The sequence below is a fragment of the Xiphias gladius genome, chromosome 1 (assembly GCF_016859285.1).
Source record: "Xiphias gladius isolate SHS-SW01 ecotype Sanya breed wild chromosome 1, ASM1685928v1, whole genome shotgun sequence".
NCBI classification, from domain to species: domain Eukaryota; kingdom Metazoa; phylum Chordata; class Actinopteri; order Istiophoriformes; family Xiphiidae; genus Xiphias; species Xiphias gladius.
Window position 1 is genome coordinate 26,646,877 of NC_053400.1, and position 140,300 is coordinate 26,787,176.

General features: G+C 40.4%; 12 protein-coding genes and 1 long non-coding RNA gene across 21 annotated transcripts in view; 6 read left to right on the forward strand and 7 right to left on the reverse strand.

The window, feature by feature from the left end:
• The window catches only part of secisbp2l (SECIS binding protein 2-like), a 17,799-nt gene extending 446 nt beyond the window's left edge, over positions 1-17,353 (reverse strand). Inside the window, exons 1-18 of one of the 2 annotated variants that reach the window (XM_040159718.1) lie at positions 17,038-17,353; positions 12,736-12,944; positions 11,554-11,881; positions 11,280-11,418; positions 10,346-10,569; positions 8,717-8,741; positions 8,401-8,516; positions 7,541-7,651; positions 7,301-7,411; positions 6,148-6,315; positions 5,789-5,930; positions 5,487-5,662; positions 5,153-5,285; positions 4,882-5,044; positions 3,442-3,662; positions 2,544-2,698; positions 2,056-2,275; positions 1-1,184 (exon numbers count right to left, since the gene is read on the reverse strand). The exon at positions 1-1,184 is cut by the window's left edge and continues 446 nt beyond it. In XM_040159718.1, coding sequence (XP_040015652.1) covers positions 568-1,184; positions 2,056-2,275; positions 2,544-2,698; positions 3,442-3,662; positions 4,882-5,044; positions 5,153-5,285; positions 5,487-5,662; positions 5,789-5,930; positions 6,148-6,315; positions 7,301-7,411; positions 7,541-7,651; positions 8,401-8,516; positions 8,717-8,741; positions 10,346-10,569; positions 11,280-11,418; positions 11,554-11,881; positions 12,736-12,944; positions 17,038-17,058 — 3,279 coding nt within the window. In that variant the 5' untranslated portion in view covers positions 17,059-17,353 and the 3' untranslated portion in view covers positions 1-567. Of the gene's footprint in view, positions 1,185-2,055; positions 2,276-2,543; positions 2,699-3,441; positions 3,663-4,881; positions 5,045-5,152; positions 5,286-5,486; positions 5,663-5,788; positions 5,931-6,147; positions 6,316-7,300; positions 7,412-7,540; positions 7,652-8,400; positions 8,517-8,716; positions 8,742-10,345; positions 10,570-11,279; positions 11,419-11,553; positions 11,882-12,735; positions 12,969-17,037 lie in introns of those variants that run through there. The other variant, XM_040159635.1, reaches the window with a different exon arrangement.
• A 170-nt stretch (positions 17,354-17,523) lies between these two features.
• cops2 (COP9 signalosome subunit 2) lies at positions 17,524-24,038 on the reverse strand. The gene is made up of 13 exons (XM_040115445.1): positions 23,857-24,038; positions 23,253-23,366; positions 23,081-23,158; positions 22,856-22,981; positions 22,652-22,741; positions 22,475-22,552; positions 22,166-22,340; positions 21,862-22,040; positions 21,534-21,586; positions 20,185-20,282; positions 19,997-20,079; positions 18,520-18,578; positions 17,524-18,106 (listed from the first exon to the last, which is right to left on the reverse strand). The coding sequence occupies exons 1-13, from the start codon at positions 23,908-23,910 to the stop codon at positions 17,962-17,964; spliced, it is 1,332 nt and encodes a 443-aa protein (XP_039971379.1). The 5' UTR covers positions 23,911-24,038; the 3' UTR covers positions 17,524-17,961.
• Positions 24,039-40,242: 16,204 nt separating this feature from the next.
• LOC120790733 lies at positions 40,243-67,625 on the reverse strand. The gene is made up of 4 exons (XR_005707575.1): positions 67,553-67,625; positions 65,819-65,913; positions 64,420-64,514; positions 40,243-41,016 (listed from the first exon to the last, which is right to left on the reverse strand). It is a non-coding gene; the product is annotated as an uncharacterized LOC120790733 (long non-coding RNA).
• fgf7 (fibroblast growth factor 7) lies at positions 52,075-58,759 on the forward strand. The gene is made up of 4 exons (XM_040128546.1): positions 52,075-52,358; positions 52,842-53,494; positions 57,480-57,586; positions 57,733-58,759. The coding sequence occupies exons 2-4, from the start codon at positions 53,209-53,211 to the stop codon at positions 57,946-57,948; spliced, it is 609 nt and encodes a 202-aa protein (XP_039984480.1). The 5' UTR covers positions 52,075-52,358; positions 52,842-53,208; the 3' UTR covers positions 57,949-58,759.
• A 717-nt stretch (positions 67,626-68,342) lies between the features above and the next one.
• Positions 68,343-72,100, forward strand: dtwd1 (DTW domain containing 1). 2 transcript variants are annotated; one of them, XM_040128527.1, is made up of 5 exons: positions 68,343-68,613; positions 69,941-70,256; positions 70,362-70,499; positions 71,252-71,537; positions 71,689-72,100. In XM_040128527.1, exons 2-5 carry the CDS (start codon positions 69,999-70,001, stop codon positions 71,916-71,918), a joined length of 912 nt encoding a protein of 303 aa, XP_039984461.1. In that variant the 5' UTR covers positions 68,343-68,613; positions 69,941-69,998; the 3' UTR covers positions 71,919-72,100. The 2 variants fall into 2 exon arrangements, with proteins under 2 accessions (XP_039984461.1, XP_039984469.1); XM_040128535.1 differs by having other exon boundaries at positions 68,343-68,478.
• A 270-nt stretch (positions 72,101-72,370) lies between these two features.
• Positions 72,371-87,300, reverse strand: LOC120790072 (NAD(P) transhydrogenase, mitochondrial-like). Its single transcript, XM_040127350.1, has 20 exons — positions 87,136-87,300; positions 86,262-86,427; positions 85,182-85,411; positions 84,863-85,062; positions 84,677-84,764; positions 84,413-84,501; positions 84,122-84,309; positions 83,446-83,579; positions 83,155-83,346; positions 81,436-81,611; positions 80,139-80,154; positions 79,818-80,013; positions 78,784-79,017; positions 78,042-78,202; positions 77,406-77,585; positions 77,148-77,307; positions 74,241-74,322; positions 73,359-73,477; positions 72,867-72,982; positions 72,371-72,747 (listed from the first exon to the last, which is right to left on the reverse strand). Exons 2-20 carry the CDS (start codon positions 86,389-86,391, stop codon positions 72,601-72,603), a joined length of 2,838 nt encoding a protein of 945 aa, XP_039983284.1. The 5' UTR covers positions 86,392-86,427; positions 87,136-87,300; the 3' UTR covers positions 72,371-72,600.
• A 2,462-nt stretch (positions 87,301-89,762) lies between these two features.
• On the forward strand, positions 89,763-95,492 carry spata5l1 (spermatogenesis associated 5-like 1). Of its 3 annotated transcripts, none has more exons than XM_040128509.1 (11): positions 89,763-89,991; positions 90,773-91,391; positions 91,500-91,685; positions 92,400-92,684; positions 92,759-92,944; positions 93,694-93,852; positions 94,034-94,243; positions 94,350-94,577; positions 94,691-94,825; positions 95,019-95,144; positions 95,270-95,492. In XM_040128509.1, exons 2-11 carry the CDS (start codon positions 90,798-90,800, stop codon positions 95,405-95,407), a joined length of 2,247 nt encoding a protein of 748 aa, XP_039984443.1. In that variant the 5' UTR covers positions 89,763-89,991; positions 90,773-90,797; the 3' UTR covers positions 95,408-95,492. The 3 variants fall into 3 exon arrangements, with proteins under 3 accessions (XP_039984443.1, XP_039984435.1, XP_039984450.1); XM_040128501.1 differs by having other exon boundaries at positions 89,764-89,991; positions 90,754-91,391; XM_040128516.1 differs by having other exon boundaries at positions 89,764-89,991; positions 90,823-91,391.
• Positions 95,493-95,784: 292 nt separating this feature from the next.
• Positions 95,785-98,477, forward strand: c1h15orf48 (chromosome 1 C15orf48 homolog). The gene is made up of 4 exons (XM_040148158.1): positions 95,785-95,983; positions 96,120-96,208; positions 96,392-96,452; positions 96,717-98,477. Exons 1-4 carry the CDS (start codon positions 95,945-95,947, stop codon positions 96,783-96,785), a joined length of 258 nt encoding a protein of 85 aa, XP_040004092.1. The 5' UTR covers positions 95,785-95,944; the 3' UTR covers positions 96,786-98,477.
• A 2,883-nt stretch (positions 98,478-101,360) lies between these two features.
• On the reverse strand, positions 101,361-111,979 carry slc30a4 (solute carrier family 30 member 4). 2 transcript variants are annotated; one of them, XM_040126614.1, is made up of 8 exons: positions 111,710-111,979; positions 110,852-111,367; positions 108,108-108,254; positions 106,489-106,642; positions 105,526-105,760; positions 104,273-104,378; positions 104,042-104,176; positions 101,361-102,667 (listed from the first exon to the last, which is right to left on the reverse strand). In XM_040126614.1, the coding sequence occupies exons 2-8, from the start codon at positions 111,258-111,260 to the stop codon at positions 102,513-102,515; spliced, it is 1,341 nt and encodes a 446-aa protein (XP_039982548.1). In that variant the 5' UTR covers positions 111,261-111,367; positions 111,710-111,979; the 3' UTR covers positions 101,361-102,512. The 2 variants fall into 2 exon arrangements, with proteins under 2 accessions (XP_039982548.1, XP_039982542.1); XM_040126608.1 differs by having other exon boundaries at positions 110,852-111,402.
• bloc1s6 (biogenesis of lysosomal organelles complex-1, subunit 6, pallidin) lies at positions 111,177-115,473 on the forward strand. Of its 3 annotated transcripts, none has more exons than XM_040126636.1 (7): positions 111,177-111,289; positions 111,865-112,011; positions 112,217-112,317; positions 114,018-114,177; positions 114,885-114,972; positions 115,077-115,163; positions 115,307-115,473. In XM_040126636.1, exons 3-7 carry the CDS (start codon positions 112,254-112,256, stop codon positions 115,424-115,426), a joined length of 519 nt encoding a protein of 172 aa, XP_039982570.1. In that variant the 5' UTR covers positions 111,177-111,289; positions 111,865-112,011; positions 112,217-112,253; the 3' UTR covers positions 115,427-115,473. The 3 variants fall into 3 exon arrangements, with proteins under 3 accessions (XP_039982570.1, XP_039982581.1, XP_039982561.1); XM_040126647.1 differs by lacking the exon at positions 111,177-111,289 and adding an exon at positions 111,311-111,463; XM_040126627.1 differs by lacking the exon at positions 111,177-111,289 and having other exon boundaries at positions 111,832-112,011.
• Positions 115,474-125,166: 9,693 nt separating this feature from the next.
• Positions 125,167-127,885, reverse strand: mibp2 (muscle-specific beta 1 integrin binding protein 2). 2 transcript variants are annotated; one of them, XM_040129838.1, is made up of 8 exons: positions 127,611-127,885; positions 126,803-126,893; positions 126,545-126,593; positions 126,113-126,302; positions 125,949-126,020; positions 125,744-125,850; positions 125,524-125,618; positions 125,167-125,436 (listed from the first exon to the last, which is right to left on the reverse strand). In XM_040129838.1, exons 1-7 carry the CDS (start codon positions 127,634-127,636, stop codon positions 125,533-125,535), a joined length of 621 nt encoding a protein of 206 aa, XP_039985772.1. In that variant the 5' UTR covers positions 127,637-127,885; the 3' UTR covers positions 125,167-125,436; positions 125,524-125,532. The 2 variants fall into 2 exon arrangements, with proteins under 2 accessions (XP_039985772.1, XP_039985828.1); XM_040129894.1 differs by lacking the exons at positions 126,545-126,593; positions 127,611-127,885 and having other exon boundaries at positions 126,803-126,897.
• A 4,368-nt stretch (positions 127,886-132,253) lies between these two features.
• On the forward strand, positions 132,254-136,406 carry LOC120795103. The gene is made up of 5 exons (XM_040136650.1): positions 132,254-132,272; positions 133,171-133,271; positions 133,836-134,013; positions 134,104-134,342; positions 135,031-136,406. The coding sequence occupies exons 2-5, from the start codon at positions 133,248-133,250 to the stop codon at positions 135,352-135,354; spliced, it is 765 nt and encodes a 254-aa protein (XP_039992584.1). The 5' UTR covers positions 132,254-132,272; positions 133,171-133,247; the 3' UTR covers positions 135,355-136,406.
• Positions 136,407-136,427: 21 nt separating this feature from the next.
• LOC120795099 (hyaluronan and proteoglycan link protein 3-like) overlaps positions 136,428-140,300 on the reverse strand; it is a 4,141-nt gene continuing 268 nt past the window's right edge. Inside the window, exons 1-6 of the mRNA XM_040136638.1 lie at positions 140,258-140,300; positions 139,585-139,781; positions 139,233-139,455; positions 138,976-139,121; positions 138,202-138,504; positions 136,428-137,635 (exon numbers count right to left, since the gene is read on the reverse strand). The exon at positions 140,258-140,300 is cut by the window's right edge and continues 268 nt beyond it. Coding sequence (XP_039992572.1) covers positions 137,346-137,635; positions 138,202-138,504; positions 138,976-139,121; positions 139,233-139,455; positions 139,585-139,717 — 1,095 coding nt within the window. The 5' untranslated portion in view covers positions 139,718-139,781; positions 140,258-140,300 and the 3' untranslated portion in view covers positions 136,428-137,345. The remainder of the gene's footprint in view (positions 137,636-138,201; positions 138,505-138,975; positions 139,122-139,232; positions 139,456-139,584; positions 139,782-140,257) is intronic.

The following is a 140,300-nucleotide window of genomic DNA, read 5'->3' on the forward strand; positions in this document are numbered from 1 at the left end:
AAATAAATGCAAACTAAAGTATGTGCCTGTAAACGAAGAGACACACACACAAATACTTGCGGAGCTGTAAACCTTGCAGGGCTCTGAATAAAGTAAGATGGGAGCTGAAAGGTTCCAACCTTCTCTGTGAGCTACAGACAGCAGTTCAACATTATTTAGCACTCATCACTTGCTCCTAGAAAAGTCCATGACTCAAAGAGTTCAGATTCGGAGAAGGAAAATTAAAAACTTCCCTCTGAATTCAAGTGTAGCAGGTTATGGGCTGAACAAGTGAGGGCTGATGAGTATTTTTAAGAAGTATCAATTGCTATCCCTCAAAATGTGTTAGTAGTTGTTTGGTCTGCAACCCTTTGTGTTTGTAAGTTGGTCAGTTTCTCTGTGATGATTAATGGGCCGTGTGTGAGTGTTGGTCAGTTGGTTGGATACCTGAGATTATGTCTAGTGTCAGGGGTTAGAGACAAAGGAGAAAAGCTGCTGGTTGCTGTGAAGAGGGATGTGTGAGAGCAACAGAGGGCAGAGCGAATGGAAGATGTAAGAATAGAGGGAGGAGGAGGAGGACAAGTGATTTCAGCCGGTGACCTTCTTGGCCTCCACTTGCTCTTTGCCCTCCATCCTCGTCTCTGTGATGTCCGCTGAATCGAGGTCCTCCTCGTCCTCACTCTGCCCTCTTTCCTCTTCATCGTCTTCCTCTTCCTCCTCCTCTTCTGTACTTTCCTGGCTCTTTCCCAGCTGCAGGTTTTCCAGGGTCTTTGAGACCCAGGATTCGATGCGGCTAGTGAGGGTGGGCACTTCGACAGATATAGGTTCAGGAGTGTAGTCCTCCTCTTCCTCGTCCTCCTCCTCTGCCTCTTCCAACATCCCGGGGACTAGGGTGGAAGTGGTGGAGGTGATGGAGGAGTTCAGCGGGCCCCTGCAGCTCCCATCCAATGAGCCCGTCTCTGTGCTCTGCTGTGAGGCCAGCTCCAGCCGGTCGTCGACCCGGACCTCGTCCCTCTCACTGGTACCCTGTGTCAGAGGCCCTGACCTGGGCTGGTGAGCAGTGGAGCCAGGCTGGGCGGCGTTGGCGGTGGCTGCCAGTGCCTCACTGTCTCTCTGCGTGGCCGTCGAAGGTGCAGGGCGACTCTGCTCCGCCTCTACAGGCTCGGGGGCATCTGAAGTCTCCACCATACTCCTCCAGTTGGTCTCTGCAGGAATTAATAGATTTGCTATGCTCCATTTTCTTATCTCAGCAAAATTACAGTCAGTGGTGGTTTCATTCCATCACATGGTTTTGTTCACGACATTGTTTGAACCGCAAAGAATCCTTTTTTTTTTATAGCCAAGTATTAGAGAGAAAAAGAAGACATTCCTAGGGGCAGAACATTTCTTTTTTTCTACTCTTCCTTCTTACCCCATCAAGTAAGTACATTTATTCAAGTTCTGTACTTCAATGCAATTTTGAGGAAATTACACTTTACTTGAGTTTTTCCATTTTATGCTACTTTATACTTCTACTCTACTCTTATCTGAAAGCTGTGGTTGCTAATTACTTTTCATAATAAGATTTTATATTAAAAAAAAAAAAACATAACATCGTCTCAATTTGTCTTGTAACCTCTTACAAAGTGTCTAGTTGGGGCCCCTTGTTGGTTGGTTTGGATTTCTGGAAGTTGGTAGCAGTTCCACCAAAAGAGATATTCCCAGTCAGATGGTCTCATTTAAATTATTGTTTGAAGCACAAACAAGTCAAATCAGCTAATATTTTTTTTAAATCAACTAACAGAGTAAAATGAAAACATTCTCAGCAGCAGAACCTTTCCATTATTCTTCTTTTCTACCACATCAATCATCTCACAACCCCCAGATTTATCCTGTGACCTTTTGGAGTAAGCCCAACCACCAGGTTGGGAACCACTGAATTGAAATACTTATAGTAGTTAAAAATCAGTATCAAAAATAAGGGGTACTTTTACTTGAGTAAATAATCTGAATACTTCTTCCCCCACTGAATACAGATAACCCTTGAAAAACTATGACAAAGACAAAAAGCAGAGAGACAGAGAGGAGGGAGCTTACCGTACTCCTTTTCATTGACCTCTGAGATAGGCTCAGAGAAGATGGAGCAAAAGGAGATAGCAGAAGCAGCAGAGTGGTTACGTGAATGCCCCATGTGGTGTGGGACTTTCTTGTCATTTTTCAGAGCCTCCTCGGCCTGCTCCTGCTCCAGAGCTGACACCATGTCCTTGTAGGCCTTCCTAGCCTCTTCTGTCAGAGACACTAAACGGTTGAAGAGGCCCTGAAGGAGGAAGAGGGATTTAACCAAGTTAGTGAGAGGCAAAAAATAAAAATCAAAAAAATTAATAAAATCTATAAAAAAAAACAACAACAACATGACAACAACATGAGCTGCTTAGATATGATCCGGTGTTTCCGAGGCCACAGTATGTCTCTACTGATCTATACTGACATTCACTTGTTGTTAAGATAGATTGGATGAATATATAATCAAGTATTAAAAGCAATTTATAACAATGAAAGAATTTTTGTAGATGGGAATGTCTTACCTCAGCTCCAGAATAGTTGAAAATGCCAACCACACTGACGGGCACTAGTTTGTTGACGCAACGTCCGAGAGCTTTTCTGCCCAAGGCAAACACAAACGGGATCTCCTGCTCCCTAGCCATGGCAATTACATTGTATAAAGCTTCATCCAAACCACCTGCAACACAGTAAACAATTAATGACTCAATTGAATCAACTTTGAGTAACCCAATTTACAAAAAGAACACAAAATGTCAAGCAATGACTTGAACACAAGACGGCAAAAACCTGCTGTTCTGGTAATACCTAAGCTGGGCTTGGGAGCAACACAAATTGGCATCTATTAATGCAGTATGTGACTGCTGGGTTTGTGCTTGCTTATTTGCACATCTGGCAGATACGGGGAAACATTATCATTCATTTGGAAGTGTGTTTCTGGCCATCTGATGAATGTAAGTCAGAGTAAGATTCAACCCTGTTTCTGGTCTCTGCCAGCTCCTGAGAGAAGTTTCACTAGGTTCATCAACTAGTCGTTAACTGCGTCTGTCTGCAGTTTGTTGCTGATCAGGTGGCGTACGGTGGGTTTATATAGCTTTTGTCTGAAAATGACGCTATGAGAGCAGTGAAACTGAACCAAAACAGTAAAGTCGCAGAAAGACAGCTAAACAATCAGCTGAAACTTGCTCAAAAGCTCAGAAAAAAAGAACTGAAGATTTGGATGAACTTTTCTGTGGCCTCCTCACTCAGCAAGCCCTTTCACTTTACCGCATTGTTTTCCCTTTTTCATTTGGCTCATTGTATTATAAAAATATAAATTCTAGCCACATTAAACATGTTTACTGCTCAGTAGGTCAGAGCTCAGACAATCTGATCAAATACAGTAAGTACAGATGCTGGAGATGATACTGCAACATTCTTTACCTTTGGCCTGGATCTTCTCACAGTTGGGGGAGATGATGACACACTTAATCTTATGCAACTTCATGTGCTTGGTGACCTCTCTGAGACCCATGACCAGGCGGCGTTTGGATTTGGCCTTGGTAGGATCCTTCTGGTAGACCCGCTCCTGGAAGCGAACCAATTCCTGTAATAGCAGAGTCACACTCTCGTCGATCTCCTTACTCAGCACTTGGTTACAGTACCTTCAGAAGAAAAAAAAAAAACATGAGAGGGAACAGAAGAAAAAAAAAAAAAAAAATCAAGGGGGTTACAGATATTCAAAATGTGTTTTGGGTGTTTACCAAGCTAACAATGAAGATCGGCATTAGTGTTAACTGGCACAAATAATGGTGTGAAATGGTAATCACAGCCTTTGGAACTTAATTAGTTAATTGATTTAAAAAAAAAAAAAAAAAGAATCTATACAATTTTGATAAGCCATTCATTCTGAAAATTATTTTTTCAAGCAAAAATACTACATATTTTCTGGTTGCAGTCCGTAACTGATGCTTTGCTGCTTTTCTTTGTCCTACACAATAGTCAGCGGATAAGTTTTAGATTTTGGAGTGCTCCTCCAACAAAACAAACAATCTGATTATGTCAATTTGGGATTTAGAAAATTTGCCGTGCCTCTTTATTTATTCATTTATTTATTTCATAGACCAAACAAGTAATTGTAAAAATAACCATCAGAGCAGTATATGATGAAAATAGTTGCCCTAAAAAAGGCTTCAGTCTTTGTCATCATCCTTAAAATGACTCTCACTCTAAGTTTATACAGCTGTTCATGAAAACTTAATTTAATTGCTTGTTGGTTATGCTTATGCTATTACACTTTGTTGCTATCAGAGCCCTTTTCTGATCAAGATAAGCACTGCAGCTTCTCTAGGAAAACCAGAGCCATCATACAACATGCATACTCCCAGTAACTTTGTGGTTCGATGAAATATCTATCAGAAGGTCAACGTATTGTGGTCTGAGGAACAAGTGTCCTGCTGGTCAGAGCTGAGAGGAGGAGCTTGGCCACAGAGGCTTTTTGGAGGCTTTAAATGCAAAATCTGTTAGAGAAGGGTGGGCTGGGACAATAGGCCTACACCAGAGGACATAGAGGGACAATGCTGTGTTTGTGACCACTGGCATACATTTTTGCTGAGAAGGGACAATGTGCTAGGCATCCTTGCCGTACTCTACAATTCTTCATTGTACAGTTCCGTCCTTAAAAAACACCCGTTCAATTTCATAGTATGCTTCTCACAGCCAAGGCTCTGTGAGTTTGAGTGGGACAAATATTTGCCTCGCTAACCATTTTTGTTAACACTTCATGCATTTTTGTGACATTCCAATTCCAGGGATTCCTACAAAGAGTCTTTCCTTTTCCACGCTCTGTTTCTCCCTCCATGTGGGATAGGAGTGTGTACTTACTCTCTGAAACGTCGGCTGTGGATCTTGGTGATGGCGTTTGAAGCCATGGGACTCCCGATGCCGGAGCTGGCGGGAGAACCTTGGGACACTGGAGTGATGCTATATGGAGAGTTCTGACTGGCCGGGGAAAGAGATGCATCACTGGGAACACTCAGACCATTCTCTGTGATACAAACAGCAAACCAGAGATAACAATTAGAAACTGTTTTGTGGATAAGAAAATATGGGTACAAATGAAATGTTTTCACTTCTTAATATGAATTGCCCTCACCCTCTTGGGAGGCAGGCTCTCGTGTAAGATCATCAGTAAAATGTAGACACTCATCTCCATGCTCCTCCTGGCCTGATGACTCTTGTTCCACACTTGCCTTCCCTTTCTTACCTTCACGTTCCTTCAAGATAATCTATAGGAAAAAAAGAAAACAAAAACAGAATATCAAAAACAAGGGCACTTAAAAAGAACTGGAGTGTACTTCCATGGTTCAATGATCCCCATTCCCTTTAGCAACTCTTATGCAGGCTAAATAACATCATCATCCCACCTCTCCTTAATCATTAACCTCATAAATCTAAAATCATCAAATCAAACTTCTAAAATCATCAACCTTCTTAAGAGCTGTTGGCCGTTTGACTTTTGGGATCTCTCTCTCCTTCCCTCTCTTGACACGGGGTGCAGTGGAATCCAGGGCATTATGTGGGGCTGAGTACGGCTGCTGATGACCCTTCAGCATGGACGGCACATTGGTTGAGCCTGAGCTGTGGAATGGAGTAGTTGTTCCAACTTGGAGAGGAGGACAACAAAATTAGAAGAATGTGAGGATGTGCACATGGATGTGCACAGGGCTTCATAATAAAAGTGGATGAAAGAAAAAGCCACTTGTTAACGTCTGATAGAGTTTATGAATACCTGTAAAAGACAGTGGCTTGGTATTGGTGAGTTGCCTCGCCTTCATAGCCTGCTGATGTTTCTCCAAAGCTGCAAGCATGTCTCCCAGGTCCAGCTCGACAGAGGTTTTACTCTTCTTCCCTGCTGCTTTGGTGAATGCCTCCTGTCGGGCGAGGAAAGAAAAGGCAGAACAAAGTCACGCCCATGAAAGAGTCAAATACAACTGAAGATCAGAATGATGCTCATAGGCCAGGAGGCCCAGTGGTAAGGACCAGAACTGATGAAACAAGGCAAAGAAATGCATTGACAAGTCATTTCAATTAAAACCGTTCAGTGTGATCCCAACCTACATAGCCAGCAGACATACTACAGGTTTATACCTGTAATTTCTTCTGTTCCATGCTGATTTCAGAGTACTCCTGTGCAGTGGCCAAGGCAGCAGCCAGAGCTTTCTTCCTCTGGCTCTTGGCCCTCTTGGGAACAGAGGTGGTAATGGGGATGGGTGTCTGCACAATGTTGATAGGGGAGTTTTCTGGTAGGTTATCCAGCTGTGAAGCGTATAGAGACACAAATGAGTATTTAGTAGGGGTGTAAAAAACACAATATGGCTGTCTAAAACCGAACTTTCCAAAGTGCTCCCTCTCTCTCTGCATTTGTGTGCCTCTAGGCTGCCTGTGTGTGAGCTGGTGCATCCAGCCCGTGCCTCTCCTGCTGGCTCGTAACGTTTCCTAACCACATAAGGCTCCAAGCGTCCACAACATTCACACGCTGAAGGAAATGTTGGTACCACTGTGCACAATGTGTACAATGCTGCCTGATGTTTACATTGCATTCACAGTGTTCAAAATATGCCAGGGGGAACCATACACCTTGCTACTAATTTCAGAAGGTGACATATGCACTAATAGGTAACAGTAACTGGGAGGACCAGTCAACACAGTAGAAGATATGCTAGTGCTAGCAGCTAATGCTACTTCCAAGCTTCTTGTGGTTTAAGGCAAAACTGTTACTGAAGCAATATTCTGTTTTATTTAAAATGGGACACGCCCCAACACAGCGTTATGAAATATACGAAAATTCAGAGGGATCCCACTTACCCAGGAACTGAGATAAATAATACTCAGTGAGCACACTTTTAGTTAAAAATTCAGCCTCCTTAACGATTGGCCGAAAAGTTATCCAGTGGATCACTGCCTGTGTTAACTGATGTTGTGGCACAATATATAATTTCCTGATTTAGTATTTAAATAAAAGTTGAGAAAACAATAAATTATTTTAGTCACACTTACTATAAAAGAGTAAAAATATCAAATCCTAAGCGCATCTGAATTCAATCGTACTGAATCGGCTTTGAATCGCAGTGTATTATATTGTTACGTATTTACATCGTTTTTGATTAAAACAGTGGACCATGTATCTAAATACACATCAAACTGTCTCAGACAGAGAGAGAGGTGCACACCCTGCAAACAGTCAGCGAATGAAACAGAGAGCCTTCAAATACAGACGTCTTCAGAAAGCACTTTCCCTTACCAGGTTTTTGGGCAGTTTAGGTTGCGTGTGTGTCTGGGCTGAAGCGGATTCTGGTTTGTTGCTGCGTTGGACAGCCCCTCCAGTAGCAAGATCTGGGAACTCATCTTCATCCTGAAAAAACATGTAGAAAACATTTTAGCACAGCAAACTCTACCTAACATAATTCTATAATGAGAGTGATGGGAACAGCGAGGCACTGAGAATTCATTGCACTGAAATTCACAGGAAACCTTCTCTCACCTCAAAGTAGAGGGGCTCTGGGGTGAGCTCAGTACCAGTGACCACTGCTGGCTGTAGTCTTCTTTCTGATTGGTTGGGCGGCAAACGCCCTGGATAGCCACTGTTAAAATCCTGTAAGGCAGAGAACAGAGGAGTCAGACAGGGTACCACTGCTATTTAATAAGCTTATTACCCTCTATGTATTTGTGCACATTCTGTCTGGCGAGGGGAAAATGGGGGGAAAGGAGGCAAGAGCGAAAATGCCAAAGCTTGCAAACTAATTCACACAGGCTACGGAAGCGGCTGCTCATGAAAGTTTTCCACTAGGCTAATTCATGTATACACCCATGGCAATGGCTGAATGGCTTGACAGTCCTCTGCTCAAATTAAGGAGAATTTTGACTGGATATCCACTCCACACAAAAGGTATACATAACACATATTCTGAGAAACTATGTCCAAATGCAACCAAAAATCAACTACGGTATGGAAATGATTAATGTAATTGTTATACTGAATACATGTTAAGTATTTCTCAAAAACTCTCAGGGTCAGATAATTACATGAATTATATTAGCATCCCTAATTTTAGCTAATTGGGGATGCTAATATTGCACCTCACTTTTTTTGGTCATTCTGTTGACACCACTTTCTTCAGTTGTTACTAAACTACTGCTTGTTTGTTGTCTAAGTACATGTTTTGTTCCCTCCCGAACACAAGTATCCACATATGGGCTCTGTTCCCTACAGCTGAATGGAGATTTGCTGTACATTGATCCCTCCTCATCAGTTGCTCAGTAAGCGTTAGTGTGACTTACAGGCTAGAGCCTTTACACCAAAATTAATTTCATTTTACCTTACTCCAGTGGGATCGACTGTACCTGTGAGAAGTTTCTCTGTTCAGGATTTTTCCTCTGATCTGCTCTGTGAAACTGGCCGTTCCTGTCCCCCCAGGACTTCGGGGTAGCCTGAGAGGCGACATTTACCCAGGTACTTGCTAATGAAGAAAAAAACCAAAACAAAACAAAAAAACAAACAAACAAAAAAACAAAAAACCAAAGTATTTCTTAGGTAAAAGGGAAAATCCTGATTCATTTGTAATAATATCAGATATAGGATGCGTAAGAAATATGCCTATGAAAGCACGGTGGGAAGATGTGAGGTCAGGAAGGATTCCTATGTTTGCATCAAACTTACCTGTCATTACACCAGCCTCTACTCCCTACACGACACAGGAAATATGGAAGAGGTAGAGAAAAAAGGAAAGTTAAGACATCTACTGTATGTTGAATATGCTACTAATACTGTTTGGGCAAAGGTAATTTAAGGATTAAATTAAATTGGTAGTTCCTCTGTGCAGAGCCAGGCACTACTGTTATAGTGGAGTGGAGTCTTGTGTGTTGCGGTATGTCCTAGCTGTTCTTCCTGGCATATCTCACGTCACCCATAGTAACATCCAAAAACTGCCAATACTGGGATTCAATGTGTACTCCACTTGTGAAATTAACAAATGCTTTTGTGTAATATCGACTTTCAGCCAGAAAATTTAATTTAGGTAGTCTGCAATCACTCACACACACACACACACGCACATGCACACACTCACAGTTATGCATTACAGTACAACATTTCTTGGGATTCTTTCTGTAGATCTTACATGCAGCTGTTGCAGGAAAAAAATTATATTTGCTATTTTCGGAAAATTAAATAGGAGAATATATTAATTTTTCTGGTATGTTTCACAAATTCATCTGCTTAAGCAGCTTTTACTTCCAGGCTGTGTACTGGCCAAAACCAGCTCTACTAAATCAAATCTCAAAACTAAACAATTCCTGACCTTCTATCTTACCTTAAACATCAATAACATTATAGCCAACTTTATCCATTAAAAGACTGTTTTTTGAGCTATGACTGGACCTTGGACCAAAGCACTACATGACAGGCTTAATTTAGGGAAAAAATATATTACTTTAAGACACAGTGAAATTAAAAATATATCCTCCAAGTCCTGATCTTGTTTCCTCATGTTATTTGTTCATCACTCTCTTGTTACATGATAAATGCCTTGATAACATACAAAAAAATTCCTCTCCTTTCTCTTCCTGTAAAACATAAAAATATTTTTGATGACTCATCTTTTGCTCAGGAGCAGTTACATAAATGTATCCAATCTAATCAGATTTGGGGCAACTAGCTAACCCTGCCCATCATGTAAAATTGCTTTTGAGTGTCAGCTTGTGTGTGTAGCAGAGAAATATCATAGTAAGGTGTGTGTTTGGATTTCAGTTTATAAAAACTTTGTTTACATTTAAAAATACTGTGGTTGAGGTCTAAATGATTCATTTAAACTTTATCCTCCTCATGATCTAAATTGCGCAGGTTAGGGAGGTGTGGGTTGAGGTGAACAGTCCTACAGCTCGCTTTAGTCGCTAAGCCGTACACACGTTTCACAATCCAATCAAACATCAAGGATTTGATTTAAACCTCTCTTGTAACTAAACCCTGTCCACATATTCTGTTTCAGTCCGAAATACGTCACATTACTGAAGCTACAGATGCTCCACCTGCCATTTCGCTGTAAATTTAATAATATTCAACTTCTTACTTCCTGACTTCCTGTCTGCATAGCTATTCTTATTTTTGCTTCAGTTTTATTGTGAATTTCAAATCTCTTCCTCCACAGCACTGGGGGGCTGTCTATCGCAATATTATAAAGGAAGAACTGTTCTGAGGCATGATCAATTTACCAATTATGGTAGGTAATAGGTATAGGGAGGTAAAACAAATTCTGCTGGATCTGGAGCTGATGATAAGTAGCTAACATACCGTGGGTGCTGCTGTATTCTCTGCTGTTCGTTGTGTAACCCCAGCTGCCTGGTTGTGTTTGGGGCTACAGTAGCCACTGTCACTGTCTATATCTGCCTCACTGGCGCCCTGCTCGTTGTAGCTTTCAGCTGGATGGGACGCCCGTCTTCTCTTTGTTCGGTTCTTCCACAGCAGAGGACTGGCCCGCTCAGCAGCACACCGCCCTGACACCTCACCTGGGAAATCTGAGGACAAGGAGGGAGAAAATAGACCTGAAATAAACTTGTTACACAGTATTATAAAGTGGAATAAAATAGCTACCATCATTAACATTCTAGTGTTAGGGCTATAAATACTGTAGATAAATCAATAGTGAGTCACTGAACAGAAAGTTGGATCGGGAGTTAACCGTATGATGTTTTTTCATGTGACATAAAACCACAACTCAATAACAAAACTATTTATACAGGCTCTGACTTTCTCAGGAACAGAGACATTATTGCTGACATCATGAGCTGCACACATGTTAACCTTACCAACTGGAAACTCTGCATTCCAGTTCTTTCAGAGGTTAAGCACAAGCATCATCAACATCAACCTGTAAGACCAGACACTGTTTTTAATAGGCATTGTGTCCCATTTCCTCACTGACAGGAAAGATTCTTGTTCACAGGCAAAGCAGCTAACTTTAACAAAGTCTGGAATGTTTGGAGCCTCAGCTTCCTTTTAGCCAAAGGATTAAAGAACAACACTGACATTGGCCATACACTTCGAACTCAGAATTTTTTGGTTCTGCAACAAACAGGCTTCTCATCTTTAGTTGGCAGAGTTTTTGGTCGATTTTTTTTTTTTAATTTTTTTAAATAAATTGTTAAATAACATAAAAAAACACTCTGTATACATCGTGCATGGTAGGACTTCAATGTATCTTTAATTATTGCTGCAGTATTCTTACCGGTCTGTTGTGCTGCATCCACCAGCATGACTGTCTTGGTCCTACCATCAGGCCCCAAGGTGCACACCTCCTTCTGCACAGCTACATTCCTTGTTGGAGGTCGGCGACCCCTCGGAGGCTGGCAAACACCCATCTGTTGCTGCAAGGGAAAAAGAAAAAAGGCAGGGCATGCTCACTAGATAGACTGAGGATGAGGAGGGACACTTCTTGGTTATATAGATAATGTATGACATGAATGTGACAGTATCACAGTACGTCTGTTGACCTTCTGTACCTTTGGGAGAACATTGGGCCGGACTATGCCTCTCCCCCTCTGATTGGCCATCCCATACGCTGGCCCCAGAGGCAGTGGTCTTTCTCCAATATCTGCTGAGACAGGGTTGACCACTCCAGCTTGCACAGGACCCGCATAGGTGCCAGGGAAGGGCTGGTAGAAGCCCATCACAGGTGGGCATGGAGCAGGCATAATCTGGTAGTAGGCATAGTCATTGGAGACAGGAGGCTGGGGGGAAGACAAGATGGGGTAGGCCAGGTATGGACCACCAGGGGTAGGGTTGGGCTGCTGCCAGCGCAGCTCCCCTCCATTATACATAGGATGTTGCCTGTGAAGCAGTAGAGAGGTAACGTGTTAAATTATTGCTAACATTCTACTCTTTTAACTTTGAAGAATGACCAAATTCAAATAACTCCTCTCTGAGAGGCTGTCCAAATCCAAACCAAACCGTCCTGAACACAACATTAACAGAAAGATAGTCTTCTCCCAGTAGATATTGTACAAAATAATACACAACACTCTACAAAATGTTACATGAAACCATAAGGGGAAGGTCGTGATAGCATCTGTGATGCAGCAGTGAGGTGTACTGTATGCTGATTGGTTTGTTAGGGGGTGTCACATGGCATGCAGAACTGTTGATAAGGATCCAGATGACATTTTCACAGCCAGCTTACTATAGCGGGTATTTCCTTGCATTCAAATAGTGGGGAAGGAAACAAAGGAACGGATGTGTGCAGGATACAGCAGATTGCTCTGGACAAAGAAGGAGCCACTGGAAACATAGATTGTGGTTCCATGTAAACTCTGTAACTCCGGGGAGGTTTCCATTCATAATTAAGCACTCTCAAAAAAACTCAATACACTGTTTATAAGATTGATCGTGATCTCTTTTGTGAAGCACAACATCAGGAACACGGTGTTCTCTTCTTCTTATTATAGTAAACAGAGTTATTCTTATAAAAGAAAGGTCCAGAAGACAGGATATAGTTCTTGGGCAGTTCAAAATGGGGACACCACCACAATGCAACAGGGAACGACAATATTTCTGCCAAAGTTGACAGCACTGACAAATCAATAATTATCATGAACCAGAACCACTGTTAAATGGTAGTTGAAGCGACTGCCTTTAGAGTGTCACCCATTCCCAAATCTCCCCCTGGAGTGACAGAGTAATAGTACCTGTTGGGTTGGTTCTCCTGGACAAAAGGGTAGCAGGTAATGAGGTAGCTGGGTATGGGAGTGGTTTCCACCCCTCCACCACCTCCTGCTATACCTCCGCTCCCTCCTCCACCACCCGCCTCTCCAGAAAGACTCATGCTGACCAGTGATCCTTCAAGACCTTTCTTCTGTGGGATGAATGGTTCCACCTCGGCTGAGAGCTTCACATCCTGCAGAGACAAATGAACATCCATTACTGTCACACTATGAGCAATGGCAGCCAACTAATGACCACATGGTGTATTTGAGAAAGAAATAGCAACAAGCGGTCTCAACATAGCCATTAAAACCCACCGACGATCTACCATAATTTGACTTTATTCTTTGCACAGGATGGGTAGGTAGGCCTTAAAATAAAAATAAAAAATAATAAAATCTGATGACTTTCCAACATCAACTCTCAAAACACTGTAAAAACTAAAACTATTTATGAAGATCTATGTCCAGGAATTTTTAAGATTAACTGGAGTACTGCATGTCTGAGCTGAACATACTCTACCAACAGACTGAGCAACCTCTCATTTGTTTAGTGGTAATCACAGCTGAGCACTGCATTTCCTCATACTGTTCCAGTTGGTTTACAGCCTTACGCGTTTACGGCTGTAAACAGTAAAAAGGTATCAGGCCTTAACACAAAGACAAAAAACCTTTCTGAGTTTCATAGATGACATAACACACAGCTGCCAGAGGATCTAAGCAAAGTACACAACATGTCAAAGAAGGGCTCCATCCATCCAGCTTCTGGGTAATATGGTGAGGTGAGTCACTGTGACTGAAAGCCGAAAAGAGTTCATAGCTTGTTTTGGGAGATTTTTAATTTTATATATGCTATCCTCTGCTAAGATGTAGCTAGAACACTTAAAATTGATTATATAAGGTAATAGTAGATGTAAATTTAAAGCTTTTGTTTGAGGCCTTATGTGCTACTTGGTTCACTTCCCTCAAAGCCTTTGACACACATTGGGAAACAACAAGGAAACTGGACTAAGATGGAAGACCATCAACATGTGCCATATGATCTTCAAACTGCTCCACACAATGATCTGAGTTTTTGCCAAATGAGGATATTAAGAAAATAATTTCACTATTAAAGTAAATTGAAAAAAAATCAGCACTGGCAACTCACTACAGCAGGAAGTATATCTCTTTCTGAAATCCTTATAAAGCAGCACAGATGTAGCCCTACATTGACCCTAACATTTATATACACTGTGTGTTCTAATGGTTATGTAATTAAGTATCAGGGTAAAATGATTTTATGGTTGCAAAATATTTCTTGAAAGGATTGATAAGTAACCAGAAGAAAATGACCTCCAAGTGCCAATTTCGTATGAAATTGCAGGCAACATAGAGCTTTGGACCACTCAAAAAAAAGTGCATTTCCTGAGTACAAAATATGACAAGATATACATACCATCAAAAATCTATATAAAATCAATCAATAAAGCAATTCAGTCAAAAAGCTGTGACACATTTACAACAGGCAAAGGCACGATAACAGCCTCTCCAAATCACTGTGCACTAACTAAAGGTCTTCCTCTACTCAGTATGGTTTTATGGGTCTCCAGATTCATGGTCCAAACACACCAAGCCAACATTCAGGCTGTTGTGGTGTAGGAAATGATAAAGTAGTCCACAGAAAGGCCAAAGGTTAGAGATCTGGGGCACTGGAAGACAGGCATTGGATTGAAACACAGAAATACTCCCAAACTCAATCATTGACTTCAGACTAGTGTTCTGTAGAAAACTAGAGACATAACCTCAAATGGGTAGGTTATGCTTAATGATGACACCAACTAACAGGCAGGCCTGTGTATTTCCTTAATAAATTAAAAGCAAAAAATAAAATCAGAAAACATATGATTGTTTTATGTACAGTGCTGTATACTGTGTAAAAACTACCAGAGCAATAATTTCCATATTGTACAACTACATGTATTAACATGGTAACCCTTATCTTAAATTTATAATATCAAGATAGTATCATGTTTGCTGGTGTCAGAATAAATGCTCCAACTTTCATCTGAGACTTACATGCTTGTCAGATGAAGTAAACTATGAGCCATGTACAAAGGCTGGGCAATACTACATTTTCTCAGTTTACTGTGATTTTGCTCAAAATGTAAGAGTTGTCGATATGTCATAAAACTTAAAATAGCAAACTAAATTAAATGATCAATTTGTAGGGAAACCCACAATTTTTGCCCTTTCTGACAAAAATAACAACTGCCCCTTGTCTCCCACACTTTGCTGTCTGTCTGCCTCTCTTTTTTCATTGCTGTCTCTGCCTAGGAGCATCTTTCACACCTCTGAGTGCTCCTTATTTGACATCATGTTGGCACTGGTCTAACCCAAGGTGGCAGCTCTGCCCAAGAGGTCCCAAAAAAATAATCTGCTATTCTGCGAAGAATGAGAAGAGGTGACAGGGTTCAGAGTACAAAGACACCCCCTCACTTGTCTGAAACAGTGGTCGGGATGCATGAATAGAGTATCAGTGCAGCCGGTGGATGTCACACAGACAGCTATTGTCTCCCACTGCTACTGTCTGTGGGTGCTTCCCTCTTTTTTCCTTAGGTAATCTATAGAACCCATCCTATCTAAAAAGAGTCATGCTGAATGGAGCCTATTCTGCCAGTTCAGTAAAGAGGAGCCAACTACAGATCTAAAGTAACATTTTCAAAAACTCCCAGAGAGTAATAGTGGCCTCCATGCCCAGATTGATGTGGTTGCGAGGTTTTAAGACTACAGTACTTGGTTGGAACCTGTACGCTGGCACAGTATAGCTGATAAGGTGTTGTTATAGGATTAAGTTTGAGAGGATAAAGTAGGGACAGTACTAAAGGATAAGCTAATTAGACTCCAGGCCACAGCATGGAGGCCTCATGTGCGCTAATGGTGAATCATGAATTCTGAGCATGAGTGGAGAAGGGAGAAAAAAAGAAAAGAAAAAGAAATTTGTGACAGAGATGGTCAGAGGATCAATCTCTTGATTCAACCACGAGTCTTTGTGTATCTCTGTGTTAGCGAGAATAGCTGTGATTGTGAAAAAGGCAATGAGGTCAGACCCAGATGTGCATCCGTTGGGGATGACAGAACTCGGAGTGATTTGACTGGGGGCTACTGATCTCACAAGCCTCTGTTTGTGTAAGCATTTGTTCTCACACCAGTTGCTTTTCAACACTACCAGTTATCTGTTTCTGTACTGAAAGCAGGGTGAGTGGTGTAGATAGTAGAGCATATGTATTACAGCTTTTAAGAGGTTTCATGTTAATGATGATAGAACTGATGAATATCACAAATGACCTTATTAGGTACAGCTAGCTAAAACTAATGCAGTCTAGATTACAAAATTTTAGATGCAGTCTGTCAGGATATCAGACACATTTGACCTGAAGAGCCCCATATTGTCAGCGAGAGAACACCATCGTCCAGTGTACAAGCTAACAGGTCAACATGAGGCATTGGCAATAAACGCTGGACACAAAACCCAAGCAAAACTAAACTAAACTTTCTGCATGCCAAAAGCGTCAGAGGAATGCCACACATGCAGAAGAACCAGACCTTCCTACTGTTACGGTCCCCAAAACCTTTCCGCCTCTACTGACATCAACACTACTGTCATGCACACATTCCTACCTGACACTGGAACGTTTTTGTTAAGTCTGCCTCTCCAAACTGTTACCAAACATTACGATTAAAAAAAAAAAAATACTACCAGCCTGTATATGTGGCTCTGATTAAAATGACCAGCGCCGTCAAATGACAGTTGAGATGTTTAGCTTTCGCTAGCTAGCTAGCCAAACTAACATTTGGACACAGGGTGTCTTTCTGGGCATAAGGTATAGGAATAATGTCATGAAGTACATCTACATAAGTTTGTAAAATGATCACAATCACATGCATCGCAACTTAGGAAAAGAAGTGCATTATCCGCTCTCTTTTCTTATGAGCTGCGGTTACCGTTAGCTCTTTTAAGGTTAGCTTACTAGCAAAGTGGGATGTTTGTCTTACTGTTGCCTGTGACTTAACACCAAACCCCGTCGTGCTGTTAGTATGGATAACGAGCCAAATAGCTAATTTAAGTTAAATTTCAGCAACGCTATTTGTAACTACAATACCGGAATAGCGGCTTTTTGAATAACGTTAACGAGAATCCAAAATTGGGCCTCGGCAGCTTAAACTAACGTTAGGTTCCCTTTTTCCACCCGCTAAAGCTTTAGCAATGCCCCAACAAAAATGAGATAATTTAAAAATAAACTATACCTTATTGTCACTAGCGTCCATGTCAGTCACCCTCGCCGCGACAGATCTTCATTGACCACAATGTGGACGTCACAAGGTTGGCCTTTTTCATTTCTTCATTGTAAATAGGACTAATAATAATAATGATGATGATGATGATGATAACGATAGTGACTCACACCCAGTTCCTTCTAACTGGACCCCGCTAACTGTTGCTAGATGCTGCTGCGTCAGCTGGCGGGGATCTGCACAGGCCGGCCTGTGGCTGAGGCTCTACACTGTGGAGAGGGAGCAAACTGCTCAGTGTGGAAATGGGAGTCACCTGGAACGGAAGCCGCTGAGGCCCAGAATGCGCTTACTGGCTGGAAAATGCAGCACGTCATGACCGCATAGCCATATCTTCGAAGAGTCATTCAACTCAAGCACAAAAAAAAAAAAAAAAAAAAAAAAAATTCGTTATGGCTCATTTATGACAGATAAAAACATTTTATTCGACTCCAACTCCACGTTTAGCCTGTCGCACAGTTCAAACTTTGTATCTAGTCAAAGGCAGCTGAATCCTTTTAGTGCTGAGAGAAATCTGTTTATTACCAACAGGCAACAGTATACATTAAAATACTGTGTACACGTTTTCATACACATTCATACATTTTTTTTTTTTTTTTTTTTTACACAACTGAAGCATTTGTGTGTTGCACATGGAAGGATCTGCCAATCAGGAACATGAAAAACGAAAATAAGTGTCAGTGATTTCCTCTCGTCAGGACAAAACAACACACTTTGAACATGTTCTTGTGGTTCTCTGAGTCTCCTTCAAATTGGTGGCATTCTCAAAACCTGTGCTGTGTATCTTGTCTCAGAGGATATACTTGAAGAAGCACAGTAGCATACTTTATGGATGTATTCAAACATGCCATTTTCCTTGTCTCCTGATTTTACATGCCATCATGTGAGCTTGCTAACAATGGCTTGGTTCAGAGAGTTCAGCTGATTTGTCCATTTGTCTAAAGCTGTGTAGCGAGCCCCTCCCCTCTTCTGGTAGTCCAGTTCTAGTAGCTGGTTAACTTGGTCAATTCGGCCGTGGATTGTGCTGGGTAAAAAGAATACAGAGTGAGCAGAGAAGCCAAACACGTTGCATCAGAAAAATTAAAGACAATCCCATTCCTCCACCCAATTTAGTCATGCTCGTATAGTTAGTTCAGTGGACTCTGATCAGAGTGCAGAGACATCTCAAAGATCATCAGGAGAAATGGGAGGCACCTGAGCTAAATTTCAAGTGTCATAGCAATAGATCTGAATACTTAAGTCAATGTGATCTTTCAGTTTTCCCTTTAACTGAAACTGTCGATTCATACCACCTGACTCCCCTTAAGGGCAAAATGATGCAAACTATGAGGAACTACATCTATTTACAGGAAGGGAGTTATGTCTTGTCTTAGACTTCAAAAGCTACCACATTTGGGGGAGGGGGAAGGAAAAAAAAAAAAAAAAAAAAAAACTTACTTATCCAAGATGCACTGCACCAGCAAACTCTCCACATCACACACATCAATGTTCAGCTCCTGAAACACAAGGGAATCAAACAAGACTCATCCTCCGATCTGTAAAGAAGTAGGTCAACTGGTCTGATTTAACATTAAATGATGGATAGACTTCAACACTCTGAAGATCCTATTGTAAGCATTGTGTTAGATGAGTTGCAAAAGACCTGAGGAGAAAATCATCCATCTAGGTATGTAAAAAGTAATAAATAAATACACAGAATAGGTTGAAAAAGCATTAATGGATCCCATGTACAAGCATTATTTAAGAATGTTGCATGTACTGAGAGATGAACCCAAGTCATGAGAAAATAACATTACTTCATCAAATTATACATAGTCTTTTTTATATCCCATTCTGTTGTTAATATAATTTTAAGTAAGATACAATTAGTGATAAAGAAAAATACATAATTAACATTGAAAAAAGTCTGAAGAAAACCGCTATACAAAATAATTTACAAGAAAAAATGATCTGAATGAAAAGGAGACATAATTCCCATCTCAAATGCCCTCTATTCTAATGAACATACTGAAAACATGTTGATCTTTATTTCTTACAGTTCTTATGACACAGGAATTTTAACAATTGTGAAGATACTGAGGTAAAAAAAATGCATCCTGAAATAGATCTTTTACTGCCATAGGTGAAATATCTCTCAAATCTGTCTCCTTTTTTATGACGGAAAAACAGAAGGACACTGGCACTTTGTAGCCTTAATTACCATACATATATCAGGAATATGAAGATGACCAAACCTGCTACCATGAGGTTTTTTAAAATCATAATATCTACTTGTCCATTGGTGGTAGAGACCCCAAATATTGGCACAGAATTAATAAGTGATTGTATTTGCAGAATAAAAAAAAAGAAAAAAGATTGATATCATACTGGTGCAAAACTGTGGGTTTGTAGTATCAGTATCACTCTCGTTTAGGAATTTTGCACTTTTCCCAAATCTAAGACCCTATAAAAATAAAATGGCATTCAGTACGGGCTTTCAATGGTTTTGGCGTACAAGACACATTTGTCTTCCATCCTTCAAAGTTTGGTGAGGCTAGGAACAATAATTGTCAAGATATTAATGCCCAAACATGGCTTCCCAGATACGGCATTTTTGACAATATTAAAATGAAATAATATCAAGTGCTGAAAAAATATGAAAACGTGGGACTTTAACAGAAATATTTTACAGGTATTGGTCTGGGGACCCATTCATGATGTAGACAAGGTCTGAGTAACATTTGAGACGGTGCTGCAACAACCTTATCTCATTTGACACGGAATGACCCATAATCTATTTAAAACGCTCCACACAAAGTCACATGGCCTTCAGTGCAAATGCTTGTCTAATACTATTCCAACAGGGCGTGCTCAAAGAGGAAAGAAAACAGATAAAACCACTGTACGGGACATTTTTTTGATTGTGTGCACTTACCTTAGAAATAAAAGGGATGTGTATTCTCGTGTATGGTTTGATGAGTTTGATTAGTACTTGAGTTCTAATGTTCCGCAGGAGCTCTGCAACACAACAGCACATGATCAGCTACACTTTATAAAGTGTGGAAAAAAATGTTTTACTAACATTTTTCTTGCATGTGGACTGAAGTCATGTTCACCACTCACCCTCTATGTGCTCTCTAATGAAAGGGTCATCCATTATATTACTGTGATTTGTTTTCAAGATTTTCTCAAATTCAGTGATGTCATTGTTCTGGTAGGCGCTGAAAGGAAAAACATACAGTGTTGTCATACTATATACATTGTGTTTCCGTGACCCACAGAAAAACTGTCATCCTGATAGCTGTCAAACACATTCCAAAATATTAAACTTTTATGTAAACACTATTCTTATTACAGTTTTACAGTGTCTGTAACTTATGTAAACATGAGGACAAAAGAGAGCAAACAGGGAAGCAGAACACAACTAAAGACTTGGAAAGACAATAGTCGTGTTCCATAATTTATACAAATACTGTGAAATGTACACTAATGTTGACAGAACACTGTTTTGGAAACTTGAATAAATTATGACAAGTCCATTAATGTTGTAAATGTATCATTTTGAACTTAGAGGAAATGATACAAGGCATGCATTCAAAGATGTGAACATCTGCACATACCAAGCTGTTAGAACTAGTATGGAATGGGGATGGAATAAGAGCACAGCTGAAATACTGACCAAAGGCCATACAGTGAAACCATTCAAAACATTATGGGAAGAGTTTTTATTATTAGCCCTTTGGGTCCATTTGAGTAATTTTCGCCATAAACGATAACATATTCCTCAAAAACTTGGTTGTGATATGTAGATGCAGGGCACAAAGCACAGTTGAGTGCAACATGCCCAGTGTGCTGAGGGCACACTGGCACACACCTAGGGTATACTTGAATAAAATGTGGATTCTGAATAATTCATTACTGTATATAAGAGCTGATGTGCTAGGGAATGGTGACAATCATAGCCAATGAGCCTCTCCTTTCTTCTCTTTTATAAGTTGTTCTGTCCTTACAATGACACAATGATGTTTAGTGATTGAGCCCGCAGTGACTCTGCCAGACACAACCTTACGGAGTGCATGGGACAGCATACAATGATCAGACAGATAAAAAGTCCAAAATTCAACGATATTATCTAAGCCTATTATTTGGAAAAAAAAAGGGAACTATAAACTTCTTACCCAAAGGAACTGTTCTCAACATTTTAGCTGTGTTTTACTTTTGGTCTCACTTCCAAATATGTAAAACCTTTATGTTTAACAACTGTCAGTGACAAGGCTGTCTCATTATTCTTGTTGCTTGTCCATTTTTGCTCCTTAAGAAAGCTGTGGCTAATGAGATGGTATGGATCTCAGAGTAAAATTTGTGACTTAAATGTTATAACAGATAGAAATTTAAAAAAAGAGCAACACTAGAAGAGCAAAAATTGTGACGTAAACACACATTATTCCATTAATAGATGTATGCATGCTTACCTTACTAAGTTTGTCATTGCTAGGATCTCTGGGTCGTTTTTGTATGGTTTGGCCTTTGGGGGGAAAAAAAAAAAAAAAAAGAAAAGTTACACCTCGCACTAAAACTGAAGTAAATGTTCAATAATTAAACAAAAAAACGCAATAATACTTTCAGCAAATACTTTTGATTAAACACATTTGAGCTATGCTTTAGCATAAATTCAACTGCAAACTGCACATACATACGTGGCAACTAGCTGTCTTGTTCTCTCCCGTTTCATACTTACATACAGTACATGCACAGTTATCAAAAGCAAACATTTAAAAACAGTCACAATTATTTTCATACCTCTTGAGAGTCAAAAGGGTTTATTCCTGACTTCATCAGCATGTTGGCTAGGACCAGGTACTTCAGGCATGTTGTCCTTCGTGGGCTTCCAGACTCATCATAGTTTTTAAAGGCCTCAAAGAAGTCTGTGTGAGCTTTCTCAAACTCACCCTCTCTCAGATGCATCTTCCCGCCACACTCTGGTCAGGAGCAAACAAGCACAGGTCATTCAGCAAACAGCTACAACTGCACATACTGGTAGAGTCACGCAACTCAAAGCCAAGCAAATGTTCTGTGAAGGAAGGTGATTTGTACACTATCATACCTCTGATAACTCCCATTATGAGCGGGTGAGGAATGGCAGATTTTATATGAAGTGACTGTTCATATAGGGCTTTCAATTTCTTGTTGTTTTTTTGTGCTGTGTACATCTGGATCTCCAGAGCATAGATTTCCAACAGCTGTGTGCCTTTCTTCAGGTCATCCTCTCCATCGTCTGTCTTTGGTTGATATAAAAAAGAACAACAACTTATAAGATCATTATTGTTTACGAAAACCTCCTTTTTTGTATCAAACAAAGGAAATGTATTATTGCATTTTCAAACAAAAAAAGTTTAAAAATTGACCTGATTACCTGACATGACTGGTGAAGTTGTCTAAGTATCTTTTGCAGTTTCCCATACTCTTCTCTCTCCAAATACAGCTTCCCCAACTGCAGGGAAGGAAGAACAAAAGACAATTTTTCAGCACCCATTTTACTAGGAAATGATTATTTAAGACTACTTTGAATCAGTGAAGAACTTTTGTGTACCTTTGTGTTAGTTTTAAACCACAGTCTGTCATTTTTTGCGTCTTTCAAAGCCTCCAATGTGGTTTCGTAGAACTCCTGTAGCAAGTCCATCTAGTAAAAGAAGAAGCACATTTCAACAAGACACATTCTTCAAACATTTGGTACTCAAGAGTTCCACATGTAACTGCCAGCTGGATTTTCCCGTCTCATAATGTCTGTCCATACCTGTTTGGAGGTAGAGATATAGTCCAGAATGGAGTTGATGGACTTCTCTGAGTAGTTCCTGGTGACAGCACTTCTGATGTATGTAAGGAGCTGCTTGTACCTGTTCATCATCTCTGGAAAGTTGGTCTACAGGGTAGAGACACATAGAAAAATCACTCCTCACACAAGAATTCAGGTCTGGTGGGACCACTTCAAATAAATTATTACATGTGTTGCATAGCATACCAGCTTGAAATTTATTTTGATCATCTGTTTCAATGCTTTGAATCCCCATTCTCCTTTCTCTCCTTCTAGTTCCAATACCTGAACACACAACAAAATCAAGAGATGTCAATAAGTATCATGCTTAAACGCCTATACACAGGAAACAGGTTATTTTTAAGGACCACCACTCCACCTTCTGGAAACTGCTGAGTGCTGCTTTGGGATCATCCTCCTTCAAGGCTTTCGAGTTGTAGTACTGGTTCTCCAGGTCCACATTTGGTTCTGAATTACTGTCCTCTGAGTATTCCTAAGCATATACATTTAAGGATATGCATGTCAAAGTCCAAGCAAAGAAGTTACACGTTTGCAAACAAAACATATCATAAACTCTTCGCTGGCTAACCCAAGGGTGAGCATAGCAAATCGAGTCTTAATATTATTCTGCAAATATGAGCCTTATGCTAACGTTAAGTTAGCTTACGTCGTGGTTTGGTAACTAGCCGGTTGGCTTGCTTTTCATGCCTGCAATTTAAATCCACTGACAGCTGAACTAATGTACCCTAATTTAGCTATCTGGCATGGTTAACGTTAATTAATATTAGCCAGCTGCCTGATAGCTAAAGCCAACTATCGTTAGCCAGCTAGGAAGCTAACGATAGTCACCCGTTCACAGCTTGATATTAGCCAACAAGCTAACTAGCTAAACAGCTAATATTAGCCAGCCCGTACTGTCGGCACGGCACTGACAAAAACTGCTGAAATTTAAAAGCAAACTTAGTCGCTTCAGTTGTAAATACCAGGTCGTAATCTTCTTCATCATCGCACATGAAATCGTCTTCCATGTCAGACATTTTGACGTTGTTCCTTGTCCTTATGCAGAGACAGACGGTAGCCCGGCCTGTGCTGTGTTTTGCAGCGGCGGTGAGGTGGTGTCGGGGTGGTAAGGAGCAGGAACCTATTTCCGTCCATAGATGGCGCTATTGGATCGTCTCAGATACGCGAATTACAATACACGGTTAAAACAGTTTCACATGCAGCGGTCTCCTAGACGTTTAAGCGCGATATGGCTGTAAGATGCATTTTTGAACAAAGAATATTATAATATATAACTAAGTGGTGGAAAGTAACTAAGTAGATATACTCAAGTACTGTACTTAAGTAAAATTTTAAGGTGCTTGCACTTTACTATTTCTATTTAGATGTCACACATATGTAGTGTAGTAAAAGGTACAAAACTTACCTCTGAAATGTACTTAAGTGCAGTACTTCAGCAAATGTACTTAGTTACTTTCCACCACTGCATTGTGCTATGGCTTCTTACTTACTTAAGTAAGGGATCTGAATATTTCTTCCACCACTACTGACAGAACAGTTCTGCTACAAAAACCTAATTCTATGTTACTGTGTTTTTCTTAAGTAGCATCATGGGTAACTTTTGATTGAAACCATAGATAGCTTAGATGTAATATATAAAGCTCCGTTAGTTGGAAAAATAAGGATTAAAATATCAATATAAAGCTATATTCATAATGAGAAATGTTACAGTTCTTTTTGTCTACATTACTATGTGTCTAGACTACCAGTGTATCCACCACTGCCTTTAGGGTCTTTAGCTTATCAGTATCAACCATCACAAAAACTGTGGGAAGAACACGAGTGTGTTGACCAAGCAGAAGTAAGCACAGACAATACACAAACGCACACAACAACCACCACCGCAACACACAGGTGCAATGTACCCCGAGTGCTCAAGGTTCTGAATCCGAACTGCTGGTGGTGTGAAAGGTTTTAGAAAAACTAAGTCGACGACAAACACACAAGTCTACATGACCTAAAAAAGAAAAAAAAAAAAAAAAGAACATATATTTGTAAGGTGCAAGTATCATGTTGCAGCTGACTTAGTTAGAGCATTTCAATCTATAACTAAGTATATTTATAAGATGATTATGCGTTTTGCATGTGAAATATTAATCTGCAAAGTGACTACTAAGGGTCAGTCAAATAAATAAAGAGAAGTACAGTATTTCCCTCTGAAATGTAGAGTATAAGTATAAAGTTGCATAAAATGTAAAGGCACAAGTACCTTATATACAGTAATTGAGTAAATGTGTTATTTTCCACCACTGCAAAGATTCCATGAACTCCAGTTGTGTGTGTCAGATTTCAGTCAGCCCTGTGAATTGGGTTCATGTTAAATGGATTTCGTGACTGTTCTCTCAACAGTCTTGGCTACCACACAGAGAGACCATTGGCAGCATCACATCCTTCTCTAGACTCTCTGCCTCACTCATGTGGGGGGGGGTTTATTCCACATTGAACCGTATGAAAGAATTTATTACTGAAGACATTACTTTCCTGTTCCGAAAATGTACGCAATCAACTTGTGTGTCATCAAGTTATGTGTCATAAGTTTATTTCCCAAAACGGATGAGTGCGGGTGAAAAACTCAAGTCCATCATCCTACCCAGTCAGTTTGGCCATAATATTTACAATATCCAGACATGAATCACCAACACCAATACTAAAGGAAAGAATGTTTTCACAGACTGACTTATAACTTTAAAAGCATGAAGAAGGCCCAGAATATTATTACTTTTGCGAGTGTGTGTGTACAAATGTGTCATTGCGCCCTTTCCTCAGTCATATTATCTTTTACGTGCGCACTGATCGAGTTATTGCATCTCTCACATAAAGCCATGCTGCGATTGTCTATTGGTTTCACATAGAAACCAGAATATTCGAATTGCTCTGCATCAGCACTGGGCTGGTGATCTGTGTGCGTGTGCGTGTGCACGCGCGCACACGCGCACACCGTAGTTACATGATACATGATGCGCACATCCCTTTGTTACATGCGTGAGATGCATCAATCTAGCAGCAGTGGTGTTGGAGTGGTGTGTACTGTCTCTCAGCGTTTCGTTAATTGCACTGCATCAACACACAACACAAGACTTGACAAACGAGCAGTGCTTCTCTGCTGGTATCAACACCAGAAAAGCTGTGGGTGTGAGACAAAAGACACATGGGTGATAATACACCCGGATTTGTCATCACAACACCCACACAGCCTCCTGAAATTATACGGCGTTAGGTTTTTCAAATACCTGAAACACATCATCATCGCCACAGACTGATTGACTGATCTGTCAACACATTCACAATCTCTTAAGAGTCCATTTCCCAGCTGTGGTGGCGAGATGCTGCAGTACGTGAGGGGCAAAGGAGGACCCTCCCAGCCGAAGCTCAATAAAACTCTATCTCATGCACCAAATTAGTGCCAAAGACTTTTATTTATCTGACTGAGTCAGGGGGATAATGTGATAAACAGTTCATCATTTTTAACCTTGCCATGTAAACCTACTAACCTTATTTAGAGATCCAAATATGTGGTATTCAGCCTTATAAACACGCCCAAGCAGACCTTCTCCTTTCAGATAATCTTTTGTGATTCACTTGATAAAGTTAGTACATTGATATTATTCCTTTGGCGTCAATGTATACAGTGGGTTTTATAAGCCGTTTAATTTTTGGTTGCCAAAAACTGTTTTATGCTGAACGTAATAAACTCAATAGAGTTAATATAATCTAATTTCTGACAGTTCCTTAAACATGAGACAACAGACTTTAATATATCTCCAGCATGGCATCTGGCAGCAAAAGGCAAAAGCCTGTGTACCTCTCTCAGCAGGCTGCCTGCTTGTATACTCTACACAAATGGTTCTCACCACTGAAGTGCTCACAGAGGGGTGCTAACCCCTTATTGTACTGCTGCCAACTCCCTTGTAGATCATTAGTCATACATGCACACAAAGGTACACACAGTCACACACATAGCTATTCATATATATACATATATACAGTTGCAATCAGAAAAATTCAACCCCCCAAAGATTTTGAGGATTTATCAATTGAAGTTTTCTTAAAGAGCAAGATTCTGCTTCGGATGACTTCTTTATGAATTGAGTGATACATAAAATCCACACAGAAAATGCATGATGTAGTATTTGTGTCTAACAGTATATTTTATTAAGATATCCAAGTCACAATTATTCAACCTCTATATAATATTGTTGTTTTCAAAGCTGTCTCACAGTTTTTATGGCCTAAATTGGAGTTCAAAAAAATTAAGCCTTTGGGAACTCTATAATGATCCTTAATTTGCTTCAGCTGTGATGCATATATAAACCCCACTCATGAAGGTGTTCAAGGTGAGTTGCAATCATGGGAAAGACAAAGGAGCTTCCACAAAAGCTGCGAGAGGAGATTATTTCATCACAACTGAAGGGCCTTGGCTATAAGAAGATTTCCAAAAAATGTAATATTCCAAGAGACACCATTGGGAGCATTATGAGGAAGTTTAAAACTTATGGAACAGCTGCAAACCTGCCTGGCCGTGGAAGAAAGCCCAACATTTCATCAAGGGCCCTTAGGAACTTAGTCAGAACAACTAAGAGAAACCCCCATGTAACTGCAAGACACCTACAGGATGAGCTGATGAAGGCAGGTAACAAGTGCTTCAGTGGCAACTAGAGACGTGCACTGAATAATTAAGGACTTCATGGCCGGAACTCCAAGACGCACTCCAGTCTTTACCACAAGGAACATCAAAAGTCGACTAAATATGCCAGGAGGAATTTGGATAAGACTACAGAGTTCTGGGAGACAGTTCTACGGACTGATGAAACCAAACTGGACCTTTTTGGACATATGGACCAGCGGTATGTCTGGCATGTGAAAGGTCAGGTTTATGACCAGAAGAATACCATCCACACGGTCAAGCATGGAGGTGGGTCATTGATGATGTGGCGCTGTTTTTCTGCGGCAAGAACTGGCAATCTTGATCCTGTACCTGGCACCATGGATTCCCAGAAATACCAGGCCATTTTAAAGAGGAACGTGATGCCCTCTGTTGACAGATTAAACCTTGGCGATCATTATCCCAAGCAAACCTCCAAGTCAACCAAAGCTTGTTTGAGGAAAAAGATCCTGGAACCGCCTGGAGTGGTCACCACATTTAAATCGGATTGAAAATCTTTGGTGTGATTTTAAAGAAGGCAGTTGCAGCACGAAAACCATCAAAAATCACTGAGCTAGAGGCTTTTGCATGTGAAGATTGGGCAAAGATTCCGATCGAGAGGTATAAGAAGCTTGTCAGCACTAACTGAAAACGTTTGTTAGAAGTTATAAAAGCTAAAGGATGCGCCACAAAGTACTGAAGCTGGGGGTTGAATAATACTGCACATGCACGTGTTAAAAGAGTTACACTTGTCATTTGAAATTCAAAGTTAAGTCAACTTCTCGTCAAAATAACTCAAATATGTATCGATATTTTTTTTGTTTAATGAAGTTTTTTGTCATTTATTGTCATTATCTTTCATCCACATCACTATAATGTCTTTTGAGGTGAGGTGGTTGAATATTTCTGAACCCTAACTTTCATCCATTAAGATCTACTCTGTTTATTCCTCTACTAGTGAGTCGCCCATATTCTGAACTGAGAGTGGCGGCGTACTTCCCGGCAGGCATGTGAGATTTTCCACAGTCAGTCACAAATAGTAACTTTCCATTGCATGGAACCAAGGTCCTTTGCTGAGAGATTACTTTGATGTACCTTATCTGTCTCTGAGTGCCTCCAATGTTAAATGGCAACAAATTATAGCTCTATAAAAGGCAGAGGGTATTTAAGTGGGAGGAAAACTAACTAACTCAAATATGTATCGATAAATATTTTTTGTTTGTTTTAATGAAGTTTTTTGTCATTGTCATTATCTTTCATCCACATCACTATAATGTCTTTTGAGGTGAGGTGGTTGAATATTTCTGATTGCAACTGTATGTATATGTGTGTGTGTGTGTGTGTGTGTGTGTGTGTGTGTGTGTGTACACACATATACACTCTAATATACACACCTGCTTAATCATGTGTGCCTCTGCATGCACATAATGTTAAATGCCTGAAAAACCTGCACAGCTGCCAACCTTGTATCACATATCCTTAGGTCATCATATCTGCTCTTACTTCCCAACTTGTGCAGAATGCGTAACAAGCTAGTTTGTTTTTCTCTTTTTATTTTTTTTGTTGCTGTTTTCATGGTTACAAGGTATGTAGAAGCGTGTCTCAATTTTATGCACCAACTTCCATCAAGTGGAGCTGTTGAAGCTGAAATCCTGCTTCCAGAGCTGAAACAGCCACTGCAGCCAAGTCCCCATGCAGCCCTTGTGCATCACACGCTAGCATACCATGGTATGTGTGTGGCATGTGGTCTGGAGTTTGAGGGTACTGGTATCTGGAGAGTTTTTGTTTATCATAAATGTATGGGAGTTAGAAAATTACTATCAAATTAATACTTTCAGGCTAATTTGGGTAGACTAATGGACACAGTGCTCAGGACAATACAATTTCAGCTCAATTTGCATTGTGATAGAATAAATATGAAAACCCCCAAATTAAATGGAACATACGCTTATTCACTTTCCTACCTAGTTAGATTAGAAGATTTATGCCACTCTAATATCTGTACATATCTTAACATAAAGACTAGAAGCAGGGAGAAAATGGCTAGTTTGGCCCTGTCCAAAGGTACCAAACTCCCTCTATCAGCACCTCTATAGCTCACTTATTAACATGTTATATCTTGTTTGCTTAATTCATGCAGAAAACAAAGCATAAATACAAGGCTTAGTTTTATGGAGGGGCTATGTGTCAGATTATGTCTTGGCCAACCACAGGAACTTTGGCAACAAGACTCCTTGAAGTTACTGCATATCCGTGTTTCTTATGATGTTGAACTACTCCTTTAAGGGTGACTCCACATCTAACATTCATTAAAGAACATAACAAATGTGAAGTCAAAGATATGTGTTTTTCTGTCAATTAAAATTCCTTAAATGTTTTTAATTGCAGAGCAATTCTCCCTTCACAAGCATAGTTAATATGTGTTTGAGTACAAGGGAAGTTGGTAAGAGTTTATTGTTGTTTCATAACTGCAAACATGTCATGAAGTCCAGCCAGGCAAAGCTTTCCCTGCAGCAAAAAAGCACCAGAATATCCCACCCATGCTCGCTGATTTGACTTCCCCCGAAAATGGCAGGCTAACAGCTCTGCGCTGCCCGGTTTTTATTATTCTCTTTTGCAGATGAAAATAAAAACAGATGTGGCACAAAAGCGGGTCCAGCTTTTAGGTCAGGTCCAGGATGCAGAGTACAGGATGGGTCCCTGTGAGACACCCATCGCCTCTCCTGCTCTCTCCTTTCTCCTCCTCCTCTGCTGCTTCATGTCCTCTCCCTCTCATACTCATCCCTGTGAGTTAGGTTTAGACATTCAAACCAAGAGACAGGGTATATTTAGATGCCCTTACATATTTTAAATGCCAAGGCTGAGGCTATGGGTCTGGTGGTTTCCAGCTTCACATTTATGCAATCCAAGAGGCCTACATCCAGTACCAGTCTCACAGAAGATGTGTGACCCTTTAGATGCTTTCATTAACATGAGATAGTATCAAATCTTTTGGTGGACAGGACGCTGGTTTTGCAGAGTGAGTCCTTAGCGATTAACTTCCCTTCTGTTGTCACGGTGCTGACCTGTCAGAGAAAGCGGGGGGGAATATGCCCTCAGCTGACAACTAAGCTCAGAGGAGCCACGGCTGTGAAAGTGCTCATCAGAAGTGGAATAATAAAACCTCCGCTTGCGCATAACTCATCTCTTGTTTAAAGGCCTGCATGTGTCTTCAGCTTACAAATATTGTAAATAAAGATCAAATACTGTACCTATTTCTGGAAACTCTCAGTATGCCTTCTAACAGTGGATTATTGTCTTCTTAAGGGTCTGTTTCTCTTTATGCAAATTCACCTTGTATTTTTGATTTGTGTCTATTGTTTGTCATCTCTCTCTGGTCTGCAGCTGCCATGGATTTATTGTGCCATCTGCCTTAGTTGGGACTCGTTCCCTGGAAAAGAAGATGACAACAGGCTTGAGAAGATTACCAAAAATACTGTGGGTGCAACAACAGCAAAGGGGTTTTTGTTATGGAAAAAAAATACGATAACATTAGTTCTCTTACAAGCTTTAGTGTAGTTTATACTATACCGTCTGTAGACTGGTTCTAGGAGCAATGAAGCATTGGAACAAAAAAAACAATATAGTTGTAAATTATATGCTTTCTATGTGGTTTCACAGAAGCATAAACCCTAATGGTTTTTTATTGTATGTTTCCATGTATTAGAGATAGTTTCTGTTTTGTGAATTTGAGTACAGTTCTGATCGTGCTTGGCTCTCTGTAATGCGCCATGTGTTTTATTTTCAGTTAATTGTTTCACACTGTGGAATAAATACTGTAAATAAGACTCAATCACACTAACAATAGCAGTAATATTAATATAACCAGTGTCTCCCAGTGTGCTTCTGAATATCAATACATGTCTGGATTAAGTTCAGTGAGTAATTTTTTCTACGTGATCCATCAGTCAATGTCAGGAAAACAGAGTTTAGTTATTGCAGATAACCCCAGACATAAAATGTATCCTGGATTCATCCTGTTAGTTTTGCAACAGATAATGCAACCTCTTAATTTCTTGAGCAACATTGTACACAAACCTGAGTGTTGGAAACTTTTCTTGAGCCTTGTAAGCTGAAAGAGAATGAAAGATCTTAACAGGTCGAATCGATAGAAAGCCCAAAAACGTTACTGACACGAATTTTCTTTTTGGAGATGAGAAAGAGGTCACATTTGAATACGCCGACATCGCAATAACAAAGATATGATAGTGACTGGACGTCCACTGTATATATGGCAGAGACGCTGTTATAGCCCTTTGTGCCTGACTTGTTGTTACTTCAATAGGCTCTTATGTCTGAGGCTAAAGTTTATGAGCATCCCCGGGATCACATAAAAACCCTAACTTTCATCCATTAAGATCTACTCTGTTTATTCCTCTACTAGTGAGTCGCCCATATTCTGAACTGAGAGTGGCGGCGTACTTCCCGGCAGGCATGTGAGATTTTCCACAGTCAGTCACAAATAGTAACTTTCCATTGCATGGAACCAAGGTCCTTTGCTGAGAGATTACTTTGATGTACCTTATCTGTCTCTGAGTGCCTCCAATGTTAAATGGCAACAAATTATAGCTCTATGAAAGGCAGAGGGTATTTAAGTGGGAGGAAAACGTCTTGATCAGAGTGTGGATTGACGGCCATTCACTGGCTCTAGCCTTGTTTATGTTTGAGACAACCAGTGTCCATATAGTTGTTGGATCCGTGTCTGGATGCAAGTTGTGCCTGGTCCTGTTGCACAACCTCCTGAGAGGTAGAAGGTGCACAGTGATATTCCATGTCCTGTACTTGATGAAATCACTGCTCATACAAGAGTAGGAGCTGCAGGTGAGGTGACAAACAAAGCTGTCACCACTCTGGCCAATGCAGCAAGTAAAGCAAATATTAACTCCCAGAAACAAGTCAGATTGTCGCATATCATCATAAAAAGAGAAATTTAACAAGAGGCGTGATCAAACCCACATCAAAACCACAGCGGTTTCCTCTGTGCATGCAGTGTGTGCACAAACTATCATAGATGATGGTGTGGTTAACAACATTTAGGCAGTCCAATAAGGAGGGGAATGAGAAGGACAAATAGCAGTTCAGCATTCAGCATTTTTTTTTCTTCCGTGGTTCCAGCTGAGTCAGGGCCTGCTGAACCTGAGATATGGCTACAGAACGGAGAGAAGCCTTGAGAACGGCACAAGTTGGAGCAAGACCGGAGCTGAGGCTGGGTGCGAGGCATGAGGTGGGGCTTAGGCTGGGGCTAGTGTTTAGCACACTAGGGCCAGTGCTGCATGACACACTACATGCAAACGTTTTTACGAAGTCAAACTCAATTGCCAAAATGTTCCATATTTACGAGCACAAGATTTGGGCTAAGTATCAGAAAACAATAGATACTACACATTATCAGAATCTATTACTGATCTGGATGAGGCATATGGCTCAAGTTTAGCCATGACCACAGTGAAGGCTGGCCGACTGCCAACGCTTCCATGTGATTGTAGACTCTTATTGTTTTAAAGGGGAAACAGCCAACACTTTCCCCCTAAAGTAAACTCCTGGGCTTAATCCATAACATACAACACAATACAGTAAATCTGTACCATTCAAAGTGTTGTCTACATATAAATTGTTGAAATCTGCTGACCACATATTTACACAGAAGCAACAGGCTATAGCATAGCATGGGTATGTTCTCAAAATACCATGGAAATGAGTACACCTGTGAGGTTTCAGCCTGCGAAAGAGAAATATATTGTATTTTTTGTGATTGATTTTTTTCTATATTTTTGGTCTGTCATGACCCCGAGAAAGAAGTGTCGAGAACCTCAGCAGAGTAACCTAATATAGAAATCCAAAGTTTTACAATCTGTAAAGAGTTAGGAGGCGGCGGAGAAGAGGATTTACAAATGGTTCTGGGCACATTTCCCACAAAGGCGGGAGTTCCACCCGGGTTCACCAATCTGGAGATGTTTACCTAAAAAAATGTGGAAGCATGATGCAGTGTCTATGTGTCAGTGTCGGCGTGTGTGTGTCTGTATGTGTGTGTGTGTGTGTGTGTGTGTGGTCGAAGGAGACCCTCGGCTCTCGTGACTCTGGCTAGGGATATGAGCAGGGGGTGGGGAAGATAGTATCAGACCCTGATTTCTGTGGTTATGATGACATCCAGATAATAGCAGACACACAGACTGACACACACACAATAGATACACATGCACAAGCATCTCCCCAGCTCTGAGCCCACCATCAATGGCCTCTCACACCCACACGCACACACACCAAAACACAGACACACACACCAGAGCCTGAAAATTACAGCTTAGCATGCAAGCGCTGAGCAGATGGGTTGCCTAATGACTGTTGTGTACAGTGCAGAGGGAGTGTGCTGCTTTCCCATTACACGTCCCCCTTACAACTCACTAGACCCCAAAGCGCAGGTCTGGCTTTCATTTACTTTACGTCTTAACTGGCACTAGCCTGACATGTAAGTTGCAGGTGGTCAGATTATGAAAAAAACAGAATGAAAACATATTGCAGACTGCTCTGCACTTGCTTTTTTTTTTTTTTTACAGGAGGGGAGGGGGGAATCGTCACTTGTCAAATGCATGTGAAGTTTCTTACTTTATGGCACTGAATCACTTGAATAAGTAACATCATCTGCCTACTTCCTTTGTTTTCATATCTGTTTTCAAATGCAGCATTACGTGATGAAATTTTTTAATACTCAAAATGTCTATGAACAATAATCCTTTTAGAAGAGGGGGCTTTAAATGACATCACTGAGTTAGCGTGAGAGTCAGAGAGGTAGACTGCTGAGGATCTGTCATGACTGCTGTCCTGGGATGATTATTTCAAGATGATCTCATTTAATGATCTAATATTTTAAAAGATATCGCCCTACTCTCCTATCATTAAAGGGGGATAATTTGCCTCTTAAAAATCAACCTGGGCTCCTTTCCTTATCCATGGAGAATGCTTGGACAATATCCTCACCTATCAGAGGATTTCCAGAGAATAAACCATTATTAATGGTCTCTTAACCATTAAGAGACAAGACTAAACTGACCACTATTGAACTGTATGATTTACTCTTTGAACAGCATAGCAGTCTCACACTGTAAAGTATTCATTATTTTTGTACAAATTCCTCCGTGTCAACTTCACTTTGACAGACAGATTTTAAATAAAATAATTGAAGTCCTGACCTGAAATCACCTGCCACACAGGAATTACTGAATATTCTACAGCTATTATATCCTGGTGACAACTGACAATCCCTGGTGGCAATTAGCTATGTCATTTGGTATAATACATAGGGGTTCTTTTTTTGTTTTTTTGTTTTTTTTTGTTCTGTCATAGATATAACACACATAAGGTGAGCAGGTCATCTGATAGGGCCATGTCCACAAACAATAAAACTCTATAGAGCCTATACGTATCTGAAATATGTTACCCACCAACATCAGACAGAACAAAAGTAGACACGGAAGCAAAAATGGATTAATCTTATGTAGATGTAATTTTGTTTTCATTATAGCTGGGGATATAAAAAATGTTTTACAGCAGTATGTTTTTGTTTTTATTGTGTAATTGTATTGCTGCAATATTATTACTTAAGCCAGCAGTTCTAAAACACAGTGTATAGCGTTGATGTGGCTCCCTCATATTCTTAATTTCCATTTATATCACTAATGATTAATATATAAATTACATGCTATAACATCCAAAATATTTTAATAGCTTAAAAAAAAAAGGAATCAGCTGACTGACAGGGTGACAGTGACACCTGACATCTTTGCCGTTTCCCATATACAATCGCACGTACTTGAAAACAAACACATTTATAGAGCCCAACCCACCACAATGCCCATTAAAGCAGCACACCTCAGGTCACACTGACACTGGCTTTACACACACCTATCTTTATCACTGGCTGCTTTTAAGAGGCATCAGTAATCAGCTTGCTCAGAGCCATATGAGAGCGTGACTGATGTTGTCTTCATGTGCGTGACCACTCTTTGTGAATGTTCAGTGGGTGCGTGTGGAAGAGACAATGGGGGGAAAGGCCTGTCTGCCGACTCGACTATACCTAATCTGCTGTTGCATGCAATAGGTGGTGTGTCAGACAGTCATGAAGGTAACTTCAGATGGACAAACTGCCATTCTACATAACATCACTTTGTGAGGATGCCTTTGTTTCCGTGAAACCAAACACATCCACGTGAATGAAAGGGCGAACTGGCTGTAATTGAGATGTCAGTGCAGGAGGGCGTGTTGAACTTCTGTTATTCTCAATTTCTCCCCGTCTCGCACGATATCTCATCCATGATACCACCCTCCCCATATTCATCCCATCACTCTGTCTCACTGTGAGGCACGGTGCTGTGATATCCTATACATAATGCACTTTTGACCATCGGTCCTGGATAATGGTTTTCAGATTCTACAAGGTGGCCCAAATCTGTGCCAGAGCTGAAAATGGAAAGCAAACAAGAATCCACCACCCTCTGTTCCTACTTAGCTCCAATGTAAGCTGATTATTCAGGTTCTTAGACATTTCTGTCATGCTTCTTTTTTATGTGAGATTCCCATCCCTCAATGGCCACACCAACCGAGCGTGAGTTTGTTTTATGACTGCCTGTCTTTATGTAATATAGTCAGCTATGGAGAAATCAGTCATTAGTTTCAGGGAGAGCGGCACGCTCCAAGAAATGTGTTAATATACATCTTTATGAAACCTCTACATGTGTGACCCAGGCCTGTCGGTGACGTTAGCTGTTATAGGTTGTATGTGGATCAGTAAACACAGTGTTGTCCACAATCTCACATGCGTTGACAAGCTCTACTCAAATCCCACATGGCCTTGGTGTATGGTTCCTCCTGACCACAGACCTATGGTTACTCTACCAGCCTCCTTTTTTTCTAGTCTTACAATTGTTGTGATTTTAGAACTGCCCCTGACTTGTCTGGCATCCATGATTCCACCATGGTGTTACTTCTGGATAACAGAAAAAGTGAAATTAAATACTGTAATGCTTTGGTGATATGTTTCCTTGCTTTGGAATTTGCTATGTAAACAGCCAGTATCTCAATCAGATCAACGATACATAATCCTTGTGAGGTTTTGGTGAGCATGCAATCACTAGACAGCTGGAGGTATTTTGGATGTCTGGGCAAAGCCTGAGATCTCAGGCTTGTTGATGACACCGCCAGAGTTCATTTGAAACATCTAAAAGTAAGTAGAAAAAACATCCTGCAGTCTGACAGTAGAGGAGAAAATTATGAATCACATTTGTTTCATTTACTTCAGAACAAATATTTCTGGTCACTGACTACGTAGTTGGTTTTATTCTTTCCTTTTATGGGTTTTTAGTTTGTTTGTTTTGCTAAGCAATACTATCACCATTCCAATATGGACATACAGTTGCACATCCGTAAGCAATTACATCACTGTTCAAAACATTGGGATGTTATAACACTGCTTTTGGTGGTCTTCAGTTCAGTCTTGGATTGTAAGTAAGTTCAGTCTACTGGTGGTTTGAACTGTGTAACTAAGTTCATTACAAAATTAGACCGATATAAACACCATTTATAAGGTTAATACCCCAGCAACCAACTATCTGAGTTATTACATCATGATAGTTTTTGTTTGTTTTATGGCCATTGTATGCCTATTATACAGCTTCCAATAGTGATAGAAAAAGAAATGAAGGGAGATAAAGATGGCAAATGGCACACAACAAAGGTCCCCAGTCAGATGTGAGCCAAGTACATTGCGGTTCGTGGTCAGCAATTTAGCCCTTTGGCCACCGGGGCATGTCTGCATCATGATTATTTATGTGGATTAGACAGTCTTTCAGTAAACCTTTATATAGGAATTAGCATAATGTACATCACGACTCTGCTGACGATGACACTTGTAGTCACCAGTGAGTGGAGCTCCTATGCTAAAACCTAGTGATTCAGTACGCTCAGTTCAGCTTGCGGATTTGGTGAGAAGGATTCATTGTTCACATACTGAAAGCCTCCTCCTGAAACGAGAAGGGTCAGAATAGTACTTCCTCGAGGTGAACTGCCACTGTCTCGTCCAAAATTCCAAAAGTTCTCATTATCTTCAACCAGTCATGTACTTGATTTGACAACTCTAACAAAAAGTGGCCACTGCTGATGTCCTTCTTGCCCTCTTCAAAGTGAGTTTACACATCCTGCCGATGTACATCCGGTTGCCCTTTTGCCACACCAACATCTATTCTCGCCCAAACTATGGTCCAGATCGTTTACAGAGCCCCTCAGAGAGCACTGTGCCCACTGTTTGTCTAGACCACAACTGTAAGACTACTTTCAAGGATACGGCAACCCACATTGTCTGTTTCAAGATCATGCAAAGCACCATAGTGAGATGGGTTCAAGAGACAGCTTTCTTAAACTTCTGCAGGTTTTGAAACATCACTGTAATTTTCTCTGCTATGGCCCCTGAGCTACTCTACTCTTTGGCACAGATAAGTGGTGTAACCAAATAGAAGTCACACAGCAGAAACTATATTGATGAGCTCTGAAACTGATTAATGCACGCATTCCATGTTACAGGATCGCACAGTTCATAAACGGGGGAGCATTTAATCTCCATCTGTGCGCTAGTGTGTCCAATTGCTGAGTAAGGACAGCAGTAGGCTGGAGAGGGAAAATATAACTCTCTGGGCTAGCACAAATCGTGTAATTTTAAAGATCAGATAGAGCCAGAGTTTTGAAGCACGCAGAGCGCATCCAAGAAGTGTTTTTTTGGGGGTTTTTTTGGAAAGATTCACATTATGTCAGGGAAACACATCTCTTTATAAAGTGTATTTCAAGTCTTGTCTATTAAATTTTTTAAAAATATTACGTAAAGCAAAAAAAATTTTGTATGAGGTGAAATAAAGAAAATAAAATTGGATACTTAACCATTTTTTCCAACTTTTATGTGAGCACTTTCCTCCTACTGTGAACCCCCCCTCCAACCACACACACCATCCTATACCTCACCTACCCCCAGCTGTGTAGGTGTGAGCTGTGTGTCCTAGTGTGACGGGAGCAGGGCAGGCGTTGCTGCAGTCCTAAGAGGTGATGAGGCCAGTAAATCTGCACTGAGGGGTGGTCTCTGAGCCTGCGCAGGATTTGGCAGGACCCATGGGCCCAAATTGAAAGCAGGCATATTTGGAGTTCATTCTCTGAGTTACTACTGTTCAATTGTGATTTACAAGAGTGTGTGAGATATGGAAATCTCTCACGCAACTCAAGATATGGGCTGAGTGAAAGCACATTGTGAAACAGGCCCCTCCACCCTGTGGGAAGGACTAAACTGTAGAATGTAAACTCATGCTATCCCTCCATTTGGACAGGACTGTTTATTCAGTGTTTTCATTCTGTCAGCCTGTCATCTTCTCAAATAGGGGATCAACGTCTTCTTTGGCTAATGAGAAAGGCATGCCAGGAAGGCAGGCAATTCAGGCTTTCGTACTAGGGGTATGAGGCTGAAACAATTTTATTTTTATTTTTTATTTATTACTATTCTTTGGTTGGGGGGTATTATCCTCTATGAACAAATACATGACATAAGATAGTATCTTCTCCATTAATAAATTAATGAAAACTAATTAGTAATTAAAATGTCAGTGCTTTCCACCAACCTCTAGATAAGCTTTTTACATCTCCTTCACTCCTGGTAAAATGTCAATGACTAGGGCCCCACACTCTCAATACAATGTTTCTATTTATTCATCTGCATCTGATAGATGCTTTAGTCCAAAGCGTCTTATTAATGAGGTACAATCCAAGCCACAGTAGCTGTACCTTGATCTACAATTTCATTCACATTTGTAAAATGAAAAGAACAATATGTATACATTTCTAAACATTGCAGAAATACTGACCAGTTGAGTCACTTTTTGCATCATTGCTCACGGTTTTTAATTTCAGCGGGGAAAGTTTTCTGGAGCAAAATGACATACAATCCAGTGACTAATGTTCCTATTAAATCAGGACTAGTTAAATATAATTTGTAACAAGAAATAATAAAATTTGAAGTTGATTACTGCATTTTTAAATACATGCATCATTATATTCATCTGTGTGGTGGAGTATGAGAAAAACAGGGATCCTGGCACCAGCTATAGCGTGATCTCCACACTCCGCTATTAAGAGACATTGTTCAGCTTGTCGAGTTGCACCTGTCCTGGTTGATAATGCAAATAAATGAGGTTCAAAACAGAGCCAGCACACTGCGTATCACACTATGTACAGTATAGCTGGTATATTTTCCAAGTCTTTGCAATGGCTGACTCACATAAACAGGACACAACCAGAAATAGCACCTCTGCAATCTTTGCTGTAGTTCGAAAGTAATTTAAATTACCCTCCACAGTTGAAAAAGTAGGTTTACAAGTGGAAAGTTACAGATTCAACCTTAAGTAATTAGAAACAATGATAAAGATGCATAAAGCATAACTGCAAGTGCAACATCTTTTATTTTATCTTTTATTTTTATCATTTGAATATCATGCACAGTTACCTGGAAAAATAAAAAAAATATCGATTGCATAGTTCATCTGGATTCATTTAATAATTATTTTAATATTTTACTCAATAATGTTAACTGTTTTCACTATGTGTGCTTTGTTACTAAGCAGAATGGCAGGTAAGTAAATGTTTCAAGTGCTTTTTATTAATAATTCCCTAAAACAGATGTCACAAGTAAACATAAACATATTCCGCCCTTGTAGGTTTAGTAGTTTGTTTTGTTCCAAAGGACAACGGCAGCAAGCCTTTGGTTATAAAAACCAGGCCAGTTCAGGACATAACTGCTCACAAAAGTTATTTCCTCTCGCCTGTGTCCTGGCCTTTTGCATGCATGTTGTCTCCCAAGGGTCTCCGTTGATCACACACACCTAAACACATATGCACATACACAACACGCACCAGGTTCCTTCTTCCAAACAACACCTGCTCTCCACACGAACAACGCTTTTTCATCTATTTCTGTCTAGCTACAAAACTCTTCTCCCCTTTTGACATGCCTTCGCTTCCCAGGTGACAGAGGACTTTAATGAAACACCAAGAAACTCTGACTTGTGACCTTGCTAGAATAATGCTCAGCTAGTGACACTGAGTAGTGTGAGATGACGGTCACGAGACAAAAAGATAGATGGGATTACAGAGAAGAGAAATGGAGGAAAACCTGGTGTAATGCCATAATATAAATCATCAGCTAATAACCTAGCAAGCTAAAGGCCATCACATGAGGCAGACAGAGAAACTTCCTGGCGAGTTAGCTGCTATCAGGAATTCATAGGGGTAATGGGTCTGTTCTCCTTCCAACATCAGCTCCCGTTCTCCAGCTCTGCTCTGCTTTGCTTTTCCCATCCCCACCATTAAAAAGACATCCATCCTACAATGAGACAGAGAAGGAGGCACAACAGAGATTGAAAGGCACAGTTATCTAAAAGCGACAAAGAGGGGTGCTTTACTTGTCAAAAATAAAACCACGTGGCCGAGCCTCAGTATTTGCACGCACTCAAACACATTCACAAATTGACTTAGAAATAACATCTGCATAGATGATCCAGTTAGGCAAATACTCATGAATGATGACTAACTTGTGGATCCAAATAAACGTGTAAATATAACAGTGATTATGTTCAGTGTTTAAAGCAACAGATGTAAACTTAATAAAAGACATTTGTTTTGCTCCATGTTTTGAGAAAGTCTTCCATATAAACTCTGTGTGTGTGTGTGTGTGTGTGTGTGTGTGTGTGTGTGTGTGTGTGTGTGTGTGTGTGTGTGAGTGAGCATGCGCTCATGAATCCATGAACTTGTCAGCCTTTTGTAATGAGGGTTATGAAAATAAAACACGAAATACTGGCTTTTGTTAACTTCTATCATAACACATGACACAGACATTCCTCTCAGAAGCCAATGAAGAGGTGAGTGACTCAGTGTTATGGTTATGGCTCCACTAAAGCCAGTAGCTATGAGAAGATTAAGGAGGACTTCAGATGGATCCAAAATGAGCTCTGCCCCAGAAGGAATTTTATTTGGCCTTTCACTAGAGAGAGATTAATTCTGATCATGAGTCCTTTTTGTCCGCTTATAATTTTTACTAATTACCATTACTGATAAAGAAGTGAAGGACATCTGATTAGTGTGTTTGGTGTGTGTGTGCGCGCGTGTGCATGTGTGTGTGTGGGCATACATGCGTGTGTGTGTGCCTTATGACCAGCTGGAGGTGTCTCCACTCACTGCCTCCCTCCCTGGCCTCTCCTGCTGTCTGTATGTCTGTAACAACTCGAAACCACACCACAACTCAATTGTTCCATACAAGTGATTCACAGAGCATTCACTTTCTTTCTTTGTTTTTGGGCTTTGTTTTTTGTTTTAAGTGAATCTACTTTCAGGGCCCACATTTTATTTTTGGATTTTAAAACTTCATACACTTTCATTGCCCAGTGCCAGATGAAGAGTCAAAGTTGTAAGACAGAGTTCTTATGGAAAAATATATTATTGTGTGCACAGAATAGTATACTTATCTGAGCTCTGGAAGTTGATTATAAACAACAATTTGTTCAGTAAAACTGGCATAGAAGACGTTTCCCCTCTCATCCGAAAGGCTTCTTCAGTTCAGAACTGAAGAAGCCTTTTGGATGAGAGCCAAAACATCTTGAAGAACTTCAAGCAAGTCAGGTTACCTTCGTATAGCACTTACAGAATATTTAAATCAGCTTGTATGCTCTATTGCCATGAGAAGTCTAGGTTCAGCGTGCATTGTCATATTTTTAGTCACTCTAGCAGAATGGCCCCTAGGGATGGCCATTAGGCCCCACAGGAAGAATGTTCAGGGTTTGAACCTGCCAGCCGCCTGAGTAGGGCCCTTCTGTGTATGCATTTTTTCCCCAAGCCTGCCTGTTTCCTCCCACAGTCCAAACACATGCCGGGTAGGTTAATTGGCGACTGACGACCTGTCCAGGGAGTGCCCTGCCACTCGCCCAGTGCCATTTGGGATAGGATGAATCCTAATGATTTTGGTGATTCCCGAACTTTTTCCTCTCACGCCATCATGAGGTTAAGATATAAGATTCTGAGTCAAATTTATCATCAACTATTGGATTGATTGCCATTACATTTTGTACAGACTTTCAGGTTCCCTCTCAGGATGAATTGTAATAACTTTGGTAATGTTATGACTTTTTATCTGGCGTCATCCTCAGGTCTTTGTTTTTTCCAATACTTTGGTGTATGTCCAAATACCTGCAAAACTACTGACATTCCCATCAGTCTCAGCTGGACTTTGTGTTTAGTGCTAATTAGAAAAATGATAGCATGCTAACACACTGAACTAAGATGATGAACACAGTAAACATTATACCTGCTAAACATAGGCTTGTTAACAGTCATTTTGAATGTGTTAGCATGCTAATGCAAGTAGTACAGTACAGCCGCTAGCATGGCTCATATTTTTAAAACACATTCATAAATGACCCATTTACATCTACCTAATAAAATATGAATGAAAGTAAATATATGAGTGGATGTTTTAATGTCAGAACCCATCTTATGTGAACGAAGAGCATACTATGCCCTTTGAATTGCCTTGTTGTTGAAAGGTCCTATAAAGGAATTTTGACTTTGACTTTTGACTGCATGCAAAGTGATAGCAATGTCAAGCCGTCCAAAAAATCTCAGTGACCAAGCCCCACAAGAACAACTCTAGAAAGACTGTGTAAAACAGTTTTGTCCCCAAGCCCCCCAGTACACCAGCCCTCCTTTTCACATTCCCCCTCCAATGTCAGATTCATGCCAGGTTCATTAAGTGCCCCATTTAGCTCAGTGAAGCCCCATGCATGGGTCTTTTCATGAAGTTAATATGCCTGGTATGTTTGAACCTCGCAAATATTATCACTGCACCCTGCTGTTTGAATCCCCCCCTGACTTTTTATGATTAGACTAGAATGTGCTGCACCTAGATGAGGCATGGTATTTTATTACCACGCGATTTGTTAGCCTGTTTTTAAAAGCATGTTGTGCAGGGGTTTTAAGATGTTATTATTGTAAAACAACCTGCACTCCAGCTTTATGGCTAGAGAAACACAGACAGACCTAGCTAACGTGACAAAGATACAGAGACTCAGTAATAATGAGACACTCATCTGGAAGTAGTTTACGTCAAAGAGTAAAGCAACTGCGGCTCTGAAAAAAGTAATGACAGCAATCTCAAGTACTGTGATGTAGTAATGTGATGTATTAATCTGATGTATTAATTTCAGATAATTCTTTTTAATATAAACTCTCTTTAGATAACACATGGCTGCAGGGAGTAATTATGATCAGATTTCATTTGGATAGACCAGTTCTGATACTCAACTTGCCAGTGATGATATTTTGTCAGTAATAATAAGACCACAAAACTCAGAACATACTAATAATTAAAAGCTGATATATTGGGAGATAGCCTTAAATGTGTGTAACTGTAAATGTATGTAGTATTGTATTATTGTATTGTATTCGATTAGCTGCGTAACTGTGACTTATACATAACAAGCTACTAGTTGACAGCTGATAGTTAGAATATCAGAACTATCTAGTTCAAAAGCTAAAATCAGTATTTAGTAGCAGTCTCTTTAATTGTTGCTCATGCATGTGAATGATGATATCTGTTTTAATGTCATCCTTATCAATACAACAGCCCATTCTATCAGAATCAGAGGACACAAAAATGTACTTTCCAAAACTTATAGTATTGTCAAACTATGGGCATCTGGATGTAATTTTACTCAAAATATTAAATATTACACCTAGATGTGAAGAAAGAGAAAAACAGTAATACCTCCATGTTCATAATCCTTGACGTGTAGTTTAAATTTGGCAAGGAATTTATCATTTAGCTTTTTAAAGTATTTTATGGTTTTCTCAATAAGCATATTTTCCATGAAACAATTTACTTTAGAGTCGATTGTACCGTAAATGTTATAGGCTTCAGATTCAGACATGGAGGTTAACAAATACTGAGAGGTGTTTCATGTGGATGTGACCACAGCCATTTAACCTATGCCTCCAGAACTCAACAGGGAAAACCAAAGAGCTGGTGGTGGGCTTCCGCAGGTGCGGAGAGGTTAGAGATCCCCAAACTTATTATAGTTCATATCTGAGGGGGATTATCCACCCAATAGTTTTCAAGGCATCCTCCCTCAAACCACACACCACAAATTTCAAACTCATGGTGTCACTACAGGAAAAGTCATGGGATCATGAAAGTCATTAATATTCTTCCTCTGGGGACGATGAACATCTGTACAAAATTTTATAATCTATCTAATAAATACAGGATTTCAGTCAGGACCCAACTGGTGGATCATCCGCCCAAGTGACATAGAGTGAAGCCACTAATGTGGGTAAAAGTTTGGTGTCTCTCTATGTCTTCAAAACATTCAGGCAGTCCAAGTAATAAATCCTTGAAAAGCTCATTCATCCCAAGGGTATAACAATATGTTTATTGGTAATAGTCTGACAATGTTCTGGGGACTAGTTTGCATTTGTTCATATATAAAGCATATGAAATATAAATATAGCTTCAAAATTGTATTGTGTGACCAAAAACTATAGTCGTTTTCTAAATCTATGTGAAAATATATCCTAGTATATCCCCTTTTTTGATGTCATTTTTTGAGGATTACTCAAGAATCCATTCATTGTTCACCAATAAACACAAATTCTATTCAACTTCTATATCTCCCTCGGCCCAGGCTTTTAAAAACTAAGGTCTACACATTATGGACTGGACTGAGTAATGGAATTAGTAGTGGAAACTACACATGGCTACACAGGCTGACTGTCACCACTAAATACCCTAAACACAAGTGATAAGGACTGCTTTGAGCATAAAACAAACATGTGCACAGATACTCAAATATATATACACTGTATATACAGCAGGGCATTTATCCATAGAACTGAGCCAGAAGCCAAATGTGCAAGCCAAACACAACCTGAGGGAGAATGGCAGGAGTGAAATTCCATGTGTCAGAAGAGAATATGACATTACATGAGGGGTAACAACAAGGTTCTTTTCCTACAAAGAAACGGGTCAACAGCAAATAAAAAATTAAAGGTTGCACAAACTGACTCATTTATACTCCAGACAACAGCTGGTATCTTCTCGTCATGCATTTATGAATCACACTTTAAATACAAACCGAATTAGATGCTTCTATGTAAACTGTCCCCTGTTCTAAATCAGAAACTCAAAGTGCTTATTTTAGAGCATCTTTCTCCTTTAAAGCCACTAAAGCAGAGCATGTTTTTATAAGTAAGGCTCTGCTTTTTCTGATACATGAACAGATATGGTGAGCAGTTAAGTCTGTGATCCCTAACAGCTGTTCCTGCATTAGATGGGATCAGCATATTCCCCCGACGGTCAAGCACAACACAGGTTCACATTCTCTAACATGGCCGATTACACCGGCCCTAATGCACTGCAACTGCCTACAACATCATGAGGTGTGCCTACCAACAAATCCATGCATGTTATACAGAAAATGTGTGGAATTAATTTTTACTCAGTTACTTCTTACCACAGTAACGTGGAGCCATGTTGTGCTGTGAATTTTTACAGTGATATTATCAGGTATTGACTGACATTTCACGGTTATCAACTGTTGACTGAATAAAAGAAATCAAAAATTCAAATGAAATGATCTTTGTTTTCATATATGTACACTCTGTGAGTATCTGTTTATTTTTTTAAGTTGTGTGCTGTTGAATAATCATCTGTGTATGGACAGACATTAACTAAGTACACTGTTATCCAACATGAACAGAAATGTTATGGATATTATTTGGTTAGACATGATGTCACAAACTTTAAAATATATTGATTTTGTCATTACTTAATTTCTGTGCATATAGATTTGTCACTCTGATACAATCTAGATACTTAACCTGTGGGTACAGGATAACAATACATTTCAAAAGCAAACAACGCCCTCAGCGTGATGTTAACATCAGGACTGACTGAATATATTTCATTCAGTACTCTCAGGTCGCATTCATAAGAAATCCCTGTGGGTAAACGCATGTATTGAAGGACACCAAGGAACATTACCAACCTCTATCTCACACCTCAGACCAGGCAGAGACAGCAGCAGTGACAACCTGAGCTGTGACCATCTGTCACCTTTTACTGTGCTAACACTCAGTCTGTCAACAGGACCCAGGAAGAGACGCTTCAAAGAGACGTGAAGAGTGGCAATGCTTTTGTGTGTGTGTGTGTGTGTGTGTGTGTGACAATGTATATACGCGTGGTGTGTTAACATAATACTGCAAAGGCTGCTTGCACAGACAAAGCTTCACTATTCCCCTTGTACACTACCTTAAATTGTGAGTACAGCTTCAACACTTAAAACCTGTTGTTTTGCTGAGATGATATTTAACTTGTGAAAAATGCATTTTTGGACACATCTGATCTGTATAAAACCATTAAAGCAAAAAAAAGAATCTGAAATAAATAGATAGGAAACTAAAACAAATCTTATTTAGTGAGAGTAGGTTTTTCTGACCATGAAAATATTACTTTTCATCTCACTCAAATCAATCAAATCGATTTTTTGGCTGCATATCATTGAGGGAAATTGATAATGGCTTTGGACAGACATGATACTGCCTGGAAAAGCACAGCAATTCATACGAATTAAGTATTTTGTTTCTGATCTGATTCCAGTGAAATGAACTATTTTTTTACTTTTTGAACTCAACTGGCTTTACAGGCAGTTCAACTTACTGCTATTATACAAAAATATGCACTAAAAAAGTTGCTCGTTGTGTGTGTGTGTGTGTGTGTGTGTGTGTGTGTGTGTGTGTGTGTGTATGTGTGTGCGCATCTGCACACGTGTTGTGAGTGTGCAGTGTGTGTGTTTGTAAGCTACGGTTATTTATAGTTGGAGCTAATGTTGTGAGGCTCCATCCCTAGAGATCCCCAATTATCATGGAATTTAGAAAGCAAAAGCTAAACCCAAACAGTCTAAAACAGTGCTAAGAATAGGCTGACCTTAGACATAATCCATTCTCCCAGAATAATTCAGTCATATCACTATAAAACAGGGTAAAGAGCACATACACACATACAGACACAGAGGCTCTTCTCTCTCCAGGAATGCTTTTAGAGTGTGGAGAGCAGACTCTGTGTGTAGGCAGATGTCTCTGCAGTAATAGTGGAAACTATCATAAATTCTTGATTCCCGTGCTAACAGTCCAAGAGGTTCTTAAGATACAACACAGTGATGAATCACATAGCGATATTCTTATCCTGAATAGGAGGGATTGGAAACAACTGCTTATCTGGTGAGCCATCAGCCAATGAAGTGATGTGTGATTTGCAAGACAACATTATAATTAAAAAAAAACTTCCCAGAAAGACAAAACCTACAACATTGTATTTCATTCAGAATAATAAACTACCGAAACAATTACATTTTTTTTAGTTATCTCTATGATACCTAGTAAAATGGTACAATGGTGTAAGATAAGTTAGATATAAGCCCAAGAAAACACTTCAAATACACAAAAAGCAGCAATGAGGCCAACTGAATGTCACTTTGAGTTTTTGCTGAATGAAGCAGGAAGACAGACAGCAGGACTCTGAGACTAGAGCTGGAGGTTAGTTTGAATTTGGAGCTGGAATGAGATTTGAGTTCACTGTGAGCTTGCATGTTTGCGTGTTACACTGCAATCATCTAAACCCTCACTGAGTCGCTACTGGCTTCAACAAAATTCAACATAACATTTAACAATGGGAATTAATTAAAAGGACTGTTAAGATTTTATACGCTGACCTCCACTCCTCAAAACAACAAATAACTCAGACAGAAAAAGAAAGAATGAGAGAGATAAATGAAGTAGCGAGACAGACTGATGGGAATGGCTCACTCACGCAGGTCTAGTGCGCCTGCCTCACGGCCAGTGCACTTCCTATGCTACTGTAAATTCCAGACAGTGTTGCGTCTTTGATCCTTGAACGGCAGCAGGCCGTCATTAAAGCTATAAAAGCAAATTACCTGCGCACACACACACACACACACACACACACATACACACACACACACACACACACACACAAAAGATTCAAGTACAAGTAATTTCTTAAAACATTCACTATATACATGATATGTCAACCGAGGAAGTATGCAGCATTCAAGTCTGAGTTTCCAGGAATGCTAGTAGGCCTGTGAAGTAGCCTTATGATGCTTTTATTGTGGCATTGCAGTGCTTTACAATTTCACTTCTATTACACTAAGTAATACTACTACCACTACTAATACAACTACTACTAATAATAATAATAATAATGATAATTATCATTATCATGATAAAGATAGAAGAAAACAAAGATAACAAAAAAAAACAAAAGATAGCTAAAATAACAGTGTCTTTAGATGTGTTTTAAGGAGTGATTTAAAATCTGTCATAGATGAGAGTAAGTCCTCAGGGAGATCATTTTACGGTATCAGAGGTCAGATGGCAAAAACACTAACAGTAAGAGAAATCTGACAAGCATAACAGGTGACCACCTTTAGCAATAAATGATTGGGAAAAACAAGTTCCTGTATCAGAGATGATTAATCCATTTAGAGGTTAACTGCTAATCTGATATGTTGCAAGTCAAAGCAATGGAAACATGGGTAAGCTGAAAAATCTTTCAAGAACAAAGAAAATTTGAAGTCTGCTAAGTCTACAGCTTCCTTGTCTCCCCTTTCCTCATTATGGACAGGTCAATGATGTCATCCTTAACCTGTGAACTCGGGGCTCTCGTAAGAACTCTACAAAGAGGTATATTTAACTGCTGCAATCAACAATGGAAGAGGTGTTGGACCTTTCAGCTAGCTAAGTTTATACCTCTACATTTTCACATGACTCGGTTTTCAATTATGACAGCAAAGTTGTTACAAATTTCAAGTGGTCCCCCTAGAACTAATTTCCTTGTTCCCACTGACCCCAACCCAAGGTGACAACAAGGGTCACTGGTTGAACAACCACTTATCTAATGATACATACACTCCATTCTTCCAGCATTCCAGTCTCATACTAAATGCACTGAAATGGTCAGCATGTGGATGACTGACAGTACCGGAAGTCACCTTCCCCGAAGAGGTTGCTGATAAGAATGGGGAGACACTTATTGGAATCGAAGTGGTTGAGTGGCATAGCCTTCCAACCTTCCATTTTACATTGCATACAGGTCCCACTGGGGAAATAATCTCTAATGTCCTTCTCTATCCTGAAAGTGTTTTCAAGCCAGATAGCATATGTAATCCTTCAAGCATTTTCTGGGTCTGCACTAATTTGGAACCAGAAATGCCTCCACATGGAGACTTACTGATCACATGCCTGACTCACCTCAAACGGCTGGTTTCAAAATGAGGGACCAACAATTCTAGTCTGAGCTCCTTTGTATATCTCAGTGCCTGAATCTGTATATTTGGGGCATGGTTAACCGCTTGTATCTACAATCTTATGGGACAGAGGGACAGAACATAGATAGACTAGTAATTTGAGTGCTTTGCTACTCAAATCCACCTACCAGTTTTACACTCAATTTTACTCATGTAGAAGACCTGAAGATATGTTACGTCCGTCACTTGGGATCCTAACTCCTCAGGCTACGCTTTCTCCACAGAAGGTGTGTCAGTCAGCGCCCTCTCCAGGACATCACCGGCAGAGCGCAAAGAGACAGACAAAAGTTATAGCCTTCTACTCTGCAACACACAGATGCATAATGGCGACACACTAGTTCTCTGCAAGATTCTAAAACACAGCAATACTCAGCCGGGGGATTCTTTGTATCCGCAAATCCACCATCGCCTCTCACCTTAGGCATCTCTGGAAAAGGACAGAGTTCAGCCCCTATCTACAAATTTCATTGCTCTGTTGGTCCTGTCCGTTAGGGTGAGACCAACTACATCTAGTTGGTATTTCTCAGTCTCCTGCACTGGCTCCACTGACTTCAGCTCCTTCCCAAACAAGGAAGTGAATCTGAATCCAATCCTCGGAGAGTACCACCATGGCATCAAGCCCAACTGGTATGGCACTATAACCCAACACAAATCCTCAAAGGAAGCGAGCCCACAAGGGGGCCCTGCATTGCTTTGAGCATGACCGGGCCCAGCCACTAACTCACCTGCAAGCTCCCCTTACAGGCCTGTCAACAGGAAGGGGCCCCAGTTTCCCGATTCCAGGTAAAGTCACTCATTTATGTTGAGGCCAATTCATAGGGGTCTTGGAATCGCTTTGTCTGGCCCTTCTCTTGGGAGCAATTTGCCTCGGGGAACCTACCAGGTGCTATCTGCCCCTGACAATGTAGCTCCTAGGGTCATGCAAACCCCTCCACCATGAGAAGGTGGCAACTTATGGATAAAGGTTCTTCAAAATTCTCATAAACTACAATCCACCTTTTTAAATTATTTTTTATTTAGAATTCTATCAAGGTATTGCCTACAAAGTACATGTACAGAGTGTAATGGAATACTATTTCTATTTATATTGAAACATTAATTTATGAAAATGCCATAATTTTAACATCTAGTTTTCTGGTATTTGTAATATGGCTGCCTGAAGTAATATGTTAAGTGATGTTCCCTTGGACTATGCATCCAAAAGTCCCGAGTGTGAACGGTCTCTGAGGTGATACAAGGGACAGATGAACACTCCAGAGTGACACCTAATAGATCAGGTCTTTACGACCACTAGTTTAGAGATGAGAAGGAGACCTGCTGCAGCCAGAAGTCCCTCTCTCTCAGGCCTGCTGCCCTGACCTCCCCAGGGGAGCGCGTCATTAGGGCCCATATAAACTTTTGAAGTAGTGAGTCCAAGGAAAGGCCAGGTATGTAAGGCAATAAATTGTGCCTTTAAATACAAACACGAAAAGTGAAAGAGTGCATGACCCCTGACTTGGAGATGACTACTTCTGAGCAGTTATGTCCTCTGTTTTTCTCCCCTTTGATGGATACCTGTCAGCCATAACTTATTACTTCCCACTATTAAACTCAATAAGAATGAGAACTAAAGGGTGTCTTTGAAGTGTTTTACTTGAGTCAATAAATCCTTACCAATGATTCAGTGCAGGTAAGTAAAACCACTAATTAATCGTGACATTTAAAATGATAGGGAAGAAATTCTTCAAAGCTCAGCCATTAGAGCAAATATCTTAACCGGCAGTTAAATGGATGTGAGACACTGTGTGATCAGTAACATGCACAGCACCAAACTATTAAAGTGCAAAATGTTTCTTGGTAAAGACAGACAGATTGTAGTAAGTTCTACAAGAGTAAGTGTTCATACAAAGTATTTAGGAGTGCATACCAAGGAAAGCCTGCTATTCTAAGAGTTTATAGCTCCCTCTCATGTCCAGTGGGTGAGTGACAGCAGAGAGGCAGGCAGAGGGTGTTTCCTCATTGCATCTCACCCAGGCACAGCTGACTGGTTGGGATCTAATTGCTCTCAAGTGAGGTCAGCGGGAGGCATTTATCTAAGGAGAGTGCACAGCGACAGTGGAAGATGCACAGAGTCAGCCTGCCAGAATCAGGGAGACATCCATGGGAATTGACAGAAGCTCCCAGCTCTTGTTACGTTTTACTGCATTACTGGACTTGGTGTACAACTGAGACTACAGCTGTAGAACTAAAGAGGCTTCAAATTAAAACTCTTGGAACACACCTCTGACAACTCCTCGCATCCCTCAGAAAACATGTAAGTCATTACACTATGAACTATAAACTATTTTTTAACAAGACAAGCAGTATAGTTGGTTTGCTTGAAAGTATGTACCGTATGTATTCTGACACAGAGGAGATTACAGACCATAGACTTGTGAAGCAATCCAACAGCACTGATGCAATATTTCACTGTTCAGAGTCCCATGTCAGGGAGACACGTGTCTGTCAAAGTACACATCAGAAATTTTGATTTACTGCTAGAAAATGTACATTATATATTCGTATGAACACAGAAAACCAGAAGCTATTTGAAAGTTGTTTGAAAATATATGGGAGCTCTGCTATGGATCTGGGTAAATCCCAGCAGTCATCTAATTATTTTTTTGAAGCTGCCTTAACAAAATTCTTTCAATTTGTAAGTGTACCTGCGAGTATAACAATTTTTTCCAACTGCGTTACCTAAAACCAAACAGGTATACTTTTTTTTTTTAAATTATTATTATTGTTTTTTTTACAGTGACATCGTGCATAACATCGCCTGAACTGGATTATGACGTCCCTTGTTGGATGATGGTCCCAAGAGAATGGAGCAGTAAACACGCACTGTCACTGAGTAGGAAAGAGAGACATCATCTCATATCGCTGCCTTCTTCCTCAGACCACTCTCCAGCCTCAGCCAACCCCTACCACCTTCAGAAAGTCTCCTCTACAACTGCCCTGTCTCCACATCCCACTAGGACTGCTGCCGAGACAGGGACCAGGAGTTCACAACACAAGGGTCACAAAGCAGGAGTCCGGGGGTCGCTAGGGCTGAGGGATAGTGCACAGATCTCTATCTCACTTTTCAGTATGTTGTTCATTGATCCCCACTGCATTGTATTATAATGCGCAAATGGATGCTGACATGGAACCTTCAAAATCCGTTCTCGGGACTGTATCTGCATGCAATCTTCCTTTTTGGCAGCGTGTGTGTGGTGTACAGTGACTGCACTCCAGAGCAACTTGCCGCCATCATGAACTGCTCCAAACATGAGCGCCACACCAGGAACTACGACTACATGGAGGGAGGGGATGTTCGTATCCGACAGCTGTTCAGCCGCACGCAATGGTTCCTGACAATTGATGACAAAGGCAATATCAATGGGACTCAAGATCCCACCGACTGCTACAGTAAGGATGACTCATTATGTCTAATTATAATGCCAATGGCTCACTATAAGTTCCCCTGCATGTATCAGCAATTTAAAAAAACAAAACAAAACACAAAAATATAGTTTCCAAATGGGAAATACTTTGAGTTCAGATGGGAACTCAGTCCTAGAATTTGAGATGTTTTAATTCTGCTATGCAGAGTTTAGTTGTGAAATCATTCCACTGAACCAGTTACGAACTTTTGGCCTGTCAAGGTGACAGACGTACGTGGGAGGTGTTATTTTACAGAGTTCTCCGTATTGTAATCATAGTGTTAATGGGTTATGTGTATCTGTCAGAGAAGCCAAAGTGACAAAGGTAAAATGAAGCAGGTGGGGGGGTTTTGGCTCGTTAAAACATAACATCATGTAAACACAAGCTGTAATGAAGTAAACCCAAGGGTCTTGGAGACTGATGGGTACCAGGCCTCTGTGACCTTGGGTTCACACTGTCACAGACTGACATTTGTTCAGCCTGATTTTCTTTCCCACAAACTTAGAGTGTCCGCAGGAAATCTTTAGACAAAGAATTGGCATGAACATGAATAATATAAAATTCAAGAATTATTATAAATTATATTCACCTTCTGATGCACCTATGGTTAGCAACTGACATCTCACACAGAGGCAGACACTGTACAGTGTCTAGTCCAAAATTACTTTTCCATAAAACTGAAAGTAAAATTTGTCAAATAATACATTCTAGTTAACTGGTGGATGGCTCATATTATTTGCTAGCCATGGTAATCGTATCTTAACAGTTGTTAAAATTGTTGCTTTTGAGCCAACATTTTTCAAAGCTCAAGTTTTTAGATACTACTGGAAATCTCTTTCATGGTGAGGATGTTTTAAGTAGCTATCATTTCCTCCTATCTGACAGTGCGGCTGTGGCTGGAATGTTGGTTTGAGAGATGCCTCATAGAAAGGATGCTTGTGCAACCACTGGCAATGAAAGACAGAAAAATTGATAGACCCATATGTGGCTGACAATCGCACGCTAAAGGCACACAGAAATTCAACCAATAAGCCTTTGAAGAGACAAGTGTGGTGAAGATATATATGTAATAAATCAGTCATTTATACTTTTTGGGTGTAGTGAACAAGAAGGCCTGAAAAGCTGATTGCATAAACAAAAAAGAAAAAACCAAAATGAGAAACTCTGAGCTGCATTATTTTTGGCTTCCGCATTTTCTGTGCCTCTGCAAAAAAAAAATATAGGTTATATAGGCTTACTTTCAGTGAATTCATCTCTTGAAATACACAACAAGTTTGTTCTAACTTTATTGTATTCAAAAAAGGGTTGTTTTGATAAAAAGTCAAAATGTCTCCAATTCGGATCTTGTTATTCCATTGATCCTTTTGTATCTGCATTGTATAGAGAACTAAAATGTCGCGCGCTGCCAACACTGATAATGAGCAACATAGACAAAAACAACTGCTCTATAGAAATATGAAAAAATATTGTGTACGTTCTGCTTAGGGGTATTGCAATAGTTTCTAATACAATTTTGTTGTGTATGTAAAAACAAATCCTCAAAAGAAAACAAACCTATGTTACATATAAGATAACAGATTTACTTCTAACAAAATAGTGGTGGTAAATAGTAATTACAAACACATGTAAGTTTGTTTTTAAGTGAAAGAGCATGACACAGCTTAATTTGAGTTTAACCAAAATGTGATAATAATATCAATAAAAAGTTGTTTTTAAGCCACAACAAAGAGTTGACAAACAACTTTCACACAGGCAATAAACAAATTTGAAACCACAGCATTAAAACTAGCGAACAGAATTCAAAGACAGTAACTACCATATTTAAGAGGGTTGTAGTGTCTTTACATTCTCTGCTGTCACTCAGATTATGGTGTAACAGACCTGGTGTCAGGTGCAGCCAAAGAAAAATAACTGAGAGACTGATTGTATCCTATTTTCACTTGAAATTCACTGTAATTTGATAAAGGAAACTGCAGTACAGATAATCTGATAAAGATATGGGGAATTTTGTAGTTTCAGTGCAGGCAGAATTTGATTAAATAAAATTTGCGTTTGTAGACAAAGTGAATACACGTTATTCAAATTAATGTGCCAGACATTACGTGTTGTAATGTCTAGCAAATTACCTCCGTGTAAGTACAAGGCATTTAGAATGACGCAATTAACATTAATTTCAAACTGCAAAATAATGCATTCCTGGAAGGCATTCCTGGAAGGCTGTCTGCATCATTCAAGGTCTCTTCAGAAAAAGCAGAATTAGGGATTACCCAAAAGTTACTTTGCTTAGCCACTGGCTGGGCCAGCAAGTGGGGTTAAACTGAGGATAGACAGAGACTATCGGCATCAGAGCCAAAATGTTAACCGTACCTGTTCGTGCTTGTAAGTGTGGAAATGTGTTCGATCTTTCCACAGCAGACCCAACAGTTCTTGCTGTTACATGTACTATTATGGGAACAGCACTTCCATGCCATAGGAGCGTGTTATAAGATGCTATGCTTCTTAAAGACCATAAAAGCACACTAGTTGAACCTATACACTATATACGCTATACACACACTACTTGAGACAGGCAATTGCATCTGAAATGAATGGTCAACCAACTTTGAATCTATAAGGGGGGTTTACAAATTAAGATATAACTGTGTTAATTTGAACTTTGAGATCATTACACCTCAGGTCATGATAAATAATATCAAACGGGGGAATAGAAAAGCAGGGTTATACAAATATGAGCACACGGTCAAGGGGCAGTTATATTAAGTCAAATATCAAGTGCAAGCAGAGCACAAACAACATTCCAAGATTGGGAGACCGCCATCTGTTTGTGATCTAGCAAATGCTAAAATGCGGCATGCTCAATGTCAGTCTGAAAAGCTTTAATAGACTTCTTCCCTTTTTCCTCTGCCTGTCAAATGAAAGACTTTCTACAATATGTAAAAATTAACAGCAAGGTTTTTATAGTGTTTAAAAGTCTGTTATTTGGACCTGGTTGGTGTCCTTGAAATGCATATTTTTGTGTTACTCTCACTTTTAATATTACAGGTTTTGGACTTTTGAGTTAAAATTTTATGAGTCACCATATTTGTAATGCAACATAATACCTTCAATAACAAGAGGTAAGGAAACAGTATATATCTAATAGCTTTTTCTATGGTGAGACGAAATTTAAAATTTTCTATTTAGCCAAGTAGATCTTTATATCTACTGGACTAATGATCAGTAATCCATCTATCTGTTGACTAAATGAGAAAGTAAAATGCATTCTTAATTTAAAGTCCTGCACGATAAGTACTGTAATTAGCTCCCTCAGTTTCAAGGGAGGTGAAATACCATACGCTATCACTATTGCAAATAGTGTTCTAATCAGCCCTTTTTCTTTGGGGATGCAGAAATAGTCCTGTATACATGATTTGCCTTTCTATTTTTAAAGATGTAAGTCTTAAGACATTACATTCATTGTGTTACAGTGCAAAGACTAGTACTATTTGCTTCAACAAAATATTTTAATAACTAATTAAAATAATGCCTCCAGGAATATTCCCCAGAAATATAGTCAAACGTTTCATTTGTTCTAAAGTTGCATAACAAAATAATAAAAAGATCAAGAACCAAATTAGTTTAGCATAAGTGTTTTTAGTCTCCCACAGATTTCAAGAGCAGGCCTAAAATGTAGCGTGCAAAGCACATGCTAGGAGGTATTTTTCTCAATCCCAGGAGAGAGAGGCCTAATCTGTCTCCCATATGTGCTATGGCATAGGTTGTGGTTTGTGTAATGGCCGCCCAGGCCAGTTAACAAGGCCTGAATAAAGCAAGAGAGACCCCAGACTGATTAACCACAGGAACTCCCATCCCATTTGTTAGTGAAGATGAATGTTGGGCGCAGTGTAGAGCTGGAGTGAAGGCTGGATGACGATAGTGTCTTATCTGTCCCGTAATGTCTCATTTCCCTAATTGTGTGAATGTCTGGCAGGTATCCTGGAGATCAGGACAGTGTCTGAGGGGGGCATACTGGCAATCAAAGGTGTGAAGAGTCAGCGTTATATCTCTATGAACAAGGCTGGAGTGCTGCAAGGCAAGGTAATATTTTACATCAGCGAGAGAAATCATGCACTCTTTCCAGCTAATCGATATTCAAGCAGAAATACAACAAGAAAAATTACGAAGAAAAATGCTGGCAACTGCAGATTGTACTGTATTAACGCTTTTATATCTGTCCATTACAGGATACCTACAATGAAAACTGCAACTTCAAAGAGGTTTTCCTAGAAAACTACTTCAATGCTTACTCCTCTGTAAAGTGGACTAAAAATGGCAAAGAAATGTTCATAGCCTTGTCTCAGAAGGGAAGGCCAATACGAGGGAAGAAGACCAGGAGGGAGCATATAGCATCTCACTTCATCCCTATGAAATGCAGGGAGGAGGAGAGGCGGGCGGAGTGAAAAAGCAGAGGACTAACTCACAAACTGTGTATGATTTCAGTCACATATTATATATGTTAAGAGACACACGTAAACTAATTACCAGCATCACACTCCACTCTCCTTCAGTTGTAGATTAGCTGTGTAACGTTCCATAATGTGTTGTCATTTTCATAGGAGAAAGTAACAGATATCAGAGGGGCACATCAAAGCATTTCAAACATCCTCAAATAAGAGACTGAAACAAGAAAATACTGAAATATTTGAAATTGCTTCAACCGGTACACAAACTTTGAAACCCCTTAAGTCTACTCAATGTTATTGTTATATTGAGTTATATATTATATTTCCTTATAAAACAGTTAAGTGTTTTCTTATAAAATAGTAAAATGTATTACGCACAGTCAGGACTGTATCCTTTTCCAAAGATGATCCACACCCAGCCAGATGAGGAGACCTGTAGGATCACATAAAGGTCCAGAAGAGAGATTTGGCTTGACCAAGATGTGCTGAAGCAAGCTGGACTTGTCTTTTTTTTTTTTATTGGTACAAGTGCTCAGAGCGCACAAAACAGAGGCACAATAAATATGATTACGACAGCCTGTTCGGTACAATTAGAGTACGTAGGAGGATCTGTTTGTGGATGACCTGTTTTGATCTGTCCTTCCTTCCAGCATTGAAAACCAGACTCTGGTCAAATGCATTGTAGCTGCTCACTGACTCCCTCTTCATTATCAATGTGTGATTTTGAAATGCTAAAATATTCTGCTGCTGCTGAAAAGATATCCAGATTAAAATACAAAGTGAACAACATAATATATGTGTATGCTATGCAATCTCTTTCCATTAGATTTACCAATCCTGTACACTAAAAGATCATATATTTAATTATAAACATATGAAATATATAAATTATAATATATTTATATGATGAGATTTTTTTTTAGTTTCTGTTGAGGCATGCCCAATTTTTCTAATTATGACTAACACAAAAATCTACCATTTATTTTTACCACAACTTATCCAACACTCATGTAAATCTTAAAGGCCGACTCTCTCTGCATGACATCACTGCAATATCAGAATACTGGCTACAACATTACAGTCCCGTATAATTCAAGGTTTGTTTTTTTACATAAAACAGGTGAGTTATATGGTAAAGCATCATCCCTTTTCCTTACAACGTGCATTGTTCTAGTTGAATCATTTACTGTGCAACTGTAAGCACAATATTACAGATTGCATTCATGGGTTTTTTCCTTTGATCTCACAGTTTTTGAGGAAAAAAAACCTAGCACTTGTTGCCTTGCTAAATGTTAAAACTTTTGGCAACAGCACATCAACTAACCACTTTTTCACACCAGACACAGAGTAATGTACAACCCTTGTCTGTTGGATTTGGCAGTACTAGCAAACCTTTACCATTATAGGAAGTCATTTGATTCAGTGTTAATGTAAAAAATATTGCTTCGTGCAACTTTAGGAAGAAAATCTGCATATGACCAGTCCTTTAATATGCCACGTGTGACGCTTTGAAGCTGAGCAGCGAGCTCTGGAGAAAGATGGAGAGGAAATTCTATTCTGCTGAAACACTATGACAAAAATTCAATACGCCCTCATTAACTCAATAAATCAGACTGGAGAAATAAACAAGTTTTTACTACTTGCATGCTGACCGTTAACAAGGGAGATTACCTTGTTATTCAGTCACATCTTTTTAAGTATCTGTAATCTGAAGCCTGATTTGGCCTCATGTTTAGTAGAACTGTACAAAATGTATGATCTCTTATTTGCAGTGATTTTGATCCTGGATTAATCCTAACCTAATCTCTGAACATCATTTGATAAAATTAAGGTTAATCCACCCTAAATGCTTTAATTTGCACTAGCCTGTAGAAAAAAGATAATACATATTAGGCAATTAAAGTGTTTCAAACTCTGATATCACCACAGTCCTCCGGAGATATTAAGCAGTCTCAGCTTAGAGGATTTAATGACAAGATAATCAAATCTGTTTATGCTGTTTTTAAGAAGATTGAACACACATTGTAAAGAAACATTTGGGAAAACAATCCTCGTCACATGATATCCATGAATAAGATCACTCAGTCTGATAAGGGAGGGTGAGATGTGGTAATACAACTCGAGGATAAATTTATTATGATTGGGCTATAAAAATACATCAACATGGTCTAATGTCACACTAATTCCCTCTGCGTTTATAGTGTATTGAGAATAAGTGGAGTCTTGTCAGTGCATAAAAATATAGGAGACATACTGGCAGCGTGCCTACACCATACATTCATGTGTACATACACATAACCCTCTGCGTGCAGGCACACAAAAACATACCAACACAGAGCGCGAGCTTTACCTTTTGCCTGGGTTCACATCTGGCTTGGAGAACCCTTGTCAGATAAAGACAGTCAAATTGAGAGAGTAAACCCCTGAAATACGTTTGACCCAAACAACATCTGAGCAAGGTGAAGGCTTCTGCCAAGTCACGCAAAGTTAGTCTTAGCAGATAATTTGTAACATGCTTAAAATGTAAACACATTTCAGACTCAAGGCTGTGTATTCCCAGCAGGAAGAGGAGGGGTTGAAGGCAGCGAGAATGAGAGAGAACTGTCACAGACGTGAACTTACGACTGCTGAGAGACAGGACGCAACACATACAGGCTAGACACATAAATTATACTTACACGTTGATCCAAAACCCACGGATTTTATTTAATAAAATTCTCCTGAAATCACAAATCATTTTAATGCTGTTTTTAATTATTTTTTTGTTTTTACAAATTGTGGGATTCCTGTGCACTTCTCATTACAGTTATCAAATGGCAAAATTATGACACTAGCTATACTCTAGCCAGCAATTCCTTTACAATAAAATATATTGCCTTGTAATGTTGTCACTGACTGTATGCAAATAGACTGTTTAAACACCATGTCTCAATAGTTTTTATTTTATATTATTAATAATTAATCAATTGCTTACCAGATGTAGACATAACTTAAGGTCAAATGTATTGGTTAATGATAATGGAATCCAAAATTCTATATTAGCCGGTAGCACATCAGTTGTTACAGTGGTCGATTTAAAGCATAGCAAAAGTAAAATTTCACAAATTACAATATCAGCTTTGAAAACTGTTATTGTTTAAAAGTCTATGCTTCTTTATCTCATTTGCTCGAAAATGGACCCAAAGAGCTACTGTGCAGTTTGATGGACCTCCTGGGATGAATAAATATGCAGTGATAATGATTTACTCTTTGTTGCAATGCATTAAAACAGCAGTATTATATTTGCATTTGTGTGGAGGCATGAACACAGAAAACCACAAGTCCCATATTACAAAAAGCATATGCAGACGAGGGCAATGTCTGCAGGGAGGTTGAAGGAAGTCTGACACTGGCTGTGAAGCGCACTTCAGGCAAGGAGGGAGTGAGACAAAAACAGAAAGGGGGAGGATGAAAAAGTAAGGCCAGTGAAGATGAACAGGGAGAGAAGCTGGGGTGTCTCGTGCGATGTGGAGAGGTGGTCCCGGGGCAGCAGGAGAAAGGGGAGGACCCGAGGAGGAGGGGTAACACACAGCTGAACTTGATACATTTCAGGGCCATAAACCTTAATTTCCCCCAGAGGAAATCGGTGGTTATGCAACCTGGGGAATTCTGTGTTTGCAGCCCTTAGCACGGAACCCCCAGACCACCAGATCATTGCGAAATAGGATCAGGACCTCCAACTCACCAAAATAACGCACTTCCCTGACAGGGAATTAAATCCACGCAGAGAAATGATACATTATGATTAAAAGATGTTTATACTCACCTACAACATTAAGGCTCAAAAGAACCCTCAATTATTCCGTCACCATGAAACTGAAGTAATAAAACACAGCAGGCACTGCTGGCTTTTAAAGGGCATTTTAATTATGGTACATTAGGAAACTATTTTGGACCAACAACAAATTAAACAAAAACCTCAAATGTCCAAATACAATGCTACAGGACTAAATAAGACTGTTCAACACCCAAAACTCTACCAGACTGGTAGAACAATGTAGATATGCAGACCACATTTTTAAACATGAACACTCCAAGTGGGTCCCAGTTTTTTACCTGTTGCAGGCTGAAAAAGTCTGTAGCTGACAAACCGGACCCAAGGCATAGTTATACGATTCTAGTGAAATGCTACAGTGTCTCTCTAAGTTTCCAAATATAACACTGATGACTTCTTTGCCAAATGGACATTAGAGATTGATTGTTTTTTTAGCCAACACCATATTTATGAAAGTTCACGAGGAATGATTCCACAAGTATGGCCATGTTTGGAGTCGAAATTCAAAAGAGGCCATGTGGTGCCTCACATGGGATGGTTGTCTTATTGTCAACACCGACAAAAGTCTTACAAAGAAACAGAATCAAACGGATAGCCATCCTTTAACATATTCATGATTTTAAAACTTTCTCAAACTCAGCAAAGCTCTGCTTTCAGTGAGTTAAAGCTCCACATTTAATTTTTTTTTGTGCTGTACACATAATCAGATTCTTGTAATCAGATATTATAATAATCAGATATTAATCAAATATTATTTTAATACAGGTGATTTTTCCAACATCACACATACTCTGTGCAAAAAATGCTTTTGCTGCTCAAAATGCTTGTTTGCGTCTCCCCTGTAGTTGAGTCAGGTCAGTTAGGGTCACTTTTATGAATATGATGACAGTCATCAGGGTAGCTAATACCAAAATGGTTTCCAAATTGGAAATGGCCATAAGTAACTATTTACTCTATCACAAGGTAAGGACACAAGGCTCCGCACAAATGTCTTCCTGCCACTAGCCCCAACTCCCCACATCACATTTTTTAAATATTCTGGCTGGGCCAGGAGCAAGGCAGAAATCGAGACTGAACATACTTTTAAAATTTGTGCATGTATCCCACTTCTGGACATATAATGTGGAAAGTAAAGAAAGTTAGATTGGTATTAGGCTTTCCATAACGTGAGTTTTTGGTCTGAAAGGCACTGACTCATGCTCATATATACTTAATCTGTTTATGTCTCAGTTGTCATTGCAATTTTTACATCCATAGAATTGAGGTGCTCCATTGTGTCAAAGATGCAAAACCACCCTACATTTTCAAGTTTGACGATGGATTCCTCTCTGAAATCTAATGTTATCTTGAGGTTCATATTTTTTAAATCAGAAATGGTCCATGGCTAATGAATCAAATTTGTCTTTACACTTGGTAAAGTAACAACTCCAACCTGTCATGAAAACGTCTGCCCTCAAATCAGTTCTACGTGTTTATAGTCCTTTAGAAGTACCCTTTAGCAGGGTTATGTGCACTGAGTCATTTTCTCTTGTACTACTGTATGCAGTAGTGTGTTCCAGTTGCTGGGAGAAATATACATTGTGACAGCAACTGCACCAAGAGAAGTCAGTGAACTGACAACCTAGCTTTTAGATCAAAATTTGCTGCAGACTAACCTGCAAGCTGCAATATGAACTGGGATATATTAATAAAGAAGTCACAGGACACATTGTCCACCACGCTGAGAAGATAAAGAGGCTATACTTTTTTAGAAAGACTGCAAAATGAGAGTAACTTTGGATTGTTGAAAAATGTCAACAAATAGTCTAGTATGGTTCATATTGAATATTGTATCAACATTACTTTGTGTGGCTAATGTTGGCTACCCAGGTTGCTTATCTGTCCAACAAATATATTGCAAATTGCACAACCGTACTAAAGTTTTTCAGTTTGAGGGTCCCTCTGTCTTTCAAATGCTGAAAGACAGATAGTCCTCGGTGGTTATTTCTGGGGTTCCTGGGAGTGCGCATAATTCCATGCAAATACACTGCCTGTTTCGAAAGCCTGAAATCTTGGCCACGTTTTTATTAAAAGAGGAATGCTGGCATGACTAATTTTTGAGCACTGCTGATACATTAAGGTCATTGAATTGGAACTACATTCTAAGAAACAAATAGTTCGGGAAGACATGCTGTTGAGTTGTTTTTTGGTTGTTTTGGTTTTTCTTTAAGCAAAGACGGTTTTTTTGCCCCCATTGTTTTTTTATGTTTCAGAACAGGGAAGAAACAAAACCTTTTTGAGTTTCCAAGATTTGATACCACTTGAGGAACCCATGTAATCAAATGATGTGAAGTTTCCTTCTCTTTTGAAGCATTTAAAGATGTATCCAGTTAAATAAAAAAGGAAGGGCGGTTTGCAACGCTTTAAGGCCAATGTATTATTTATGAGGGAAAACTTTTCAGCTTAGGCCAGCTGGATTTTCAACTCACTTTTGCAAATATGTTATGGATGCTTAGAGGGTTTTTTTTTTAACTTGGCTTAAAATTCTTACCAACGAAAATAATGAGCTTTATGAGTTTTGATTTTTATATTATCTTGGCACATACGTGAATACATGTAAGCACTAATGGGAATACATACAAATTCATTAAACACACTTTGAGTTTATCACTCACCATGAGCAGGGTGCTTCTCTTTATATTCATCTCCAGCTGCTATAGTGAGCCAACTCAAGTTCTTGTTCTGCCACGAAAGGGTTTGGGCTTCATACCTGAAAAGCACACCATGCAACTGTTAAAAAAAAAAAAAAAAAACTCACACACTGTCAAATATGGAAAGTCTGTTAGAAAAACCATTGCATGTATGTATCATAAGTGTGTGGTTATCTGAGATCCAGGAGGGCGCCTGGTCAGCAAGGTATCTCTGAAAGCTGTCAACCAGTCATTCTTTTGATCCAGGGAATGTTCAATAAAATGCTAAGTTGACTGCTTCGGCCAAGCAGCCTGAATACAGCTGAAAGACCATATTTTATTTTTATATTTTCATTTGTCTGTCTGATTTAGAACAGGCAACAACACAGAATACAAAGGAAAATAATGTATCGCTGGCAGTCTTCTTTGGACTTTATCTGGAATGCTGTCAACAGTAAAACAAACATTCTTAAAATGCGGTCAGACAGTTTGTTTTTTCATTCCTCAGTTTAAGACTAAACAGAACATGGCAGAAAATTAATGAATTTTAACAATAAGGAATTTCAGGAACAGTCAATCCATTGAAATCTGATGCAGGAAGATGGATCTCAACCATCATATTGTAGTGTCTAGCTAAGAGACAATTTAATGCCAAAGGGAACACAGAGCATAAATATCAAAAGACCATGCAAGACTTAATCAGGAATTCCTTTCTATGGAAGCTAAAGCAGCGCATTTGAAAAATTCTGTAAAGTTTTACACAGCGGAGTCACTTTGAACCTGAGGAGGAAGAACCATCAGATAGTGTCTTTAAGCATGGCCACATATTGTACAGAGAAGACACAAAGACAGGCTCTTAGGCCCTATGCGACGCAGCCTGCAGGGATGACAAGTAAGCCTGCTGTGAATCATATGACTTTTTCGCAAGGACTGACTAATGTTGATAAACTATGTGTACTGCCATGATTCCCAAAACAACCTGGCACACAGTACACATTTGGCAGTTTTCTTGCAGATTGTTTGGAATCTAATATCACAGACACTGGAAGGTCTCATTCGATACACATCTGTTTGCAATGCAAGTCTGCATGCGAGTGTCTGTTTCATAAAAAGTGTGACAGTTCAGGTATCTTTGAAATCTGACTTAAAACAGTCTGTTTTACATTACACCAAGCACATCTGACTTTGAACAAGATAAATGCATATTAATATTTTACACAAGTTTTCCCTTTGGTCAGCCATATTGGGGAAATAACTGCGAAACCATAATTGAAGGGCACCAGCTGCTTATATTAGAAAGACTGGCGGCAGAGCATCCCAGAAATTTCCACTGTAGTAGAGTGGGAAAAAAAAAAAAAAAATCACAATAATAAGGCTGAATTACCATTTTATTTGACTTCAATATTAATTTTCATCCATAATAATTCAATAGCTGAAACCTCTGAGATGTGGAAGGCAGTTCAGCGGTATGGATCCAGGCTGCAGTGAAACATTAAGTCGGAATTGTGTCAACAGAACAGGAAATAAGACTAGAAAAAGTACATCACACCAAACTGGTAAAAACTCGCTATTACACAGGCCTTAGTAATTTCTGTTAGAAATTAATAATATTTTTTACTGAAAATTAACACTTGTTCTTCTCTGACTATACTTTGAGAATGTCATTATCACAAAATTTGACAAATAAGATTACAGAATAATGCCATTTCTTTCATTGCACAAAACATTAATGTGACATAACCATCTGTGTACATACACAAAAAGGATACCCATGAAGTCTGCTATTCTCAATTTACCGTAAGCAAATATTGGACAGTTTTCCCTTCTGGGAAGAAAGTCAGGTGGTTAGGGACTTTTTTCATGTACATTTGACCTTTTATGTACTCTGCTTCATCAAAAAAACATAAATTAAACAAACATTAATTACACATAGGCAGATATTTTCTGTGGCAAAGGGAGTATGCTTTGAAAAAAAAAAGTTGGAAAGTGGAAATGCTGAATGGAAAAAGTCCAGAGGTTGGTTGGCTATTTGAAATACTTGAAAGACGACAATTAAGAGCACCAAAATCCTTGAAAAATGTGTAAGCTGTGTTCATTTATATTTATTTCTAATTACTGGAAATTATGCCTATTTCAATGTACCGTGCAACTCCCCAAAAAGCAAGCTAACATTAATGAAAAATTGATGTTTTTCAGTGATATAGTAATGAAACACAAATTTTCATGACAGTAACGTTAACCTATCTACAATGTAATGGTACCACCATTAATGTCTAGGCAAGGCCGGATAACCAATCAGTCCCATGGGTCCATGGGTTTCTCCATATCATTTGGGTCTACATAATTTGATTTTTTCACTTATTTGTTAGAAATTTGTACCACTGAAGTACAACATCAACTATGACCAGGGGCTCAAGGGGCCCCTGGTCTTCACCTGCCAAATATCCCAGAGAGAGATGTAAAACAACCACAGTGAGACTCAAAATCGCCAGAGACTCAAACGAAGACAAAAAGAGGCAAAACCACCATAATGAGATCCAAAACAGCTATAAAGAGATGCAAATGGATCACAACGAGATGAAAAACAGCTACAAAAATGCGAACCGCCACAAATAGATGCAAAACATCTACAGAGATGCAAAATAATAACAAAGAAACATAAAACATCCACAAAGAGAAGCAATATAACCATGAAGTGACACAAAACAGCTACCAAAAGATTCAAAATGTCCTCATTTAGACCACAGAGACAAAAACACTAAACCGATGCAAAAATAAATAGGGAGAAACACGAAACAACTACAAAGAGTTCCAAAAACTCTTCAAAGAGGTGCAAAGCAACCACAAAGAGACGCAAAATAGCCCTAACATAACATAAACGACCACAAACGATACGGCTGCGTGGTTTGTGGTCGTTTTATGTCCCTTAGTTTGGATATCTTGCTTCTGTGCAGCAGTGGAGCGGAGTGGAGTGGGGGGGCTTGTACGTGTTTAGCGGTGCCCCGTGTCTCCTTCTAACACGAAACATTTCCTGACGGTTAGCCAGCCCATTTCAACGCTATCACATAACTTCAACTTTATTCTAATCAGCTGACCCGGAGTCCTCCGTTTACATTACCGGTCACTGATGCTCGACACTGCTACGTTAAAATTAACAGTAGCTGGGTTGACTGTTCTCTCCTCATTAGCTGTCACGCGTTAGTACCTTCTGTGCTGCGCCTCTACTGTCCCAGCACCAGCAGGTAAGGTTGCTAAGAAACAGCAAACGTTCGGCATTCGGTGCTCGGCAACGGTTAAATTTAAAAAAAAAAAAAAAAAAAAAATTTAAAGTACTTTTGTAAAATTTTATTTATTTATAAAACGGAACTTTTTTACCAATAGATAAAAGGCGGAAATAAATCAAATAAAAATAAATCACAGTTAAAATTCATTACATAACTGTGCAGTATTTCACTGTGTCCAGGTATAGGATTTTAATTAGGACATGACGAAACTGAATTTTTCTAATAAAGAAATCAGATCAATGACATAGATTTTCTTGACAGACATTTCAGTAAAAATATAAAACAAAATAAATTAAATATTAAATTTGAGTTGGGAATCTAATTTTCTGTTTAAAAATACATTAAGGTCACGCCGATAAGATTCACCTTAAGGTACAGTCCCAAAAAAGATGAACTGTAGTTTCAATCATGTTGTGAAGAAAGAACGAAGAGGGTCAACTTTTAGCCTGTAGCTTAGAGTAATTGAATTAAAAGGATAAAACCTATGCAATATTTTCCGAGAGATTTCTCGCGAATTGCTTGAAACAACAACATTTCTTGGGTAATAACCATGCTTTTTCTAACCTTAACCACAACACTTAACTAGTTATCTCCGGCCAGTCCCCGTGTTTACCTTTCCCTCATTCGGAAAACTATTTCCGGCGTAGAAGAAGATGCACACGCAGTTGAACGTCATTTAACTTAATACAGATGGGCAAGTTTTCATCGGGACTAGCTAGTGGATAACATATTGCTTGCGACTCGGCTGAACTACATAAACGTCTGTTTTCCTTTCGTCTTTGATATTACAAACTTAAGCCACTATGATTTGTGTCTGCTAGCACTAGCCGACGCGACAGATGTTGAGCATATGTCAAGCATGCTAAAAGAAGCTAGCTATACTAGCATGAAGGAGGTAATGTTGACTGTGCTGTAATATTAGCTGCACTAACTGTAAAGCACGTAGTCCCACTGAGCGAAAGAGAAGAGTGAGAGATACATAAAATACGCTGTTAACTGAATGTTGTGCTGTTGAACTCTCAAATGCTTATCAGTGAGTTGTATGGTGCGAAAAAACTCATTCATTCACTAGCTTTGTCACATTAGCTGATGCTCGCCAGAGTTGGAGGAAGTATTGAGATTGTTTTCTTAAGTGAAATTAGTAATTTCTACCACACTGTAGAAATTACAAGTAACGGTCCTGAATTCAGAATGTTACTGTTATGTTAAGTAAAATTTTTTAAGCGTAATCAGGAAAAAATACTTTCAAAGTATAAGTAACCAACGCAGTCAAATGTTCCTTGTGAGTGTTATACTATTACACACTCAGAACACCAAGCTAAAACGAATGCAACGCAATGTAATACAACAGTCCTTCAATAACTCCTACCTTCAAGAAGATTTCAGGGTGTTCCGTTTTTATTGAAATTTATTGAGAGACGTAGTCAACAGTATGGTGATTTTTGGAAGACGTAGTTTGTGGACTGTGGATTGCAGTTATTGCGGATATAAACACAGAGACCATAAGTTATCATTTCACTCTAATGAACAGATGAATATAGTCAGAAAATTGTGTGATTTTAATGAAGGTGATGTGTATACCAGGCAAACATAAAACAATAAAACTGCAAGAAAAGCCAAGAAAACAATACAAAATTTAGATCAGCTAACAAGAATAAAATAAGGAAAAAGGAGAGATAAAATACCAAGAAATAATCAATATGAACACTGGTCAAAACAGCAATCATAATTTAAAAATCTGTACCTAAAAAGATATGTACATAAAAATGCACATACATATGAATACCAGCTTATTCACATTTAAAAGAACAAATTTACACATCTGAGATCATCAGGCAGCTAATCATTGTCGAGGTGCCCTGACACTTATGAGACTATATTCTGTGACTATATTCTGTGTGGGATTTTATCTTTTGTACTAAGTGACAAAGTGCCCTTATAACCAGGAAAAGAAGGCATTAAAAGCTGCATCATATTGTTTCAATATTTAAAATCCTATACATTATCCAATCTCATCACAGTATAAATATTAGTATACCTAATATTTACTAATTCAATTCATCTGTCTGAAAAAGACTCCTATATGACCTTTTTATTTACAACCACTGGTTTGTTTAATAGCTTTCCACATTATTGCACCCCTCCTTTTTTGAAGTCATGTAAATATTGGATTATTTCGGTCTGCTAATATTTGCATTGTTTGTTTTGTCTTTCTTGTTCAGCTATGCATGTAGGGCTCACGTACGTCAGCACTGGTCTGTCAACATTGAAAGAGCAAGCATGAGCAGCCTGGATCGAGACCAGCATGTCCTCCCTGGTTGCCGTGACAAAACAACAGTCTCTTGTGATTCATCAGACACTTGTGAGCTCGCCAAGCCGCCTCTCCAAGGTCTGAAATTGGCATCACATGCAGTGCTGGAGAAAGCACAGCAGAGGGGCAGGTTGAAATGCTCTAAATGTGGAGGATCAAGGATGTTTTTCTGCTACACATGCTGCTCATTAGTGGGTGTCGGCCTGCAAGAAATCCCCTTAATCAAGGTCAGTGAGAGGTTAGGACTCGCTTGATTGTTCCTAATAGTATCATTTATGTAAGATCGATGAAATTTTGCAAATGGTGTGGTGAAAATGTAACTGTCTGCTCAGCTTCCTGTGAAGATAGACATCATCAAGCATCCAAATGAGACAGATGGCAAGAGCACTGCGATCCATGCCAAGATCCTTGCACCCAGTGACGTCACCATATACACTTACCCCTGTGTACCTGAGTTTGAAAAGGACAAGGTTAGCTGTTTTTCATCACAAAACAATGGAGCTTAAGTAACTCCTACACGTTTAAGTGTTATTGTGAAGCTCTACCCTTTCTGGCCGCAGCTAACGATAATTTTCCAGATCGTTGATTCTATAAACCTAATAATTAATCAATTAAAGACAAGCAATAGTGAATACTTCCCGATATATTTTTCTAAAGCTCAAGGTAACATCTTTTTTCTATATGCTCAACAGTCCAAAACCCAAAGATGTTCAATTTATAATCAGATATTGCAAAGAAAACTAGAGAATATTTTGTATTATTTGTTTGAAAAATACAAGATTAATTGATTATCAAAATAGCTACTGAATTTTCTTTTTATCAACTAATCAAACTACTAATTGTTTCAGCTGTAGTGCTCCTTATTTTCTTCATATTTCTGCTGCTCATTTTTCTTTTTTTACCCATTAGGAAAACACCATTGTCCCCGCACCTTATTTGCTGTATGCATTTATCATTTATTTTTTTATTGCAAGCAGATACTTTTGAGTCATGTTTTGATACTGTTACTATTTGCTAAATTCAAGTTGATATTGACATAAATCCCTTTTTTTGTGCATTATGTACATCTGTATTTGGCCCTGTAGTGTGTATGGTATGTTAGCCATATATAAATCACCAACTCTAAAAACAGCATATCTTAAAAACATTTTTTCGTACTCTAGTCTTTGTTTGTATTTTGGTGTTCCACTCTGAATCAGTGTTGTCTCTTTGCTCTCTCCAGGTGGTGTTGGTGTTCCCTGGTCCAGGGGCTGTCTCGGTTCAAGATATGATGCAGTATTTGCATGACAGGACTGACAGCAGGTCGCGTGACTCCGATGAACCCCGCATCAAGAGGCAGAAAAGTGAGGAAGTTCAAGGTGCCACACAAACTGCCGAGAAACCAGAGTCAGGAACCCCAGATGAAGCAAAGGACTTGGAGTCAAGGGTGTATCCCCTACAGAGGGTGGTCTTCATTGACAGCACATGGAACCAGACCAACAAGATCAGCACAGATGAGAGACTGCAAGGTAATCATGAAAGATTGCATTTGTGCAGCTTTTCAAAGAGCTTTGACTGCTGGTTGTTATTACAGGCAAATTTACTTGACCCACAATGCTGTTTAACATGATCTCACTCTGTGTTCTTTTGTGCTCCCTGACGACACTTGTTCTCCTCCAGATTTGCTCCAGGTAGAGCTGAAGATGAGGAAAACATGTTTCTGGCGCCATCAGAAGGGCAAACCGGACACATACCTGGCTACTATCGAGGCTATTTATTATTTCCTCAAAGACTTCCATGAGCATTGCCTTGCTCAGGAGTATAACGGAGAGTATGATAACCTTCTCTTCTTCTACTCCTATCTGCACTCAGTTGTCAACAAAGCCAAGATTTCTGCTGGGAAATGCTGAAGAAAGCTGTGGGAAGAAAACTGAAATCAGCTACAAGAGACTAAACTGACTTAACTGTAGATGAAGAGTAGATTCACCTGCAAGCTCTGGCATGTCTGGCTGAGTGATATTTTATTTTGTAAGGGATACTGTGACATCTGTTTTGTATAAGAATATGCAATAAAAAATGTCTTTACAATTACCGTATGACGTAGGATTGCTTGATAAATGAATAAATACAAGAAATATAACTCTGAAATCCAAGGTTCCTACAGCAGTCTAGAAATTCAAGAAAACTGTCTGCAAAGTGACAGATGGGCAAAAACAGTTAATTAGGGTATTTTAAATCAGATGGTGTTACCCTGAGACTTATTTTTGTTCTTCCCACTTTAATCCGTCCAAGTTACAGTGAATGATTTGCCTGTTATTTAAATCTTAAAATCTAAAATGTAATAATGTGCAAGGCAATAGACATTTTTACATATTTTTATTTACAAATTAGTACACATTTATGTTTGAGTTATTCATGTCCCTTATTTTCAAAAAAGAAAAAAAAAAATGAATCTTTGGCATCTCTGTAATAGAATCACAATTGTTGCAGACCCAAGAAATCTGTTTTACCAAAAAGATAGGTCCTGAAAGCAAATGCTGGAAAAATAGTATCTGTCAACCTGCCTCTGTACCCGTTATTAACGGGTGTTAATCAGTAGTAGACCTCTCTGATCTTGGCTTGCAGGCTGTCACAGGTCTTCTTGGCATCTCCCAGCAACATTGACGTGTTGGGCTTGTAGAAAATGGGGTTATCGACAGCAGCATAGCCCACGCCCAGAGTACGCTTCATTACTATCACCTGGAGTTAAGTTTGCCAAAAAAATAATATGTGATTACTTTTTGTACCACAGATAAAAATGTAGTGGTATTGTTGATGCAGCAATACATAAAGGTAATTTTAAAAAAAGGTAGACCAACCTGTTTGGACTTCCACACCTCCAGGACAGGCATGCCAGCAATTATAGAGTTGGGATCTTCTTGTGCTGCAGAATTCACTGTGTCATTGGCTCCAATGACGAGTGTCAAGTCTGTTTCTGTGGGCCACAGGCATTTACAGATTCGTACGCATGACAGACCAAACTGCTAGCCAAAAGTAATCCAATTGTCCTCACTAATGTTATTTTCTCTCAAGCACAACACTTGTCTTCCTCCGTCATAAACAGAACAATGTGTCTCGGACTGCATGCCTGGTTGCTAAGAAAGCAGGACTGTTGCCCCGATAACATGGCATGTCTAAATATCAAGACAACACAAGGCTGCTACAAGTGTAGATGAAGGGGGGGGTTGTGCGATTATTAAAAATAACTGCTCGAGTAATATTATCTGCCAACTTCGTGCCAAAGTGACGACCTTGTAGCAGTAAATATTCAAACACCTCTCTCAAGAATTTCCTTTAAAAAACGAGTTTACCTGGGAAGTCTTCGTTGATCTCATCCATCTCCAGGACCACATCATAGGGAACACCAGCCTCAGCCAAGAGGACGTTCAGCTGGCCGGGCATGCGACCGGCAACTGGATGGATGCCAAACCTGTTGGAGATGGACACAAAATATTGTTGCTCATCAACATTTGCGTTTGACTGATTTGCATTTAAAGATGCAATACTCCCTGATCAATGATGCCCTGCTCATAGGGTGCCACAAGTAAAAATGCACCTGTCTCTTTTGAAACAAGTTCAGATTTGTTTGTAACGTGCATAGGAAAAAAAAAAAAAAAAAAGCAGTGTGCAGATGTTTTACTTAAGAAAAAGTAGCAACATTACAATGTTACAAGTGAAAATACTCAATTTAAAATCTTAAGTAAAAATACTATATGCAACAGGTAATGTAACACCTCTCAGTGTTTTTCTGTTATGTATTAGATTATTTGATGATTATTACTGATTAATTCATGTGTAAGAAGCATTTTCATGTGGTAGCTGGCGGAGGTATATCTGCTATTAACTACTTTACATACTGCTGAATAGTTTGCTCTATAACAGTGATCATGTGTTAATATGTAAAATCAAAATGTGAAAACTAAGTCGTAACTACAGTCATCTAAATGTTGTGGAGTAAAAGCATTTTCCTCTGAAATAAAGGGCACAGAATTATAAAGTAGCATCAAATTAAAATACTCATGTAGTTGAAATTGTACATCTGTCTCTCAATACTGTATAGTTACTTTAAAAAGTACTCTGCTTTTGGTGAGAATGGCCATTTTAAAATGGTGGGTCTAACCCCAACTGAGGACAGAGACCCAGCAGTATTCTTGTTTATGAAGGAGATGAAGAGCATGAATGCAGACACTCACCTGACACTCTTTCCTTGTTCCTTGAGCATCTTCACCATGTCTGCAATTGGGTATTGGGCTTTGGCTGCACACAGACCCCAACCTAAACTCAAAAACATACAGAGAACAAACATGCAATAGCCCAGCAAATTGCAATAATAATCTTAGGATATAATCATCTTTATTTTACGAGTATCTAGAGATACTGTAATCCCTCCTTGGTTGTTTGAGTCCATTATCCAGTTCTTAAGCAATTCATTTTCTGGATTTGTGTTCTTGTTTATTACCCTGTTGGAATAAAAAAAATAAAAAATAAAAAAAGCAAAAAGCATTTGACATAGTTATTGCTCATTCTTAAATGAAAGCACAGCGATCCAGCAGGGGTTCAACAACAATAAAACCAGTTATTCCTCTACCCTGCCCCCCCTCTTTTGTCCTATTCCTGTCCTCATCCACCACAAGTCTCCTCTCTGTATTAAATCATAGTGGTTTACTGGTCTGAGAAACATTTTTCTAAAGAAAACTTTTGCATGTGTGGTGTGCATGTGGGTCCCCTGCGTGCAAAGCACTCCTTTCCCTGTGCCTGGATAACCCCTATTTAACCCTGGTGGCCAGGTACCTTGTAGAGTTCAGCATTACCCCTAATCAAGTTATGTTGAAGCCAGTTGCCCATAACCCGTATCCTTCAATTCCCCAGACAACTGGAGCCTTCTGTTTCCTCACTGCCCTGCTTTGTTGTTGACAGAGCATGGAGAAGTCCTAAGTCTGTACTCAATAGCTCTTGTGACTTTTCACTGTAACTCTAATCAAACCAGCATGTTGGACCACACAGCTGTCCTTGCGTTGGTTTGGAGCCATTGGAAAAACAACAGTAATCCAAGTATCCAAGTTATTAAGAGTGGTTCCTCCTGCTCAGGCCACTCAACAACTACTCAGTTGTCAAACAAGTCTGTCCTTTTCTGTTTAATAAATCAAGATGTGGTCAAAAGCATCATCATCATCATCTGCATCACACACACTAAAAGTCAAGTCCATCATCCTTTACTTACTGGTAACAAACACGTACCTAGACACTCACTTTCATGTACTGTTTGTGTGTCACAAGGTGGACATGGGGGATCATTTGTGGGCAAACTGCTCCCTCCCGTGGTCACCCTGCTAAAGCATTCTGACTTTAATTGCCACCATGTCAATCAGCCCAAGATCCTGACCATTTCCAAACATTTTGCAAATGCCCCCCAACTTCCCAGAGCTGCTGCACAAACATTTTTTTTAATCCACATTTTGGCAGAACAGTCATGTGAAGTTGATCAGAAGAGAGAGAGCTTTAAATGTTACTGATCCAGACAGTCTGGAAAGCTGCAGCTAGAATACAGAGGAGGATCCACATTGTCCAGTGATGAGAGAGAGTTGTGTTCCACTTTAATCTCTGATTTGAACCAAAACCTCTTCCTATACCTGTCTCTTCCAGAGCCCCAAATCGTTTTCAGGAGTGTCTCAACTTTGTGCTGAGGAAGAAGCTTTAAAACATAGGCAAAAATTAAAAAAAAAAAAAAAAAAAAAAAGGATTTTCCGTCTAAACAAGATACAGAAAAACTATGTGTTTAATTTCACAAGGCTAGACTATGGTGATGGTGTCGTCACAAATCTTAGTTTAAAAAAAAAAAAAAAAAAAAATTTAAAAAACCAACAAAAACAACCAGACAACTGCAGCCCATCCAAAATACTGCTGCCAAAGTCCTCACTAACACCAACAGTCCTTAAATCACTGCACTGGCTCCCTGTGTGTCAAAGGATAGTTTTTTTAAATTCTATTACTTGTCTACAAAGCCCTAATTACATCTCTGATTTTCCTCGTACGTTATGAAACATCCAGGCCCCTCAGGTAATTTGAGAGAGGTTTACTCAGTGTTCCCAGGATCAAAACCAAACAAAACCCTGCTCCCCACCTGTGGAACAAGCCTCCTGAATACCTGAGGTCTGCTAAAACTGTCAGCGCATTTAAATCAAGCATTGTTTGGTGCAGCTCACCAATAAATTACATATGTAAACTCCTTTTAATCTCAAACTATTTATTTGCTTGTTTTGCTTTTGTTGCTGCTGTGATTGTCTTTTAAATGCGCTTTTAATGTCTTCTTAATGTCTAATTTTTAATGTTTTCAAATTACATATGCCTTTTAGCATTTTTGTACTGTTTTATAAATGCAATTTTAATGTCTTCTTAATGTCCTCTTTTAATATCCTCTGCCCAGGAGGTTATATGTCCAGCCGTGTCTCTCGGGTTGTTTGTTTACTTGGAAGCAGGATTACACAAAAAGTGCTTAACTGATTTGCACCGAACTTAGTGGAGGGATGGGGCATGGGCCAGAGGAGACCCCACTAACTTTTGTGGCAGATCCGAATCATTGACTATGAATTTGAATTTTTTCCTCTGAAGTCTGGTTTATGTTCTTGGATATTGGCCTTGGCGGAGGTCTGCAATCTACTGAGCGTAATTTCTAGTTTTTAATGTACTTCTATGCCTCTGTAAAGCACTTTAAACTTGCCTAGTGTACAGTATGTATGCATGACTTAAAGTTACCACCAAAATCTGGTAAAAAAAAAAAAAAAACAGGAACATTGGTTTGGTTTTAACCAAAATTCAAACGTAGCTTATTCTCAAACTGTATACTGGTTGACTACTGTACAGCCTTTTTGACCATGGAGGTATTTAAAATAATGCTGTCGATTGAGGTGTCTGTTGGACTGGCTCCACACAAAATGATAGCGTTTAAATGTCTACAGAGTTTTCTCTGGTGTTCCTGCTATGTACTTGATTGATAACTGGCTTTAGCTGACAATTATAGGGGTACTCTACTGATTTGCCTCTGCTTGGGGCTTGTGGCTCGAGGCTACATTAGCCGCTACTAGCGCTGCACAACCAAATACCTGGTGTGATGATGATGCTGTTGGCTTCTTTGATTATGTCAATGGTCTGGTCCACGTTGACCTCAGTGTGAGTGCCAACAATCTCCATGGGCTTACCGCCCGCTGTGGAGGTGGTGCCGTACCCTCCCAGGATTACATTGGGCAGGGAGCGGTTCATAGCCTTGGATGAGAGGAGGAAAATAACTGAGGTTTGGGGAAATGTGCTGAGTATGCCTGTTGTGTAAGTTCACGTATGGCCGGATGTGTGTGTCCACTCACCACACACATAATGTAGGAGAGGATGGCACCGGAGGAGCCAATCAGAGCTCCGACTATCGTCATGAGATTGTTCTCAAGTAAAAAACCTTCAGCACAGAGCGCCCATCCGGAGTAGCTGTTCAGCACGGTAATGACCACGGGCATGTCAGCGCCCCCGATGGCTGCTGTCAGGGTTACACCCTATAGGGAAGTTGGAGAAGTTGTACAGAAGTAAAACAAGGAGTTAGCAAAAACATTCGAGACACTTGAGCCAATTAAAACCCAACTTGTTTCTAAAATGAGCTGCAACAGTGTTCAACAAAGTTCTGCCTAATCTGTAACAAGCGCCAAGAGTTTAAAAGTGTGTACCATCCCCTATAATAAAGTTTCTAAAGTGCTTTATCATTATAATATCAAATTTCCCTCAATGGGTAGAGTAAGTCACTGGAAAGGTACCAACCAAGAGTGAATGATATTCTACCATATTCCAAGACAGGATATAATAAAAAAAATTACTTTAATATAAATTGATGAAATACATGTTTACCGAAAGAAAAATTTCACATCTTCAGCGTTTTCCAGTTATTTTTGATTTATTATTATTATCCCCCCCCCGTCTTTTTACTTCCCTTTTTCCTCAGCTTTGTGAAAACTCACCATAACAGTGGAAAGCCCCGACACTCCCACTAGACACCCCATGCCAGTACCATAGCTGGAGCTGAGCATAAAAGGCACCATCCCTCCCACTGACGCTGCCATCAGACCGGCATTCAACATGTGTCGTCCCGGCAGAAGCAGGGGGGCGGAGTTCAGGATGCCTACGGCCAAGAAACATTTTCAACAAACAAACAGTTTCAGTGAAATGATTGCCACTCTTTTGTAAGGCTAAAAAAGGGAAATAATGTGAGAAGATAAAACATGCAAGCACACTTTTCTCTAAAAGCAGTGTCGAGGGTCTTTGAACCCCCGGACTTTTCTGTGGAGGCCTCTAATCAGCTGTCTGAGAGTCCGTCCCATCCATAAATCAGACAGCAGCCCTCCACCAACCACAGCCATGCGGCCACTGCCCTGCCATACCCGCAACAAATTACCAGAAAGCTTCACGTGTTCCTCTTGATCATTCACATTGCAATGTAAATTAGCGACTGCTGACACATGCACACCCCGAGTCCAAGCCTGGATTTACTAGAGGATCTTTGGCTTTAACAAGATGAAAGAGACGCTCAGTGCCAGAGGACATAAAGCTCAGTGTGTGTTTATATAGATGTGTGTTAAATGAAGAGCAACGATCGGACTTGAAAAGGATAGTCTGCTGACTTTAAAATTTGTAATGTGCACAGTATTTATATGTACATAGATTATACAGAAAATGCTACAATATTTAAATTAAATCCATTACCTTGAAGCTTGCCATAGGCCACCAGTGATCCACTGAAGGTGACGCCTCCGATGTACGTGCCCAGGTACGCCACAGTCTTGAGAACACCGGCGGCTGGGTGAGTTTCCAGGTGGGGGTACTCTATCATGAACTCGGCGACGCAGGTGAAAACAGCTGCCAGCCCCACAAGGCTGTGGAAGGCGGCCACGAGCTGCGGCAAGTCGGAGATTTCAATACGCTTGGCAATGGTCAGACCTGCAGTCGAAAAATGACGATCATCAAAAGAGACCTCTGAAGAACTCAGTGAGTTACTATGTTTGGTTAAGTCAAACACCAGACGCCACAGTTCTCATACACACTGGTTGAGTTTTAAAGAAAAAAAAATTAAATAAATAAATAAATAATTGAAGTTAAAAAATGTCAGACACCTGTTTTCAGTTATAGGGCCTGATCTTCAAGGCCACTCTGATGAGTCGTAAGTTAAGTAGTGAAGTGCGTTTTCATAGGGACACTAATTTAACACTGAGTAAACCCTCATCCTCTGCTGCTTGTCTGTGTGTGTTGTTTACAACATCATTTATCATCCTGCTTTCTTAAATTACTATAAACATGTACAACTCTCAGACATGATGACGAAACTCCACTCATCTCTGTACCTGGAGAGAATCGTTGATGTTCTGTTATGAATTAGCAAAAATCACAATCTTTCATAACCAGAGGAGTCACATGCTAAGTTAATAACATGTAACTCATCATGATGCTATTGCAGTTTTGTAAACAAACTGTTGGACTTCAAAAAAGGAGCCATGTCTGAGCTTCATTAATTTCATTTTTTTTTTTTTTTTTTTAAACGCTATATACAGTGCAGAGTGCGTATTAGGACTTTAGAGAAGAAGATCTGTTTAGAAACTAAACTAGGCTGTGCTGCCACAAGAATCAGTGCCAAAGTAAGAATTTTGCAGGACAAGAGTCCTCTCCACCAACTGTTTGAAAAGAGCCGCACACATCGTTTGTATCCCAAATCGTAGATCCCCTTAAGGCAGGAAGCTACCTACCCAGGGTTCCCCCAGTGGCCATGGCCAGAGACATCTGAGACAGGAGTTCTGGTGAGGGTTTGAGGGCACCGAGGGTGGCAGCAATGCCCCCTGCCACTCCCATCATGCCCAGGGCGTTCCCCAAGCGACTGGTGCGCTGGGCAGAGAGGCCTGCCAGGGCCCCAACACAGCACAAGCCTGAGCCCAAGTACATCATCTGAGGTGGAGAAAAAACACAGACTTAAATCACAGCTAGTCACAGTCACTCAGCAAGATGTCCTTAGATCATCAACAAGGCATAAAGAAATTAATAAAACAAGTTGTGTTTGTATACCTGTGTACACTTCTTTCCATATGGCTAGAAGAAAAACGTGTCAAGCTCAATTGTTCTTCAGTCCTTTTTTACCATTAAAGCAATGAAGTAATTGAATAAGAAACACACAAATCTATATTTTCGTAACAGGTATTGCAAGTGTAGTTTTGTTTCTCAAAAACTTCAAAGAACTGAAAAATATACAGTATTCCCCGCTGTGCTAAATTATAAAAAGGAGTGTCTACATTCAAAAGACCCATTAAGATCTAGGCTATCTAAGGTAAGTGCTCCTAGCAATAAAGATCAATTTTAGAAAAGGCTACAACTTTCTAAATAAGATATTGTTTGGAACTACTCTAACAGTTATTTTTATCATCAATTAACCTCCGGATGATTTTCTTGATTAATTGCTTGGTCAATAAAACACCTGAAAATAATGAAGAAAAAAAAATTCCCAAACGTGACATTTTCAAGTCCAAGAACTCTTCTTCAAATTGCTTCTCTTGTCCCACCAACAGTCCAAATCCAAATATGCACAGTTTACTATGATGTACAACAAGGAAAAGCACAAATCTTTTCAATTCAGAGGCTTAAATCATCAAAAATGTTTTCCATTTTCCTTGAAAATCGCCTTGCTAATTAAATCGATTATCAATATAGTTGCTGATAAATTATTTTCTACAATTTTCAACTAATTGTTTCAGCTCCGTTTGGAACCGCTACATATTGTACAACCAAAATATAAAACATCAGAGTCCGGGATGATAAGTAAAAGCTGACAACTTTTGAATGTTGTAGAAATTTAGGCCAAACAAAAACTAAAGATTGTCATTATGCTCTAAATTTCTGTTGGGTTAACTGTATAATTTAAACAAACATTTGTTTTTATTCAGTAGAGAAAGGTCTCTTGATCAGAATTAGTAAAGAAAAAAAAACACATAGTTGGTTTTGTTTATTTGTCAGCAGGATTACACAAAAATTACTGAACCGATGTGCACCAAACTTGACGGAGGGATTGGGTACTGGAAGAACCCATTCAATTTTGGGGCAGATCAGGTTAAAGGGGATAGATCCAGGAATTTTGTATCACTCTCCTTAACATTGCAAGACAGGGCACTTTGACATTTTCGATCAATTTCCCCCGGAAATAATGTATGGATCTTGATGTACAAAAATCCCATATATTTATGATGTTGAGATCTATCAGTTTCTACATTGGGGTGCAGTTCCAGATAATAATCCGGGTCTGGTAGAGCTACACCGACATGTAGGATTGCTTGGCCTCGGCGGAGGTATGCGCTCTCCTGAGTGCCAGTCTAGTTTTGCGTGGATCCGTGTATTGGTCTCTGACCTGCAGTGTAGGTGCCAGCAGAGGTCATGGTGCGGCTGAAGGGAGAAACCGCTGATGCTTTCTCAGCCTCCAACTCTATGATGGTTTTCTGTTTCACTGGCGCTGGGGGGGCTGTTTTGGGGAGCGGGGATGGGAACATGTTCTTGCCTTCCTGGATACATCAGAAAGCACACCAGGGGAACGGTGTGAGAACACAGAGGATGTCCACAGAGTTTTACGTGCCAGAAACACACATCAAGACTTTTGGAGTCCTGCATTGTGGGGAGATCTCGCCTGGTTGGTGGGAGCACTCCAGAATACAAACTCATGGACTATAGGGAGATTATAGCCAACAAAACAGCAATCATGAACCGTTAACAGTGGTTTTCAAAGATAAATTTCTTTATACCTGAATAAATGCTTAGTCGAACAAGGTAAACTGATATGTCCTTTGAGGTTGATCCTTTCTCTGCCATAAACAATGTGTCAAAGCCAAAATTCCTGGAGAAGCATATTTCGAAACATTCATACATTTTGCCGGGATCCATCATGGTTGCTCCCCAGCTGGGATCTGGTTTGGGCACTATTTGGCACAGCATCTCCAGCATAACAGGATCCGATAAACCTTGGTGCTGGAGGAGGGAGGGATGCCAGTAGAGATGGAGGGCTGCTGCTAGTAGACAGAAATCACCAGGAAAAAAAAACCCACCTTCATGACAAGAGTCTCGCGGATGACGTGGTCAATTGTTCCATAGTCAAATTCATCTGTAGGCTCATAGTGGAAGTATTCCTATCTGGGCTAATGGCCTCAGCAGCTTTAGTATGTTATTTGAATACAGAGTGCTGGACTGTGGCCATGAGGTTGGGCAGGTCTGTGTAGCTACTGTGTGTACTTCCTGGTCATTAAAAGACATGGTTCTATTAGTCAAGTTTACACATAGGCAAACAAAACAGAAAGACAGAATTTCTTTGTTGCCCAAGCGAAAGGTCACCTGTAGCAGCGCAGCTCGGCCAGGCTTGTGGCCTCTGAGCTGCTGCCTGCTCCTGCAGCCAATCCACCACCACGAGCCGTCTCTTCATCGACTCCACAACTCCTCTTGATGAGAATGGGAGCCCGCCTGCTCGCACGAGAACAGGAAACAGAGGGACAGGCGAGATGGGAACATGTTCTTGCCTTCCTGGATACATCAGAAAGCACACCAGGGGAACGGTGTGAGAACACAGAGGATGTCCACAGAGTTTTACGTGAGAAACACACATCAAGACTTTTGGAGTCCTGCATTGTGGGAGATCTCGCCTGGTTGGTGGGAGCACTCAGAATACAAACTCATGGACTATAGGAGATTATAGCGAACAAAACAGCAATCATGAACCAGTTACCAGTGGTTTTCAAAGATAAATTCTCTTTTATGGGGCCTGAATAATGCTTAGTCGAACAAGGGGTAAACTGATATGTCCTTTGAGGTTGGATCCTTTCTCTGCCATAAACAATGTGTCAAAGCCAAAATTCCTGGAGAAGCATATTTCGAAACATTCATACATTTTTGCCGGGATCCATCATGAGCTATTCCCAGCTGGGATCTGGTTTTAAGTACTCATTTGGCACAGTATCCCAGCATAACAGGATCCGATAAACTCATGCTGAGAGTGAGGGAGGGATGCCAGTAGAGATGGAGGCTGCCAGTAGACAGAACAACAGGAAAAAAAAAACCCACCTTCATGACAAGAGTCCCGCGGATGACGTGGTCAATTGTTCCATAGTCAAATTCATCTGTAGGCTCATAGTGGAAGTATTCCTTGTCTGGGCTAATGGCCTTCAGCAGCTTTAGTATGTTATTTGAATACAGAGTGCTGGACTGGGTGGCCATGAGGCTGGGCAGGTCTGTGTAGCCAATGTGTGTTACTCCCTGGTCATTAAAAGACAAGTATTCCATTAGTCAGTTTTACACATAGGCAAACAAAACAGAAAGACAGAATTTCTTTTGTTGCCCAAGCGGAAAGGTCACCTTGTGAACATGCAGCTCGCCAGGCTTGGTGGTCTCGATGTTGCCGCCTGCCTCTGCAGCCAAATCCACCACCACGGAGCCGTCCTTCATCGACTCCACAAACTCCCTCTTGATGAGAATGGGAGCCCGCTTGCCTGCACGAGAACAGGAAACAGAGGGACAGGCGAGATGGGGAACAGCAGATCCACACTAAAGCTGCATTAATCAATTTTTGGCCACAAAAGGGGGAAGAAAACCATCTGAACAAGGATCAGAAAAAAAACTTAAGAGTTTTTACGGCTAACATCTTTGGAAATCAACAGACACAAAGCAACATAAGAATTTACTTTAAGTCTTGTGTCTGGCCAACTGGATCCACAAGTTCCAATATTTACTGTTTTTACAGCTATGATTTAGTCCCCACCAGCTCTTGAGAAAAATATCTGGGTCTTGAGCTGCTACATGATCAACTTTGTATGTTCACCAATCTGAAACTTGGTGTAGGCAAGGATAACTGCCTTGGTGTAGGCAGGTATCCTTAAGGTGGTTTATCAAAGTTTTTTGCCGGAAACCGATGCCAGCGGGGACTGATGAGTAGCTGAGTCTCAGCTCTGTTACTATGCAACAAAATACTGATTAATGCGCCTTCAAAAATGCCAAAAGACAAAGGAAAAGAGAAGGTAAAAGTGCGACTGACCTGGAATCAGGGCAGTGCTGATGACAATGTCGACCTCTTTACACTGCCTGGCGAAAAGGGCCATCTCGGCCTCAATGAACTCTTTGGACATCTCTTTGGCGTAACCTCCGACTCCCTCGCCAGACTCTTTGAGGTCTACTTCTAAAGGCTCTGCCCCAAATGACTTGAACTGCTCGAGGGCTGCTGGCCTGTTAGATACGAACATCGGGTTATTGTCAAAATCATGATCGTTACAACCCTCATCACTCAGTCGGCAGTCTGAGACATAACGTCTGGTTTTCCATCTTATACCTGGTGTCAAATCCTCTGACTATGGCTCCCATTGACTTGGCTGCCCCTGCTGCTGCTAGACCAGCCACTCCACCTCCAATAACCAGGACCTGTGTGCAGCAGGAAAATCCATAACTGTACATGGAGACTGACACAGTCCAGATACATATTTTATCTAAACAAAAAAAAAAAAAAAAAAAAAAAAAAGGTACACTGACAACAAAAAGGAAAGATTGTGGGAAAACAAATCGCTCATGTCAACGTTTACGATACGTAGACCGTTACCTTAGCTGGGGGTACTTTTCCTGCAGCTGTAATCTGACCGGTAAAGAACCTGCCAAAGTGGTTGGCAGCCAGAACCACGGCCTTGTACCTACAAAAACAAACATTCAAGTCACGTTTACTGTAACTAGATATTCCTGGACAGCTCCAAACATACGAATCTGCGTGTAAATGTCTCTCTTTCAGTACCCAGCGATGTTAGCCATGGAGCTGAGTGCATCATAGCCCTGTGCGATGGTGACCCTGGGCACCTGGTCCATGGCCAACACAGTGCTCTGTCTCTCTGACAGCTTCTTTATCAGCTCTTGGTTCTGTGCTGGATAGATGAAGCTCACCAGGGTGGTCTTAGGCCTCAGGAGATCCGTCTCGCTCAAACTGGGGGCTCGGACCTAAAGTAGAAAAAGAGATGCTTCAAAATCATGAATGGAAATTCAGGAATATCTAGACTCAAATAAACTATAAAACAGAACTGTCTTATTAGCAGACCAAAAAGCAGATGCGAACATGCCTTGAGGACCAAGTCTGAGCCAAAGGCTCCCTTGACATCAGTGATGGTGGCTCCAGCATCTTTGTACTGTTGGTCAGAGAACTTGGATTCCTCTCCGGCTCCACTCTCCACCTGCACCTTGAATCCCTGTTTGACCAACGCCTGCACCCCCGCAGGCGACAGCGCCACACGACGCTCATTCTGTACCGTCTCCTTAGGAACGCCCACCACCACGTCCTTGTAGAGCACACCTGAACACACACACACACACACACACACACACACACACACACACACACACACACACACACACACACACCAGCTGAGAGTTGAGTCTGCTGCACACGAAAAGCCATGGAGTGCATTTGCGAGTCTTTTTTGAAAAGGAAAAAACATTTTCAAATTAATATTAGAACCTGTAATAAAAAAGTAAAAATAAAAAATAAAAATGATGCTACAACACAGGAGAGCATGTGTGTAGAGCTGAGATTGTGTGGCTGCGGACAGTGTCAGGTTACACATTACTTTCCTTAGACGGCATGGTGACCTCACCGCCATGGAGACATTATGAGCAGGTGATTGGGTCCGAGCCAGCATACACACAGAGAGGCCTACACTCCCTGACATACAAGCTTAACTCAAAAACTTAGAAAGCACTCAGTAACTTGCAAAACGTTCACAAACAAAAATCGACGACAAGTGCCCCGCAAACAGCACTGACTCGATGAACAATTGGCTGTGAACGGAACCTGCCGGACGGCAGTTTAACTTTTGCATGTCACCTTTAACTGACCTCTCATATGTTCTCACATGTTAGCGGCGCCCGGAGCTCGGTGAGCAAGGCTACTGCCTGGTAAGAACCAGCGTTCCCTATTTTGGTCACATCTCTAGCAACCGGCTGCAGTTCAGTTCGTGATCTGTGGAGTTTTCCACTCTTCTGGCCAGCAGGAGTGTGTGCTTGAGCAAACTGCTACGCTCTCATTCCTCATCTCAGACACAGAGGAAATCCAAACCAAATAAAGCACGCAGACACCAAGTTTCACCGTCTGTAATAATGTACGGCTACCCAGAGAGATTTCAACAGAGCTGCGCATTTCCTACCTCTGGAGGCCTTTTGGTCCCGTAAAACAGGGAAAGTCCTGAATTGCCTCCTTCCAGGTATCTTCTGACGGACCCCTCGCTGGAGGAAAATGACAGAAGAGCTGGAGATGCAGCGCAGGAGGGTTGACATGGCTACTGAGCGTCTGCCCGGAGACTCCTTTTGGCTCTTGAATATGAACACAAAACAACCAGATGTAGGTGATAAGTTAACACTACTTCTGCATCTGCTGAACAAAGCACATTATCCCTTTGAGTAGGTCCTGAGCCCCACAGTCACACACTCAGGCAGTCTGTGGTGCCAGGCCTACAGACAGCAGAGGGACATTTCAGCTCTACGACACACACACACACACACACACACACACACACACACACACACACACACACACAGGGCCCAGGGGTTGATTACAGACTCCGGGCTTGTTCGCGAGATCTGGAGTTATGACGGTACAGAGGGAATCCGTGCCAAGTCTGGCCTAGTCGTTGTGGGCAGGGGCAGAGAGAAGCGGGCAGAGAAACAGATAAGCCAGATAAAATGTTGTGGGGCTAGATGGGGGCACCTCAGGACTCAGACACAGACCCATATCTCCTTACATAAGCAAACTGTAAAAAAATGTGGCGTTTACAAATACTTGTCTCTCTCAAAAAAAAAAAAAAAAAAAAAAACACAATTTCAATACCAGAAAACAAATAAGAGTGTGAAAACTTGAAATACTCTGCTTGGTGTTTTGGTTTCTGAGGATGTATTTGCTATTTTTCCCCCCTCCATTCCGTCATTCATTCATTCCTTCATTCACTCACTCAGTCACACAGTCAACTCACAGCTGAGTAATTCATTCATAAACTGACAGACTGGTTGATTGCTCAGACTTGCCTTTCAGATTTCCAGAAAGAGCAGGTTACCTGTTCAACTCTCCCTCAGCCTCAGCCTCAGCAGCAGCAGCGGCGGCAGCGGGGTCACCTGTGAGACGTCCTACCCAAGAGTCCCTCGTCCGCTTGCAGGGACAGACAGACGACCTTCCGCGGTTTCGATATCACCGCTGCACTATTTATGTATAAATAGCCAGCCACGTGACTTCACTCACGAGCACCCTGGAAGCAGATAAACTCCCTGCGGAGTCTGGCTCAACAACACCGCCGAACCCACCTGCGAATCAAAGGCTGGGTAAACATGTGTATGGTTAAAATGGTCGCTGGTGAAATCGGCGTCGACAGATTGGACTGACAAAAAGTTGCCCGGTCAAAGCCTCGAACCCTCCCAACCACTACAGAAGTAGCCCAAAAGGTTTTAATCTATCTATCTAGCATGACATAAGTAGGTATAAATATAATAAAGATTGGATTCAGTGAGTTAAGTCCTGAGCTACAATTTGAGCCCCGTGTTTTTTTAAGCATATATATGTTATATGTTCACATTTAGGAAGATTAAGTACGCCGAACTAGCTATTAGCGCTTTCTGTTGGATATGTACCATTGGACGTACAGACAATAATCAATAAATTGCTTCAGTGCTGAAGAGAACTTAAAAACAAGATGTTTCTCGGGCAAATTCTGAAGCGTCTATTTTATGATTTCTAAGCGGGTTTATGGACGTTTATTTCTGATGGACATCCGAGATAAGGATACGTCACATTGAATCTGAAAATATATGTATCATGTCTGTGTGTTTAGATATGACCGAGTATTAATTAGTATTAGTATTAGTATCTTGTATTGCCTCTTCTGCGGCAGAAAGGTGTAAAATTTAGAAATTGGACGACCGTGACTATTTCCCTCGTTTACAGCGGTGTGGCACAAAAATCTGGGCCCCGTACTGTGCACATGCAGCCTCAGTGGGCCCCTTTCCCCTTTAATTATATGAACTGTCTTACCATGGACCCTACACCACGAAAGGATCCCTGTATTAATATAGTAAGTAATATAACATAACTTTAGAAAGTTAAAGGCAAAACCCAAGTGTATACAAAAAAAAAAGAGGCAGCCCCATTATTAAAACTAAAAAGACAGAATTGGGACCTGCTATCACTCTCAAACTGATTGACTGGTCTTAATACAGGCAGAGATGTTAAGTATCAGCTCGGTCTCAGTTGGTAAACTATTCTGATGCTGCCGAAGGTTTATTTGCACCAGTGGTGTTTGCGTACACCATAGTAAAATTTATAAAAACACACTAGGAAATTAAGCATACTTCATAATAAGTTGCACTAGTCTCCTCACTACTACACCCTTTCTTGCTCTCTCTCTCTCCCCTCTACACAAGGAAATACATCAGTTTAAGCAGTTTATTAGGAACAACCAGGCTGACGGGAATCCAGTCTAATACAACGGCCTCAAATAAATCCTAGGCTATAATGCTCAGTTTGGGCTGACGCTGTTTCAGAGCGGTGTTAATTCAGCTTCATGGTCATCTTTGAGGCTGTGGTCTATGTTGCCGTTGAAGTGTATTGCATTATACAGACAGGTTTTTCTATTATTTTGTCCCCAGTTCTATCAGCGAGGTTAGACTAAATAACAGAAGCAGCTCTCTGTGTGATGCAGCACAGTCCAACAGCACCACAAATTCCATCCCCCGAACTGAACATACAGCGGAATCAAACACCTCTCTAAAACAATCTCAGTGAGAAAATGATCGTTGTAACCCTCACGAGGGGGTTTCAAATGCCAGAGGTATGGCTGTATCGCAGCTGCGTGCCGAGGACTTAGGTATATGCACATAATGCCGGGGTGAGCACGAGATTTCCGACTGTAAGGAAACGGTGACTAAACGTGGGGCCTCCTCAGCTATTTGTCCTCAGGAGACAGAAGGGCAAAAAATAATAGGGACCAAATGGAAGATGGTGGCGATATTTGGACTACTAATGTTTTACTGTATCCTCCAGTGGAACGCCCGTGAGTGAGGCAGCGAATGGGCAAGGGTTAAAGAGGTTTGGGGGTGCCTTCGAAGTAAAAGAGGAATTGAGCTAGACCAGATATAGTTGTGGAGATCTTAACGCTGGTTTCTGAACTGGTGAGAGGCCGGATCATCGATGGCAGCGGGACTGGGATGCGGACAGCGGAGGGAGGAGGCTCCACGACATCCAACCGCCAGTTTAACCCGGCAATAGAGTGAACACGTCTTGGAAAGATGAGATGAGATTGACAAGGCTAGGTTCGGGACATTGCAGACTAGCAAGTGGGTTGGTGCCAGAGGGGAGGCATAGAGACGACAGCTGTTGATACTGTGGAGTCCCGGGGTCTGTACAACATGTCATGATTGCATTGCCCGCTCTGTGCCGGGGAAAGGAGAGAGTTTTATACATGGAATTAGGCAAGCTGGGAAGAAAGTTTAAGGTTTTTTTTTTTTTCCCTTAGAATACTGCTGGACGACTCGATGTTCGAGAAAGAGAGGGCCTGGGAAAGCAGTCCACTTCCTCAAAAACACAGATCTACACTGTCGCAAGATATACGGTGGGTCTTAAGAGGAAAGAAAAAGTAGCAATGATGTTACTACACCAGTGGGAGGCAGCAAAGCACTAAACCGTACCTAGTCTGCCGGAGCGAAGAAGAAGAAGAAGAAGCAGGAGAAGAAAAAGAAGAAGAAGAATTTCTGTCTCTCGCCGGGCAATGTTTTGGTTGACTGTGTTGTTTTAACGCCACATGGGTTTTGTAAACATAAGTCGCCCTGTTGCTGTCGGCACCGCTAACATTCATAACATTTTAGCCGCCGACCACTAGTATCTCCCATTACTTGGTAAGAAACTGTCACTTTTTTTTTTGTATTAAAATGTATGTATCGCTGCTAGGAATGAAGTTGTAGCTAATAGCTAGGAGCATATAGCATAGCCGAAGCTGCAGCTGAAGTAACAGCTCCACTCCTGCCTGTTTGTTTGTTTGTTTGTTTGTTTGTTCATTTATTCATTTGCACTGTAAATCCTAAAAATTCACTGTTAATTGCTGGAATCCGTCGATTGATCAGTGAATACACTGAGCATGTTTTATTTATGTATATCATTTATAGACAAGCTGAGATAACCAGCTGAAAGTGCTGATGTTTCACACAGTATCTCGTCTATCTCTGTAGGCCATTTGAAGAAAAATGTTTAAAATAGTGAATTATGAGTATTTTCAGTGATTTACAGTCATACATAGAGTTATAATGAAAAAACACTAAAACCAGCTTGGATAAATACACTTTACATGTAAGTAGTTTAATTTCTTACTTTCACTGAAGATTTTTACATTTTTACAGGCACCTGTGTCATTTTTCATGTATTGCGGGTTACTTGCAGCTTTATATTTAGATAAATTGAGCGAGAAGTCCTCTTTTCAGTCGATATCAAAGTATTTGGACAGTTGCACAGTTTTTGTTCTTCAGGCTCTGTGTTTCAACACACTCAAAAGGACACCATACATTTGCAGTTAGGACAGTTTAAAAGATGGCAAAAATTAACCAAAATGAACCAGGGCACCAGATGGTTAGCGTACTATAAGAACTTGTGTTATCTGCTTGTAGTTCAGTATTTTACTTTCAGTGTGGTTGGTGGCTGCTGATGGTCAATGAAGTCTCTGAGGCTCCTTTCAGTGGATCCATCAGACCGGGGCTCTCAGAGATGCAGGCTGGGTCCAAGCTTGATGTCGGCACTGGGTCTGAGTCTGGGCTCCCCCCTGCTGGTGTTTGTCCCCGGAGGAAGCTGCCTGTGCACCGCCTGGCCCCGGCCTGACCTGGCAGAGGGCTTTCTGCAGCTGGACCTGAAATGTTCCTCTGCCAGTCTGATCTCTCACCCTCCCAAACACCTGCACCTGGACCCCGGCCAGCTCAAACCTGTACCCTGCCCCAAACTGAAAGGTGTTAAGATAACTGTGGTAGTCCAGAGTGCTGATTTTAAGAAACACACACCTCCTCGCCTTGTTCATGAGCTTGTGAAGGACATGCTGAAAGGTGTACACGTCCACGAGAACTATGTGATCAACCTGGAGGATTTTGATACAGAGATTAGATATGTTGTCATTGAAAGCATCAATCCGGATTCTGCCAGTGCTGGATTTATCACCTCTAAAACTGGTGTGGAGATAGCTGGCATCCAGACGGTCTGGCATTACAAGAGCCAGCTGCAGGACCAGCAAACGGTGTCACTCGGGGGTATGGAGGAGGTCAGCATGTGTTAACTGCAATGACATTATTGGTATTCATCTACAGAGTGTGTTCCAAAAATGTGACACCTACATTGTTTAGTCTTTTTTTAATTTACTGTATTTTAGGTTAGTGCCTCACTGAGAGAGATGCTTCAACTGCCCCTGCTCTATCCAGGCACCTTGAGCTCTCTGGGTGTGTTGTGTCCCAGAGGTGTGCTCCTGGTGGGGCCTCCAGGTGTGGGCAAAACCCTGCTGGTCCACAGAGTGGTGGGGGAGGTGGGAGCCAGCCTTGTGGTGGTCAGAGGGCCAGAGGTAAAAAAAAGAAAAAGAAAAAAATACTAATGACATCTGTTCATATACTCTGTGATCTCATTACATTGTTATGTTAAATATTTTCATATGATTATATTTTCACTTACAGTATGTGTAAGCCTATTTCGTAAAATCAATTTATATTATGATGTACATTGTCTTATATTGTCAACTTAATTGAGAAGCTTTTGAAAGATAAAGTAACTTGATTTTTTGGGGGCTAATCCAATAAACAGTGCAAACAATTGTGTATCAAAATCACAGATTTCTAAAGGCTAAAGGCTAAAATGCCTAATTCTGTATGTGAAAAGCTCTGACAGTTGACAAATAAACGTTCATGGTTCAGGGTTTATATATCATATCACCCAATCCCTAATTCAGGGGCAGAAGAGTACTAAAACATCATCTCCAAGCAGAAGTACTATACATGATTTGACACCAGTCATCACTGCTGTGTCTGATAATATGCCCTCATAGCAGCAAATCCTGACTTTCCCATAGCAACAGATTTTACAATTTCTGCTTGTCCTCCCACACATTTTTAAGTATTATTTTTTTTGAAGTGTACTGGGACACTTATTTTACACCAAAAATCAACTCACTTATTTACAGACCTTTTTATTGCTTATTTTGTAAGCACTTTTGAACAGCATTTTTTTTGTGTAATTACAGTCTATTATTATTATTAATAGTAATTGTTAATGATTTTTTGAGGTGGTGGGATCACGGCCGGGTGAGAGCGAGGAGACCTTGCGGGCTCTGTTTGAGCGGGCTCGATCTGCAGCCGAAGAGGGCCCATGTGTGCTGTTCTTAGATGAGCTGGACTCTCTGTGTCCGAGGAGGACCGGCTCGTCGGCCCCAGAGAACCGCCTGGTTGCTCAGCTTCTCACGCTGATGGACGGGACGAATCAGTCGGATCGCTTCCTCATCGTCGGAGCCACCAACCGGCCGGACAGCTTGGACCCAGCGCTGCGCAGGCCGGGAAGATTCGACAGAGAGGTAGGAAGGATCAAATACATGAATGAACACACAATAATAAATGTAAATCTCTGAATTTGACGTATTTTTTTCAGGTTATCATTGGAGCTCCCACCTTGCAGCAGAGAAAAGCCATCTTGTCTGTTCTGTGTGCGAGGATGCCTGTGTGTCCCACTGTGGACATGGCAGAGCTTGCACAGAGAACTACAGGCTATGTAGGAGCAGACCTTAGTGCCATGTGCAGGGAGGCTGCCATGCACGCTATACGGGAAAACTCAAAGGTAAATTCGGCAAACAAGCAACGTGTTATATGGGAACAAAACACTTCATATTTTATTATTTGTAGAGAAACATTTTAGTTCTCTTCAGACCTACATGTACCTTCTGTCAGGATATATCCAGATTGGATTGCAGCGCACACAGTATGTCTCGAACATGTTTCAAATGACTTCATATTTCTCTGCTTTACGGATATTTGATCTTATATGTGGGGATACTACAGCTGTATAACTGTTGCTGAACGGGAAAATTTCACATTCGTGCTCAGCTTCACAGCTAGAGGAAGAGTATTATGGTGCTTATCTGGCAGGCCAGCGTGTATGCGTATTAGAAACAACAAAAAAAACACCAAATCAGCTGTCTGAGAAGTGCGTTGTGCTGCATGTGTGCTATAAAGTTGACTAGGTGTTCCTTAGTGAATAGATGCACCTGCATTCACATTGCATTGTATGTATGGACATCTGTACCTGATACACCTTAAATGTGGTTTGCACATGCCAGATTCTAGTGTTTTTTCAGGGCATTTTATAAGCATTCTTACTAAAATTTGCCCTTGCAAACATACATTTTTGAATTGCTCAAGATTTATTATGTTTATTATTCGTTTTAAATATATAAACCAAAGACTCCCTGGAAAGCAGTATCGACGATGAGTGAATTACCCTGCTGAAGTAAAGTAAATTGAATTGAATTGAAATTGAAGTGTAAAAACTTAGTCCCTCCAGAGTGTTGAACACATAGATTTATGCAGGGTTCAGGAGAGCAGGCGGTGCGTATGAAGCACTTCCAGGAGGCCCTGAAGGTGGTGCGTCCCTCCTGCCTGCGGAGCAGCCTTGGCAGGACGGAGCTCTCTGCAGTGTCTTGGGAGCAGATAGGAGGCCTGGATGAGGTGAAACTCAAACTAAGACAGGTAAATGGGTGGCAGTGCTTGAATTATACAATGTAAAAAAAAAAAAAGTTGTCATCAGAACTTGTTTTCTGATAATGAGCTAAAGTGTTTCCTGCAAATTGAAGACAAATAGCTATTATTGGAATCAACTGGGACTTTATTTTCCCCATCCACCTGTCCATCTCTTGTGTCTGAACATCAGAGCATTGAGTGGCCGATGAGATACCCCGAGGCGTTTGTTCGTCTGGGTCTTAGTAGGCCACGTGGTGTGCTGCTCTATGGACCTCCAGGATGTGCAAAGACGACGCTTGTCAGGGCTGCAGCGACCTCCTCCCACTGTGCCTTCCTGTCTGTCAGTGGTGCTGACCTCTACTCTCCCTTTGTTGGAGACTCAGAGAAGGCTTTAGCACAGGTACTTTCTTTTCACAGCCTGTGATAAGACCCGTGAATGGCTGCTGTGTTTGTGTCCTCCTGTCTGCTCCATCCAAAATCACACGCACCCTTCTGTCCACATGTAGCTGTTTCGACAGGCCCGGGCCTGTGCTCCCTGTATCCTCTTCCTTGATGAGATTGACTCTCTGATTGGCGCACGGTCAAACAGTCAGTCCCCCAACAGTGTACAAACACGCCTCCTGTCTGTGCTCCTGAACGAGATGGATGGGGTTGGCCTGAAGACGCTGGAGAGGAGAGGGACGGAGAAGATCCTCCAGGCAGAGGGAGTGGAGGAGAATCAAGCACAGGAACAGGTCCGATATTGTGCAGATGTGTTCAAGTCTCTCACTCCCTCTTCCATTCCTTAAAACACAACATCTGATCAGTATGAAATTGTTTAGTGAACATGTTTTGACATGTCTGATAGTTGGACTGCCAGGAAGTATGCAACAAAGATGTGATGGTTGTAGCTGCCACAAACAGACCTGACTGCTTAGACAGTGCCCTCCTCAGACCTGGGAGACTGGACCACATCATCTATGTCTCACCACCTGACGAGCAGGTAAATTACATCTCCCATGTGAATAAAAATACAAAATGTTATGGCATAAAAGCAGCTGTGCAACAATGTTTTCAGAGGTGAATTAAAAGATGATATGACTTCATCATTCTGTGCCTTTTCATATCATTGTGTCTTTTAAAGAGCACAGAAAAAGCTTGGCTAATCTTGTATATGTGTAATGTCATGTGTCTAGGCTCGACTTGCCATCCTGAATGTGTGCACAAAGTCGATGCCTCTGGGTGCTGATGTGTGTCTGGAGGAGATAGCGACAAAGACCAAGCTGTATTCTGGAGCTGACCTGGAAAATCTGTGTAAAGAGGTAATGCGAAGCGCACCCGAAAGCCATTTTTTCTTACACCTGGCTCTAAAATACAAATGCAACCCTGTTCCTGAATAGGCAAACAGATAAATTAGGAATACTTGAAAAAAGTTTTTGTTTTCCAGGCTGCTCTGTTGGCGCTACAAGAGGAGAACATGGAGGCTTCTGCCATCAAGCACACTTACTTCCTGCAATCCCTCAGAAAAATGAGCCCCTCTCTCACTGCCCAGCAGATCCACACATTTCAAACACCACTCAGATGACAAACCACATATGACCATGTCGTCTGCATTGATAAATTGTATTATTACAAAAAAATTTGTTTGAAATAAAATTAGTAAAACTTGACTATTGGTTTCTTGTATTTTGTAATTTTTTTTGTTACTGACAAGCACCTTAAATGACTGTTTGAGATCTCAAAATCAAACCATCAACCAACCACTGACTTTCTGTTTTTAAATGTGGCCATAAGAGGGCGTTGCACACTCAGAAAATGTATTGATCACCAGCAAAGTGGAACTGTTGAAGTATTGGACTCTACTGGTGTATTTCATTGCAGGAAGTTCTGTCTGTCTACGTGCCTTCCACCTCGTACTACCCCCCCCCATCCTGACTACATCAGCGGGACTCTCAGGATGCTGAGCTAAGAGACGTCAAGGATTTCTTTGCAACAACAGGTGAGACGTGCCGCACAGCTGCCTCTATGACTTGTTGACTTTATTCCACTGAATGGACTCTCAGCCTCATTGTTAAGTGGAATTAAAATACATTTCTCCTCAGGTACTTGAGAAATTTGAAAAATGGTCGGATTTTTCCAATTATTGAGAAAGAGAAAGGAGGTGAGTTGTCTATATTTTTATTATGTTAGATGATTTTGTATTGCGGATATTGGTTTTATAGCCCATGAAGAATATTATATCCATTTTAATATTATGATAGACATTTAAATACATTTTTTTTCAATGTGTGTTCCAGCTGATCCCTTTGATAGGGTTCATGGCTTTTGCTGCAACAGGAGCCACCTCTGCTGCGATCTACTTTCTGCTTACTAAACCTGATGTTATGTGAGTGTTATTGTACTTTTTTCCCCCTCATTTTGATAAAATTATATTCCACTGTATATATTATATAATATAAAGTGTTTTAAATTGCACTTAAACCTCCTTCGTGTTTCAGTACTTTAATCAGCCTCTGGCAGCTAAGAAATGCTTAATAATGATATAACATTTTGATTTCCTGTTTTTTAGTTTGAATAAAACCAGAAACCCAGAACCATGGGAGAGAGTAGACCCATCAAAACCCCAAAAGGTAATCTCTAACATAACATTTTTTTATATTTGATGGTTGTTAATAAGCCTTAAATACAAGCAGAATCTTCCGGAGTGCAGCTGCAACCTGCTGAGTCACTGAGGAAGAAATGTTATCAAATTAGCACCAGCCTTATATTGTGATCTGAGTAACGATGTGTATATTAGCGCAGCTACTCATGTTACCTGTCTCTTAAGGTTGGTGTCACTCTTGCAAATGGGTCAGGTGAAGCCTAATTTTTTATTTTTGGCATTTACGCTGCAGTTCATCACCATCAATCAGCAGTGGAAACCAGTGGAGGAGCTGGAGCTGGTGAAGAGCCTCACCAAGTAAAAAAAGGAGGGCATCTGCTAGAAAGACCACCTGCCTGCGCCCCGCCCCCCACCCATCAGTCTAACAGAATCCTTTCTGCACAAACTGGGACACTCTTACACTCAGTGTGCGGAAATGCTTCTGCTCCACTGGTGGGGTTTCACCCTGCTAAACCCAACAACGCCCATCCGCAACAGTGGAAAACTTTGGTAACAGACCCCCAAAGTGAAAAAAGACTATCTTACTCTGGGTTTCTGTGATTAAAACTAAAGAGCTATATTTATATTGAAGAAGCTGTGTTTTAATGTGACAGGGCAGTTGGTGGTCATAGAAACCCAGATGCTCTCACAGTAGATGTGAATATACAATAGTGTTTGACTGTGAAGACACGAAATGTAAACTGAGTAAATAATGTACTGTACAGTGTCAATAAATTATTGTGAACACGCAACTTTCTCCATCAGAGTGTTGCAAATGTTCTCAAAGGTATAAACATATTTATGGAGGAATCTTCATAATCAGGCCTTTACACCGATATTCTTAGTCTGTTGTGTGTTATAAAGCAAATAGTAATATCTTCTCCCAAACTCATCTACCTCTTGACTATAAATGATAATATGTTGAATTTGGTTGGAAGAGGTGCTGCATCCCCTGTTTTAATGTAAATACATCACAAAGCATAACAAAAAGATAAGGCTGGTGATATTCTGTGTTTTTCAAATTGTTAACAAATCCCGTAAAAGACCAAAACCAGCCATTAATTGATCCAACTAACAAGTATTGTCTGTGTAGCCAAAGCTTGATATGGCTTATTGCTCTGTGTTTACCTACGTTGGCCCTTCTCACAGCAGGCATTTTGTGTACTTTGTTTTATTTTTTATTTTAAGACTTAAGACACTTATGTCTTAAGTAAGAAATGGGCTTGTGGCTGAGTGCCACACACAGGCTGGGGAAGTGGGAATGTAATTAGAGATTGACTAACACATTGTAGATTTTGGTCTTTTTGTTGGATTTGTTGACAATAAAAGAGATTAATGCCGGCCTATTTTTTGAAGTCATATTTATTTCTAGTCAGTCGATAATTACCTAGACTTTTTTTCAAAGCAGACAGTTTGAATTTTGCAGAGAGAGTGTGGGTGTAGGTGTAATTACTAAGAGTAACAATAGTTTCTCTCCATTGAGGTGTCCCAGTAAACCATGCTCGGTTGCACCATACACAAAACTAGTCCTCCTTGAAAAGCACACCTAAATGTTAAACAACCATTATTAATGTTATCAGATCTGGCTGTGATTTTCCTGCTATGACAACACACAATGCCTGTAGTGAAAAGGATCTACTGCTTTAAGAGTGGCTTAAATCCTCCTAATATCTTAGTATGTAATTTTACAAAACATCTCACTTCAAGATCCCACATGATCTCCATCAGCAGACGGAGTTTGCAGAGTTGTCATGTGATTGCAAAAGTGTATATGTGTGTAAGTTTCTGAGCATTAGTCATTCGAGCAAATTTGAACATCTACAATTCCATGAAAAATGAGCAAACTCCATCCGCTGATGAAGATCGTATGCCGTGATCGAAAGCTAAACGGACTAGGGCTCCGAGTAACGATGATTTTATTACTGATGAACCTGTTTAGCATTTTTTTCACTCCATCAAATGTCAAAAAATTGTGCTAAATGTCCATAAGATTCTGAAAGTCAAAGGTAATGTCTTTAAATTGTGTGTTTTGTCCAACCGGAAGCCCAAAACACAAAAATGTTCTGTTTTTAATGATGTAAAAAAGAGACAGCAGAGAATCCTTAGATTGGAGAGGCTGAAAAAGGAGAATACTTGGCTAATTTTCCGTGAAAAATGATTTAAAGGACAAATTAATTATCAAAATAGTTGCTGATTAATTTTCTCTTGATCGACTTACCGATTAATCGAATAATGGTTGAAGCTCTAAAATTGACCTTGAGGTTGATTGATTAATCAATTGATTTAATTTATTTTAAAAATAAAAATACAGAATAACTGCACAGCAGAAGCTACAGTCATCAAGGGGCAAAACACAATAAAGCCTGAAAGGCTAATTGACATCGTGGTCCTCCAACAATTTGTGAGATTATTCAAGAGTGAACTTTGAAACTGCTTTTTCATTCTTGAATCTCCCATCTCATATTTAATCTCCTATCTACTCATTTTGTTTGAAAGACACAGTCAGTATTTGAGTGAATGTTGTTTGCAGACAAGAAGATGATGAGGCGTTGCCAGCTAGGACAGCTGTAAAGTAATTACTGCTAAGCAATGGGCAAATGCACCCATCTGCTAGGTTTATGGCTGCGTGGGTATTCAACACTCCCATTACGTTTCACAATAAGAGACAAACCTCTTAATGTCCATCTCATTTCTCAGAGGAGAGAAAGAACTTCAGAAAAACACGCCTATACTTTCAGACACACACTGCGCCGTGAATCTGGATGGATCCCTCATAAATTGTTACACATTAAACAAGAGGTGTGAAGGGGAGAAAGAGAGCAGGAGAGACACGGGTTTTGTTTCCTGGTCTGTCTGAGCTGCCCTTTTATCAGGAAAACATTTTTCTCTTTGGTTTCACTGACATGCATGATAGATGGTACATGCATATTAGCAAGGGTGTTTCACATTCAAAACATTTCCTTCCTCTTTGCAGCTTGTCAGTTTATACTTTCTTCTCTCATCTTGAACGCTATGTAGATGCTATCCAGTCAAATTTCAGAGCTTTAGAGAACCTTAACGAGAGGCTCATTGGACAAGCACTGGCGTGTACTATGGCTCGTGTTACGTAGTCAAATACTCTGTGACGGTGGGGGTGTGCTACAGTCAGATCTTACTTTCACCTGCTAAACTGCAGTATGTACAACTGGCAGGTTATTTAGAGAAACAATGACGAGGAAGGATGTGTGTTTGTGCGCGCGCAGGTGCGTGCGTGTGTGTGTGTGTGTGTGTGTGTGTTGTGCTGGAATTTGTGTACGTGACTGGTTCACAGACAGCATGACACCACAGACAATGTGACTAGTGAGTGAAGCAGGTACTGCTCTCACAGAGCATGGGAAGGGAGAGCGATGGAATTCCCCGTGTGTTATCAGTGGTACACTTAAGTGTTTTTACCATGAAAAAACCGTCAGAAAGTGAACGCTTTTGACTTCTGTGAGTTGTATTCCTTCAAGTAAAAAAACATATACATATTTTTACCTCCGCTGAGGAGCTTATGTAATCACCCGTGTGTGTTTGTTTGTTTGTTTGTCTGGTTTTTTGTTTGTCAGCAGGATAACACAAAGTACTGAGCTGATTTGCACCGAACTTGGTGGAGGGATGTGGCCGGGGCCAGGAAAGAACCCATTAAATTTTGGGGCAGATCCAGATCAGTTACTATGAATTTCCAATTTTTCCTCTGACGTCTGGTGTATGCTGTTTGACCCTGGCCTCGGCGGAGAATAATTTTCCTGGTTTCTTTAATGTCGTCTAATGTAACGGGGTCAGACACTGCTGACTCTCTACAGCAGGGCTGAGTACAGCATTTCATGGTACTCTAAAGTAAGGCAGGGCAGTCAGGTAGATGTTGTAAACTATTGGCTCTGCTCGAAGACAAACAGATGATAACTCCCCCTTGTTCTGTGGCTTTATGTGAATTCACCCGTTTCCTGGTAACGGAGACACTCCCAGGTTATTCATGTCAATAATAATCCTTTGACCTATCTGCATTTGGAAGATTATCCTTGTTTGTATTAAGTACTTGATGTGGTGAACACATACAGTATGCTCCATTACATAACTATAATTACTTTAGTATTTTTATCAATGGATAATTATTCACAAACATATGCCTCAGTGTCGACTTGTTAAAGGACTAATTCACCTATTTTCAGCCATTTATTTGTACACTTTTTTTTTTTTTAAATCAGTGTACATCAGTATAAGAGCATACTTTTTTCTCCATAAGGACGGCTTTTTTTGCCACCAAACCTGTGCACCCAATAATTTAAAAAAAATAAAAACCAGTTTTCAAATCAGTTTCATCAGGTAAAGGTCTTTGGACAGAAATGTGTCTTTTAGGCTACTGTTCAGCCCATGTGTGCACCATCATTTAAGGTGTTAAAGGTGGTAAATAGAGACACTTCTCTATAAAACTGCTCATGACAGGATCCTTTTTAATAAGATAAGATAATGTTTATATATATAAATGTTATTAAAAAGGATCCTGTCATGAGTAGAATTTCTCAGGTATAACAGAAGTGCACCACCTAGAGTTGGAAAGTGAGAGCAACGTATCCAGCACACCATAGTTCTAACAGACCATTTCAAATTCCTTTCAGACTTCTTTTGTGTGTTTCATGAATATGCATTAATATTAACAAGTTCTGTAGTTATTCGAGTGATAATCATTTAAGTGTAATTGTAAATGTAAGTGCTCTCACAATCGGCAGCAGTGACCAATTCAGTAACAATAATTATCCAAATTTGGGTAGAGGATTTGGGTAGGACTGAGAGTAAGAGTAGAGTAATACTAACACTTCAGGGATTACCAAACTGTTTCCTAACTTCAATTTGTCCAGAGAAATGAGATACTGACACAAAAGATTAAGTATTTTATTACAAACAAAAACAGTGATCCAGTTCCTGACTTCCCTTGATGAATAACATCAGAGACGTGGAAAGGTTTGCAATAAACCCCCCCCCCACAGCCTCTCAACACTTGACAGAGAAGACACTATCATCACCTTGGCAAATTTCAATTACCACCTTCCGCCCCTCAAAACACTGCAACTCTGAAATACCGTCGATTTCACAAACCCGTCTGCATTGTGACACTGTCAGTCAATACTATGAAAAAAAAAGTGGAGTATAGTGTTAGGCTGAAACCACACCGAAGGCGGTACAGCCACTGTAGCATTTACGATTATTCAAACATCAGACACAGTTTGATTGTCAGTTGCCTGCTGAGCACAATGAATTAAGAGACATGCTAGAGTCAAATATCAGTGTCAAAAACGTCGAGTTATTTTTGTTGTTGGTCAGTACAGTCGATATAGACTACTTTAAGAATATCTAAGGTTGGTGTCTTTTAAAAAATCTGCCTTACAACAGACTTTGGCTGAAGAGTAATAATGATTAAGTGCGTCTGATCAAGTGTAAAGTCTACTAAAGGGACAAAATGATAAAGGTTTTTTGCCTCACTTATGCCAGTGGTGAGGAGTACAGCTTATATGCACTGTGACCACAGTTATTACCAAATGACATGAGGTACCTTTTTCATTTGCTGACATACTTAGTAAAGTAATACAATCTTAGGATTTCCATCTTCCCACCTATTAACAAAAAGTTCAATTTACATCTGATGACTAAACATCAGTTGTGACAAATCAAGTAAAATACAAAAAAGTTACCTGCTGAAATAGGCTTTGACGGTGAATTAAGAGAAGTTTTTTCATTGTTCCTAGCTGAAGCATTCAACCTCCACTCCGAAAGCTTTGCGAGCGCAAGACCATACGGTCCCTGGAGGCTGTGGCGATCCTTTAATTAGAAATTTGCATCTGCCTTTGTTCCACTGACTGTCCTTTGGCACCAGTCTTTTTCCACTTACATACCCTATACTGTGGGGCTCCTGCTACGGCACTGAGCTGAGGCAGCAGTGCGACATCCATCCAGGCCCTCTGTTAACTGTACTCTCTGCTTTCTGGCTCCATTAAAAAGCACAGTGGAAGTCAATGTGCGCATGAGTCTCTCTTTAGGCACTGGGCTGCTGGCACTGCGCACAACTGCGCACCGGCCTCTGCCTGTGTGTCTGCACCTGCACTGTGCACTGGGTGAGACCGTAGGTGTTAAGCAACAGGTGGCGGGCCTTCGCCTGGACGTCCTCCCAGTTGCTGGCACTAGAGGGCGCTGTGAACACAAAAAAATGCATTTGCATATAAATGAAACAACTTCAAGTGTACCAACAGACCAGGCGTCGGCAATTACTAGGTTTAACCATGTGCCAGCTTTTCGGTATTGTTCAAGTGGGGGCCAACGTTTTCAAGGCACAGTGGAAACGCAGGACACTTTGTTATAGGATTATATCCAACTGCAGAAGTAATTTTTCCCATTAGCAGCTAAATGCTGAAGTTTTTCCTCATTTGGCAAAAACGACTCAATGTGAATATATTTTATTTTCTGTGTTGCATTACAAGACTGGAGATGCAACTGGCAGGTTATCCACACACAATAAATAGTGGTTGCTTCATTTTAGGTTGGATGAAAGTAAAAAAGGTCAGAAAAGGCTAGATTATATTATACTCTATATTTGTTTATTAAAGTTTATTAAACTTCTTTTTGATACCAGATTGTTTAGATAGCCTGCCTTTTACATAGGGGCAGTATTAAGTGGTCATATTTATTGGAATTTACATGGTCGTTGAGAATGACAAATATTGTAAACATTTTGATGTAAATAGTGAAAGAACAATGATGGATAAGTTACATGTGACTTAGGTTATCAGATCTAGGTATGAGAGTGAGAGTATAAAAATGAGTACAAAATGTGACATGGGAAAAACAAAAGATTTTCAAGACCTAAGATTAACATTTCTGTTCTGACAGGTAAATGAAAATGAACGCGCTGCTGAATCCGCTGTGGAAACTGTCTGAATCAAAGTGGTCAAGCCAAAGGTGGCTAAGCCAGAACACTGACGTGTATTCCTCTGAGAATCTGTGGAAAGACTTGAAGATCAATGTTCATGTCCAACTTGACTGAGTCTGAGAAAATCTTAAACAAATGAAATGCCAAAATCCAGAAACACCAAGCCGACAGAAACAAATCCAACAACACTTCAAGCTGTAATCAGTAGTATTTTTACCATGTAAATTACATATTCAGTAAATATGCAATTCACCATGTAATCATATTTCGTGTAGACTGCGGACAAGAATGTAATTGTAGTCGGTCTGAATTAAGGCTATACCACCAGTTCAAATGTGTCTGAATGCACTTTAGATTCACTTTAGGACTGTAAAAAATATTACAACTAACAAACTTATCATGTAGATTGTTTATTAATATGTCATAATAATTCTATAATCACGGCACATGAGGAAGAGTACTTTCATTTGTTAAGTGTGGCAACAGAAAGGAAGTAAGCCGAAATATGGATGAATTACTTTTTTGACTGAACGTAAATTCTTGATTTGACTTGAATTTACAAAATAATATTTAGGAATATATTTCCTTATTTTCCCATAATCCCTCTCCCTTACTGGGTGTACTGATGTTACACTCACTGAGCTGGAGATGCACTAGTGCTGCAGTCCTGTCGGCGGTCAGTGCCCAGACATTCAGCTCATCGACTGATTGGACGTCCTCCAGCTTCAGGAGGTCCTCTTTGATTCGCTGAGAGTCCAGGTGCCTGGGAACACCTGACAGAGCGAGATAAAGACAACCCCATTTACGTAATCACTCCGCACTCTTAATACTATGCAACATCATTTGACGGGACAAGAGCCGAGACTTACCCTCCAGCACAATGACTATTGTGTCTCGCATAATGCGGAATGTGGTGAAGAGAACCAGAACAGAGAAGATATAGGTACAGATGGGGTCTGCCACCTTTAAATCCGGCTGTGAAGACACAGGGTTACATCACATCAACTGAAATCAAAGGTTTTTTTTTTTTTTTTTTACAGTTCTTGAAGCATAATTACTTCCAATAACTAATGTGTGCATTTGTCGAGCGCCTATTGTATGCTCAGCCTTTCTGGCAGTTCATCTCAAGTCATCTAAATGAATGACTACATGGTACAAAGCCACTATTTCAACAGGGTATTGTTTGGCCAGCGTTCACATATTTGTGAGCATTTGTGGAAAATATAAACGAGGAGGACCGTTTCAGAGTTAGACATGGATGACAGGCAGCTCAACTAAGTCATCACTTGCATTACCTTGTTACTGAGCATGTGTATACAGCTTAATTGTTCACACTGTGCTGTGGGATGATCTCCAACATAATATTCAATCAACCACTCTAAAGTACCTTATTTTGGTAGGTACAAATTGCTCTTTTACGCGCAGTGCGGCTAAAATAATTGATAACACTTTATTTTACGGGTCTGTAAACGCCAGTTTATTTCCAAATAATATCCTAAGAACTTTCTTGGAGAGAACCATATAATTTGATATTAATTATGGGTAAAATGGGCAGTGATAAGTTGATACACATCCAGTTATGTCTAAATCCTAAGCTTGCACAACCTTGAGATATTTATTCAGAGGATAGCAGATGAGCTAAACATGCAAAATGGTGAAATGTGACTACAAAGAAACATAAGATTCATCATAAATGAAGAATGCAGTTTCCAATAATAAATTCATGAGTAATAAATATTCACTAGGACTTAGATGGAGTAATTTCTTTCACATAAATTCATCTGGAAGTCAATAATAAAGTCACCGCTACAAACTGAACTAACTAAAATAACAGTCTTTTCTCTATTTTCCTGTAGTTAGTACCAAACTGCATGGTTCTTTCTAGGAAACTTTCAAGAAATTATAAGGAAATAGCAGACCTATAAAATAACCAAATGAGTTACCAAATCATCTTCTCCATATTTATGGAAAAAAAATCTAGTCTGCTAAAAGAAATGCTAAATTATATCTACTGTAAGAGATTTAACGTTTCATACACAACAATTCTAGGGAATTACCATTAAAAGTTGACCGTGTTAATTGTTAAAATTCATGGAAAACAATTCTTTAAAAGGCAGGGTACCTTGAAGCGGACAATGTAGGCAGCTATGAGCACCCCGACACTCTGGAGGAGGTCTCCCAGAGCATGGATGAAGGCTGCCCTGACAGCCAGGCTGCCGTGCGGCTTCTGCTGTTGACCTGACCCAGCCGACTGTGAACCTGAGGCAGCGGCGGAGCCGTGAGAGTGACCATGGCCGTGAGAGTGACCGTGGCCGTGAGAGTGGAGGTGACCACCTTGGTTTAATAGGAAACCCATTCTAAAGACAGAGGCACACAAAGACAGAGCGATTTATTTTTAGCTGTAAAATTATATATATTTTGTCCAATTCCCATCATGGTTTGACTGAATTAGAAACAACAGTCATTTATTCACCCGCTGACTGTGGTCAAACATTAAACACTGAGCATCAGCAACTTCAAGCTTTGAAGTGTAGTTTAGGCAGTACTTTGGACTGAACTGTTTATTTTTGATGATACTCTACATTCGCAGGAATGCGCTCAGCATTGTCACGTCGCTGCACTTCAGCTCTTTATTTGTGAAAGCTTCCCAGTTTTTAACCGCCAACAAAAGCAGAGTAGATAGCTAATGTAAAAGAAATGTGCAATATGGAGAGACTGAGTTTTACTTTGAGACTCTGTACTGATAAATGTATAAAGTATTGGACAAAGTGTTTACTGTACACCAATATGAATATAGTACAGTAAGAAATAATACTAGCACTTGGTTTTTCCAAGCCTTTACCCTTACATCCCTCATGGTTTTTACAAGCCTTATTGTATTGGTATGTATGTTGGATATAAGCCTGTATTATCATATTTATATGACTCTGGTGACTTGTTCTGTTATTTTATTATATTATATTTTATTATATGTTTATTATATGTTTATTTTGTGACTGAAACAATTAGAAGAAAAGTAAAAAAAAAAAAAAACAAATTCACATTTTTTTCTAAGCAAACATTTACATGTGGGCGTTTCACTTACATAAGATTGACAGCCACCCCCACAGCTGCAGTGATGAGCATGACATCTCCATCTATGTTGAAGTCTTGGCTGACCGTCCTCTGAACCGCCTCATAGAGCAGTATGGCCGTCAGGATGTAGATGAGGACCACACTGAGGACTGCCGATACCACCTCTGAACCAGGAAATCACAGCAGTTGTATAAACACGGCGCATTCGTAACAAAAACAATAACAGTACCTGCCATGAGATAAGCCTGATTTCAACAGGTAGCTCTAAGACGTGAAGAATGTGCCTTTTTGTGTACTGTAGGAGCACACAATACAGGTCATGTAACCAGAATGGGGCAATTAAATATGTTTCCGGTGTACATGACAATATTAGAATTATGCCAGCAGATTATCGGGCAGATTAGATATATATGATTCAGACTTTTAAAAATGTATCATTACTAATCGATTCTCATGTCTGAAACCTTGCTGATGATTAAAGGGGTCAGACCTCTCCCTTATGGCATCTACTACAACTTGTTTAGTAACTTGTTAGCCTCACACATGATGGAAAGGCTCCCAGTGTCCATGCTACATACCGTTTCTGATCATGACTACAATTGTCTCTTTTGTTTTCGATTGTCAAATGTATCTTTACATGGCCGATACTGTTTTCTACAGGGTTTGTGATCATTTTTCCACTTTTACTCCACTTTTATGTACTGGAAGATGCCCTTATTAACCTCATTTTAACCCTTGATTAAAATAAAACAAAATTTATGTTATTCTCAGAATCTAGAGATATACATTAGCGTAATATGCAAATCACCCCTCTGACCAGGTTTAACTTTGAGAGTGCAACAGTCCAAATATTTTGGCATCTGACCTGAAGAGAAATTCTCGGTTTCTGTATTATAGAGATGTTGCCTCCACTCCGAGGCCCCCAGATTAAATTCACCATTCTTACCTTATTATCGTGACTGGCTACAATACAATACTCACCCACTGCATTTTATATGACAAAGCTGGCTGGATTTATTTCCAAAACCGTTGTTGGACAGTTGCCATTTTATACCTTGACTAGGCTGCTCTTAGCCGACCTGCTCTGTATAAATAAGGGTCATTTAAATGAAATTTATTTAGTTTTGCATCAGGTGACTGAGTTACAGTCAGCCTCTTACGCCTAGAAAAATGCTAAACACAGACATGCGACAACGTTATTACATGCTGCTTATCTCCCTGACTGATTGCATTTGGTAACAGTGTAATAAATCAGAACAGTCAGTATTTGTAGATGTATATCTGCACCAAACACCACAGTTACACTGTAATAGATAAACTACACTAGTGGAAAAAAAAAAAAATGAAATGATAAATATCCTTTATTGGTAACAGCTGTGACCATAGGGGTCTAAACTTGTCAGGCAGAAATCTAAATCCTCTGCATCTCTACTTATAACCAAATCTAATGTACCCAATCTATAATCTGATCTGGATTGAACACTGCTGAACACACACTTTATTCTCTGAACATGATTCCATCTGCATCAGAACCAAATATATCTGTTTACCTCACACAAGAGCGAGCGAGTGGAGAGAAAGGGAAAGTGAAAAGAAGAAGTGAAAAGGGTTTGGACATCGGAAACGTACCCAGGCGATGCAATCCAAAAGTGAACCTCTTGGTGGGTGGCTTGGTGGAGAGCCAGAGGGCCAGCAGAGAAAACAAAATGCCCACCACATCTGCTAGCATGTGCACAGCGTCAGTCATAATGGCTAAGCTGTTTGACAGGTAACCACCTGAAGGTAAAAGACAATGTGATCAATTAAAATGACAAATGCTGAGATCTATCTAAGCTATTTGTGCATGCACAGATTTTGAGATACGAAACACAAAGATGTAGATTTAGATGGGTGTGGCTCCATGCAGGTACACAGTTAGGTACATAAGTATTTGGACAGTTACACAATTTTCGTAATTTTGCCTCTGTACACTATCACAATGGATTTGAAACAAAGCCATCAAGATTTGATTGAAGTGTAGATTTTCAGCTGCATTTCAAGGGCTTTGTAGGAGCCAAGACTTTTATGAAGTATGTGTTTGTTAAGGCTGCCTACATTCTTTTGTGAGTGTGAATCTTTGAATCTTTTCAAAGATTGTGAGTAGGGCTCAGATATTTTCTGTTGAGCGTCATGTCTTGCTTAATGTATGCTAGTATTTATAATTGCAGGTTAATACTTTTTAGTTTTTAATAAACCGTATAAAACGTATCTGGACTTCAATGTGGATTTGTATGAACGCATCACAGTTAGGAAAAAAAAAGGCTTTTAAGAGGCTAAGTAGGCTCTTAGCCTCTTAACAGCTTTTTTTATGGACAGTAGTTGCTACAGAGTTTAACAAAAATATTGCATTAACCGTTTAGGAATTACAGCCCTTTTTATACATAGTCCCTCATTTTCAGAGGCTCAAGAGTAATTGACTGACAACCAGTTTCATGGCCAGGTGTGGTCTGTTCCCTCATTTCATGACAAATTAAGCAGATAAAAGGTCTGGACTTGATTCCAAGTGGTGAATTTGAATTTTGTAGCTGTTCATGGGAGCTCTCAATATACGGTCCGGAGAGGTGTCGATGAAATTGAAAGAGGCCATCATTAGGCTGAAAAAACAAAACAAACCTATAAGACAGATAGCAGAAACTTTAGGAGTGGCCAAATCAACAATTTGGTACATTCTTAAAAAGAAGGAATGCACTGGTGAGCTCAGCAGCACTAAAAGGCCTGGAAGACCACGGATGACAACTAAAGTGGATGATCACAGAATTCTTTCCTTGGTGAAGAAAAACCCTTCGCAACATCTGGCCAGGTCAAGAACAGTCTTGAGGAGGAAGGCGTGTCATTGTAGAGTCTACAATCAAGAGATGCCTTCATGAATGTAAATACAGAGGGTTTGCTTCAAGGTGCAGACCACTGGTAACACTCCAGAACAGAAAGGCCAGATTAGACTTTGCCAGTAAAAATCCAAAAAAAAAAAACATTTCCTCGAACAAGATTCTTTGGACAGATGGAACCAAGATTGACTTGTACGAGAATGATGTGAAGAGAAGAGCATGGAGAAGGAAAGGAACTGCTCATGATTCAAAACATACCACACATCATTTGTCAAACATGCTGGAGGCAGTGTTATGGCATCGGCATGTATGGCTGCCAATGGAACTGGGTCACTGTTTGAGCTACAAAAAGCTACCAGCTACCAAAAGCAAATTCAATGCCTTTTATCTGCTTCATTTTTCTGCTTAATTAACTGTACATCAACAGCAAAGTACGTAATTAGATTTCCAGGTTATATGCTGTAAAGTGACTCACACTCTTTGGAGCCACATTTAATTTTTTTTTTTTTTCGGGGGGGGGGGGTTATTCACTTGGTAAACAATAACTGAATTTTGAAGATGATGACAGAAATTAGCATATGATCTAATGTGACCCTAGGAGAATTAAAACTAATTTAAAAAGTGGTGAACTGCCACAGGCTATCAGCAAAAACTTAATTAAAAGAAGCTATGTTCTTGTCACCACTTTTTAATTAGGAACCACTGACTCAGACAGAAAACAAAGGCCCTCTGACTCATGAGGAGAAAAAAAAAAAAAAAAAAAAAACCCGGAGATTCTGGCCTGACTTTTCAGACAGTGCTCTCCAGCACCATCATTAAAACAACAAATGAGGGTGTGTCTTCTTTTGGAAGAATGGCGTTCATCTCTCCAGTGGAGTTTCTGGGACTTGTCAAATCAATGCTAAGGAGAAATGAATTTGTTCTGGCGGCATGTGGTGGCCCAACACCTTACTAAGACACTTTATGTTGGCTTTTCCTTTAATTTGTCACCCGTCTGCATGTTCACTTGATCTTCAAGGAGTAATGATGGGTCTTTTTCACTATTCTCTGACATTTGATTCACTGAAAAATGAACTGATTATTAAAGAATATAACCGTCACATGTACTGATAATGAAAATAACTGTTGGTTGCAGCCATACAGTTCTTTTATGATCGATTAATACATTTCCACAGGGCTTTCTATGTGATTATTACTTGACTCGTAGAAGAAATGGAAGCAGTTGGCTAAAACAAAACTTTAAAACAAATTAGCTCAATATAAACTAAAATAATTTAGGTCTTAGAACTAGATTTTGAGAGTCCCTCTACTGGACCAGGCCCACAGGATGTTGAATGGAGGACTGGTCATTACTGATGTCTTAGTGAGTATTAAAATTATGCAGACCCATATGATATAGAGCAAACCTGGGGCTTTTGAATTTGCCCTCTGGTTGGTAATCCAGCCTCGCCAAAAATATTATATAATAAAATAATAATGTGGTGCGTGGTTCACTCTTCGCCTGCTTACCTATAATTTCACCTGTCATGAAAACGAAATACAGCAAAGCTGCAATGACAAGCCTCTTCATCACCTTCCGGTGCTTGATACTCTCCCTCTTCTTGGTACAGTTGTCACAGGGGTCCATATTCAACCCCGGGCTGCCGAGGCTCGAAGAGGAGTCGAGCAGGGAGTCGTCGTCATCACCCGCCACCACCAGCGTGTTCACCGCCGCCCCGTTGGCGGTGAACACCGCGCCGGCCGAGTAGTCTGACATCTCCCCGGACACCACCACCTTCAGCTTGTTGAATTTGGGCGCCTCGTCCTCCACCAGCTCATCGGACATGTCGAAGGGCGCCGAGTCGCTCAGGTCCCGGTCGCTCCGCTCCCTCCGAAAGGCGGACCGCACCTTGCTGATGAGGTTCCCACCTGACATCATTAATAATCACCGGGGCAAGGAATTGGCAGGTGAGCTCTGTCTGTAGGTTACTGATCTCCGGGGTAAATCATTCACATTTTTGTCGCAGCATCCACATTTTGTTGCACCTGGAACGACAACAACAAACAAAACAAAAAAAAAACTACAAAATAAAGTGACACCAAAAAAATCGGGAGAGAGAGCATAATTTCCCGTCAATACAGGTCAGCAACTTCGTCCACGTTTTGTCGCTATACTGCCACTATGAAGTTGACATGTTAAGGAAATGTCCTCGAGTCACACACGTACCGACGGTAACTCAGAAACTTCAGTCCTCGTAAAAACAGCCTCAGCTAAACAGTAACAAGCTAGCGAGTAAAGGTTAGCTATCTTCTCGTGTCAGCTTGTGACCAAAAGAAAACCAGCCCTTTTAGTGTGGTAGTTTGTTCAGAAATGTGAGCCGGACTTACCCAGACGTGTACGTTTCGGTCGCATAAACTCTGTTGGCTTCGTATTTTTTTTTTTTAATTTCTTTTTTAAAAACTTTCCTGGTGATTGAGCTGTCAACATCAGACACCAGTTCCGCTCTCGGGAGTAACACGAACAAGTTTGGTCTCGTCCGCAGTCACGTGACGACGCCGGAGTCACATGACGTTCGTTCGGACGCAGCAACAAACCCGAAATCTCGGCGACCCGTGTTTCTCTTCTGTCTCTGGTCGGCAGAACTCCACTCCTGGCACCCGCAGGTACTGCTACACGGACAATAAACCAGGTAAGATGGTGTTGACTGAGGTGGAACCTTTACAGATGTTCTGGCATGCTAATGTGGCACGCACATCGTGGAGCAGCTAAGCTAAACACTTCCTCAGCATTTAGATGCGCGATGTTTTTGATAAACTATGACCCCGAGGTAATATTTCGGCCTGAAGAAACGGTGGGAAAAAAACTCTCTCTGATTGCTTGGTGCCTCTTTACAGGTCATAAAAGCAGCCTGGGTCAACAGAGTCGCTGCTTATGGAGGCAGAGGGGATGGAAGATGAAGGACCTTCGACCCAGAGTGAATTTCCACGGAGTGAAGGTGTGTGTCTGTGTCTGTGTGTGTGTCTGTGTGTGTGTCTGTGTGTGTGTGTGTGTGTGTGTGTGTGTGTGTGTGTGTGTGTGTGTGTGTGTGTGTGTGTGTGTGTGTGTGTTTTAACCTGCTCTCTACCTGTCCACACCTGTCTGATCTCCCTGCCTGAACTTCAGTATACATTAGATGAATCCAGCTGCAGCTCCGGTCCCAATTAGTGCCTCCCACAGGAAAACTCATTCATCCTCACTGAGTGACCAAAAGTAATTTCAAGGAAGGGACCATGAACATCAAAACAATGTTTAGAGATAAAGGCTAAGCATATACATTTACAGATATACTATTTTTCAGGGTATTTGGTCGGTAGGTTTTTCAAAGCATCTTGGAGAAGTTGCCACATTTCCACTGTGGATTCAGGCTGTCTCAGTGTCTTCTGTCTCTCCATGTGATCCCAGACTGACTCCATGGTGTTAAGATCAGGGGCTCTGAGGGGGCCAGATCATCTGCTGCAGGACTCCGTGTTCTTTCTGTCGCTGAAGATAGTTCTTTGATACCCCTGGCTGTAATTCGTTCATTGTCATGCTGCAGAAAGAGGACCAATCCAAAATCAGACGCCTCCCGATACTGCCTGGATAAATAAGATAAATAAACATAAAAAAAAATGCAAACTTTTTTGCACAGTAGCACATTAGTGCCATTTATATATACAGCGACACCTTGTGTTAGGTTACTTACTCAGTGACTTGAAAAAAAAAAAAAAAGGGGGTATAACAGATTTTTAAAAGAGCAGCAGCAGCAGCAGCAGCAGCAGCAGCAGAAGATAGCCTGACCTTTGGTCCCGACTGTAAGCCAAGCGCCAAAAACAGTGGGTCCTGCACTTCCCATAGTACAAGTCCAAAACATCTTTGGTTGCGCCGTGTTCATGTCGTATCAGTGTTATAATGTCATTGCACGCTTTTTTAACCCTAAGACAACCAAGCATACAACTGGCTTAAGTTGTCCACTGACAGGAACGTCCACAAGTCAAAAACATGGGAACCTTTCCCATCTCTCCTATATGACATGAAAGTGGCGTTAGACCCTACCTGACTTATAGATGCCCGCAGGTTTCGAAAACCGCACACCCCCAGTCTGCCACACAGGCTGAAAAAAGGTGAAAAATATGAATTCTCCAAACCCAAGTTGATTTAACCCCTGAAAACATCATCAGGCTAATTTTCACAGACTTTAGAAAGCTCCTCTAGAAACACTGAAAAACAAAATACTGTTTGCACAGGCTGAGTAGTACTCACGATGAATATTTTATTGAAGGGACTTTTTTTTTTTTTTTTTTTTTAAATCAGAAGAGTGCCCTAGTAATACTTATATAGAGAAATAAAATAACAGGAACAGACAGAGTCATTAATGAAATAGAATTATAGATAAGAAGCAACGGGAGGTAAGATTTAATGGCCATGGTGACCTACAGTAGATCACGTAAAACAACGAAGTCTTACATCTCATCTCTTACGTCTTATCTCATGCAGTCAGAATAACAGGGGCGAGAGGCAGTGCGTCACATTTCAAGGATGTCAGTGATGAGCTATAATTACTGCCTTTGTGAAGGGAAAACTGCCGCCGGGCCTCCAAAGAAGGGCGATAATTGGGTAATTTATATAAGGGACTCATTACTAAACGCTTCGCACATTTTTTCGTCACATATTTGACAGATCTCCAGTTGGCACCGCAGGAATCCTTCCACCTGGAGAGCTCAGCCCCTCTAGAGAATGTGTTCGTGGATAAGAATGCCGTGCAAAAACTCACAGAGGGATTACTCTCTCACTACCTACCGGATGTACAGACCTCTAAACGAGCGCTTCAAGAGCTCACGTGAGTACTTCCTTGATTGGTGTGTCATGAGTTATTACTCTTGCACCTGGCAAATTGGCAGTAGCGACTTTAATACTTTCGAGTACTCTTTTCTGCTGCAACTTATTATTATTATTATTATTTATTTATTTATTTTTAATTAATTGTTTGGTCTGTAAAATGTAAGAAAATAGAAGCAAATAGCCAACACTAGATTAGAAAGGAAGCAGTGAGGAATTATTTGTTTAAAAACAAACTTACCTCTAGACCTCACAAATTTCTATTGATTGGTGTGTGAAGTAAATAAAAAGACATTTAAAATATCCCTACAAATACGCTGTCTTTGCCCGCACAGCTGTCAGTTAGGTGATTCACACACTAACATACTGATATACCCACATGCCAGTATGTAGAGGTCACGCAGGTAATCATGCGTTAGGCAGAGTGTCTTGCCAGTGTTTCACTACCAACATACTGGTGTTCACCTGTTTGTATTAAGCCAGGGTGACACAACTAGTGCTATTAAAACTTCACAAACGTGTAAAAATCTGTGGGACACTTTTAAATAACCTGTCATTGTCATTGAATGATTAGAGCATATTCATTTTTTTTCCGCCTATTGACGTTTTGGTGTAGAATATGCGGTAGATGTCCTTGAACACGAGTAAAGTGCACTTGATGATATTTATTTTTTACTCTTCGTGTTTTGTTTTTTTTGTCTCAACCAGACAAAATCAGCTGATATTGTTAGAGACACTGGACCAAGAAGTCACCAAGTTCAGAGAATGTAATGCCTTACTCGACCTCAATTCACTGGTATGTTTGGACTGAGTTATAATCTCATTTGTACAGTTGTCGTTTGTATTATAATCTCATTTGTACACTTGTTGTTGGTTTTTAATCCAGTTTGTTGTCTTTAGTTTACAGAGGCGAAGGTTTACCACAGTAAACTGGTGAACATAAGGAAAGAGATGATAATGCTCCACGAAAAGACAACTAAACTAAAGGTACCCCTCACCTCAGTCAGATTTAACGCGAGCGTTTTGCTTGCGTCAGTATAGTTGACCTCGTGCTCTAAGACGGGTTGGTGGATGGATGTAGCTGTAACAATGCATGCACTGAAAAAATGTTGCCTGTTGGTCTCTCTCAGAAAAGAGCTCTGAAGCTGCAGCAACAGAAGCAGAAGGAGGTGCTGGAGAAGGAGCAGCAACGTGAGAAGGAGCTGGAGAGAGAGAGGCAGCTTATTGCCAAACCTGCTAAAAGAACGTAGGATCCCCTATTACTGTATGCTGCCGTATTAAAGGACCATACAGGTGGTTTTGCATGTTTTGGCCTATTTATTACGTATCAAATATACCTGACAGTACTGCTGACTATTTTCCAAAGCACGGGTATTTTAGATTTTTCTTTTTCTTTTTAAGGTAAGTTTTTGGGTGTCTTGCCTTTATTTGACAATAAGTAGAGAAGCAGACAGGCAGTGTGAGGGCAGAGAACAGGGGGGGTCGAGATACAGCTAAGATTTCCAATCGGTTTTTGTGATCACGTCGTATGCATATAGGGCCCCCGCTCCCCGCCACTTTTAGATTTTTGAATGCGTTTCCCTGCCATCCAGGTAGCCATTAAAATCTACTCCAAATATGCCTGATACATTTAGTCCATGACACAGAATATTTTGTCTTGTTTTATTGTTGTCCAACAAAAATCATTGTTACATGGTAGTGCAGTTGTAAGTGCTCATTGCTGCAACAGGTTTGCTCTGAATTATTGCACAGTACCACATTTTTTCCTTTATTGCCTATCTTAGGCAGGTCTCATCAGTGAGTTTAAAATAAAGCTCATTTTATTTGAAATTATGACGTTAGAAATTGACTTGGGTCTAGGTTTACCTACTGAAATGCTTTTTTAAAAGTTTTGATGGACAGCTTCTGCATTCAAATGTGCTGAAATAAATGATATGAAGTTGTTAAAGTGGGACAGAGATTGGGTTTAAGCATATTTTTGGTTTGTTTTCGTTTCCAACAGTCTCACTTTTATATTATTTGCTTGACTTTGAGGATATGATCTGGTAGCTTGATGCCTTTTTTTTTTTCCTCAGTTATGATGACACTCATCCTATCTTTATACCTACGCTGCAGTAGGAACCAAACTTGGAGTAAGCTAGAATTTTTAATTTGAGAGTGTGAAACAGTCTTTATTGAAAGAAATGGAAGCAGTGGCTGTCCACAATTTAAGATAAATCCATTCAAAAATCTTGACTATAATAGGCTTTGGAAAATGGTTCACTTGATAGACAGTGTGTGTGATTCTTAGTAAAGGGGCCAAAACTTGCAAAAGCTGATCCTTTATTTCTGAGGTTGCCAAGATCACCACAAACCAAAGACATGGACTAAATCATCTAATGCTGGTACTTCCCACTATCAGCCTCTGATGACAGACTCAAGCAATTCCCTGAAACTGGAGCAAATTACTCCACGACAGTTTTTTGCAGCCATCAAACAATGAACAGGGGGAAGGAGAATCAGTGTGTTTGCTGTCTATTGTTAAAGTATTAATGTATGTTTTTCCTGGGCATCACCCGCTCTTGGTGTTGAATGTTATAAAACAGGTATGTGGTTTTAAAGTCTGCACTAAATTTGGCTGTATTTTTGGGGTCCGGATAATATGATAATTGATGGTAGTATGAACCAAATTTTGTCCCCACCATACACAGGATCTGTAAATTTGTGTAACGGACATTTCAAGAGGTTTCTATGCACTACTCATGCCTGGAACTCCACTGTTTGTACCATTAATAATAAAAGCAATACAAACTGGTTTGTAGTAAATTGACATTTTTTAGTTTTAATACAACATCTTGTAAGCTGTACACTGTGTGAAGATCAATACCTGCTGTAGTACTTTTTGTCACAGTTGCATAAATTTAAATTAAATATAATGTAAAACGGGTTCTCAAGTGTGTGTGTGTGTGTTGGAAGGGTCGCGTCCTCATGTCTATGACATGGCGTAAACTTCCTCTTTTCAGGCCCACATGCCCCCTGATTGGCTATATGAACTGTAATGAGTATCTCAGTCCACCGGGTGTCAGCAGAGGCTGGTTCATGTCACCAGATCTGGCCCCCAGGATGGTTTCATGCGCTCCACGGAAGGCCGAGATTCTGCAGGTCCTTTTTGCTTCAGCATTTCTGCACCAGCTGCTGTTATTGAGGCACACCTAAGAGGAGGGGGGGGTCCCATTAGGGAGCTCACCCTAATTACATCTTTGTGTAATCTTTGGTTTTAAGAGTCTCTGTCTTCCATGCATCGCACAAAAATTGAACATTTGGGACGTAAAGTCCTTTACGCACCTCATTCTGTGCTCTTTTTTTTTTTTTTTCCCATTACATCCCTCTGATCACCTTGGGTGCCAGGTGAATATACTTAACAGCTAGTAACTAGCCGGCAGAAAAGAGCACCAGGACTGTTATTGATTTTCTGACTCTTGTCCGTGTTGGTTACCAATTCAGCCCCAGCCTTTCTCCCATAAACCTTAAATTGTCAGTGAATTGGTAAACACTAGGCAGATGTTTTCAACAAACACAGCCTCTTGTCACACACGTTTTGTACGCCATTGTCACGCACCAGCCATACAAACAAGAGTTTGTTGGCAGAAGAATAGTTTACATTCCTCTGTATCCCAATACAACCATGCATCTGTCCAACCCCCCTCCATTTCACATAAAACTCTAATTATGTACTTACTACTACAGCAGGAAACTCAGTCAAAACCAACATGGCTTGGTTCTCCCCCGCCCAGTCCTTCTTGGAGCGGAAACTGCACCACAGTGTGGCCATGGAGGGGTCCAGACTCAGAGAGAGGGGCAACCTGATTCCACACTGATGGAAGTGAGGCAGTGCAGTGGAAACCACATTTTCAATATTGTTTTCAGTACGTTGACTTTGGCTTTTGCTCGACATTTTTTCTGTGTGTCTATATACGTTGGCTCCGTATATGAATGCCTTTTACAACACTCACTTCCGTTGTTTCCTTTTCTGAAACTGGGTCACTGCAATGCAAAGACCAAAAAAGAAAAGTCATGCTCGGGTCTGTGATATATATAAAGCTTGAGAGGGGCTCACTGTAGACAAAAATATAAATTATGATATGAATTAAGTTACGAATTGTCAGTCATTTTTGTCTAATGTAGCACTATTTATGTAATTTGTTTACCAGAAAGAAGCACGAAATGAGCAGGTCCCATTTCGTTACTGTATTTTGGTGATTTTAGATGATTTAAATTTGAGAATGAAGGGTGGGAGCAAATTCAGTTCTTCTTAGGGCCCCAGAAAGGCGTTGGCTGGCCCTAGGATCTCCAACCATAAGGAGGAAAATGCAGAGCAACTGAATAAATAATCTTTACAAAGCCAAAGTGAACACGGAATCTGGCCAGTAAGTAGTGGATCCGCATATTACAAGGTTTTTTCCTGAACTTTCAGTCGTATCTCAAGGTGTTCACTTTTATTTATTAATCTTTATTTCATTTATTCACTTGGAAATTACTTTTATTCCATAGGGCCAAGTGCTCTGTTTAAATTTTGGCCTTTGTTTTCTGAGTGTTCACACTTTGGCATCGTAATATTTTACCAACTGAATTGTTTAACGGAATCTGCTCTTAATTAGTTAATACTTTGATTGAATGGGGCTTTGTTCTTCCAGCAGGAGGGGGCGTTCAAGGCTTCAGAAGTATACAGCTCAGAGGAGCAGTGGTTTCCGAGGCTGGGCCCTGCTCCTCTAAGCATTTGGTTTTAACTTGTCTCTGATTTTAGAAAGTTAGCCGTCGGGGAAAACACAACCCCCCCACCACCACCACCACCACCATTACCAAAGCCACAAGCGAGTCATGGACAGACATGGAGCAGCAGCAGCTGATGATGTTGTAGCGGGCGGCCTTCCTGTCTGAGTAAACAGTGATTCAGAAGGGTGAGGAGTGGGAGGCTGCGGTCTGCATCAGACTGGCAGCACCAGGCCTCTCCCAGACCCACCATAACAGGATATGGTCCTCGGGCCCACACTGACGATAGTTTCATCAAGTTATTACTTCCCTCAGGTTTCACCATTTGGTTGGCATGGTAGTTTTTCATGCACGCTGAGTACTATGAGAAGAGCTGGACAGATGGTTCTGGAAAACATGTCTTTTTGTGGTGTTTTTGACCAGAGTGACAGTGAATGAGGTTACTTTCCCTTCTCAGCCGGGTCTTATATAACTCTTCATATGCAAGTCTGGACAAGTGGGCATGGACAACATTAGTAATTAGGCTTCTCTGACTCAACAGATGGAACAGGTTAGATATTTAAGCAAAACTGTTTACTGTGTAACCACCGCATCTTTTCAAAACAGTAATTATAAATTTGAACCTCATGCATTGAGGGGAAGTAACTAAATATGATAACTCGGGAACAGTTTTGGAGATTTTACTGGGTGCTTTACTTTACTGTTTTCATTTTACGGTACTACAGCACATGTCAGAGGTTCTACCTCTTCCTCGACAACATTCATCTGGCAGCTAGTGGCTTTGCAGATTTCACATGCAAAACAAATGATCGGCTTATAAAATAGCATGAACTGCTACAGAAATAAAACAACCCGATAGCACATCAAGTGGATAAAGTGAGTTCATTTTGACAGGTTAACCTGCTGGCAGGGCCACAGGGCAAAAATGAGCATCTGCAGGCCTCTAATAGCCTCCTGCTCCTCTCCATACATTGTGTACTCTTTCTTTCTATTCGGGAATATTACCTAGCCCCAGGTTTGCTGTGTGGTAATTTGATTAAACCAATTAATTTAGGGATATGCAACGTGAAAGCCAGTGATGGAAGAAGTATTCAGATCCTGCTTTCAGAGTTGTAGTTGAGTGAAATTACAGAAATATACTTAAAAATTGCGACTGCTATTTTGTTATGGTATTATTTGATTATTAATACTGATGCCCAAATGCATAAGCGCCATTTTTCTGCTGCAGCTGCTTGATGTGAAGATAGCTTCAGCTACTTTAGGGGTCAGGCCCCCATCCAGTGTCGCTAGATGAATCTAAGGGGTCGTGAGATCATTAATGAGAGAAGAAAGAAGACAAAACAAAGCTGTGCTACCAAACTTGTACTTATTTTTTTAACTTTTCTCCAATCTTTCCTTCTTGTGAAATATTGTATAAACTGAACAGTTATTTAAATAAAACCTGAGACGTTTAGTGTTAAGTAGAATTGCTAATTGTGATAAGGGCCCCCAGACCAGACACCACTTTTGTGTAAGCGGTCATAAACCAGGTTTAATCCTTTAAAGATGTACTGTATTTTAGGTGCCTGTCATTTGTTCCTTCATGTACAATCTTAATCTGAAAAGTAACTAGTAACTGTAGCTGACAAATAAATGTAGTGGAGTAAAAGGTACGACATTTCCCTCTGAAATGTGGTGGAGTAGAAGTATAAAGTAGCAGAACATGAAAGGAAAGTACCTCGGAATTGTACCTGAGTACATTGCTGGCTTAAACGTACTTACTGTAGTTGGTTTCCACCACTGATGAAAACAGAAAAACGAAATAATAAAGGTCTTGAAACTATATATTGACACAGGGCCAGTCTCCAGGGAGGATTTCAAGATTGGATTGGTTTATTATAATTTTGTTATTTATTTGTACACTACCAAAATAGACATTGAGATGTAAATATGTGGTGCATATTCCTAAACAAATTTTCGATTTTTGCCGACCAGCTGATACCGTATGCCCAAAGATTTTGGGGCCCCTGGAGTTCTGAACCACTTTTTATATGTTAATGGATCAGGAGTGATCCAATAATAAAATACAACTTATGTGAACACTTTGGAAGGGGCCATTTTGCAAAATGTGTACTCTTAACACTGCAGCACACTGACCTTATAATGCTAAAACCTTGAATGGACTGTAACTTGTAATTAAAATATTTTTTCATTGTGGCGTTGCTACTTTTACTGAAGCAAACGGTCTAAATTCTTCCTCCACCACCTTTGCGCTGCAACACAAGCAGTGAAATGCGCACAACTTAAGTGTCTAATGTCATGTATGGGTTGCAGAGTGTCTTGTTGTGTCTGCACCGTGGTATAATTTCTCCCGAGGCCGTTGCACTCCGCGTAAACACAGACAGAGTGGGTGAACCGCGGTAGGCGAAAAGGCTGTTTTCACATGAGCCCCACAGGTGCAGCGTTAACCCTGCTCAGCTCCCTGCCATGCTGGCTTTGGAGGGTCACATTTTCAAAACAAGTCCGTACGACAGCCCCATTCGTCACAGGTTTTATGGCACGAATGGCTGGTTTCATGGGCTCCTCTTAGACTGCAGTAAAAGCGGTAAATATAGAAACGACTGTAGTCTGAAAAGGGAGGCTTTTAAGAGTGGTGTACTTGTGGTGGGAGGAAAGGATGATCTGATTAAATGAATGTGCCCGATCCGTGCACTTTTCTTTGGTTGGAAAACATAACATCAGCAGGAGGGAATATTTTGAAGGACGCATCGCAAAGCTGTGGGCGAGACAGAGAAATTGTTTTCAAATAGGTGGCCACAGAATCACAGTCACCTCTACTGCCAGGATTGTTAGTGGTTGCCGGGTCGTTTCCTTTCTGACCTGTGTGAGGTGGAGATGTGATAATCCAGACCATAACTGTTGGGAGTAAGAGGTCTGAAGAGAGCATTTATAGTGTTGTTTAGATGCTCCGTTTGAGTCAACCACAGCAGACTGTTGCTTCCTCTTCTTTTTGGATGCACTGCGGAGAGGTTTGTAAGGAGAAAGAGCGAGGGACGGGCGCAGCACAAACACACATGCATCCCATGCAGACAGAAAGGCAGGCAGACAAACACTTGCTCGCATACATAAACAAGATCCAGTAACTGCCAGTACTGCAACCCTCATAACCCCTAGTCTGGTGGTTGGTGAGGTCCAGAAAACTGCAGGGTTCGTTGTAGTCCAGAGGCGGTATGGGTGTCAGAAGACAATATCCTCTTTCACAATGGTGATATTCGCCCATGAAGTATTGCGTCTGAGGACAAGAGGTTCACAGTAACCTAGTTTCTGCAAGCTAGGGTCCACATTACTGAAAAAAATGCTGTTTAAGCTTATTGCTTTTACATTTAACATTTAGAGCTGTCCCTCACTTCCCTGGCAAATTTCTGCGTGGAGTAAGAAAAGCCACCGAAGGGTAAAGTGTTACAGAAGTAGAGGTCAGTAAAACATATGCAGCCGTGCAGATCTGAAACAGTTTTTTTTTTTCTTTTTTCTTTCAAGGGAGGCCTTGCCAGCAGCAGTCAAGGTTATATAACTGCTTATCTGTGACATTCAAGTCCAGGCCGACCAGCCTGCGCATAGTGTGAAGTAACACCCGTTTTAGAATGAGTTAGCTGCCCTTTGAGGAAATTAACACCAACTCAGAATGATCTTTGGCATCAAAGTTAGGCATATTAAGAGTAACTGTTAACGCGCCGAGCCATACAAGGGCGTTAACACACCAAATACCTGGTTTTGAGAAAGAGTCTCACACAGAGAACACTCCAAAACTGATATCTCTGTTTGTGACTTTGCAAGAATTAACCCCTTGAAAAACTTTGGTTCAGGCCAAAGAATTGCATTGTAAACAGATGGGATGAAGTATTTGGTTGCTTGTCCTGCTCGAAACTAAAGTACGCCGTCGGAAATTCCCAAGATGGATGGGATTGTAACAAGATCTCACACTCGCTATCTCTCTCTCTCTCCCCTTTGATACATTTGAACGTGCTGGTCTGAGCTATTTAAACTCGGTCAACACAACGACCCATAAAATGAAGTTACGTCTAGCTTGAATGGTAGCACACAGGGGAGATCTGGAGTGTGAGTTACATATAGTGTTCATTGTTTAGCTTGTGGTTGTGTAGTTGAATAAATATATGTTGTAAGAAGCCTGCGGCTGGACAGTCACAATAATCACAGGCTACACTGGAAGCCGGGAGATTAAGATGTGAGCATTCGTGTGTGTGTGAGGAGAACTTCAGCAGGTATGTTGTAATGTACTAGAAAGGAAATGAGTAAATACTTAGGACGCTATCAAAATGCATAAATATGGCAATAACCCCTCAATTATAAACTGTAAGTAAATAACAATGCGCAGGTTTTTGAAAACCCAATATGCCTCCCCTTATCTGACGCAAGTGCATTAAAAAAAACAAACATGCTTCATAAGACAGATTTTCACTGTCTGTGTCTGCTGCTGCAGAGACACTGATATGTCAATAGTCATGCCGTCTGTCTCGAACCAGAGACACCCGTAAGAGCTGCTTTGTGCTCTGTGGACAATACGACACGTGCTCTTTTTGTCAGACCTCCACTTGCATGCGATGTAAAGTTGACATTTCAAGGTTGCTTTATTCCAGAATGACATACGGAGCGGTGGGAAAACAGTGACTTTGAAAACTGAAAAAAGATTCACTGCAATAGATCTAAAAAATATCATGTAGTTTGTTTTAAAAGGCGGTTTGTTTAATAAGTGGGTGAAAAAACAGCACAGTTTAAAAATAAGTTATACATTGATTAGGAATTAAAATGAATACATGACATATTGAAAAGGATCTTTTAAACAGTTACTGTAATAATCATACACACCACAGCAAAAACACTCCCGCAAACGTAGCAAAGAGAAAAAAACGACTTCTCATATGTAGGCCAAGGTTTTTTTTCCCCTACATACATACAGCTCTGACTGACTTCAGTTCCTGCCTACAGTAATATTGCATAATGTGTGCTTTGACAGCAGAGTGTAGAAAGGACAGTGTGAAACTGATTTTACTCCTTCAGAGGTGCCTGACACACCCATGACTCAGATATTTCCAGACTTCTCTGAATGTTTACATTAAGCTTTCTTCAGATGTTTTTTTCCGTCACAGGAAAGGTAAATGCTGATCTGACACACACCGACAGTATTAATGCGTAGACCTAATGCATTATTATAGCACTGCATTGTGTAACTGCTCTAGCTGATAGAGATTCATGTTATTTCAGTAAAAAAAAAAAAAAACCTCTTTTTTCCGTTTACACGTAGATGACACAGCCCTCCTCATGACGAGCCATATTGTGTATACACATATAAACATAGGAATATACATATAAATACATATTACTATTTGTGTTCCTGCAGTAATAGTACATTAAGTGGTGTTTGCAACCAAAAAGCCACAGCTTTATGAAGCATGTGACAAACCCCTTGAGCTTATTCATTGCAACTTGGGTAAAGCACCTCTTTAAAATAAATGTCTTTGCGCAAGGGATTAAATCGGGTTTGTCTGTATTTTTCTCCGTCTTGCTCCAAGTGTAGGTCTGCTTGCATCCTGTGATGCTACTTTCCTGGACAGAAAGTCTGCACAGCTTGGCTTATTTACAGCCAGCTGGTACCCAGACCAATGTATGACTAGGCTTCAATATTTTTTGTAGAATACTAAAATTTTACCAAAAAAAGAAAAACATTCCCATCACATACACTGTATACTGCTTAACAAGACCTAAGGTCTATTGGCCTGACACTTAAAGCCAGGCAGGTCAAGTACATTATGTGTTTATTTCAACCTGTTTGATTGGATCTACATTAGTACGCAGGCAGAGGTGTTGCTCCGTATAAGCAGGCAGGGCCTTTGAAAGTGTAAACTTATTTAGAACTAATTCATGAGTTATCTAATAAGTTTATTCCAAGGAAACAGAGCCATGCGAGTCTGAATTCAAGCAAGTGTTGTGTTCAAAACCGGAAGTCACGAGGTTCAGCTGAGTGATTCCACTTATCACCTACGCCAACTGTGGCCTGGGAGCGAGATAGTGAAAGCCGCCGGCTCACTCAACCTAACTTAGCAGCTAAAGTGTGTTTAACAGGGGACGATATGGAACACTACAATTTACACATGCTAAGATTCTTAATGTTTATTTTGCAGGTGTTGACTTTGTATAACAGCTGGAGAAGAGGGCATTATCTTAAAATAATCACAGGAGCACAGAGTTGGCAGGAGGATCATTTATTCATGTGTGACCAAGTGCATCCATCCTCTGAACATATCCATCAACTCTTTGGAGTGTAGGCTGTAACAAAAGCAATAAATAGGGTAGATATAAAATCATGCCAGCATTTGATGCTGTCAGTTAAACATTAAAAAAAAAAAAAAAAAAAAATCATAGCAGTCAACTAAATGAGCTGCCAGGTAGAAACTTAAGGCAAGGTGGTCTTCTGCTTGCAGTTTGAGTATCTGCTCCTGTTAGCCGATCGTGTGACCTGTAATAATAGGGTAAATACATAAATAAATAACTCACATTTGGATAAAAAGATTTAGTAACAGGACAGTCAGATGATTTTTTGTACCTTTGTTTGTTAAAGAGATTTCTGGATGTTATTCAGGATGTCGCCATAGACAAAGTTGAACAGTTGCTCCTTTGACTTGGTTCCATCTAGCTGCACTGTAATAGCAGACATTGAGTCAATGAGAGAAACTTTAATCTTTAAATATGAACATGTAGCTGCCTGCAAAATAAGTGACAATACAAAGAATTTAAAAAAAAAAAAAAAATGCACAGAGACTTACCGACATCAACAGCTGTTGACTCCATGATGTTCTTGTGTTTCAAATACATGGGCCAGACATGGCCATCGAACAGGCCGGGGGGGTCTGGCACCGTGTAGTTCCTACAGCTGCAGAGAGACACAGCACCAATGACATGAGGTAGTAAGACAGCAGGCTAGACTACAATCGCCAGTTAAGAACAATGTCTGACCACTGGAGCACTTACCACCTCCTCTTTTTGCATTCTTCATAAGGGATGGAAATAAAGAAACGTTGGTTCAGCACGTCGATCAAAGGTCTAAAAAGGGTAGAGTCAAATTAATTTCAAGACTAACATGTCTTTTACAGTGGGAAACAACTAACAGAAATGTAATGAGCACATGTTTTTACCCATAGGTGTAAAGCAGAAAGCCCTCCACAATAAGGATGTGAGTCTCCTCATCTTCCTTACGGTCAGACTTTGGGACAATCTCAGTGTCCAGGGTGTTATTAACGCCATGCGACTTCTCAAACTTCACCGGGTTCTCCAACCATGCGTAGATCGTGCTCATCATGGCGTCCATGTCCAGAGCAGTAATGACTGAGCAGGGCGGAAGGACAGAGGGGTAAAAGGAAATAAAATAAAAAATAAAATAAGAAGTGTGTAGAAAATTGCAGAGAGCAAGTAAGAAACATGTTTGAGTAATCAAGTTAGGTTATATTGCATGCAGATTACAAATGAGTTACCATGTTACAGCAGGAGCAAATACACACACACACCAGACAAACAGTCAACCACACGCACACACACACACAAACGCTTCCATAAAAACCCGGGCTTACCATCGTACTGCTTAAAGCCATCTTCACCAACTTCAATCTGATCTTGGGGCTGAAACATACATTGATAAGATGTACCCGGGTACATTCCACTAATGCTACACTCTTGCTATATGGAAGACTCTGATAGCTCATACTGTATCTTACATTACAGCAAAGTGTTAACACGCCACCAACTAGTGTTACTCGGAGCAATCCCTTTGGTTAACTATATCAAAAAAAAAAAAAAAAAGATCAAAAATGTGTGTGTCTGTGGCTCACCTTGAAGAAGTCATCCTGATGTACCACACAGCAGTTGGGCAGGTTCTTGATCAGTCTGTTGGTGAGGGTGGTTTTCCCTCCATTGGTTACGCTGCATGGAGCAAAGCAATAAATTTTTTTTTTTTTTTTTTTTTAAAAGGCAATGAATGGAGGATGATGCAATCCACATGAAGGGCAATGCGGCCCAAATAGCAACAAACCAAATAGAATATTGAATCCGGAATATCCATGTGATCGAGCAGGTATTACATTTAAAATTTTACAGGTCATGTATCGTTAATATTAATTACTTTCGCATAACATCCAATTCAGTAAATACGGGCTGTAAACCAACCAACCAACCAACCAGTTTTAAAGCATCGCCAGAGCATTTATTTACACGCTCACGGAGAATTTACACATTTAGCGTATTTCAGTTATTGATACCATCGTGTGTAAAAAAAAAAAAAAAAAAAAAAAAAAAAAAAAAAGGGGTGGGTCAACTGTGTATATGGCGGCTTTGCTCTTTACTGTTACTTACATTGCCTGTAACCATGTAGCTTTGTTGACTGAATCGATAAACCAGGGAAGATTAAGCTAAGTGTTTACGGAAGCTACAGGACGAACATTAACACGTTCGGTTACTGAACAGTTAAATTAGCAATAAAACCAAAAAAAAAAAAAAAAAAAAAAAAAAAAAGCGAGCAACAATATAGCGGATTTCATGACCGCCCTTCCCCACGTGTGCCGGGCTTTCAGGGCCTGGCAGCTCGGTTGGCCTAGCTTAGTTTAGCTTAGCCTCCGTGGCCATTCATTCGTCACAACTCACCCGCCGATGCCGATGATATACTTCATGTTTTCGAATGGGGTGGTTCAAAAGATCGTGGAAAAAAAAAGATAGGTCGCCTAGAGTTCAACGGACCGCTTCAGGAGCTCAGTGATCAACGGGGAAGAAAGCTTAAAAGAAAAAGAAGAGGGTTGCAAAAGGAAACGTCAACTACTCGATTCCTCCATGGCAGCTGGGATGAGCGAGTAAGGTAAGAGCGGAGACGGGATGTCGCTCGGACGCGGTCTTCCACAGAGAGAGAACAGCCGGGTCTCCGTCGCTACTACACATACTGCAGACCGCGATGTGATTGGCTATTTAAACACCTCCAGCTGCACGGAAAACCCCGAGCAACCAATCAGGAGCGAGTCTCGCCGCAGCCTCTCCCCTTCGTTTTTTTTAAACACTGAAACGTGATGAATTTTTTTTTAATTTTTACTGCAAGAGAGAAAAAATAAAATTAAATTAAAAAAAAAACCAAACAAACAAAAACGAAGACAGTGGCGGAAAGTAGTGGCAGCGTTGGAAGAAGTATTCGGATCTTTTACTGAAGTAAAGGCAGATAGAGAACTGAACCTCTATATGCACCAAGCTAAAACTAACGCAGTCAGTCCTGCAATAAATCCCACCTCCCTGAAGGTGATAATGTTCAGTTTGAGTTGAAACTGTTTCACATTGGTGTGGATTCAACTGTGTGGTCATTTCGGAGGCCACAGTTTGTGTTGTTGCTGAACTGCACTGCGTTACACGGACAGGTGTTTCTATTACTTTGTCCACCCCGTGTATAACGACGAGGGTAGGGTTGAATAATAGAAGCACTCCTTGACTACAGCTCCACCTCGACCATACTGCGTTAAAACAAAGCTTATATTAGCACAGGAATCATTTAAGGTTGTGAAAGGGACTATTCTGCAAAGCTGCTCTGAATTTTCATACTTAAATGCGTTACGTAGCCGAAGATCTCAAGCTTTACTTTAGGTCTTTTATTTAGTATTTCTAGGATTTTTTTTTTAATTGTGTGGGTGCCACTTTCACTCGAGATTTGCCAATCACTGAATCTTTGATAAATAAAGTGATGCCAGATACCAGATTAGGAGAGGCTAGAATAGACTAGACCTTTATCCTCAAAAGACATAGTATCTGTTGCCCGCCTAGACCTTAGATAAAATCCCCATAAAGACGGAAAACCTATCCATAAAAAAATATCCATAAGATGGTCAAACAGAGAGAGTTGTAAAACAGTGCATGACACATTCAGTCATGAAAGAGTGTAGATATTTGCAGTTCATTGTTGGTAGCGTTTAACTTGTGTAATTTACAGGAAAAAAGGGCCTCTTTTTATTAAAGGGACCTTAACAGACACATGTTAACTAAAGGGCAACCTTGCATTGTGAGCATGGTGCAGATGACCCGTCAGGTTTTTTTCCCCCTGACTAATTTTTCTGTGTCAGGGTGCAGTTGCATTCAGTAGTATTATCAGCTACTCACTTAACCACAATACACTTCAGTACCCACATGATACACAAGATAAGGCTGCCGGTACTGCCACAGAAAACCGTTCACATCAGTGTCTGAATCAGAGACACAAAGTAAAAAATGATAACATCTCATAACTCACTCGCGCTGCTGAGGTGCTTCTTTCGCCAGCCTGCAGCTGACCTCACCCTGTTTTGTTTAGAAACGTCCCAACCGATTCCATGACACAGTTTCCTGAGGTTGCACCAAAATATTACTTATGCCGGGGTTTACATCCTCAAGAACCTCAGCTATGAAGAGGAAGTCGCCAAGCGTGGAATTCAGCTCAGCTTGTAAGATTTCTATTCATAGTTTGAACCAAACTTCATTCGGCCAATTTGCAGCCTTATAATGAGAATTTCGTGAGTTTTTTTTAAAATCTGCATCAATATACTTCGCAAAAGCTTTTAATATTCAGGGACCCGTTGAGTTGAGATAAATAAACTTCTCCGCTTCTTCTGATACTGTGGATATAGGATGATATCTGCGAAGTTTACGAGCCAGGTAAACTGCTTCCATCAAACTCCTTCTCATTTGACCACCATGTGACACAATATCCATACCATCACCTTTAATTTGTTACTGAGAAGTTCTTGGTACTGCAATCAATTCCCGGTACTGAAAGAAATTCTTGTAACTGAAAGAAATTATTGATACCGACAATGTAGCACATAGATCTCATGTCTTTCATGCTTTTAATAGACGTGGTGAGGGAGACCTTTTCTGTGAATCCCCGTTTTTGTTCACTACCGTGACCTGATGTTTATTTTACAAGCGTGCATTGCCTGCTTTACGCAATTCCTCAGCAAGTCACAAAAAAATAATGCCCTGTGACTTGACTGAGATTTGGCTTTTCAAATTTTATTCTATTGCCCCATATCCTGATGCTATAGTTCAAATCAGAAGTGTCATTAAGTTTGAACAAAGCTGCTTTAGTTAACACATCTGTATCTTAAACATCTCTGATGGTGCAAATAGGTAAATAAATATCCAGAATATCAAAACCGATTTTAATAGTGTGGTATTCAGAAGCTTCATATTTGCAGAGAGATACAGTGCATTCTTTTGTCAAGTAAAATAGGCATATTTTTGATGTATCAAATGCGGCAACCAGTGGAAAGTAGTAATCAGATACTTTACTTAGGTAAAGGCAGCAATACCACAATGTAAATATACACCATTAAAAGTAAAACTCCTGCTTTCAATTTTTAATAAAAGCTTTTAAATTTATGTAAAAATATGGAAGTATATTAATCAAAAAGTACTTAAAGTACCAAAAGTACAAATTATGCAGTGAATGGCTTCTATCAGTGTTATATTATTATATAATTAAATTGTATTTTTATTTACTGATGCATTACAGCGGAAGCAGTTCTTCAGTGTTGTAGCTGGAAAAGGTAGAGCAAATTTTAATTACTTTCTAGACTACTTGGCATTTTAATCTATAACATATTTTGTATCCCGACATGCAAAATGTTAATCTGATAAGTAACTTGTAACTATAGCTATCAGATAAATGTAAATGATGAAAGAAGTTCTTTGATTTTCTCGGAAATACACTGCAGAACAAGCATAAATAAAGTTTAAAAAGTGCAAGTATAAACTACATTTATAAAGTGGCACAAAATGGAAATACGTACAGTCTATCACTGGCCCGAAAATGGCAAAACAAAATGAATAATTAAATGCAGAATGTAAAAATCAAAATGTTCTAAAGCTAACCAAACCTAAACATTTTTTGAAACGTGTCTGTTGTTTGGGCAAACTTTATCAAAGGCTTTCATTTTGTTTCAGTTTTTGGGGCATTTATACACATGACTGGGTTAGCTAATACAAAGTGAGTATAATCAATGTCATAAGTCTTTCCACTCACACAAATGTGGTGTCACACAATTAGATTCATGGGTGTGGGAGGCAGACGATGAATCTACTTCCTTTTGGTCAAATGTAAGTTGGTGTCATTTCAGTGGGCGTTTTTATTTAAGCATACACTCGCATAACGACTCAGTTATTAGCTGCTAATGCAGCTGTTTAGTCTGTCTATATGGCCATTTAGCATCATCCACGTATCTAATTATATAGGAACTGAGACTCACAGTACTGAAATTTGTATTGTAGGTGAAGATTTTGTCACTGACATGTGCCTAACATGATACGAGATGCTTAATCAGCTGCACAGCATATAATGCACTGTCCCACATATAAATGTCTCATAAACCTGAGAGATACTGCGGGGTCTGTGAGCCTACTTCATTTACTGTACACTGTGTTCGTCTCCGCCCGTCACATTTCAGCTCAATCCACCTTCAGTCACATTTGTGTCATCTTGCATTCTTCACACTTAATCTGACTGTATTTCCGTAAGTGCCACATTTTCTGCATCGAGGAGCTCTCCTCTCCAATCTGTCTGTGTGATACGGTTGGCGAATTCATGTTGAATTGAGCCGCGGATAGTATTTCAGAGGTGCTGATTAGGATATAAAACCTCGTGTTTCACTGAAGGCTGTGTATTTGTAATATAACTGAGAGAGTTAAGTACAGTTTAGTAGTAACTGCACATTTTGTTCCGCTCTCATTGATGACTGAAAACAGCCACGCATCTGACCGCCATCTGGTGGCTGTGTAAGCCTCTTTTTCAGAAGTTTTGGTCCTGTGCATTTTCTCTGTCAGGTCTCCATTTGGACCAAGAGACAGGCAGACAGACACAGATGTGCACCCACTCTGTTTTGTTATATGCTTCTCTTTGTCTCAATGAGATCAGAAATTGCAGTGTTTTCCTTTTAATAACTTGGGTGACATTTTACCCTGCAAAAAAGATGCACGCTTGCTTGCAATGGCATGTCATAGTTCTGTATGGGAGCAATACGAATAAATAGAATATTGTACATAATGCGTTCAAATTTAATTTCAACCTTGCTTTCATTAACTGTTGCTACCTTTTTTGGCTTTTATACTCAGCATTTTCATTTATATTTGTACATCTTACACCTATACATCTCTGAATTAGAATGGCTGGTACATGTTCACAGTATAAAGATATTTTCTTTGATATTCTTAATTTTTCTGTGGTTTGCTTTCCAGGTTTTTCCTTTGTGCATCAAAGTCAGGGTGTTGCTTTCATCCCCCTGTGCTTCATCTACAGTGCGTACTGTACGTTTCCTTTTATTGTGCCGTACTGGTTCTTTTTCAGTAGTAAAGGAGAGGAGGAGGTCTCTTCTTAAAGAGAGTGGGGTTACTTGAAGAGGGAACGTACAGATGAGTTTAAGATGCTATGAAGGGTTACTGACGGCAAAAGTAAAGAAATTAAATAATTAAACTCTCTCAAGCTTTTTCCCTCTTTTCACCCTGGTAGGGATAGAAGAACTGACCGATGGATAAGGGTGTTTTTTTTGTCACATGCATTAACCAAGGACAGGATGTGAATGGAATGACAGTAAAGAAAATACTAGGAAACATAGAACTGTCCCAGGAAAGTGATTGAAAAACAGTCAAGACCAGTAGGTGGCAATAATGCCCTCTCTTTTTTTCTAGAACTTTTTTAAGTGAGGTAAACAACACAACAACCCGCATACAAAAAAGAAAAAAAAAGAAGAATATATTGATGGTACAGCATATTTTGAAGTAAACATTTAGTTTACCTTTAAGAAAATGTTAAACCAGGGCTTAACTTTGGTAAATCTACTGACTAAGGTGCAGTTTTAAGAGAAGTGTTTAGATTTGTTCATGGCATAGAAAAGAAAAGCAAACTATACATTTTTTAAAAAGTCAAACTCAGGAAAGATACAATCAATGATCAAAACATTAACATCAGTATATATATATAAAACTATGGACATGAGAGCTACAGTCGTCAGTAATCAGTGGAACCGCTGGCTGTACTCTTGGCTCTTACATGGGTTAAAGAAGAAAACAAACACTATAAATGTTTTAATTTGCTCTGCCTATGTTTTGTTCCCCTTTTTTCCCTTTTCGTGTACAATAAGGAAGTAAATGAATACATACACACGTCCATACATAAATTCCTTCTTTTCTCCTTCCTGTCCAGTAGGTGGTGGTAATGTACCTTTGGGCTGCCAACCGCCCATGAATCCGTAGTAGAAGAAGCAGTAGTTCTCTCTGGGAAACATGGACAGTGATCAGCAATCAAAAGTAAGAAAATACGCGACCGAATAACAGTGACTATTACCTTTTTTTTTTTTTTAACCATAAAGTAATTTATATGTGACTGTAATGTTATCTTAGACTAACACCTCAGAAGAGTTGTCGTCTTGTTGTGATTTAACGAGCTGTTAGCCAAGTAATTGTCGTACTAGCTAACTTCCAGGCTGACTAACACCTATCATATTAATGTGTATTTTTTTAGTGTTAACGCGTAACTTTACTCCAAAGCACTGAACAGTCATTTAGGGGATCCAAAGATATAACTTTAACCTCCAAAGAAATGTCAAAATCAGTTAATCGGCAGCTGTTTGGGGGTTAGCCAGGCTAGCCGACTGATGAGCCGTTAACGTCCGTGCGTTGCCGTGTTTATTGTTCTTTAAAATGGATTAAAATCAACGTAGTTTCAGTTGTAGCTGTGGCTCCTCTCGTCGCTTTGCCCAGCACGCAAACCTTCACATCACACTCCTGTTTGGAGTATAAATAACTCACGTTGCAGAGATGTCACAGTTGATGCCAGTGCTTTGTGACTAGTCACTTCTTTACACTTTCCAGGCTCATGTATCTATCCAGAGGGGGTTGTCCATTCCTCCTCTGCAAAAATGCAACAGTTGCTGCTCTCCAGGCAAATTCCACTGTCCGTTTTGTTCACCAGCCTTTTTCAAACCCACTAAGCGCTCCAGAGTTAGACTTCATTTGGATAATCATCTGAGAAGAGCATTTTATGTTGGAGGTAAGGTGCTTGCATCTTTCTGCTCTGTAATTACTCGCCACTTTCAGCGAAATGATTCATTAATGATTAAACGTGTTGTTGATGTTTCAGAGTACACGATCCACAGATGCGGACTGGAGTGCAGGAAACAGCCACATTACCACTGTTTATACTGCACGGCCACAGTGATGAGGAAAAGAGATTTCACCAATCACCTACCATTTTGCCACCAGGCCCAACAGCGGAGGGCGCAAAAAGTATCCCAACTACAGCCAGCCATGACACAAACTAAAGGACTGAGTGCTCCACCGCTGACCCCGGGAGAGAGTGACACCCCTTCATATGACATAGTAAGGCTGCGATCATGTATGATGCACTTTTAAGTAAGCTGTTTGTCAGCTTTTTCTAGCTTTCCTATGTCAATTTTTTCTATCTACGACATATTTCCAAACCCCTTTCATGTGTTTTAATTACTGCATGGCAGCCAGGGGCGGATAGCAAATAGCGCTCCTTGCGCCTCTTTACCTGTTGAACCTGTTTGTTCTACAACCAGCTTGCACTTAAGTAAAAGAGAGTCACATTTTGTGATTATGATTTTGTGTTGATGGCTTGGAAACTATTATGTCTGCAGCATCTTTGCAGGATGTAACTCCTGTTGTTCCCCCGGTACTTCTATGGAGTCATGAGTTGCATGTGATGGGGTGTAATCGATCAAACTGTTTGTCGAGATATCCTTGAAAAACAAAGATATTTGGAGAGAAATTCCTCTTACTGGGGAACACTTGGCACATGATTGAATAAACTTGCCATAACTGATCTGCAAACATCTAAGAGAGGCAATTTTTATTGCATGTGTTTTATAGATGTTCTTTGATTGCTAATAAGGACAGAGCCAGCTTTTGACATTGTGTAGTCTATCACAAATTGTGCATCTTATTACCTAAAACCTAAGTCCCTTTGATTGTATATGTTACTAGGCCTGTCACTGAACCCTGCAGATTGTATTTTGTTTTCCAAAAATTTCTGTTGTCCTCACAGGAGAGCGATGACGTCAGTGATAACATCACCATCATCCCAGATTCGGATGACCACAGCAGCCAAGGAGCGAGCAGCAGCCAGCTAGTGTCTCCCATCATCCCCAAGTCAAACGAATGTGACAGTGTGGGGAAGAGGAAGAGGAGTATGGAGCCACACTCTTCTAAATGTCACCAAACTGTACAGACAAACATTGAAAAACCACAAGACTGCGATGAATACTACTTCATGAACCTTGTGAAACTGTTTAAGAAGTTGTCCCCTCAGAAAAAGGCAGAAGTCAGGATGAAAATCGAGAGACTTCTCTTTGAAGCCGAGTTTGACTAGAAAAGGGTGTACACACAAAAACAAAATTAGTTTTTTGTTTACAAGCTCTGGTGAAGCATTGTTAATACTCACTCAGCTGAGATGCCTCATTGCCTTCTGGGGCCCGTTTCCCCAAATTTGCAACATACGAGCAGCGATCTACAACATGGCATACTGTCCTCTCTCGTTCACTTGAAATCATTGTATTAATCAAAACACACACAAATGTGCGCAAAAACAGTAGGACTCACAAATTTGTCTGCAATTTGTTAGCAACAATCGTTTGTGAAACATGATGGTGCCACCATATGAGACTTGCCTGTAAGCAGTGCTCGAAAACCGCCTTTGCTAAATGGGCTCCCGGTTTGTTTAAGTTACATATATGTCAGACTTTTTTTTAAGTGCAACTTACTGTTATACTGACCGAACAAGAAATGAGGATCTACTCCAGATCTTATGAATATTCGTTTGTTTCTTGTGCTGCTAACGTCCGCTTTTTTCTTAAACTCAAAATACCTAAAACCACAGAATGAATTCAGTATTTCCTTTTTATGGAGCACTAATCTGTACTGAAACACCCGTCATGTTTCAGAGTAGTTATAAATGCTGTGTATAAAAAGAAACAGTTGTTCATAATAATTAACACATTATGTTAAGACCTGTACTTTTGATACAAGACAGAGAGATGTACTGTGTGGTTCATAAAGAATCGCCAAATATTTATGCAGTGAAAACTGCTCAGCCTACCTCACAGATGCACAGCCGGAGAAATAATCTCAGAGCTGGACACTAATAATACAGTGTGTCATAAATAGACAAAACAAAATTAAGCTAATATTTGTTAAACCTCTGTTATGGATTGTTTTTTATTTTTTAATTTTTTAAAATTCAAATAAAGCACCTGCATGTACTGGCCTTCAACCATGTTTTTGTATTTTTTTAGTTTTAAATGCAGATTTTTCTTTTTCATAGCCTTTTTGGTTAAGATAGCTGTGTTGTTGTGTTGCTCAACTTGTGTGTATGTGGGTGTTCAGTTTCTGTGTGGTGAGACAGAGACGTGAAACTTCTGTATAAGGATTTTAATGATTAGGAAACGCATTTGTTTTAAAAATGTGTTATATTTCCAGTAACTTAAAAAAAAAAAGTATTAAAGTAAAAACTATTGATGAGCCAGCACCTTCCTTAACATGAAAATCACCTGAGGTACATGGTTATACAGTAGAAGTGTCAGTAACAAGGTCATTTCAACTCAGAATCCACTTACTAGCTCTTTCTGAGTTTGAATCACATGTCATTGCCTTCAGCAGAGAATAGACTTTCAAGTTTAAGTACAAATGTTATTTTGCAAATACTAATTTCAACAGCGTATAGCATAAATGGTGAGACAACATCACAGTAAAGTGAATGCTTTGCTTCTCATGAACAAAACAAGAAATTCACAGAGAGAATGTACTAATAGGAAAATAGAATAAGAGCAGTGGTTCCCAACCTTTTTCCCCTGTAAGCAATGTTGGGGCGTCCTGTTGGCCTAGTGGTATACTGTGTTACTGCGGCATCTTTGGTTGGATTTACAGCCAGGGTACTCTATTAGATGTCATACCTCTCTCTGCCCATGTTTCCTATCTATATCTTCACTGTCATTCTGTCCAATAAAGGTGAAAAATCACCCCTAGAAGGAAAAAATCTTAAAAAAAAAAAAAGGAAAGATACGCCAACTTTTCAGCAATCAACACTGTCTATTACCAAGTAAAGCAAAAAGTGATTGACCTCTAGAGGCATGAAGATGTAAAATTATCCAGTAAAAAGTAAATGTAAATTTGTGTGGTGTAAAAGCTTTTTTCTGCTTTCCTCTTCTCTTATCATCTCATGACCTCTCAGATTTTTCTTCTAACTCCATGGAGGGGTCTCGGCCCCTGGGTTGGGAACCACTGGTATTAATGACGCTCAGAAGGATACATATTTTCGAGAAATCGGTGTCAACTTTACATTTCTGACCCGGCAGAGATCTGTATTCATTCATCCTCTGACTTGTAGCAGTAGACCCCATGCTTGTCCTGTGGAGGTGGGAAGCCAAAGCTGCGGACCCCAGGCTCGGAGGGACCACAGTTTCTGCGGGGCCTGGTGATGGGATAGCGAACGCTTCCGTCAGCCAGCCAGCCGGCCTCGCAGTGGTCCAGACCGGAGAACTTCCAGGCAGCGTAGAGCTGTCCAACTTTGGCGATCTCCGCTCCGTTCTCCTGACACGCCTGCTGAGCCTCAGTCAGGTTCACCTTGCGAGAGGGCTGAAGATAGTAGACTCTCCCTTTGAAGGAAACACGTTGTGATATTTAAAGATCTTTCTGCACATGAGATCAGGCTCGTAAACATTTTCATGCCTCAGACCTCCAGCATTAGACAACCGACACCAATTCGACTAGTTTGTCCCAGAGACTCATGGGAGTTTTTAGATTTTTTAATGTTGCTGATTTACTTTTAATTGCGGAATTGTCAACACCGGTATGCATATAAAGAGATAATATTTATGTAAGTGGAAACTATGCAGTTAAAACAATTATTTTCCTATTTTTGTTATGAGATTGGTCGATATGGTGGCGGTTCAAGATCATGAGGTGGGAAACTCTTGCTTGAAGACATCAAGAACAACGACGACTCGGAAAAAACTGGAAAAAAATAAACGAATCTTTGGCATTTTCTAGAAATGGGCTAGAGAAAATTCAAATCAGAGTCTAAAGCCTCGAAATTAAAGAAAGTTTTGAGGCTTGTATTTCTAGTTATGTACGTTGTAACTGTTAGTCTTGAAGCCTTGTAATCTGAATGACATTAGGGAAAGTTTTTAGTGAATCACTCCTTCGTTTATTTGCACCTCACCTCGGAGCGAAGAGGAGAAGCAGAAGACATCGTAGCGATGAAGGTTCAGGTGCCGTTTGCCATAGCTCCGAACACCGGGGGCAAGGTCGTGCCCCCCGCAGGGCACTCTGGGCCGGGTGATGGGGTACTGGACCGTCCCGTCAGCCAGCCAGCCCGCGTTGCACCAGTTCAGGCCCTCCTTCCAGGACTGAAGGAGCTGTGTGAAGGTGGCCTGCGAGGAGTCCTGCTCCTCACAGACCTGCTGGGCTCCCGGGAAGCTCAGGTGGTAGCGACCCCGGGGGTGTTGGTAGGGGAACACCACACCTGGGTGGAGGAATCAATTAGACGGCCGCAAGATATACTATTACACAAAGTACTGCATGCGGGCTTCAAGGTATAGAAACAGACATTCACATGTTCACTTAAAAATGTTCCTACTGCTAGTATCCGTACATCTACTCTCACTACTCCTCTTACCGCCATCATTACTATTGCTACCACAACTACCGGTGTTTTTGTTCCATGCAGTCATGGATGGATTATGTGAGAATGGGCCCCCGGGAACGGACAGGAACAAGACCCCCCATCCTTATTATACGGGGGCCCCGGACTGAGAGAGACACAAAACAACTACATCTGCCAAGTCTTTTGTGGTCATTTTGTGTCTCTCCGTGTTGCCTTAAGCAATCTGTTTCTAAAATGGACACAGTGTGGACATATTGACCCCAGTGTTGCCAGACTGGGCGTTTATTTTTTTTTTTTGCCCACTTGGGCTATTTTGTCTACCGACTGTACCTCGTAACTCCAGATCAATTGAAGCGCTCTTGTCCTCCAGGCCGTCCACCACTTCGCAGCGGTAACGGCCCGTATCATTCGACTGGAGCCGGGTCATCAGGAGTGCAGCATCTCCGGGGAAATCCCGACTGAGCTGCGCACGACCCCTGACCAACAAACACACGCACCGTGACTTATAGTTAGAGACAAACGGCGTAACACAGCCACTGACAACAGACAGTAATCCTCATGAATCAATTACTCGTCCGTTCAACAACCTGAAGTCCCCAAAGCTTCGACTGCGGGAGCCGATCGCCACCAGCACGTCCGTCTCATGTCCCCCCGCAGCAGGGAGCCAGGACCACTTGATCCTGACCTCTCTCGGCGAGCTCAACTCGGGCTCATACAAAAACCTGCATGGCAGGGTGACATTATCCCCTCTGACCGCAAACACCGTTGCCTGAGCAGGGTCCACGCGGAGCTTCACCCCACTGAAATGAACTGCAGGAAATATAAACGTTATAGTCAGAACAGAGCTGGAAAACGTGGACTTGAGAAACACACATTACACCTATTTATATTTAAAAACAATGTTAAGCCGAAGCCAGGTGAAATGCATCATGTGCATACTTTCTTTGTTGGCATTTCCACTGAGGAAGTCGTGGTAGAGGAAATTGACTGGGATTGTGGGGGCAGTCAGGACCCGACCCGGGAGAACCAGCTGCGCCCCCATCAACAGCAGTGTTTGGAGGCAACTAATCATCCTGCGGGCCGTACGGACCGATCCCGGTCCTCTAGGGGGTCTCTGTGCAAATCCCCAAGCAGGCCTGCGGGGAGAAATCCGCCCGTTAGTCCCCGAATCGGATGCCGTGGCGAGACGGCGCCGGCAGAGGGCAGCGTGACCCCACGTTTGGCGAACGATGTCTCTGCTCCATGAAAATGCAGTGTTGCCACTTCGACGGGTTCGGTCCAAAGTTTTAACGCTGCGTTGAGGCACCGCGAAACTGTTACATCAAATGACTCATTTAAAGTATAGAAATGTGGGAAATTTAAAGCCCCCCCCACCCACACACACACACACATTGCAGATAGGGATTTTTACTGTTTGAGTACAGACCATAACATTTCACCTTTTTATCCTTAGCCAGCACGTTTGCCACGTGCACCAGCCGTGACAATAAAATCTAATCAATTCATCAACGCGGATCAACTTAAAAGGCAAGTCACAGAAGTTCATTCGACTGATGAAGTGACTCGTATTATGAGCATCCCTTTGTCGATATGTAATTTTTCCTCCACTCACCGCAAAACACCCCCCGATACTCCCTCCTGCGGGGTTTCGGTCC

Coding starts and splice junctions, on each gene's coding strand:
- cops2 (XM_040115445.1), bottom strand. CDS start 23,910: ATGTCTGACATGGAAGACGATTTCATGTGCGATGATGAAGAAGATTAC. Junction 21,587..21,861: donor ACCCTTTTGACTCTCAAGAG/GTATGAAAATAA, acceptor TTCCCCCCAAAG/GCCAAACCATACAAAAACGA. Junction 18,107..18,519: donor GTGCAGTGCATCTTGGATAA/GTAAGTTTTTTT, acceptor CTTTTTACCCAG/CACAATCCACGGCCGAATTG.
- fgf7 (XM_040128546.1), top strand. CDS start 53,209: ATGCGCAAATGGATGCTGACATGGAACCTTCAAAATCCGTTCTCGGGA. Junction 53,495..57,479: donor AGATCCCACCGACTGCTACA/GTAAGGATGACT, acceptor AATGTCTGGCAG/GTATCCTGGAGATCAGGACA. Junction 57,587..57,732: donor CTGGAGTGCTGCAAGGCAAG/GTAATATTTTAC, acceptor TGTCCATTACAG/GATACCTACAATGAAAACTG.
- dtwd1 (XM_040128527.1), top strand. CDS start 69,999: ATGAGCAGCCTGGATCGAGACCAGCATGTCCTCCCTGGTTGCCGTGAC. Junction 70,257..70,361: donor AAGAAATCCCCTTAATCAAG/GTCAGTGAGAGG, acceptor CTGTCTGCTCAG/CTTCCTGTGAAGATAGACAT. Junction 70,500..71,251: donor CTGAGTTTGAAAAGGACAAG/GTTAGCTGTTTT, acceptor TGCTCTCTCCAG/GTGGTGTTGGTGTTCCCTGG.
- LOC120790072 (XM_040127350.1), bottom strand. CDS start 86,391: ATGTCAACCCTCCTGCGCTGCATCTCCAGCTCTTCTGTCATTTTCCTC. Junction 85,063..85,181: donor GCTCAGACTTGGTCCTCAAG/GCATGTTCGCAT, acceptor TTTCTACTTTAG/GTCCGAGCCCCCAGTTTGAG. Junction 72,748..72,866: donor AGGTGTGGAAGTCCAAACAG/GTTGGTCTACCT, acceptor ACTTAACTCCAG/GTGATAGTAATGAAGCGTAC.
- spata5l1 (XM_040128509.1), top strand. CDS start 90,798: ATGAAGTCTCTGAGGCTCCTTTCAGTGGATCCATCAGACCGGGGCTCT. Junction 92,685..92,758: donor CGGGAAGATTCGACAGAGAG/GTAGGAAGGATC, acceptor TATTTTTTTCAG/GTTATCATTGGAGCTCCCAC. Junction 95,145..95,269: donor TGGAAAATCTGTGTAAAGAG/GTAATGCGAAGC, acceptor TTTGTTTTCCAG/GCTGCTCTGTTGGCGCTACA.
- c1h15orf48 (XM_040148158.1), top strand. CDS start 95,945: ATGGTCGGATTTTTCCAATTATTGAGAAAGAGAAAGGAG. Junction 95,984..96,119: donor TATTGAGAAAGAGAAAGGAG/GTGAGTTGTCTA, acceptor TGTGTGTTCCAG/CTGATCCCTTTGATAGGGTT. Junction 96,209..96,391: donor CTTACTAAACCTGATGTTAT/GTGAGTGTTATT, acceptor CCTGTTTTTTAG/TTTGAATAAAACCAGAAACC.
- slc30a4 (XM_040126614.1), bottom strand. CDS start 111,260: ATGATGTCAGGTGGGAACCTCATCAGCAAGGTGCGGTCCGCCTTTCGG. Junction 106,643..108,107: donor TTTTGGATTGCATCGCCTGG/GTACGTTTCCGA, acceptor TTCCTGGTTCAG/AGGTGGTATCGGCAGTCCTC. Junction 105,761..106,488: donor GGGGTGGCTGTCAATCTTAT/GTAAGTGAAACG, acceptor CTCTGTCTTTAG/AATGGGTTTCCTATTAAACC.
- bloc1s6 (XM_040126636.1), top strand. CDS start 112,254: ATGGAGGCAGAGGGGATGGAAGATGAAGGACCTTCGACCCAGAGTGAA. Junction 114,973..115,076: donor TACTCGACCTCAATTCACTG/GTATGTTTGGAC, acceptor TGTTGTCTTTAG/TTTACAGAGGCGAAGGTTTA. Junction 115,164..115,306: donor AAAAGACAACTAAACTAAAG/GTACCCCTCACC, acceptor GGTCTCTCTCAG/AAAAGAGCTCTGAAGCTGCA.
- mibp2 (XM_040129838.1), bottom strand. CDS start 127,636: ATGAAGTATATCATCGGCATCGGCGG. Junction 126,894..127,610: donor TATATCATCGGCATCGGCGG/GTGAGTTGTGAC, acceptor TGCTCCATGCAG/CGTAACCAATGGAGGGAAAA. Junction 125,619..125,743: donor GTCAACAGCTGTTGATGTCG/GTAAGTCTCTGT, acceptor CTGCTATTACAG/TGCAGCTAGATGGAACCAAG.
- LOC120795103 (XM_040136650.1), top strand. CDS start 133,248: ATGGACAGTGATCAGCAATCAAAA. Junction 133,272..133,835: donor ACAGTGATCAGCAATCAAAA/GTAAGAAAATAC, acceptor TACACTTTCCAG/GCTCATGTATCTATCCAGAG. Junction 134,014..134,103: donor AAGAGCATTTTATGTTGGAG/GTAAGGTGCTTG, acceptor TTGATGTTTCAG/AGTACACGATCCACAGATGC.